The sequence below is a fragment of the Pimephales promelas genome, chromosome 10 (genome assembly GCF_988280905.1).
Source record: "Pimephales promelas chromosome 10, fPimPro1.hap1.1, whole genome shotgun sequence".
NCBI classification, from domain to species: domain Eukaryota; kingdom Metazoa; phylum Chordata; class Actinopteri; order Cypriniformes; family Leuciscidae; genus Pimephales; species Pimephales promelas.
This window is the reverse complement of record NC_142778.1, coordinates 18,948,051-19,092,229: the sequence shown is the minus strand read 5'-3', so window position 1 is coordinate 19,092,229 and position 144,179 is coordinate 18,948,051. Positions and strand designations below refer to the sequence as shown.

At 37.9% G+C, this 144,179-nt stretch overlaps 1 protein-coding gene and 1 pseudogene across 3 annotated transcripts; one reads left to right on the top strand and one right to left on the bottom strand.

Moving 5' to 3' along the window:
- Positions 1-56,021: 56,021 nt before the first annotated feature.
- Positions 56,022-58,578, bottom strand: LOC148977396 (uncharacterized; annotated as a pseudogene).
- A 25,945-nt stretch (positions 58,579-84,523) lies between these two features.
- Positions 84,524-143,483, top strand: fam168a (family with sequence similarity 168 member A). 3 transcript variants are annotated; one of them, XM_039663698.2, is made up of 9 exons: positions 84,529-84,674; positions 109,747-109,869; positions 121,947-122,038; positions 127,938-128,018; positions 134,013-134,138; positions 136,698-136,840; positions 142,320-142,494; positions 143,109-143,239; positions 143,342-143,483. In XM_039663698.2, the coding sequence occupies exons 2-8, from the start codon at positions 109,799-109,801 to the stop codon at positions 143,219-143,221; spliced, it is 801 nt and encodes a 266-aa protein (XP_039519632.1). In that variant the 5' UTR covers positions 84,529-84,674; positions 109,747-109,798; the 3' UTR covers positions 143,222-143,239; positions 143,342-143,483. The 3 variants fall into 3 exon arrangements, with proteins under 3 accessions (XP_039519633.1, XP_039519632.1, XP_039519634.1); XM_039663699.2 differs by lacking the exon at positions 109,747-109,869 and having other exon boundaries at positions 84,524-84,674; XM_039663700.2 differs by lacking the exon at positions 134,013-134,138 and having other exon boundaries at positions 84,544-84,674.
- Positions 143,484-144,179: the final 696 nt, after the last annotated feature.

Sequence of the window (144,179 nt, the reverse complement as noted above, 5' to 3'; positions counted from 1 at the left end):
AAAACGCTCGTCTAAATGCAGAATAAAAAGTGATGACGCAACACCACTTTTGCGTTTTGTCTTCAGAATCGTTTCCGTGTAAACATAGCCTTAATGACAGCCCATTCTCACTCCCAAGGCGTCACCTAACTGACGCCTTGGGAAGCATTTGGACATGCTTCAATATCTGAAGCTTTAGGCGCCCTTTAGCGTCAGTTAGATGACGCCCTAGGATCGCGTGTACCCTACCCCCACCCCACACCTAAACCTAACCGCGTCCTCTAACAGACGCTTTCCTTTAGCGTCAGTTAGAGGACGCATTAGGATCGCTTCATGTAAGTGACGCTAAAGGGCGCCTAAAACGTCAAATATTGAAGCATGGTCAAAGGTGACGCCTTGGGGTGAGAATGCGTTGTTAATGAATAACCATGGAAACTAATGATGGCGGGAAACTAAGGACAAAGGAAACCGGATGTAAACTAAAAGTCCTTGAGAATGAAAACCAAACCCAAGTAAAGTGTGGCAAGGGGATGACAGGCACAACTATGTAAAACAGCAATGACACAGAACAATGAAATTACATTAATTCCTGCCCAAAATGATTTTCAGTGATCGTTTTACTATCCACATGGTAGACCCTGGTTTTGAATAGCCGTGCTGTAAAAATTATTTATATAATTCATGTCGAGCTTGTAATTAAGACTTCATAAGTGGGAAGTAGGAAATTTCCCATAGCACTTGAAGATGGCATAATGATTTCCAGGAACACAGGCAAAACACGGAAAAGCCAATTTTTTTTTTCTTTCATAACAATGTTCATTTTCATTAGATATTTTTTGTAGCAAAGATAGTAGAATTAGAGAAATACTAACTGGAGTAGACTGTGACAATTAGACATTTCCCCCACCTCCTCACAACAGCTTAAGCTGGATAATGCCTTGGTTGCACAAAATAAGCAATGCACCATGGGAGCAGAAACTGATTATAGCAAAGCATTCTTCATACTCCTGTGGCAGTGTGATCCTATTCATAGCTGTAGCCCCTCCACAGTGGCAGTCGCCCTCGTCTAACAGCCTTACTTTATCTCCTCATGAATGAGTGTAGCTCGGTGACCCCTTAGCAAAGCTCCCCGTTCCTCATCCCAGAGAGTGTTCGGCCACAACGAGCCACAGAAATCATTCCTGGAACAAGATCCTGACTATGAGCGATAGATGATCAGCACATTATTGGCTGAAAAGCTTGGGTTAACACCTCCAAACGTCATGCCTCACAGTTCATGGCTTTGACTGTTCTCATAATCTTCTGTGTCAAGGTCTCTGAGAGGTTTAGAGTTGCCGATTCATTTCGCAAATCAATACACTGCAGTCGAGCAGAATGCAAAATAATTAATACCATGCAAGCTATCTGGCTGCTATCTTCTAGTCACACCTCTCCATTCATTTCTTAGCCTGGGTGCATTTTGACATTTTCTCACTGTTCCGTTCATGTCTCCACCAAAGCGTAACCCATGACTGAGGACTGAGATTTGTTTTTTCAGATTAAGCACTTGGGTGTCTCGGAAAAGAGAATCAAACCGGGTCACGCTGAAAATAGAGTGAGAGTAGATGGTTTCAAACTGCTGTCTATGAGACACAAATGGCTGCATTTTTGACAGTTTCAGTCACAGTGTATTTCGAGTACCATATGACATCTAATTTATTGTATTTTGTGAGCAAAGTCAGCCAGAATTGTTTTTTCATGATCCATAGAGATTTGCGAATGTACGCCTGAGTCTGGATCCTGTTGGCTGGTTTACAGGCCTCCAGACACACAATAAACCCTGTCCCGCATTAAATTATATTATAATTGATGATTCTGCCCTGAAAATCATTTTTAGGCTTAGGCCTGGGCTTAAACTGGTGTTAGCTATTATCCAAGCATATTTGCAATGTGTGAATAATAATACATTTGCTCACTGAGGATTTTCTACTGAACAACTGTCTTGAAAAAGCACAAGCAAGAACATAATAGCAAGACAAAAACATGAAGCAAAGGATGCTGCTTTTTAACTTTTATTATATAACAACATATTTACAGTATGTAATAAAATATAAACCAAAAGATAATTTGGTAATGTTTTTATACATACAGTATTCCAGGGTTAATCACATGAAAATATGTCCAGGTCATAATTTCACCCCAACAACTAGAGAAATTTTCTCAGTGAACATTACAAATATTTTGCATTCAAATTATTCTCTACAATGAATTATACCAATAGTTTTATACTTACTTTATAAATAACGAGTACAAATGAGGAATTACAGTAACAATAATCTTGATTTAAAAAACATTATTATTGTTAAACATTATTATTAAACATTTTTATTGTTATCTACATTATTATTAGCAGTAGTAGTAGGAGATTGCAGCAATAATGGTCTTATAAATATCCCCCATTTTTTTATGTAAACTATTATTTTATTATATTTTGCCTTTTGATATTGGTGTAAAATATGATGTAGATATGTTCACCAAGAGAATCACCCTCATATAATCCTGTTTTCTTTTGTATAAGAATAATTGTCATGTTTTGGCATTATTTAAGAAATCATTGTAATGACTCACCACATTATTTTTAAATAAAAAAATGGGGAAAATATGTCTTACAACAATATATACAGTATGTTCAAATAGTAAGAAAATCAATTAATCCAAAACAATCAATTAATAAGAAAATATATGCTATTCTAAAAATGCCTATTGTATTTTTTTGTTGCCTATTCTATTTGTCTTTCTGACTTTGTTTTTCTGTTTTTTTTAAACAACATTATGTCCATCCGTAACCCTACCTCTAAACCGTCAGTAGAGTGTAAACAAAGCATACAAAAAAGTATTCAATTCAGATTGTACAAATTCAAATGAATTAGCCACCAACTTTAACATAAAATTGTTATGAATTGCCATGAGAATGTGTTGATATGCTACAGGAGTTCCATTTCAGTCGAGAATGTCAAAAGTAGTCGACGTCAACTGAAGGCTGGTCCATCTGTAATGGTTGAGCCAGCCATTTCACCTGGGGCCGATTGCAGCATTAGAGGGTGAGCTGGCCTCTGGAGATGACTCGACTGCGTTGTCTCCCTCTGGGAGCAAAACGTTGCCCGAACCGAATTCAAAATTGTCAGCTAAGTTGAAACGGGCTGCCGAGGCTGTCGGGCTTGAGTGGAACCCATGGTGGAGGGTTCTGCTTGGTCTCGGTTTGATGATTAGCATCTGAAGTGCAAAAAGTGCATGGAGAGCAAAAAACCAAAGTGCATGTAGAGCTTACTAGGTCGTGGACGGCACATTTTACTGCCAAAAACTACCTAAGTGGTTGTTTTGCGACCTTTGCCTACATCCATCAAGGTGGTCTACGTTCCCATAGCATGTCACAACTCGCCTGCCATCTCATCCTATGGAGTCATCTGAGGTTGCTTCGTGCCACTTATATCCCTGGCCTGCTCAATCGTGCCACCAAAGAGCTCTCATGACAGATTGAGGCCTCGGGAGAAAGGCGACTCCATCCCCAGGCGGTCCAGCTGAAATGGGACCACATTGGGGCAACAAAGATACAGTAGATCTGTTTGCCTATCCGGGTTCGTCCCATTGCCAGTTGTTTTATTCTCAGACCAAGTGGACCCTTGGCACGGATTCGTTGACCCACAGCTGGCCCCGGGGCCTCCGCAAGTATATTTTCCCTTAGTGAGCCTTATTGCACAGCTACTGAGCAAAGTCGGGGAGGAACAGGAGCAGGTATTGCTAGATGCCCCTTATTGGCCCAACCGGACCTAGTTCCCCAAACTAATGGTCCTCGCGACAGCCCCTCCCTGGCCCATTCCTCTGAGGGAGGAACTCCTTTCTCAGGGACAAAGCACCATATGGCACAGGGGGTTCTAGGTGATCTACCACACTCAGTCGTAGACACCATCACTTCAGAGAGAGCACCCTCTAAGAGACATGCTTACGCCCTGAAGTGGAACCTGTTCGTTGAGTGGTGTTCTTCTCACCAAGAAGACCCCCAAAGCTGTTTGATCAGTTCCGTGCTTTCTTTCTTGCAAGATGGGTTGGAGCAAGGGCTGTCTCCCTCCACCCTCAAAGCGTATGTTGCCTCTATTTCTGCACATCACGATGCAGTGGATGGAATGTCCCTGGGAAGCCACTGTCTCATCGTCAGGTTCCTAAGGCGAGTAAGGACATTAAATCTTCCTTGCCCTCACCCCAGAATTCCTGGATATGTGCCCAAGGTTCCTACCACTCCCTTTCGGGACCAGGTGGTGAACCTGCAAGCGCTGCCCTTGGAGGAGGCAGACCCAGCCCTGGCTTTTCTCTGTCCCGTTCACGCTCTACGCCTGTATGTGGACAGAACGCAAAGCCTCAGGACCTCAAATCAGCTCTTCATCTGTTACGGAGGCCAGCAGAAGGGAAAGGCTCCAAGCTAAGTTTGGCACACTGGATAGTGGCCCATCATCTTGGCTTATGAATCCCAAGGTGAACCCTGTCCCCCCGGATTGCGAGCTCACTCCACAAGGACTATAGCTGCTTCCTGGATGTTGGCGCAGGGTGCCTCGCTGACAGATGTCTGTAGAGCTGCGGACTGGGCAACACCTAATACATTCACTAGATTCTATAGCCTACATGTCAAGCTGGTTGCTTCCCGTGTGCTCTCTTCACATAGAAGCCAGTTGAACACTGTGAGCTCGGTTCGAAGTGTCGGATTCCCTATGGCGAGCCTGTGTCTTTCCCTTGGCAGAGTTCTTCTGGAGTCACTGTTTGGTGTTGTCTTCCCCTTGTCTAGGCTAGAGCCAACCCAGTGACATCCATATGTTTTGCTATCCGTCAATTCGCCCAGCCCAAATGTGTATTTTCCACATCTTGCCTCTCTACGGGTAGGATGTGGCTTTCGTAACGTAACTTTCCTTCCTTGACAAGGTACGCTTTCCCAGTGTTATCCAAGTCTTCATCCAAGTTATTAATTTCAGTCTGACGACTACGTCTCCACGTCTCTAAAGCAGTGGTTCTCAAACCTGTCCTGGAGGACGCCCAACACTGCACGTTTTCTTTGTCTCCCTAATCAAATGCGACAATTGACAAATGGCAGAGGTGGGGACAAGTCACACATGGTCAAGTCCAAGCAAGTCTCAAGTCTTAACCATCAAGTCTCGAGTCAAGTCTCAAGTCGCAGTTCAGATAAATCAAGCAAGTCAAGTCAAGTCAAGGGTTCACCCTAAGCAAGTCAAGTCAAGTCCTGATAAGTTTCAAGTAAAGTCAAGTCACACTACTAAAATAAATAGAGGTAATTTTTTTCGATACATATTTATTTTTGCACAGAAAAGATGAACTTTTATACATATATTATGTATCTTATTTAATATATTTGCTATATTATTCATATGCATATCTGTGCTACATCAATATCTGAAAATAAAATAAAATTGTGTTGTTTACACAAAACGTTCAGAGTCTAAGATGTATCGATTCTAAGATGTACAATCCAATCTGTCTAATTCAATTTAATTGAAACGGTCTAAAATGTATGAAATCTAAAATGTTATATCTTATATAAATGTAAAATATAAAATATAAAATGTATGAAATGTATGAGAATATAAAATGCAATTTTTTTTTAATTTAGTAGTTTTTCTTATCATAGCCAACAAATGTCTTCGGAAACTCCTTTTCCTCGATTTACTGAAACCTATATGTAAAACGCATTTGCAGCTGCACAGCCGTGTAGCCTATATATCTATGCTGCATATACAGACATCCCAACCTACAAGAATTCATTTCAGGGAGGTATATCTCAATGAATGTAATGTTAGGGAGGGGGGGGGGGGATATAAAATATGTTAATAAATATAAAATATGTATTATTATGTATATTATATATTAAATTTACATAAATATTAACAAATGGTTGTTTTAATTATGGAATTCTCCATAATTAACTCCTAAACTTCAGTAGAGAACAATTCTTTGTAAGGAAGGAGGGGTTTCTTTAATGTACATTTATTTGCATGTAGTATGTAGCATATGGTTTGCGTTGCTTTAAATTGGTCAGTGCAGCGCTGACTATTGAGTGTCGCTAGGAAACACGTCCGCGCTGCGCTGACGAATCGGCTGCGCGGCTCGGATCATTGAACCGTGCAGATGACATGTCTGCGCGGCACGAGCTCTGTAAAGCCCCGCTGTCTCGTCCCACTTTTGGTTTGTTTGGCTTCCCGTATCTCTGCCGTGCACACGCCGCACGCTATGTATGTTATACGCGCAGTATCTCGCTCTAGATTCCGGGAGATTTTTACTCATTTGCGGGCATCAGGGAGACGCTATCAACATGCGTGAGACTCCCGGAACTTCCGTTTGGCGCGGTTTGAATTGAGCAGCGTTAAATGCCGATATAGTGATGCTGACGTCACAATATATATATAGATTTTAATTAACTGTATTGCTGTTTGTTTATTATATGTTCAAGTCATTGTCGAGTCTTCCACTTCAAGTCAAGTCAAGTCTCAAGTAACTTGTTCTCAAGTCAAAGTCAAGTCAAGTCATTTTTGTACTTTAATCAAGCAAGTCACAAGTCCTGAAAATTGTGACTCGAGTCAGACTCGAGTCAAGTCATGTGACTCGAGTCCCCCACCTCTGACAAATGGGTTAATGAGCTGATGTGTTGAATCAGGTGCAGTGGTGAGAATCTTCCATGAAAGGTTTGAGAACCACTGCCTTAATGGAGGGAATGGAGGATGTAGTCCCCTTGCCACGACCGCTGGACCACCGGTGACTCGGAGTTACGCGGCTCCTCAGCTAAAAACAAATGGAGTGTATATCTACTTCCGTGCCACTGGGCAGAGAGTGAGATGCAGATCTTGCACGCCAATGTGCATTGGCTCGTTCTAAAATACTCAAAGACAATTGGCTCCATAGCATGATACCATTTCAGATGACTACGTCCTCTGTTCCCTCCTTCAGGGAACGGTGGGTTGCATAACCAGGACGTTCAGTAAGGACAAAGTGTAGATGAAGATGAAATCTGAGAAAACATGCAAACTAAGATGATTCAATAAACCCTCAACATTTTTATCACCACTTTTTGCTCTCTTTCATATGATCTCAGGCTGAAGTATGTTTTTTAGTTAATAGTACACAGTTTTGGGTTTGAAAACCAGACAAAACAGATATCTGTTGATGGGATCTGGTAAAGAAACTATCCAACATTTCAGTATGTAGTTTACAGAGCTTTACTTTATTCACAAAGCAAACAATAGCTACAGTATCACTTAATCATTTCCATCCTTCTTTCTGCAGACATTTGACTGGTGCATGTCACACAAAAGAAGCATTATGGATTACTGCAGGACTGGATGTAAACACAACCCAAACCATTTGTCACCTTGCACCTGTCAGTTTCCATTTGCTGTGTAGAAGTGTGTAGTTCTTCGAGCATTTGCACAGACATTCCCATGCGTGTTGTCACATCCCAATACTCATAGCGCTCTATAATAGTCTATTAATAATATTTCACTGTGCCATTGTTTGCCATGTCGCATTAACCAACAGCAATTACTGGATTCAGTAATCTGTGCATCCTCATCTGACATGCCCTCCTTAATGCTTTTAAACTGACATCAGCTGTGTTCAGTGACATCAGTATGGTAATGTGCACACATGCTGCTTTTAATGGCATATGAGTGTTATCTGCCCTTTCTAACATGTGCCTCTAAGCACGGCTTCACACCGTGCACAGTCATTTATGACCATGTCGCACACAGCATGAGCGAATTTAAGATGTTAAAGCGAAAACCTAGTTTCAAAAGCCACACATAGACGATAAGTATATATTGGGCTTTGAAATACACCTCTGTTTTACTATCTCTTTATAAACTTTTTGAAGAATCAAAGTGGTAGTCACGTAGCTGTCAGTAGAGGAACAGAAATCTCTCAGATTTCATCAAAAAAGATCTCATTTGTGTTCTGAAGATTAAAAAAAACAGCGAAAATGGAAAGAAAAATCACAGCTTATATCTATAAAGCATCTACTCTATTAAATCCACATAAATAAATAACAAAAAATGTAATACACACTCTTCCAGCCAAGGATGATGTCAGTACATTAATTTGGGACAAATCTAATGTAATTTAATGGAAAACTATGTGAGTGGCACAGCATGATTTTGAACATCTCTTCACTTCTAGAATTGTGTCTTTATTACATGCGAGAAAATAAATGATCTGAGAGAAAGAAAAAATGAATAGTTGTTGATCTGAATAAAAATAAAAAATAAAAATATTTGAGAGAAAAAGTGTTCAAACCAATAGCAAAAAATAATATTTGAGACTAAAAAGGTTTTGAGCGAAAGTTTTTTTTTCTCATAGAACATATTTGACATTTTTTAAATTATTTCTGAGAACTTTGAAAAAAAAACTCAAAATATATATTTTTGCTAAAAAAAAGTGTTTCTCGCAAAATGCTTTTTTTTTTTTGCTCTTGATGCAATTTCTTGATCTCGAGTCAGGATTTTGCTTTCACTGTGAAAATTGTGTTTTGCAAGTCGAACTGAATCAGTACACCATTGTTCTGTTCACATAGATAGATGCCGCCTCTGCTTTAGTTGAGCATGGACACTCCAATGTTTGGGTAAGATGATGACACACACAACTCGATGGCATCACTGAAGATTAAACATTAAAACTCAAGTTTACCTAGCATGATTGCTAATTAACAATTGGCTTTACTAGTGATTAGCAAGCTAATAACATAATACAAATTCATTCATGAATATGAGTAATATACTCAAACATTGGAGTGTCCATGCTCAACTTAGAGCTTAGATCGGGCCCAAAAATCAAGCCCGACCCTACCCGAGCCTGTTGTGTCCGAGCCGGGCCATTAACTGTAATTATGAGCTCTGGCTTGTAAATCATTTCTATTTTGTTTAGTTGTTCTTGTTGCTTTTCTGCAACAGATGAATAAAAATGTATTAGTTTTTATATGTTTTATTCATACTGTAGATATTTCTAGTTTGTGGAGTACCGTGAATCGTTTTATTCTCCTGCAACCCGCACACACAGAGTGAGCGTATTACCGCCCGCGCTCGCACTCGGCCATCAAATCTAGTCCCGCGCCACACTCTTATTGTGTTGGGAGTGCACATCTCTAGATCAAAGGCCTGTGCAACCCAAGGTTCGCGACGGGAAATATCGGCAGGACAGGTCGGGTCAAGTTCAGGCTCGGGCGGAAAATCTAAGCTCTAGCTCAACTAAAGCAGAGGTGGCATCTATCTAGGTGAACCGAACAATGGTGTAATGATTCAGTTCGAAGACGATGCTCACCCGACTGGCCAATAGGAACGTGGCCTATGATACAGTTTTCACAGTGAAAGCAAAATCCTGACTCGAGAGCAAGAAATTACATCGAGGCCAAAGAAAAGCGTTTTGAGAGAAAATGTTTTCACACTGATTGCAAAAAATACATATTTTAGATTTTTTTTCAAAGTATTTTGAGAGAGATTTTTTTTTCTCAGAAATAATTTTAAAAATGTAAAATTTATATATTTTTTATATTCTATGAGAAAATACTTTCAACTTTGTTTAGTCTTAAATATTATTATTTTTTGCTATTTTTATGAAAACTTTTTCTAAAACATTTTTTTTCTATCATGAAATGATTTTTTTGCTATCAGTGTGATAAGTTTTTCTCTCAAACATATTTTTCTCTTAGATCATTTATTTTCTCGCATGTAATAAAGACACAATTCTAGCTCCATATGTGATTTATTCTTAATCTTCTGCAACTAACTTTAATGTTATCTAAATAAATATCCAGTGTTAAATGTACATTAAAGATGTGCCGTGCTGCCACACGTCAACATAAATGGTTCTTTCAACACATTGCAACGATGGCACATTGTAACAAGTAACATCCCTCTGGCTCCATCACTGTGAACAAGACAGCTAAAAACAAATCTTAATACGGTAAGAACAGACAAGAGTCACTAGTGAAATAGCTTAGCCTAATTTAAGTTTAAGGCAGCTTCAAAACGTCAGGTAATTAACTAATTTAACCTTGAACGAGGTAACCTCAGCAGAACAGCTCACCGTTTATTTAAGTAAATCAGAGCGATTTAGCAACATAACTTGAAGAGAAACCCATTAAAAGTCTCAACGTGAAAAGTTGGAAATGGTTTCCGGTGGCGGCTTACCAAACATCTGCTACAAATATCACACATGGGATGGTAGGAAAATAATACAAACTGCGCCAACCATAATCATTTCATTTGCATAATTTAAAAGCATTCACAATGGAAGACTAATCGCTTGTTTGTGTGTTTTGTCTAATCACTCTCACAGTCTGTCTCACTGACACACGGCAAAAGCAAGGCTGAGTTTGATGTGACAACTTTGATGGATGCCACCTTATTCTCAGCCAATATGGACGTTAAATTGTTCTCAGAAAGTACGTAATGAGTTACTACTTTTCTGGCTTTAGTTCTGTGAATATCTATGTTAAGAGGCAGTATGCATATGCATTATGCATGAGCAAAAGGACTGTAAATACATTAAATAAAATGCATTTGTACAGTATGCGAATACAAGTGCAGGCACAGCAGTGAATGTGGATCTCTCCATTGAGCCGGCATGAAATGGAGATGGATTTTGCTCGGAAGTGCCATCGAACAGTAGCATCGACCCCAAGGGCTCTCCGTCAGCATCAGGCCTCAAATGAGTCACTTCCAATTATTCAGGTGACATGTCCATTGTGGAGGAGAGAGCCAGCTGGTTTTCAGAGTGTAAGCTTATGTGGGCATTGTTTTCACTTCAAGCAGATAGAGCAAAAATTGATTTTCACAGGGGGCATTGGAGGAACTGAATTCTCATTGCGTAAGAATGTGAGCAAACACCATGAGCCAAGATATCACAGTTAAAGGCATTCAAGGGGTCTGTAAGATTTATTAAAGGGGGGGTTGACTGCGATTCCACTTTTTTCATTTTAAATAGTGTGTAATGTTGCTGTTAGTGCATGAACAGTATCTGCAAAGTTGCAGCGCTAAAAGTTCAGTGTAAGCAGAGATATCGTCTTTTAAAAATCAGGAAGTATAATTGCCTACAAAAACGACTCGATTGGGACTACAGCTGGGTTATGGTACGTCACTAACCCACACATTTGCATCAACCCTCCCTCCGGAATATGCAGAAAAGGACATGCGCATACTGTATTTCAGCAGCTCCAGCTCGTCGAGTGAGTTGTTCGTCCAGCTGTCAGGTCTTCTGTATTGGAACTTCCCTAAAGACGCTGTACTTCGTCAACAATTGATACAAATTATGTTTGATTATGTTCCTGAAAATGACTATCGTAATCTAACTCTCTCTGCTGCGCATTTTACGGAAGACAGCTTCCAGAATCTCCACGAGTTCAACACCGGATTTAAAAAGAAAAACGCGAAGCAGTTTCAACTTTAAAACCAGAGGCAGCAGTTGTTGGGCCACAACCTGTAAGTAGGCTAAGACTTAATCATTTTAAATGTATTTTCATAAATATTTCCAGACGTAGCCTTGTGTTTTATTTTTTTTCAAATGCCAGCGCTGGCTTTATAGCCACTAGGCTACTATTAATGCTTGTGTCTACGACAAATGCGTGCAAACATTATGGACCTGAATTTTGTATAAGTACTAATGTTTTAAACGTATTTTTCATGTATATATGCTTTATGACGTTATTTTCGATTTGATCAAGAACGTAAACTAATGCCAACACTGTTTGTGTTTAACATTAGTAGCCAGTCAGTTGCTATTGTTGCCAGTGAGATGCTATTGTGTAAAACAAACGTGCATAAAGTTAGAAAATGTAGCAAATTATCATTCAGAAACGTTTAGTAAGAGCCGTGTGTGGAGACAGGTTAGTAGGGTTAGGTATCGAGAATCGAGTATCGATTGGAACCGAGACTAACTTTTCGTTTTTCCCGGAATCGTTCAATAGTTAAAATTTCGATTCCTAGTTTCGATATTCACAGTCCGCCGAGCGGAAGAAGAAACCGCTGAACAACACCAACGAGCGTCTACCGGAAGTGTTGGCATAACCACGCGAGTCGAACATGAGTACCTTACGTCGGCGATCCAAAGTGTGGCTTCACTTTTCTAAAAATAACGAAATCTCAGCAAAATGCTAAATTTGTGACAAAAGGAGTATTTTTTACAGAAGGAGTATTTCCTTCAGAAAGGTCGTTGGTTAGCAAGGTTAGCTAAACTTTTTTGACCCTGCCTCTTAAAAGAATCGGAATCGAGAATCGTTAGGAACCGGAATCGAAACAAGGAATCGGAATCAGAATCGTTCAAATTCAAACGATACCCAACCCTACAGGTTAGTTAATCTTTCTCTCAAAATCGTTCGATACTGTTCATGCATCAGTCAAGCCAGACTATTATCAACTTCACAGCGTTTCATTGAGCAGGATGAAATTAATGCGTTTATAGCAGGATTGATATTCTAAACGGTAACGTTAAGCACGCGCTGCTTTGTTTACGTTATGTGTATCTGCAGCCGGCAGCGTCGGTTTTCCTTTTTGAATGACGAATATAGACAGTCGGCTCTCCGTCGGCTGCTGTTCTCTCGGTGAGTTCAAGTGCAGCTTTTTACCTCGACGAGAGCGGACGAGTTCCGGGCTTTAGAGAGAACAGAAACTGCGTTACACTGCACAACGAAGCTCTTACTGTATGTACATCATCGTGTCTGCATTGGTGAAAGCAGAGAGTACAAAAACTGCGTTATACAATAAGATCTTCATTCTCGCGATCGACAGACTGTCATCTGCTGCTCATCACAGCAATATTTTATGTGATGAGAATCTAAATACTTCAAAAACTTCTCACGAATCAGTAATCTCGATATCTGTAATAGTAAAAACGTATAATAGCTGTAGTAAAACGTATTCAAGAGAGTGTCACATGTAATATGTAGCTATTTCAAATGCAAGCATGTCAGCCAATCACAGCAGTGGGCGGTTACATTGAATCCCACAGCAGACACGCCCCTTCAAACAGACTGTTCTAAGCAGAGGCTAAAATCAGGCTAGGAAAAATGCCTTTTATTTCTAAATTATGACTATTTTTGATCTAAAAAACATACTAACATTATAAGGGCAACCCAGGAAACATTATAAAATAATACAAAAAACCCATGTCAGGGGACCTTTAATAATAATAATAATTTTACAAGCAGCTGCCACACACAAATCTAATTCAATTGCAATTACAATATTTTATGATTTTATTTATTTATTGCAAAACTGTGCAGCCCTTCTCTATGTCTCTATCCATGATATTGATCCATAATAGAAGATTGGATGAGGGATGTATGTATACAGATGCACAAACAATATAAAACTATACAAATAAAATACTGAATTATGTGTGTTACACACAAGTGTTACAACTAACCCCTCTGTTTGTTACAATTAACCCTGCATATGGGGTAAGTTTTAACATTTGCACTTCTGTCACTTTCAGTGCAACAGTATAAAAATGGCAGGTCATAGAATAAAACTTGAAGTGCACATTTGTAGCAGAGATGTGTATGTTGCTTGTCTAAAAAAAAGTTGACTCTAACTTAATCATTTTTTTAAATAATTGAGCCCAAACCAAAATGTTTTAGGTTGTGCCCCACTCTCCCCTATTAACTATTTATTTAACTTTTCCTGTGCAAATCTGAGAATTCAGCATCATTATTCCAGTATTGATTCATCCACCCATCAAAAATCATTCTGATTTGTGCCTCAAAAAAAAAAAATCTATTATCATCAATGCTGAAAACAGTTCATATTTTTGTGGAAAAAGTTATACATTTTATTTTAAGGATTCTTGGATTAATAGAAAGTTCAAAAGAACAGCATTTATTTTAAACAATATAAATGTTTGGTTTTTTTTGTAAAAATATTAATTACACGAATCTTACATTTTTGAATGGTATTGAAAATAATTTTATTGTTTAAAATTAAACACCTTCCCAAATATCTTTTATTTATTAACCAAAAGACAATGAGGTATACAATTTGAAAGCTGAACAAATTTGGAAAGGAGACAATACCACTTCAAAGGTCATAAGAACAAACCTCGGAGCTCATTCCAGTCCATCAAACAGAAGCGGAAAAAATATGGAACTACAGCCACACTGCCGATGGCAGGCCGTCCCCCTAAATTTAGTTGTCCAACAACAACAACGTCTCTGGTCAGACAGACGACTGTGATGCTAACAGTCACTGAGCAACCCAAGTCAGCGGCTGCCACTGAAAAGGACGCCCACGGGTCAAAAGCCTTCAAGGCACAGTACAAAACATGGCCTTTATGGAGTTTGGCCAACAAGAACTGATTGAAGACTTTTATGAACTGCTGACATTTCAGGGTTTTCTTTTTTACAATTTTTTTTATTCTTTTAGGGTTTATAGTTTTAATTATTTTTGAACTGCGCACACAAATAAAACTGCACTGTCCATTTGCATGCTGGATACTTGCTGGTTATGCAGCCCGATCTCATGAAAGTTCGTGTCTATGGCACGAATGTCATTTCTCGTGGCATTTATACGCCAAAAACAGTTTTTGCGTGTATTTGGCACGCGATTTTCGCGTACATATGATACGCACTTTTTTGCGTATAATACGCACGAACTCCCCACCCCCTCCCCCCTAAACCTAACCCAGGGTTTTTTAGTGCGTACCATATACACGAAAAAAACACTTTTGGCGTATAAATGCCACGAGAAATGACACTCGTGGTATAGATACGCATCTTCATGAGACTGTGTTGGGTTATGACTAGGACAATAATCAATTTGACAAATATTCTTTTACCAATATTTGCATTTTTCTTATTAATCAGATCACTGCTAACAAATGGCACCATCTAGTATGTGTCTAAGGAACATCTCTATTACAACTCTGTGCATTACATAGTCTGTTTGTAAATATGAGCAGCTCATTGTGATGGCCTTAGTTAACCTGCTGCAGCAGCTCTATTCTGAAGTGCACACTCTTCATCATGAATCATCTTCTTCATTTCAGGGGGCCTTTTTATTTTTGCGGTGTCATTCCTGCGCCACTTAATGGAATAGCAAAAACAATACCTGTTTTCCACTCTGCTTGGTTACTTATCGGTCAAACAAGCTTGCCACAAAATCAAAGGGAAAAAAATGACCTACAATCACACAACACCAAAAAATTTAATAAAAATAAATGAAGAAATAAAACCAACAAAACATGAACTACTCACATTAAACTGATTTGTAAGAAATACAATCTTACAAATGAATTTTATCAGAACAAACAACTAAACAAAATGTAATTTACAAACATGTACCGTAATTTACTGAAAGTTCAGATTAATTCAATGTTTTAAATAGACTGCAGTAATTAACATTTTGTTAGAACTTTTAGTAAATAAGTTATTTTGTTTAGTTGTTTGTTTCCGAACCATAGGAAAACCATGATTGTTAGGGGTTGTGTAGGCAAAGGAAGAGGAGAAGTCCAAAATTCCAAAACGACAACTTTTACTTACAATAAACAAAGTAGATGTGTCAAACAGGCAGAAGGTACACTCATGTGATACACCTAAAGACAGCAGAATATACTAAATATCCTATTAAAAAAACAGGTGGCACAGATGATGACAAAGACTAAACACCATAGACAGTAAAAGAAATGAACAGAGCGACCCCATTGATTTCAACTGAGAACATTGAAGCCTGTTAAAAGCTGATAGCTTTGATCAACTTTCAACTTTCTGATCAACTTTCTGACTCTCTATGCGCTTCTCCCTCGACTTTATTGGACTTTATGCCTCCACGTCCTTCCGATTGCCTGCAAGCTTCTCCTCCTGTCTATACGGTAATTTCTGTACTGTGCGACGGAGAATCGATGCGTTATGACTCAATCGTTAGCCTTTTTTTTTTTTTTTTTTACAAAATCTGCTTCTACGGGGCCATAACGTAAGATACAAGGTAATTGAGCCTTTTCTACAATATCGTGTTTCTTTAGAAATCAATAAAGGACAAATTAAGTCATTGGATGCCTCAGATGTAAAGTAATCCGCAGTCAAAGTGATGCAAAAATGAATGGGAGACAATGGAATGCTAACAGCAGGTGAAGTTACAGGGCCAGAGCCTAGCGTCCCTCCTAAGCTGATCTTGTATTTTATTTGACACTTCTTATAAATCGTCAGAAGCACAGGTAGAGACACAACTGTCTCAATGACAGTTTATCATAATACAGTGACAGTCAGTGTCACTGTAGTATGATAGTTACAAGTATAAAAAAGTATACGCATATTATTTAATTTTTCTTGGATCAAACTTAATCTTGTTGGTGATTTTGTTTTGTGTTTTCCCTGTTAACTCAGTTTAATTATTACAGGTAGGCCTACTATAATTTGGTGATAAAATACATTGATCAAGTTTGCGGTGATGATTGAAAAATCCTTCCCTGCTGGAGTTGAAATCAAAGAGTCGCTGACCCATTCGGACTCTTGATACCGACAGCCTGCTAAGCTTTTGTATGCTTTTAATGAAGCTCTGGTGTAGCGTGATGGGAAATGAAAAAGGTAGCTGTAAATGTCACCCAACTCAATGTCAGGAAGTTGTAAATAGAACTTGTGGTGCTTCATATGGATCTATGATTCATAATTCATTTTATCTTCCTTTTGTATGGGCTATTTCTTTTTGTGATGCTAATGATAAGTGCAATGACGTGAAGAGTTAGCTGACGGCCGCTGTGCTAATAATAGATAGTGGTGGAGGAAAAAAATCGATTCTGTTCAGTGTCGAGATATTTTGTGCACGCAATTATATCAATAATGTAGCACAAAGTATTGCAATATTTAGGCTAATTATAAAAATAATCATAAGTATAAATATTATTTATAATATATATGTGAAGAGTTCAGATGCAAAAGCCTCTAAATGCCATTTGAAATTTTCTTCTTTAATGATGATTTTTATCAAACTTGTATATTTAAGTTCAGTAATTTCACTTAAATAACAATTAATAGGTAATCATCATTGCCATTTAAGTGAAATCACTGAACTTAAATATACAAGCTTGATAAAAATTATCATTATAGAAGAAAATTTCAAATGGCACTTAGAGGCTTTTGCATCTGAACTCTTCATATATACTAATAATATACATTACCCAAGGCAATGGATCCATTGCCACTGAGTAGCTGACGGATGTACTGTATGGCTGACACGCGGCTAGGGGTCACGTGACTGGGAGATTGTTATAAAGGTGTTTAAACAACATAACACTATCACTTGCATATTTGATAATCGGAATATCAAATATTTCATGCCATAGCTAACAAATTTGTGAATATTTTGAATAAAAAATAAAAAAAAAGATTAAAAAAACTCTTCGCATCACAAAGTACAATTCTACACCAGCTGAGCTATCGAGCAAAAGTCAGTAAATTTTAACATATGGTTGGTTATCACCTAACCAACTCCACTGAGCTGGTTAGGTGATGAAAACTCCAAAATATATACAAATCATGCACTGTGGTAAAAAAGTGTTTTGAGGTCATAACATAATTGTGCAAGGAGCCGTGTGAAAACAAGTCTTTATTAATCCATATCTGCGCCCTGTAATCATAATTGTGTCTGAAAACTATTAGAGTGCTTGCTGTACTGTCTCTAGTGTTCATTTATTTTAGAAACAGTGATATGTTTTTCCTCCAGTCAGACTTCAAGTCCCAAAGAGCTCTGCAATTTACTTGGAAATAAAGAATAAAAAGCAAAGATCATATTTGTGTAAACATAAAGAAGAGATGCGCACTTCATCACCCTTGCATGCACTGTATTCTGATCAGGTGAGCAGGCCCCACTGGACCAACTGGAGGTTAAGGGCTTCGCTCATGATGGAGACATCTCAGTGATGTTTCAGTTTAATGCAGGTCGCACATCACGGGATCGAACTTGTGACCTCAGCTTCACCAGGTCTATTCCACTACACTACCTTCAACCTCATTCATGCTTCTGAAGACGAACACGTTCCCCTGTCACCATTAAAATATGATGCACAGACGCCACTGCACAGTTTTTTAATGTGATGAACTGGTCATTTGTATATTAATAAAGAATAATGCATTAGCTACTCAACAGAGCGAGTTTTCAAGTTTTAGTCCTAAGGTTTTAATTGTTCTGTGATGCACAACATCATCCATTTTAAGTGCTGAACCAAAAGAAACTGATACTCCTAAATGGTTAATATGCTTGATTATTAGAAGGCACAAATTGATTCCTAAAAGTACTGTAAAAGCTGTCGGGTGTTTTAAGATGTTTAACAGCAGCAGCAAATGAGATCTTGAAGAATTTATCCTGTGAAAATGAGTGTGGTGCATGCCTCTGAAAAAGTGGTTGTCAGGGTTTTGCTACTGTATGTGGTTGCTAAGATAAGTCAGTTATTTGCAGCCTTTTTGACTTCAAGGCTACCAATTTAAACGGAATCCAGCAAAATTTAAACAAAAACAAAAATTAAAAAGAATTTCCATAAACTAAAAAAAGAACAGAAGTCATATAGGGCCACATCCATGTTTTTTTTTTTTTTTTGTTTTTTTGTAGTACAGTTTTTTCAAACCCTATTTTAATGAACAGCCAATCTGCAAATCTTAAATCTGATCACTGAATCTTAGAAAGTAGCACATCTCTTATTAATAAGCCACGCAATGTCAAATCATCTGTAGCCCAAACAGTGCAGAATGAGTAATGCACATGAATTTTAGAGCCTTGTTCAAATCCCTAATCTCTAACCCTAAATATGAGCAATAGTAATAGAGACGCTTACATTAGTTAACAGTGCTAATAATAGTGCAATGACATCAACTTCAATTTCCCCTCTCAACCGGAATACATATTGCCACTTAGCTCATGGTTGTTGCTGTCAAAACAGCTGCCACACCGAAGTATACAGTACATTTCATAATGTTAATGCATAAGAACAGAAGCCTTGGTGCAGTTTGGCATAAAGCACATTGTGCTTTCACAGGCAATGACTTATTTCAAGGCACAAAATAAATGCATGTGTGTGAAAAAACTCTTGTGGAAAAAAAAAAGTGTTACAAGTGTTAACTAAAACCAATAAAAATCTGTTTTTTGTTAATTGAAATAAAGCTAATATATATATATATATATATATATATATATAATATTAAAAAATCTTAAATGAAAATTATGGCCATGTGGCCCCTGCTTCAGTGTAAATCTCCGGGATTTAATGCCCATTGTTTTGTCCTCCACTTAGAGAAGCAACAGTACATCTCTCCTCAACAAGCCACATGATTTGAGATATCATTCATGTCTGTGTAGCTCCAACAATGCAGGAATTACTCGCCATAAAATTTAAACTTTACTGTAAATGGTTTGTTAAGATCAATACTAGTAGCCTATTGGTGTCTGTTTTAGCAGACAGTTTAAAATAGATTTCACAGCAGCCTATTTCAAGTCTCTTTTCAAGCAAATTATCTACAGGATCATCCAACTATTAAGCTCCCAGCATGCATTGCAACCAGTGAGTTGAACATCACAAATCACAAACTTATGACAAGAGCCTTAGGACATTTAAAAATCTTTCACACACACCCTCACACTTTCTTTGACACACACACACACACACACACACACACACACACACACATACACAAACACATGCTTTTTCCAGTGGTTGTATGTTGTTGACAGCTCCCTTTAGAAAGCTATTAATTATTCACATGACTGAATGTTTACCTTGGCTGTATAGAGGCATGCTGAGAATGGATTTTACACCCATGACCAGCTAGTAATATGCTTCAGTCACGGGCTGACACATTTGGGAATGTCCTGTGTATATATATGTGGTTTTGTGTTTCTATTTATACACGGTGTTATATGTACAGTTCAAGCCTCAATTTTTTTTTCCAAAGTTGTTTGTTTCTCTCTTGATGCCACATGAAGGACATGTGCCACCCTACTTTTATCTAATTTCTCTAATATCTTAAATTCGGTCGCACCCCCACAACCATTGCAAACTTCATTGATATGTTTTTAGTAATTTTATTACTAAATTATTTATACTGCATATAGTGTGAAAAATCATCTACACACTGGACGCGAACATTATTGCATTGCACCGTGCCTCAACAACTTGAGGCTGTCTGCACTAAACGTGACAAAGTTAAGGTATAGCTTCAGACAGGAGATCTCCATCATGAATAAAAACTTGTGCGATTATCTCTAGATTCAGACAAATGTTAGACATTGACTTACATTTAAAAATAAAAATGTGTAAATTTCTCATTGATCTATATTAAAAATGTTTTACTCTGTTGCTTTGTTGAGTTATGGATGGCCCGGATTGGTGATCTTATTTCGTAGTATCTTAATAACTGCTTTAGCATTTTCCTTTTTAAACTATTAAAGAGTTTTCAGTAACTGAAATAAAGCTTAAATACAATAAATTAAAATATTAGATTAAAATATTAAACTTAATTATTTCTCTGCATTTAGTATTTTTAAGTTTAAGTTCCCTTTAAAATGTACTCAAGTCAAAAGGCGAAATCAAAGTCGAAGTAAAAAGAATGCACAATCAATTACAATAACTACTTTACATTTACTAGTACTAACCTGGGATGGTTGAAAAGAGTCAACCTCAAGTCTCTGTGATATTCTCAGGCCCTTCCTATGTAAGTCTGTGGAATTGCGCACCTATTTTATTATCTACCAGGTGAAAATTTCAAGTTAAATCACAAATAACAGCACACCGTACCTCAACAAGACACATGATTAGAGGAATAATTCATGTCTGTAGTGCTACATGTAAAATGTACACGTCAAAAGCTAAGTCAAGGTAAACAGGTTCAATGCATAAACAAACACAATTACAACACAGAAACACCTTACCCAGACGGCAAACTGACATTGAATCAACGTGGAAACATGACATCGAAACAACGTTGATCTGACATTGTTTTGCTCATCGAATTAACGTTGAACCAACGTCAGACGCGTCATTCTTTCAAAACTAACGGAAAATCAACTTGAAATCAACGTTGTTTCAACGTTATGAAAGCAAACCAATTTTCGATTTTCATTTAGCTTTGAAGAATGCCGCGTCTGACGTTGGTTCAACGTTAATTCGATGAGCAAAATCAACTTTGTTTCAATGTCATGAGAGACGCCGTTTCCACGTTGATTCGATGTCAGTTTGCTGTCTGGGTAACCACCACACAAAGGACAGGCAGCTACTTTAGGCTTACATTAACCCAAAAGGTGAGCTGTGTCCTTGTAATTTTCAATATCTGAATTTCAAGTATTTATTAAAAATGAATACCAATTTATAACTTGCAACCATGTCTTATGTGGACTGAATAAGTGAGCAAGATCCTCAATTTTATTTTTTTTCAAAAGTGTAGTATATCAATACAAGCCATATTCTGCAAACACACTGGTTTCCTTCTATTTATAAGTGAATAGCTCTCTATACTACTGACTCATTGCTGATGAATACCAAACTACCCCAGGGGTTTCAACTTCTGGTTAATATCACATGGGCTCATGTTGGTATTTCTAGATACATGCTTCTTTCATGATTCTTATGAATTTTGATATTTGTATTATTGACAAATGAGGGGGTTGAGAACATTCGAAATGAGGGAAAGATACCTTGCAGTGCAGCACTGTAATATTCAAAGTTGCTCCTACAGAGTCAAAGCGAGAGCAGAAATCAAAAGGTCTTGAATCCTCGTAGAGCAACATCACCCCCCTCAGGCGTCCAGTGCTATTGCGCCCCTCTTTCAGATGATGTAACCCACTGTGATGAATTATGAAATGTGACACTCAATCAAAACTTTCTTCTCTCTCCTTCAAATCATATCTGTATTTCAGGCCAGTGGGTGGGTCATTTCTCTTATGCAGTACATGTTAAACTGAAAATTAACAAAGTTGTGCTGTAATTTCATTCTGAATTATAACTTCATCATTTACACCATGTCAAGATCATTAACAAAATACCAAACAGAGTATAAAATAAAGAGCTAAAGTTAGTGAGAGACTTGACAGTTCAATAATATGAGAAGCATTGATTGGAGGAGGGGGGATTAAGAGACACCGAAAATGTATTAATAAATTGCCCGTTTTTCACATTAGAGACAGCAACTAGAGACAAAAATCACAACATCTGCTCATATAAAGTAATTCACTAATATGATTTATATTTTATATCTAAATGGATTTAGATGCATGTGACAGGGATGCGAAAATGTACTAATAAAAGCATAATGGGAATGACATTTCTTGAGAGATAAATATCAAGGAAAATGTCCATGGAGGACCAAATGCTTAGAACTAAACATTCATATTTAAAACCTGAAATATTTATAATTTATAAAGATAAATTAGACTAAAATGTGCTAACTAAAACATCATGTTTATGATGGAAAAACAGAGAAACGCTTCAGCTATAATATAGTATATTTGTACAATTATTGCTTAGTACAAATGCTTTTAAGATCGCTGTTAAATGTTAAACTAAAATGTTATGAGGTATATGTTTGAGGATATATTCAGCATGCTAAGCAAATTACAGTTTTGACTTTGATTTTTGTTAGATGTTTGCTCATGATTACTTGCTAAATAAATTCCTGTTTCTTTTTGTCTTCTGTTTTAGATTGCTTTTTTAGGACATTACTGTGAAAGTAGCCAAAAATGTTCCCTTTGAGAAGTGGGCTTTACATCTTTAATGGTTATTTGAGCTTAACGCAAAAGCAACGGATAATCAACAGCAGCATGCACTATTATGCTAAAGGGGTCGATTTAGAAAGGAACAGACGAAATTGCCCTTGGGAAGTTATTGTGAAGATTTAGTCTATAGTTTCTGCTCTGCATTGTGTTTATGACCTCAGCAGATGCTTTGGTCTTTAGTCAGCCAAATAGTTTATAAACAATACTTTCCTGGTGCTTTCCCTTGAATTTGAAAACCTTTTTTGGGTTGAGGGGTTTTAAAATAGTTATGCTCAAAGTCAAGATTCAAAACACATCACATTGTAATTTTGAAAACAGTTTATAAGAAAGTATAAATTGAATGAGGAAAGGAGAAATTGACAATGTAGGAAAAGACCACCAAGGACAAGCTGCCAGTGCTCAACTTAAAGCAAAGATTACAGAATGTAATTTCATTAACTTCTGTTTGTTCCAGTCGAGCAGTAAAATAACCTTGAAAAGTCTTGGAGTGGATTTACTCGAGAGGAGCGAGCGTGTTTTAAAGATGCAGTAAGTGGTGAGATTCATTCCACATTATAAATGTTAATTAGCACATCGTTAAAGCAACACCAAGTAACTTTTCCTCTGCTGTCACCCTACAAGTTGGAAGCGGAACTGTCCATTACTAAATAATTTAGCCTCCCGCAACCTACTGTCGCACGCTCATTGTTTATCCAGCACCGGCTTTGGAATAAACGATGTCCACAGACAAGGTAGAGTATGTTGCATGATTTCATGAATGTATGATGAATTGCGACATCAGAAACGAAGAAAAACAAAATGATGACTATTGTAACGTTTGACATAAAGCAAGTCAAATTCGTAGTCTTCTTATGTCTCTTTAGAACTACAGAAACACGACCCGATCTGGGAATCTTACATAGCATGGTTATAGCAAATTATAGGACCGCAAAGCCAGCCTGGTCTCATTGTTAATACGTAGCTATTTTACGTTTTTGCAAAGATAGAAAACTTACTTTTTAGTACGTTTGGATAGATGCTGAAACGTATAATATAGACGTATCTGCAACATTTCAACGTAACATTATTACGTTTTTACAGCTACAAAACGTAAACTATTTACGTATATTCTATATCATAAAGATATCTGGATAATTTCCCTTTTTACTATTTTATAGATAAATGTAAGATCCCGTAACCCTAATCCCAAACCTAAACATACCCATTTTATACTTAATATAAAAAAGGATAAAACGTAACAGACAGGTGTTGGGAAAGGGTAGTTTTATTAACAATATAGCATTAAAATATATTTTGAGCCACCTACTCCTACCCCTAAACCTACCATAACAATTCCTTAAAACTACGTAAAAAACTACAATTATGAAGAAAAACATAACTAACAGACAAGTATAATCACAATAATTTATTTATTGCGAAAATGTCAAAACCGATACCAAAAGCCGTTCACATGATGAAGCGTTGCAGTCGCAGTCTTCTCTCTGGCAGTATTGTAATAGTTTTGTATGAAGTACAGAGCAGAAATTAAATTACTAATGAAAATGTTAATCCGGCTTCGGTTGGTTCGCGCTTCTCCATTTCAAAATTCAAATGAACTAAACTAACCAACCGTCTACAGTCCTTCATGTCGCAAACTGTGACGAAGCAGGGAAGAGCCAATGAACGTTTGATATCGCTGCCGTAAAAGATGACGTATGGGCGCAATATTTGAATTTGAATTCATCACCAGCGCGGGGTTTGACTTGTAACGTTACGGTCGCTGCTGAGAATGGAGATCACGACTGGATAAGAGGCTGAAATCGCTGAATTAGGAGTTGTTTCTTGCAAACAACTATGGATTCTAAAGATTTGGATTACATCAAACTATTAAAATTGATGTCTTTTGTGAATTTTTGTTGTGTTTTATAGGAGAAAACGCTTTATGTGTCTCAAGGTAAATAAACTATTACAAAATGGTTGAACGAGTAACGTTAAAGAATGTATTTTTTAAGGTTTTATAGTGTATTGTTTAACACCATGCAGGCGAAACGAGCAAAATGTTAATATTTATGAGTATTATATCAATAATGCGACTGAAAACTTCATTAATAAGACAGTGGGATGCAATAGAGTAAAAACATAATACTACGATATTAATATGCATAAATTGTGATACGTACAATGTGTACGTCGGTGGATTTGTTCATACGTAAATAAATTACGTTTTTGTGCTGTCAATACGTAAATATTTTACGTTTTAGTACTGTAAATACGTCAGTATTATACGTTTCTGCGCATATAAAACGTAATTATATATACGTATGATAGAACGACACTTTACGTACACATACATACGTATTCTCATGAGATCACGTTGGCAAAGCGCATCCAGAAGTGCCTTTCACCCTGTTACGACTTAATGAACCCCTAAAGCGATTTTGGAAACATTATTTTAAGGTAAAAAAACAAATCTTACTTAGTGTTGCTTTAAATAGAACCACAATGAAAGCACTGTATGTGTAAAACATGAATTGAAGTATATATTGTTGCATTAAGTTGGTCTTAAGCTGCTTGGCTTCCAATAAAAGCTCACCATTACTTTAAATATGAGCTACATTACAATATAATATTTATTTTATAAAGCACTGTAAAAACAAACAAGTCTGACCAAAGTACTGCACAAAAACTAATAAAAATAAGAAAATAGAGGTCCCTCGTTTTGCTACCGAGCTAATATCGATACAGTAGCTCGATATTGAAATGGAGATGACTGTTCCAAAGTTTTGGACCTGCCATCGCAAGACCGTGATTGCCACGTTTTTTTAAGTCTGGATCTAGGCACGATGAGTAAACAGAGGTCACTGGATCACAGAAGGAGTGTACGTAGAGAGCTGATTAGTCAGGTACTGAGGGGCCAAATTATTAAGGGCTTTATAAACATATAGTAGAATTTGCATATAGTAAACTGCTTCTATTTGACAGGTAGCCAGTGCAGTGCAGATTAAAAAAAAAGGAGTTACCGACTCACACTGGCGGTAGACGGAAGCGGGAAGACTGAGACTAAGAGACACCATAATAAAGTGAATAACAATTATTCTAGACAAGATGTTACAATAGCATGAATCACAGTTTGGAAGTATCTCAGTATAAAAAGGGTTTCACTATAGATGGTTAGCAAAGATGAAAAAAGCATCAGTACTGAAACAGTACTGATCTGTTTATCACATTTTTGGTTGTGATCAAGCAGAACGCCCAGATTTCTTGTGCAACGCGATTCAAATTGGGCAATAGAACCACAGTCAACATTCACTACACAGAAGCAAGTAATAATTAGTGCAAAATAATGAAATCATATGAGTTATGAGTATATAATTAAAAGAAAGAAAAAAATACAACCCAAAAAATATTTTCTTCAAAAATGATTCCACCATCTAAATCAGGGATGAGCTGATTCCAATTACACTCTTCTGGATGAATAATGTATAGAGATCTTACCATCTCAGCAAACTCTACAGATGAGAAGAAGGGGCAGCCCTACATTATCCTCCTCATAAATCCATCACTTCATGCCTTTCTGTCTCAGTCTATATCATTGTCAGTCTCTCTTCATTTCCCTTTTTAGCTTTTAAAAGAATAATGATTATTATTGTCTGCTTTGAAACTTTTCACGTCTGTCTTCCTGCCTCCCCCCAGCTCTTTATATCATATGTGCTCTGCCTGAAAATATATTTTCAATTGCTTTGGTCTCCCTCTCCATTCTCACGACAAAGGGATATTCTTTCATGTATTTTGCGAGCTTGTTTGCCTTTTGTGTTACTGTGAAACTCTTGCATACATCAGACAGGTCATTGGCAGGGCTTCTAAAGATAAATCTCATGAAAAGTGTAATATTTACTGAATGGTTTTGAGATTATTTGAGATAAAAAAAAAATCACGCCCTTTCATACATAACATGCATAATGGAAATTCACAGAAGTTGAGTTCCCATGAATGTTTCAGGAGAACCATCGGAGAGCTCTCTGGTGGAAACTTCACACTGTCACAAAGGAGAAGAATCGTGATCAATCATTCATTCATCTCTCAGACATGCCAACCAAAGAAAAGCACTGCAATTCCACAGTCACCAAGGACTACAACTCACATCTCTCTCTCTGAAAACTATTTGTTGTCTTAGAGATAATAATACAACTCGTTTTAATTCTATATTTACCAAGCCAAAATATAAGTGAACATGCTTCAGCCAAACATGGATATATCTTCTCATCCATTTCTGACTGCTAGACTAAAAAATGGAAACTCAAAAAGTTAAATCATAATGTATGCATCAGACCAAAAAGTTGTGTTTAAGTTGTTAATGAATGTTTATTTCTAATTTAGTTTAGGATAACACCGCTTAGAGGGATACATGTGTGTGTGTGTGTGTAAGGAGTATCAACCCACACTCACTATTGTATACCAGTAAGTGTTTTGAAAACCTTTTTCATGTAAAATAATTTACAGACAAAGCATTATGAAATCGTTAACTTACGGTTTGTGATGTAGCTGCTGTCAGATCCAATAAGCTACAGCTACAGATTTAAGTGCATGGTCAAAAACTGAACATGCATCAGTATAATGTATCCGGTGTAGACAGCGTCGGTGATTATATAGGTTCTATTAACTTTTGACGGGTGACACAAAGCTTGCATCCAGTATAGACAAGCGCCGGTCGATAAGGGTCTGAATGTCAGCGGGCGTGTCGGGGCCTATGTTGTTATGATGTGAAACTGTTCGTTGATATCTTGCTATAATAGGCAGTCCTATCCAAATGTCTGCCTCTGTGACATCACAAATACCTCAGTACCTAAGCAAGCCATTTTTGGAGCTTAACAAAATAAAAGCTTTGTTTATGAGGAGGATATTTTACTTTTAAGCAATGAAACTTGTAGGATGTTTTAATGGTTAAAAAGACCTCTTAAATGTCTTAAGATTAAAGGGGACATATCATGCAAAATCCACTTTTTTAGCCCTTAAATGCAGCCCATTCTCACCCCCATTTGGGAAGCATTTGACCATGCTTCAATATCTGACGCTTTAGGCGCCCTTTGGCGTCAGTTAGATGACGCCCTAGGATCGCGTGTACCCTACCCCCACCCCAGACCTAAACCTAACCGCGTCCTCAAACTGACGCTTTCCTTTAGCGTCAGTTAGATGACGCCGTAGGATCGCGTCATGTAAGTGACGCTAAAGGGCGCCTAAAACGTCAAATATTGAAGCATGGTCAAAGGTGACGCCTTGGGGTGAGAATGCGTTGTTAAATGCATTTTGTTGTATATTTGGAGTGTTTATAAGTACAGAAAAGATGAAATTATTCTCTTCAGGTGCTTCGTTTATATCTTTATATTCTGTTTTGGTCATATTTTTCAACCTGTTCAGATTTTTCTGTTTTCTATGACGGACATAAGGACATTGACTACCGGTCCAAAACTTCGAGCAATCCGCCATTATTATTTCTCGCTCCGATTTTGTAGTCCGAGCTCAATGATGCAGAAGTTACGAGAGGGCAAGTCAAAATGTTCGGTTTTTGGATGTAGTGACCTGAAGCACTTCAAGGATTCCCACTTCAACAACCTCCGCCGGTATAAAGAAGGGTTTGACGATCGACTTCGTCTGAATGAGAGGTAAATTCCTTCTATCTTTGGAGACGACGAACAGAGCATTTCGATAAGCTGTAAATATCGTTAATAAAAATAAAGTACTTTACTTTCTTAAAACACATGGTGGTCATGGTTTAGCAGTACCTTTTGTCTTTCTTTGTTTTTGTTTTGAAATAATGTTACAAGTCTGCAGTATTATTGTTCTTGAGTTTCATCAATGGTCATTTAGCTGCTTTGCTGATGCTTTTCTAAACGTATCATATTATCAATACAGATTGTTTGTGGTAAGATTAGACCGTAGTCATTTATCTTGTCAGTGTGCTTGTTTTAACAAGAGAAATAGTCGACTTTCACTAATAACACAAAACAGTTAACTCACATACATATGAAGAGGTTGTTCTGCAGGTTCGTCTTCGTCCTTATCAACTCGCTCGCTCTGGCTATAATATGTAAGGCTTGATGGACAAGTCTTCTGTTGTTGACATTTTATTAACGTGTGAATAAAAATGTTCTTTAAAGGTATCGTATATCTCTAATCAAACTACAATAATGGCCGAACATGGGGAGTTGAACTGACCGTGAACTCATCGACCTGGAGAGCGGGCGGGGTATGACGCATCTCCTTTTTATTTAAAGGGGCCGCTTCGAAATGGGTCGCTAAAAGACGCACATCAGAAAAGGGGTAGAAAAGGGGCTTGTGGAGCTATAATAATGAGGAATTCAGACCCAAGCATTGCAGTTATGTTTTATATAGACCACAAAGGTATGATTTATATGTAAAAATGAATGAATTAAAAGAATGATTATGTACCCCTTAAGGTAAATTTGATTTCTCACTTCACGTCTGACCCCGAGAAGATAAAACCAGAGAAAATTCACGAAAACAAAGCAGACAAACATACTTAAATCCCTCAGCCAATTAGTTCCTTAAAAGAAGAAGAAGAAAAGAATTCAGTCTAATTAAAAATATTCTATTTTACCCAGCATTTGCACATTCTATGCTTTATTGCCTATTAGACGATCACACAGTTATTTTAGCAACATAACAAAATCAAACTCTATTGAAATCAATTGCAAGTCGAGTCTCCAGTTTGCCACAACAGAAGGTTGCTTTTTACCCACCTGAGATATTGATATTGCCATGATCACTCTACTTTTACTCAAACACATATACCTATTCACAGATCCTTTAACATGAATAATTCTCTGGGTTTATCGGGCAGGTTGATCTGTGCCTGTCAAAAAGCGGTGCCCGGCGCTTGCTCAAAGTGGATTACCCAGGTGAAGAACTGATTGGCTGAGGGATTTAAGGATGTTTGTGTGCTTCGTTTCTGTTTATTTTCTCTGGTTTTATCTACTCAGGGTCAGAGTAATACCTTTAGCAAGGTCTCCAAACTCCATAATCTCCTCGAAGATATACTGCCAACACAAGGTCAAAACTCACATACAAAACCCTGGGGATGGGATGCATATAAATGAGAAAATCCACAGACTGACAGAATGGATCATGCTTTCATTGGTAAAAAGTTATTCGATGACAAATAAGACAACTGAAGTCCATTTACAACGTCAGTCAACGTTTCATAGTCATAATGGTGTCATAATATTTGTTCCCTTTAAAGTTAAACAGCCTGAATTTTCTACTCTGAAAGTTCTAAAGCATTTTCTACAAGACAAGTAGTGCACAGTGCATTTCATTCATGAACAGGATGGAGCTGATGTAAATGTAGTCAGTTTTTATATGCTAATATGCTTCTGGATGAAATGTCATCTTGACGATTTCTCAATAAGCTATTTTTTTCTGCAGGTTATAGCTAAACTGTTTTGGATTGTGAATGAGTACCTATTAAATCAAACTATTAGATAAGAGCAAGAAAAAGAGCTGTGTTTTAAGACAAGACGCCAAAAACTGATTTTTCATGCACCTGTTAATTTTTAGATTTTGCAGTGTTTTTTTTGTTTTTTTTTTGGATTGTTCAAAAGAAATCAGTGTATCTATTTCAATTACAGTAACATTACATACAGTTACATACATACAGTATATATATATATATATATATATATATATATTAGGGGTGTAACGATACATGTATTCGTTTTGAACCGTTTGGTACGATGATTTCGGTTCGGTTTTCGGCTAAGCATTTTTGAAGCGAACAGTTCATTGGACCATCAAAATTTCGTTATTTCAAATTTCAATATATATTCATTTAGAGTTGTAGTATAGAGTCAGCAATTACTAGATAGTAAAAGCATAGTTTATCATGGGTGTTTGCAGTATTGTAAAGAGTTGCGACTAAACAGGGGAGACCATGATGTTTCATAGAATTCCAACCAAAAATGCATCCTGACTAATAAATATCACAGAACATGAATAAAGAATTATTATTACAGTAATTGATATATTTTAAATACATTTTTTTTTTACAGCTGAACCAAATGTATTCAACAGCATGTAATGTTGGATAATTGCATTACAATAGGCTAGAATAAGGGAAAGTACAAGGCAAATGGTTTTTGCACAATGAACCCACAGTAGCCTACCCATACTGGACTGGCTACTGCCCTGAGTTTATCTCTTGCTCCGCTCATTTGTTACTGGGGCGACAGAGCGGGATTGTGACGAAACAATACTAACATTAGGGCCTTCTCACATTTGCACGCTCAAGTTGGTTATCGAGCATCGAGATAAAAACAACTCAACTTTTCAGGGATACATAGAGACTGGGAACAACTGCAATAGTAGTGACCACTCTATTCATATAATAGTATCACTAACGTTACATTAGATCCGGCTAAAATGGCACTGTTAGGCTAGTTATCTAAAAACATAACGGAACACTTACCGCAGCCGCAGGTGATGCACTTTGCCCTGTCAATGCTATCGATGGGATTGTTGTATACTTCAGCACACGTTTCATGGTCCGTGTGGCAAATTCCTTCTTTTTTTTTTTTTCAAAATAGTCATCATCAGTGAAATGTACTTAGCAAACATGATGATTCTTGATGATCTCTTCAGGTGTGTTTGGATCTAACGTTATATCCAGAGCAAGTAACTTAATGATTGATTCATCAGGTCAGTGTTTTTGGTTAGAATGCTATGAAACATTATGATATGACCTGGTCTCCCCTGTTTATTGTTGCAGCTCTTTACAATGCAGCGAACATGATAAACTATGTTTTTACTATTTAGTAATTGCTGACTTTGTTACTCCAACTCTGAACGAACTCTCTGCTCCTCACCACGGTGTGTCTCAGGTGCTGCGGTAATTACTCCACCCAAGCAATGCTTCGCCTTCTAAGAATATAGTTCCCGATATTTATAGAGTTAAAATATGGCTATGTCTCATATGACCTTGTTATTTGTACACTTTGTGACTATACAAATCACAACATGCAAATAGGAAAATGTTTGCGTAATTTTGTCTCTTATTGGGATTATTATGCTAGCTGTATCCATTTACATCCAGTCTTTGTGCTAAGCTAGGCTAGTGGTGGGTGCGTCAGACAGAGTTACAGCACGCACAGAGATGAAAAAGGTATGGACTTAACTAACTCTGGGGGATATAGTGAATAAGCCAAAGTCCCAAAAAGTCAGAGTGTTCCATTAACAGTTTAGCTGATTGAATTCCAACCAAATAAGTAAATAAAAACCCTCCTTTCAATTAAATGAAATTTAAACTATAAAACTGACCAGAGCTCTGTCAACCTATGAATCACGAGGAGTCACTGAGAACCAATAAAAGAGGCTATGTGGGATCTCTATGTAAGATATCTGATAATTTTTATAGTTTGAATTAGACATTAGTATAATTAAAATGAATAATGGTTTAGTGTCTTCCCAGCTAACAAAAGAAAGTCCCATAAACATCCCAAATGGCTGCTGGTCGTTCTAGGAATAACATCCTCTTGAACGTTCGGAGGATGTTCACCCTACATAGGGATGTTCACACAGGGCATTTAGGGGACATTCTTTTTTCTTTTTCTTTTTTGTTAGCTGGTGAACCACTGAACACTCAAAAAAAATGATGTGTTGGCTTTACTTAACTTTTTTCTGTAAACAGGTTCCACAGAACTGGGTTTCGTTAAACAAACATAATTTGTTCATGTAACTTCAACATCATGGAAGTAATTTTAAGCCATCCAATTAAACTCTGAGCTGAATGTTAAATGAACACCGAAGCAGTGTTAAAGTTAACAAGAAAATTAAGTGAATAATTGAGTCATGATTGAGCTATATTGAAGACACCTGATGTTAAAAGGTTATGAAAATGAAGTCATTAATTACTCACCCCCATGCTGTACCAACCCCGTAAGACCTTCGTTCGTCTTTGGAACACAAATGAAGATATTTTAGATTCAAAATGTGAGAGGTGGATCACTGCTACATAGGCTCCTAAAGGATTGAAACTTGACGGCCCAGAAAGTCATTGAAGAAAATGTTTAAATACTCCATGTGACTACAGTGGCTCAACTATAAGTTTATGAAAGCGATGAGAATACTTTTTGTGCGGAAATATAACAAAAATAACGACTTTATTCGACTATTCCTTTTCTTCCTTCTGGGCCTGAGACGAGAGTTCAAGAGATTTCCAAGACACATGCGCAAGCCATCAAGTTTCAATTTCTGGGCCGTCAAGTTTCAATCCTTTAGGAGCCTATATAGCAGTGATCCACCTCTCAAATTTAATCAAAAATATCTTTTTTTGTGTTCTGAAGATGAACAAAGGTCTTACGGGGTTGGTACAGCATGGGGGTGAGTAATTAATGACTTAATTTTCATTTTCGGGTGAACTAACCCTTTCACAAGCAGAATCACTGAAGGAAAAAACTGGAATTTAAAGTCACCATTATGGAGATGAGTGTTTGTTTTATAATGTTGGTTGTGTTTTAACATAATCATTATATCACAATCATTTGACCTGAATCACTGAACTCATACATAAGACTCTTAACAATTTCTGAGTTTATAGATTTCAGAGTTTATAAGTTTTTTCAAAGAAATCCAAATGATTGATTAATGAATAACTACAAGAAAAATTTTTTTAACACACTATTAAGTGAGTGAGGACCTCGGTTTAACATCTCATCCGAGTTAGTTTAACACAGTACACTTAGCAAGCTTTTTTTGAACAAATATATAAAAATAGAATAGAAATAGAATGAAAAAAGTAGTATAAAAGATTAATGTTGACAAAAAAAGCAGTCTCTTAAAAATGGCCAAAGACTGCTGCTCGGGTTGAGTTAAGCAGGTCATTCCACCAGCAGGGAACAGTCCAGGTAAAGTCCTTGAAAGGGATTTTGTTTTGGGATGCCACCTCAAGGCATCACAGAATATTGCAAGCACATAGTGATGACAATTTCAAAACACTGCTTCATGAAGCTTTACGAATCTTTTGTTCTGAATCAGTGTTTTGGAGCGTGTATCAAACTGCTAGAGTCACGTGATTTCAGTAATTTTTACTAGTTTATGTAGGCACACACAGACATCAAGAATCAGCCTGTAAATCTCAACAATGGTGACAAACAGATCACCTCTAAACATAAGCTCATTATTTATTCATGCAGCAATGCATGATGGGAGCCATGAATGAGTTTTGATTGGTGGCACCCAGAATGCACTGCAACATGCTTTATAATTGTCACCATTGTTGAGATTCACAGGCTGATTCTTGATGTATGTGTGTGCCTACATAAACTAATTTGTCTTTTAGAAGTTTGTTTTTGTTTCCTTTTTATTGATTTGATCATTTGAATTCCATTGAAAAGGCTACAAATTGTATGATCTACAACAGCAGTGCTGCTATAATCCACAAGGTAAACTTAACAGTGGCAGTGGCTCATGTAGGTTGTCTACAGGTTGGTGGTTCAATCCCCAGTTCCATCTGACCAAGTATTGAGGTGTCGTGTTCTAACATATAATGATTATGTTAAAACACAACCAAAATCAGACCACTTTTTCTATGTGATCACCTGACTGTTATAACTCATGTATAGCCAAACATAATCTAAAGTTAATAATGTGGGGTTCAAGAGCCCAACTAAAACAAACACTCATCTCCACAATGGTGACATGAAATTCCGGTTTTCTCCTTCAGTGATTCTGCTTGTTAACATCAGGTGTCTTCAACAATGCTCAATCATCACTCAATTATTCACTTAATTGTCTCATTAACTTTACCACTGCTTCAGTGTTCATTTAACACTCAGCTCAGAGTTTAATTGGATGGCTTAAAATTACTTCCATGATGTTGAAGTTACATGAACAAATGATGTTTGTTTAACGAAACCCAGTTATGTGGAACCGGTGGAACCTGTTTACACAAAAAAGTTTAGTAAAGCCAACACATCATTTTTTTTGAGTGAAATTTCAAAGTGTTTCGAAACAGTTATTATGAAGTAATGAAGCCTCATTTACTGAAATTACGTGACTCTAGCAGTTTGATAACGCTTCGAAACACTGATTCAGAACAAAAGATTCGTAAAGCTTTCGAAGCTTCATGAAGCAGTGTTTTGAAATTGCCATCACTATGTGCTTGCAATCTTCTGTGATGCCTTGTAGTGGCATCCCAAAACAAAATCCCTTTCATGGACTTGTTTCATGGACCTGGACTGTTCCCTGCTGGTGGAATGACCTGCTTAACTCAACCCGAGCAGCAGTCTGCCCATTTGTTTTTGTCAACATTAATCATCTATACTACTTTTTATATTTGTTCAAAAAAGAGCTTGCTAAGTGTACTGTGTTAAACTAACTCAGATGAGATGTTAAACCGAGGTCCTCACTCACTTAATAGTGTGTTAAAAAAAATGTCTTGTTGTAGTTATTCATTAATGACAGAACAGTATTCTAAAGAGTTACCAAAAGAAGTTTAGTGGGACACTAAACCTTTAGGGCAACAGCTTTCTCCATTCTTCATGATTATCAAAGTGCCGCATTAAAGATGAGACATGATGACCTGCCATCTCTGTTACCATCACAGTAATGTATAGTGAGTATATAAGACATTGTTCACAGCACACATCTATTGATCCAACACCACAGCCTTTGAGGAACTGGGGATTACAAGTCGTGTTTGGTCTGCAACCAGTGATTGATTTTCATTCCCCTTCCCATAACACCTCAAGAGAGAAAATATCATATGTCCTTTTGCAGCCAATTTTGCTTTCCACAGTCCAAATATCCATTGGAGTGTGAGTTTCCCCTCAATTCTCTTCAAAGGTGCTGTTCTTAGAAAGCATACTGTACCTGTGACCGCATGTTAAGTCTATATTAATACAGTGAGTAAACAGCAGCTCGTTAAACAAAATTATACAATATTATTTATCAGAATTAATGCAATCAGAGTTTAAATTATTTTGATTGTAAAAGAGGTGGCAAATAGTAGTCAACGCCACCCAACAACCACCCGTTGTTATTATTAAAGACTGCATACTGCAAACTATAATAAAAACAATTTGAAATGTCGCACACTACAGTGATTTTACTATGGTTAATTAATGGGATACGTTTGTGTTGTGCCTACAACTGACCAAACTGGATCATTCTTAAATCATTTTAATCACAAAAGAAACAAGCATGGCACGGTGTACGGTACACTCCTGGGCCAAAAAATGGGCCAATCCAAAAAGGGCTAAATATTTAGCAGTCTTTTAATGGTCTTAACCATTTGAATCAAAAATCCCTGGTCAGGAAATTAGTAAGAATCACAAAAATACTGAAGATGGCATGGAATAGCCTTTCCCTTTGTTTTCTTTAAATGTTTAACCTGTGTGAGTAAACTTGCAGACCACTTTTAAAGGAAGAAAAGTTAGTGTAGTTGACAGTTGAAAAGTCTCCCTGTTAGTTTAGGTTTAATGTGAGACCAAATATTCACTAAAGGGACTTCAAATCTGGACTCTGACCAGCCCAAAACATGAGCCCGATGGACTTTATTTGGGCAGGAGCATTGTCTTGTTAAAAAATAACATCTGATCATTGCTCTTTAGATAACTTTTTAAAAGCTTATTAAAAGCTTTCTTTAGTCAATTTTGGCTTGGTACTTTTTTTTTTTTTTTTTTTTTTTTGACCAGGAGTGTACCTTCATTCATACACCTATTTAAACAAACTCTCAAATGTGAATGAATTTGATTTAAATAAAGAAACATTCTACCTTTTGAATCTTGATAAAACCATCATAAAGCCATCCTCAACATTACTTTCTCGTGTCAAAACAGATAGTGTGCTTATATTCAAATACTTCCCTGTATGCATGTCTGCCAACAAAAAAAAATATATATATATATTTTAAATAATGTATTTTTTTATGGCTTTACATGTACTGTCATAAGAATTAACAGTTTGTGTGAAGCGGAGGTGTCTTTTTATTTATTTATTTTTTTTGTAGTTCACTGTGAGAGGCACAGTTTAGGAACATATGACCGTAAAGAGTTTCAATCTTGGTTTGATACACTGCCCAGATCGATGTATAACAATGAAAATGTATGTTTAACTTATAGATCATAACAAATGGGGTAGGTGAGGTAATATTTTATTACTACACTCTACTAGGGATGTCAATTTCTAGTAATTTGGTACTAAAATGAAAGCATCTCCATAATGATGAAAAAAAATCAAATTGCCATTTAAGATGCATTCAATATCCAAAAGGTGATTTGAGATATGAATGAATGCAACTCCAAATAATGCAAAGCCAAATAATGCTTGTAATTTGTTTCTTTGTTCTTTATAACAGACTGGAAAAATTACTTGAGAACTTGAAGCAATTAAAGGTCCATTTACTGAAGATTATTGAAGGCTACATAATTTTTTTTTCTGTTAATAAGAGATTTTAAAGGGCACCTATTATGCCCCTTTTTACAAGATGTAATATTGGTTGCGGGTGTCCCCAGAATTTTATTTGTGAAGTTTCAGCTCAAAATACCCCACAGTTAATTTATTATAACCATTTGAAAATGTCATTTTTGGGGCCTGTTTAAAAATGAGCTGTTTTGGTGTATACCACCTTAAATGCAAATGAGCTGCATATCCTTGCCTGCCTTTGGATGAGGGCGTAACTTGATACCTATGGCAGCAGAAGGGCTGTGAGAGTGAGAGAAACCGCTGTTTTGAATGTCATTCAGCCATACGTGTTTGAATCGGAATATATAAATTGTACAAAGAGACTAAAAGGAGGCAGAATAAACACAAATGAGAATGGACCAGTATGTCTTGGAATGGTTATTTGATACATTATGTACTTATAGAGTTGTAATCGCGTACCCTTTGCAATTATGGATGTGGAACACACACAGACAAACACAAACACTAACGCTGGTGCAATTTTTTGAAACTACATACACATACAGTGATAAAGTTTGCTACTGTATGTACAAGCGAAATTACATTTATACGAGGGACCTGTTGAATCATGTTTACTTGTCATACAGATGCTTCTGTGGCAAATGTAAGAAGATGGCTAACCTACAGAACAAGATATATGCTGTTTTTAATACAATAAATATATGGATTGGTGGTCGTGAAAGTTGGCTATACTGGCCACTGAATACTTTGAAAGGACAAATATATGATTTTGTTTTTGTATTTGTTTAAACTTTCTTGTTTACTAATTGTTTCACACTGAGATAAATGAGGAAATACGTAATAACCTAATTGCATATTAATTGTGCGCACAAATATTTGAGAAAGTTGTTTGAAATTCCCTTGAAAGAGATAAATCTAACTTTTTGTTTTAAACATTAAATTTAAAAAAAACAAAATAAAGTTTGGGACTTCCTTGTAGTGTCTATTCAACAGTAGAATGAATCTTTAAATAACATTAATTGCATTGATAGTTGCATGAATGATTATGCACACAGTATAAATGTGATATCAGAAATGGCAATGAGAATTGAGACAACTACTGTACCTATGACATGATGACGTTTTGAAACGGATGAATCACTCACTGATGCACATTTTTTGGTCTTTGCGGTGGCATGACCAAGCAGCAGCATAGTTTATTTCATTATTTATTAATTAGAAGTATACTTTACTGTGAAGTTGGAAAACGAGTTAGTATAGAGTATTATTTCATAATCATTTGATCTGTGTGTTGGGGCCAACTTACAAACAACCACATTTTCATCATGCAAGGTTTAATTAATGGCGCTTTTCCACTGCATAGTACGGTACTGTAATGAATCTTGGCCAGGCGAATTATACCACACACACACACACACACACACATACACATTCATCCACGTACCTCAGTGGCATCGAGTTACAAGACTTTTATGGGACCAATGGAATGTGGACAAACTAATGTCTCTGAACAAAGAGAAATACATCTCTTTTGGTTTTAAAGACATTTAACAAAGGTATTCAATGGTTTTTGTGTATATGTGTCTTCCCCATGTCACAGTGAAATAACTTTGTTTGGTCACAGTTTAAATAGGAATTAAAAATACCTTCGTCATGCATTTGAAACATAAGTGTATATTCCTTTGATATAACATAATGTTCCTTGATATCTCTAGAATGCTTATTAAATGAAACACTCGAATATGCATAGAGATGTAAAGTAAAGTGTATTTTTAATTCGTTTTACTGCCAATGAAGATCAAATTGTTATTATAGAACACACCCCCTTCCACGAGAAGCGCGCGCTGAGGAACAAAGGACCATAAAAAGGACCATAAAAGAAGGCTTCTCGCGTGTAATATCCACTCTCCGATTGGCTCAAGCCAACAGGAAGGGGATGGATTTCTCCAAGGTGATAAATGTGAGAACGCAGGTCCGCCCTCGCTCTCTTCTGAACTTTCCAGCGCTCAACATGTAAACCTAATGGGACTCTGATCCAACCATGGATCTTTCCTTTTGTTCGTCTAAAAGTTTCATCTTTTCCTCAAGTGGACTACCAAGTTCGTCTTCCAGGAAAGGAAGTGGACTTTGCCGAACTATCTCCTCGGGTAACGTCACCTCAAAGACTCTCAGCCTTTCAAACACTGGCGCTAAATGCCGACGAACGCCACGTGACTCCCCACGGAACAAAGCAGCCATGAACGAGCCGGGACGGGCCGCACCAACATGCCGCGGCCGCGCTTCACGTGACGCACGCGCGCCGGACCGGCGCACCTCTAGCCGACACGTGGCCCGAACGGGTCGAGCAACGAGCCCACGACTCACACAGACCACATGTGCCTTGCAAGTATACCTTCTTTTAGAGCTTCTAAGAAGCATTAAGAAGATGTTTTGGGGTGTCAAGAAAGGTTAACTGACTGTTTTGATGAACGTAACTCTCTCTCTCTCTTACAACTCACTCTCTCTCTCACTCTCTCTCTCAAACTCACTTAACTTGCGCGTATCCATTGTCTAAACGCTCTGCGTCGTCTTAGTTTGTGTTTTAATGTTTGTAAATACATGTATCATTGTAACGTAGTGAATGCTTAAGTAGGAACTTTATTAAATACAAAATATGCTTACCTTGACTGATTGTCTTGCTCATGATACGGGTCAATGAAATGTCGATTTAAAGCTACACGCTTTACAGAACTATAAATACCTAAGAGGGTATTTGGTTATATAGCCGGGAAGGCAGATTCTAGTGGCCACAGAATTTGTTTTCACAAGCTATATAACTTAATTGAGCTAATTGATTTTACCTGTCTTGTAAAACGTGGTCCTTGCAATCAATAACAATTAATTTGTGGTGGATTGCGGAGATGCACATGTATGCATATGGGTAAAATTAATAAATTAACATGTAAGACCGGTCTGATCCAAATCTGTATGAATAATTATTAATTATCAATTATTAATTATGATATGCAAATTCCCCCCTGATCAGAACCGACCCAGAATCTTTACATTGGTGGAGAATGCTGAGCATTTCAAACTTGTTTATGAGCAATCAATTTCAAGCTAATGTGTATATTGTTATTTAATATTGTTTATGTAATATTTAATATTACACGCGCATCGGAGTGAACGCTTTGCGAACTCATGATATGACTGATCTGGGCACGAAAGCCGCCTCAGTCAAGCACATTTAACAAGCTGCTAAATGTTCAAACATTTTAGTCACTGTTAATTGTTAAAAATAAACTGCAGTTTCCATAGTATTAAATTTGTTCTGGCACAGATGGAAGAGAAACCTCTGTGCATAAACGACACTTTTAATAATTTTAACTCCACTGTCCGGACGAAATTCTCCGAATAGTGTCGAAGACAAGATACGGTAAAACGATGCTCTTTTACTGTTCTTAAAAGGCCTTATTATAATCGTTAGAGTAACGATAAGCTCCTGGTTGAAAAAACATTGACTTAGCTACTCAATGTATAAAACCGCCAAGCATATTATCATAAGTGCTATTTGATATATGCCTGTTGGAGCAGGAAACAGACGAGTAATTCCTGTTTTCCTTTGCACAATGCAGCGAAGAAAACCTGCGAACGTGTTTTAAACAAATATAGCACCAAAAAATCCCAAACTGAAAACATTCTTATCATTAATACTAGTTGTGATAAATGTTATTTGGAGTTTAGAAAACAGACGAGTAATTCCTGTTTTCCTTTGCACAATGCAGCTAAGAAAACCTGCGAACGTGTTTTAAACAAATATAGCACCAAAAATCCAAAACTGAAAACATTCCAATCATTAATACTAGTTGTGATAAATGTTATTTGGAGTTTTGAAACAGACGAGTAATTCCTGTTTTCTTTGGCACAACGCAGCGAAAAGAAAAAATCCTGCCAAACGTGCTTGTAAAATATAGTACCGGAAAGAAATCCGTCGAGATTTAAAATTCCGTAACATTTGTGATTATTCTCTCGCTGAGAATATCACAGGGGCAGCAGGTGGTTGTAATACTACTGCCAGACACTAGGGTGCGCCCCTGAGTGCTTTGCAGTATCAAATTTCCACCGGTGTCCTGACTTTACCCCGTGTGAGCGCAGTGGCGCCATCGTGTGGACACTAACAGCTAGGTCATCTTTTCCTCAAAATTCTCTGTTAGAAAATTCCTATTTTCTTACTGAAATTTTGAACTAGTTTCTCTAACTTTCAATGCATGTGCAATTTACAGCCTCGTTGTAATAACATGATTTTCTTTACCTTGACTGTGTGCACTTGTTTTGAATTTGGTTCAAACCACGTTTGAATTTAAAATTCAGAATTAAGTCTTAGCAGCTTCTGATGACCACTTAGAGGAAAGCGCCCCCTTGTGGCAGCCCTTTTGCTAAGTCATCAGCTAACATCACTCTGTTTGTGCATGGCTCTCTCTGTTGGTTGTATTCTGGTTATCACTGATCCCTCACCGTAATCGTGATTATCATCAAATATGACACCAACCTTTAATTTCCTACACTTATTCAAATTTTGTTTGAAACAGACAAATTTCGAAGTTAATTTGAATTAATTCTCTCATTTCCCATTGGGAATTGTTTATGGCTTTATTTCTATATTTCCTCCTCAAATTATTTTTAATAATTTTGATCTGGTCCCGGTACAACTGTATCCTTACTAATCTAATGGTTACTCAACCCCTATGCATTTGCTCAAATTTGAATTGTGTTTAAATCAGTTTGAATTCAATTTAAATCAAGCTCTCTGTCAGCCTGGTGAAACACTAGCAGGAAGTGGCCCAAAACCCTTAGTGGCCAAAACCCGCCACTACAGCTCGCTTCCTCCTGTGTTCTCCATTGCTGCACTCTATCCCTTTCCTGAATGGAGGCTAGGTTATTCTGATAAGTAACATTGTCATAATTTCCTTTTTGTTTATACCATAATTTTAGTAAAGCTGTTGCCTTTGATTTTTCTACAAAAAACACTCAATTTGATTTAGATAAAGGAGCTTTAATTCACATTGAAGTACACTCGTTCTTCATTCTGTTTTGTGTTTGCAAGTAGAAATCTCTCTCGTGCTGTGATGATTTGACAGTCATCTCTGCCTGGGGTCCAGCGAGCTGGTTCGTCTGATCTGCGTCACCATCACTGACTGAGCGCGAGTCTCTGACTTTTCTGTATCTTCTGTTGGTGCGGCCCGCAACACGATATCACCAATCTGGCACCGCCGGTTGTGTTCAAGGTCAAGTTGCTTGAGAGGGCGCACCTCGGTACAGATGCACCGAAAGGCCCGGGACACTGCTGTCATGTGTGGGGCGACAGAAGGACCAACCACGATGCTGACTCCGGCCAGAATGACCTCATGTCACCCCAGGCAAACTAGAAAAGGTATTAAAACCCATCCACTTACTATTTGCCACAGAATCTAGAGATTCCCCTGGTAATTTGAAGTGATTGGCTTCCTCCTCTCCGAGCCACAAACCGGCTCCAAACAGGCTTAGGCCTTCTCTTCTTCCCCTTTCTAACACTGCTGGTGTACTATTACTAATGCCATTTCAGTACAGACCTCCCCATCTCTGATGGTTGCATGTTACTTCAAACTTTGCTAGATTGCCATTGCTCTGTTCTGTTGTGCTCTGTTCCTTTCAGTTCACCTAGAGACAGAACCTCTCTGACACACCAAGGAAAGCTGAAGAATAGTTTGACAACCAAGTCGTTAGCACCAACAGGTGACCCCTAAGCTAGCGCCCTGTCAAAAACCTTCATTCAGACCCATGATGACCTACCCAAATTGTCCCACCAAACGGTTTTAACTGTCTGCATCAGTTAACCAAAATTCTCATACACGGCTTAGCCTGTATTATAGCTCGTTAAAAGTAGTCGAACTGGCATTGGTCTGTCTGTGTGTGTTGTGTTCCTCTCGTCCACAGTGAAGCCAGTATGTTCCAGTCCTACAGTCCCACAACCCGCTGGGACGACCTGGGACAACCCGGAGACATGGCTGAGATTCATGACATCTCCATCCCTGCCCAAAGCCACCAGCGACTCAGAGCCCCGAGCCAAGAGCAGCTGACAAAGACTGGGCCAGACACGTCACAACCTCGCTCACCAGCTCAACGCACGCCTCCGCGAAAGGAGCCGCATCGCCCTGGAGCACAAGGTTGTAACGCCGAGGATGACAACTACCCCGAGCTACCGAAGGAAGTGGAAAGACTTCAAACTGCCCTGTCTAATTTTCTACATAGACTGAAGAAGAATAGTCAGAGAAAAGAACTAAAAAGAATTCAACGAGAAACTCCGACAAAGTGAAGTCTCTTGCAAAGAGCAGAGACCGAACTGAAAGAGACTCAAAAGCCACGGCCTGCGCAAGAGGCCCGTGCGACCACCCACAAGCTCGTTCAGCAGAGACAAGATCTCGAACACGAACTTGACCCACAGAGTTGCAACACTCTGATAGACTGCAGCATAACTGGAAAGGGGAGGACACACACCACAAGCTTCCCCTGACCAGTCTGCACATTTCAGCCAATGCACAAGAGCTGAAAAAGGGGGGTGGAAAAGCCCGCCTTCCACAACATCTCTGACAATCTACAAGACATTGACTTTTCACCTGCTGTCTCCAACCGGTGCACACCCGACACCGACACCCAGCAGGACAGACCCAGGAGGGCCTGTGCTACCACCACCGGCTCCGAACGAGTTTTCTGTGGAACTTACAACGAACCTGTAACTGAGGAGGACGCCAGTTTCAAGAAACTTTCCCTCCAAAAACCCGTCAGTCACCATAGTTCTCTCGGCCCCATACCATGCCCACTCAACGAGGCGTGAAGGCCCCCAGTAAAAATTCCTCAAACCCCAAATTATTCTGAACTGCAGAACCAGAAGACACACAGCACGAACACCGTGCAAGACTCTGCGTTTGTAGAATTAGAATTTTACTAAGTTAAAGGAATCTGAGATAGGCATGTAAGCCTCAACGGCCGACGGACTATGCACGACTCTTTCGAAACAGACAGTTTCTAGATGTTGTTTAAATCAGCACCGTTAAACATTAGGTTTTGTGACAGTGAAGAGTTACAGAAAACACCAACTCCGAACAGGGCATACAGTACGTTACCCTGACGACAGAGTGTAGTAAAATCACCCGAGTTTTAACTATTGTTAACCTACAGGCGTGCACTCGATCATCGCGACCCAACCAAAACGCAACGTGCAACACGCATTTTGATCGCTGGCTTATCTAAATGCAGATAAAACAAATAGCTGAAATTGACATCTCTACTTTGAAAAAAAAAAACAGCCTTAGAGTCCCAACTGATATCAAGAACTTCAGCATTAAAGCGTAAGTCTGTGTAACAAAGGTATCACCTCAGCAGCTTGTAATCTGTACCGATATCTATTCTGCTTTGGTTAAAAGAAATCCAAATCGCGGTATGACTAAACCTGTTCCTGACGAAGGAAGCCCAGGACAGAGTTATATGTAGGTAGACCTGGGAGACGCTCCCCCTTTCTACAAAGTAAAGGCCTTAATTTTATTGTTAGATTGATGTAATTTACCTAAATTTTAGCTGCATCGACAAGCAGAAAGCCACTAAACGATCAAAACAAGTTACTCGCGGAAGAGCTAACACTCATGCATGAGAGAGACGTACCTATATATGCTTAGACGAGCTTTGACTCAGCAGCAAACCTATTTCCTTACTCTGTAAACAAATAGAACAAGACAAGCTTTGACTTGCAGCAAATCTATTTCCTTACTTTGTAAACAAATAGAAGACGTGTAAAGTAAAGAACAGAGTTCCATGAGAAAATCAGCAAATGCCAAAACACATTTGCGTTTTACTGAATGCAACCAAAGTTCTTGAAAATCATAAAGTATAGGCGCCTCCTTTTAACCCATTAAAACGTGCATGATTCATGTAAAATATACAGACATTCTTCAGATACTGTTGAATTGCTCTGACACGCTCTGGTTCCCATGACAACAACTTGTCACAGGAAGTGTTACCTTGTAATGTCACTTTTGTAAACAAACCAGCCTGGGTGGCTAAGCTAAACTAACCCAGCACTAAGCTAACTCCGGCTAAGCTAACCTAGCTTAGCATCAAGCTAACTTAGGCTAAGCTAACCTTACCTAGCTCCCATCCAACATAAGCTAAGCTGAATAACCTCCACAGTTAAGAGTTAGCATCATTTACGTGAACCCTTACTCACCGCTTGTGTTCCACAGCGCAAAGTATTCTAGAATACTTTCTCAACACCAGTTAGGGTTTTAAATTACTCACTTTCCATGTTTACCATTCTTATTAGCTAAAGTTTACCTTCACAGGGTTAGGAATACTCCTTGCTAACCGTTAAGGGCGAACTTCGCAGATGCCTTGTTAATTAAACTTAAGTTTAACTACATGAAAACTGCGTGACTAACTACAGAATAACGCGTGTAACCGTAGGAATTTTCATCGGCATGTTGATTAAAGCTTTGGAGGGACACACAATGTGGTTTTGAACACCCAACCGCTACAACCCACTATAGTGTTGATCAAAGCAAATCCAAAGTTTAGTCACTAATGCCACTGAACACTCTTGACCTCAGATCATTCCCGTGTTTTGATCACTTTATTTCCTTTTGCTTTAATTTTAATTTATTTTGCCTCATTGATTATTTCATTCCTTCGACCTTGATGATAATAGCAAGCAGCTATTCCCTTAGGTCATCTATATGATTTAATTTCATTTCCTCTCTTGTCCAAGTGTGGTTCTATTCCCAATAGGGCCCAGAAAGGAAACAGAGACCCCCTTATTTGTTATTTTGGCTTAGTTTCAACCAATGCACTCGTTCGTGACCCTGCAACGCAAGTAATTTCAACAATTTACTAGGGCACTACTAGAGTCCTGAGGGTCGATAATAAGCAGAATTTAAATAAGAAAGCGGTCCTTTTCCTATTATTGTTCACTTCGTCGAGCCATAGTGGACCACCAGCTAAGTCCAGAGAAATAATTTAGTCATAAGGACTACCTTATGTTATTTATTTCATCTCGGATATGTCCTTTCCAGGAAATACGCTCGGAACCACACAAGACTTAGCCCTAACATGCACAGCTAAGATAAGGACACAAGAGACACTTAGCTTTATGCTAAACACTTAACTAACTTATTAAGCAGTAGTTCTGAACCTTTAGGGCCATGCTTTAGTCACTCACAACAAGTGTGCCAGAATGCCACAGAGCCCCTGCTTAAACCGACCTCAACCTGCCAAGGAACCACTGCCCCAAACCACGGCATGGCTCCAAAAAGGATGCAACAAAGCTAACCAGAAAGGTCCCAAGATTCACTCAGGACCCTGCATCTACCCACGACATGCAGACAAGACTTTCACTTGCAAACTGTCTAACCAACATGACTGCATGAAACAGATTCTGCTTGATATGGATTACGTCCAGTCGCGAGGTGCACAGCTTCCTAGATCGTCAAACAGAGACTGTCAAAATGGACTACCAGCTGTTGCAATAAGCTTTGATCGCTTAACTCCCTGATCCAGAATCAGACCAAGGGTTATCACCACCGTGGACATCAAGTAAGACCGACTTGAAACTCCACCGACTTCGGCAAGCCTACTTCGAGAAGCAAACCATCAGGTATGAAAAGGATACCAGTTTCAGAACTTTGTTCCCTTAAAACCTGCATCCCACAGTGAGTTAGTCGATAAGCACCCTGGCCTGTGCTTGTAGCCTGTCTACCTCAGCTACGAGACTGGGCCCGCAAAGCTCACATTAAGCAAAGGCTTTGTCCGAAAAGACTGTGTAAAAACCCTCAGACTAACCTGTCTCTGAGCACGACTCAGAGCTGCCCCTAGAAGGCACCCCATACATCACAAACACCTTCACTGAGAGTTAAACCGTTCCAGGCCAGCAGAGGGCAACACAACAGTCATGGTGCTCATCTAACGCCCCAGAGCAAGAGCTCTGAAACATTTCTGGAAGCCAGCCGGCGACCCAGAATGGACCGCCCAGCACCAAGAGACTCAAGCCCAACCAGCCCAGAGCGGTACCCTCTCAACACGCCACTGGTAAGCACAAGTCTGAGCACACATCAGATAACAACAGTGCAGCCACGTCACAGACGGCAGAAATCCTGAAGGTGCTGAAAGCGTTTCTGCACGAGACATCACAAGGAGACAAGTCAGACATCCTATGTCTCAGCGCAAGACCCAAGCCAGACACCCAGAACACTGCTCGTCAGCATCAGACCACAGAGCTCATTGTCGCATCACAAAGCGACAACACCAAGCAGCCGCTACAACTGACAGCTGCACAACCTGAGCATGACAGTCCGGTGTCCCACAAAACACCGGCCCTAACCGCTCATCGATCACAACACCAGCCCAGATGCCTAAACTTCTGGGAACCCTAAACAAAAGGGGGTGGCCCAAAAGACTCTACATAACCACCACCAGAGACAATCATTTGAGCCTTGAAGGCCTGTCAGACACTAGCTCAAACATCACGCTAATGTCAGCCCAACTCTTCGAAAGACCCACTGCTAAAGCTAAGAGTCAAGAACGCGCTCTCAAAGCCCAAACATGTGAGCTGAATGAAAACCCTACAGCCAAAACAACTTCTGGCTCAAAACAGGTAGCTCCCATTCATCCATTTGGTCCTATGAGCCTGATTCACCCAGGGTACCGATCAAGAACGATCACGTACCCACTTCTGATTGCCCAAGATCTGTTAGATCGCTTTGAGCCTTTAATAGACTTTAAACAACTGAATGCCTGAGCTCAAGTTCAAGAACCCCTCCCCCTCCAGTCATACAGGTCAAGAGAACCTAACTGGCAGGTCACAGAGGTCACAAGAACTCCCGCAGCCAGCCATGAAGGCACAGCCTCAGCACCAAATGGAGAAATGAACTTGCTACTCTGCACCTTTCAGCTCACTAAAGACTTTGACTAACCAAATGAACTCTGAAACTACCACCTCTTTACCCCTCCAACCTCCCAAGCCTGCCGTCGGACACATCAGGCAGCACACCAAGAACATGCTGCTCAACGGCCCTACAACTCAGTTTCATGCACCTAGTGACATCACTTCGCCACGGCTTGTGCTGCCACGGTGCAGAAAGGGGGATATGCCAGTGTATGCCCAGTCACGCACCATGTGGGCTGCACACCGCAGCACCAGGACATCTCGGCATCCTCAAAGGCACCAGACTGTCCCAGCCGACAGCCGCTGAATTCTTTCCTCCCTTTCTCTCTCTCTCCCCTGTCTCTGTTACAGGATGCTGCTGTGGTCGTCTTCCTGTGCCTCCAGCCAACCAGAGGACAGCTACTGTCGACCGCCTCACCGCCGGGTCCGACATCAGACAGCATATGGTCGACTGCCACGCAAGCAGAGCTAAATGGACTCCCACGCCGCTGCTGTCAGTACGCAGTCAAACACCGGCCTGTCCAGCAACCAAACGAACTGAAATCCCACAGCCAAAAGGTAACTCACAACACAGAGTGCCTCCTCACAGACCATCAAGAAATTGAAAGGAACTGTGATAAATCCGCAACGCACACAGCATTCTACTGAACCAGACAAGTGAGCTCCAGCGAGACAACTGTTCACTGTCTGCCAGAATGACTTTGCTAAAATTCACCAAGCAGCCTTTGCTCCAAGACCCGAGCTACCCTGCTGCAACCGAGCCTGAGTCAAGTCCCAGCCAGGACGAAACCCACGATTTCACCCTGATTCCAGAACTGGAATTATGAACGATGATAGGAGGGGTCCAGCCAAACTGGACTTGTTCCCAGTGACCGCTGTGTCTCAACTGCACACCTGTTGCACTGCACAACTGCCTCACCGGTAGTCCAATCCTGGACTGCAGCTGATTCTGCACTGGGTACCTCTACGGTAATCAACCACACCCTGACACTTGACATCCACGCTGCACAAGAGGCAAGGAAATGCAAACCTCCACAGCCACCACGGGACCCTCAGGAAGAGGGTACCACGCTGGAGACTGCGTCAAACCTCAGCAAGCTGAGCCCCTACCTCAGCCTAGCCGCCGCCTGCCACCTGACCCTCATGATTCACCTGCCATCCGTCCATTGCGATGGTGTCGTTCGATGAAGTCACACAAGGACTTCACCTAACGAAAAGGGGGAGATGTAATGAATCTTGGCCAGGCGAATTATACCACACACACACACACACACACACATACACATTCATCCACGTACCTCAGTGGCATCGAGTTACAAGACTTTTATGGGACCAATGGAATGTGGACAAACTAATGTCTCTGAACAAAGAGAAATACATCTCTTTTGGTTTTAAAGACATTTAACAAAGGTATTCAATGGTTTTTGTGTATATGTGTCTTCCCCATGTCACAGTGAAATAACTTTGTTTGGTCACAGTTTAAATAGGAATTAAAAATACCTTCGTCATGCATTTGAAACATAAGTGTATATTCCTTTGATATAACATAATGTTCCTTGATATCTCTAGAATGCTTATTAAATGAAACACTCGAATATGCATAGAGATGTAAAGTAAAGTGTATTTTTAATTCGTTTTACTGCCAATGAAGATCAAATTGTTATTATAGAACACACCCCCTTCCACGAGAAGCGCGCGCTGAGGAACAAAGGACCATAAAAAGGACCATAAAAGAAGGCTTCTCGCGTGTAATATCCACTCTCCGATTGGCTCAAGCCAACAGGAAGGGGATGGATTTCTCCAAGGTGATAAATGTGAGAACGCAGGTCCGCCCTCGCTCTCTTCTGAACTTTCCAGCGCTCAACATGTAAACCTAATGGGACTCTGATCCAACCATGGATCTTTCCTTTTGTTCGTCTAAAAGTTTCATCTTTTCCTCAAGTGGACTACCAAGTTCGTCTTCCAGGAAAGGAAGTGGACTTTGCCGAACTATCTCCTCGGGTAACGTCACCTCAAAGACTCTCAGCCTTTCAAACACTGGCGCTAAATGCCGACGAACGCCACGTGACTCCCCACGGAACAAAGCAGCCATGAACGAGCCGGGACGGGCCGCACCAACATGCCGCGGCCGCGCTTCACGTGACGCACGCGCGCCGGACCGGCGCACCTCTAGCCGACACGTGGCCCGAACGGGTCGAGCAACGAGCCCACGACTCACACAGACCACATGTGCCTTGCAAGTATACCTTCTTTTAGAGCTTCTAAGAAGCATTAAGAAGATGTTTTGGGGTGTCAAGAAAGGTTAACTGACTGTTTTGATGAACGTAACTCTCTCTCTCTCTTACAACTCACTCTCTCTCTCACTCTCTCTCTCAAACTCACTTAACTTGCGCGTATCCATTGTCTAAACGCTCTGCGTCGTCTTAGTTTGTGTTTTAATGTTTGTAAATACATGTATCATTGTAACGTAGTGAATGCTTAAGTAGGAACTTTATTAAATACAAAATATGCTTACCTTGACTGATTGTCTTGCTCATGATACGGGTCAATGAAATGTCGATTTAAAGCTACACGCTTTACAGAACTATAAATACCTAAGAGGGTATTTGGTTATATAGCCGGGAAGGCAGATTCTAGTGGCCACAGAATTTGTTTTCACAAGCTATATAACTTAATTGAGCTAATTGATTTTACCTGTCTTGTAAAACGTGGTCCTTGCAATCAATAACAATTAATTTGTGGTGGATTGCGGAGATGCACATGTATGCATATGGGTAAAATTAATAAATTAACATGTAAGACCGGTCTGATCCAAATCTGTATGAATAATTATTAATTATCAATTATTAATTATGATATGCAAATTCCCCCCTGATCAGAACCGACCCAGAATCTTTACAGTACGGTTCGGCTCAGTACGCTTCGACTCGGCGCGCAACAGTTCGGATCGCTTTTCGTTTCCACCGCAGTAGTACCCCTTCAAGTGTGTGGGACTGATCGTTATTTGCGCGCGCCTCTACTGCCATGACATCATCTTAAAAGCGCCACATTTTCCGCACTGTACCGTACCATGCAGTGGAAAAGCACCACAAGTGAGACGTACCGAACCGAACCGTACCGTACTATGCAGTGGTAAAGCGCCTTAAGTTACTTTCAAGTACAGAAAAACAGTAGCTGTGTGCAAATGATGTTCCCACAAAACTACAGAAGAGCCAGTTAATGGAGTCAGATATTATATAATTCTTGCACACAGGTATATATATATATATAGACAGCTTAACATAGTGCATAGAGATGGATCAATTTCAATTTTCTAGGCTGATTCTGAATTTTCATTGAGTTTGACCAGCCGATACCGATTTTAGCCGATTATGATTTCATTTGTTCTAACCACCAGCACACACAAATATTTATTTTTTATCTTCTCGTTTATAGAACATTTCGCATGGAATACATCTTTTTTTCTTTTAAAGAAAATCGCTATAAAATCACCCATTGCACCTTATATCAACATTTATGTTATTGTATGTGGTCCAAACATCACGTGGTTGAATCTCTGCTTATGCTCTTTTAGTGTCCTATGGAAGCATGCTGTTTCGAGTGATCATTACCTCTGATGACATCAAAAGAGTGTCTGTTGAAAGCCTCCCAGAGATAGTAGATGAGATGATCAATATACTAGCAAAGAGCTAAGCTTGGATTGTATTTTTGTTCTACAGTTTGAAGACCCAGCTTTTCAAAATGAGCTTTCCAATTTGTCCAACATGTCAGACTGGCCTGAAGGGAGAGCAACACTGAAAGTGATACAGAAGGAAACCCAAGTTCTTTCTGAGTCTTCAGTTGGCACTGATGTGAACAACAATTCTGGAGGCTTACTACACAGCCATACTCAAAATGGCCAGATCCATTTGTCCTACCCACTTTCTTTTCCAATGTTGAACTGAAGCTCAAGTTAGTGAATGAGGCATACTTAAAAGATGGGTCTCTTCTAAACATGAATAAAGACATGAAAAGTGACATTCTTGATGAGCTGGCAGAAGCTATTTATGCCGTCAAGGCATATCCCAACAGTGATGAATATAATGCTGTTGCAAAAGCTGAAATAGACAGACACCCATGTTTGAACGAGCCTGGTCTTTCATGTGGGTGGTACGGATGGAAATTCAGCTTGAAGTTCAAAATGGGGAATTTTAGGCAGAAGTTGCACATTGGGGAATGCTCAGAGCTCGCTGTAAACAGCCGGAAGAGATCAGTATCAGGTGAAAAAGCCAGAGTAATTAACAAGCCAAAGAAGTCTGAAGTGAATTTTCTACCTGACTTTCCTGAGGGCAAAAGCTCCAACAGTCTTGAAGTGGACAGACTTGCTCTAGAGAATGCAATGAAGAAAAAGGTAGTGGACTGGAAGCAAGTTGACATGCTGATGAAAAGCACATTCTCATTAAGGCGAAAGGAAGTGGTCGTACATGAACCTTTGGTTAATGTCACTAATGGTTAACCTATATTGTGTGCGCGCCGCAACCTCGAGATACAGAGTTAATTTTTAACACCTTTAATAACTGGTTGGACCCCATTTGAAACGAAATTAATTTATAGAAATAAAACGCAGTGGTAAGTTCAGAGCAGTTAAAGTAGGCGCGTTTCCATCACCCTTCAAACTGAAATTGCCAATTGAAAATACGCACATTGGCAACACGTCCATTTCGCAAAAACTCCGTGTCCGCAAATAATAATAATAATTATCATTATTGTAACATTTTATAGGCTGCATATGTAGAAGACGCTTTTATCCAAAAAAGGAGCAAAGCACAAATAAACACAATATTTTGACGCCTATCCAGTGTGTGTGCTTAGTGTGGAGGCTGCGAGACGCCCATGTGAACACTTGCAGTTTCATTGCAGTTCTTTCAGTGGAAACAACTTAAAATACTCTTTCATTTCTGGTCATACAGAAAATAATAATACATTATTCGCAAATACATTTATTTGCGTAAACTCACAATAACAAGAAAACGTTGTGCTTTAACAAACAGGCGCGCTTCATGATTTCCGTGAACGGAAGCGAGAGAACTGAAACAGTCGCATTCGAATTTGTTCGTTTTAAATTGGACATTTAAAGCTTTAGGCTTTAAATGTCCAATTTAAAACGAACAAATTCGAATCAAAAGCCAATATCTCCTGACTATGTAATTATGTAGCTTAGCTAATTATGTATTTCTCTCTAAAGGTGCATCCGGGGATGGAGATTTGTTTTGTTTTTTTTGGAGAAACTGATTTAGAAAACAATAGTTTATTAATAAACAATTAATGCCTCGTTATTTTATATTATTTTATTATCAGACACATTTATTATATCTTATAAATCATCTATAAATCCCCTTTCTGTAGGCTGTGGTTACGGCTCTTCTCATTCAGCACTGTCAGGAGCTCCTCACTATCCGTACTAAAGCTGAGATCGTTCACCAGTGCGTGTACGGTATGCGCGTTTACATGTTTTCGACGCGTCCGTTATACATCTCATCCTGACGTCATGTGTCTTCCCGGGATTTTTACGGGTTGTGTGTGAACACACACACAGATCCCGGCAAATCACTGGCAGTGTGAATGAACCGAAATCAGACAATTCCGGGACAAATGCTGGGTCACATTATCCGTGTATTTTCTGGAATCTCTGTGTGAAAGGGGCTTTGGTGGTCACAGTGGAGAACACTGCAAACCTCTGAAAATAATCGACGTGGTGTTAGAGGAAACGATTGTGCTTGATGGCTTAAAGGATGTGTCAAATGCTTTTGCTGTACTAATGGAGCTTCTTCATTCTCTGAACATCACTTACCCCAAGGTCAAATATACATTTGAACCTTTCCAAAAAGTGCTCATGAAAATTGGTGGCGAGGCATGTTCGGCCAGAGTTCACAGAGTAAGGAACAAACTGTTTAGTGGATGATTTTACTCTCCCCTACTCACAACCACTGACATGTTTTTATTCGTCAGTTTTGAAAACAAAATCTCACAAATATAACTCTTTGCTACCTCTGAAGTTGGATCGCTATGATTTTTTAGAAACAAAATTTTGAGAAAAACAGGTTTAATTAACTTTCATTTCCTGCTAGTGCGACGACTGGCGCTCTTTTCTATTCCCCTTTTTTTCATATCACATTTTCAAAATCATCATAGATTAGGTATCATTCGAACGCATACAAACTCAAAATTTATCCTGTGAAAACCATTTTGAAATTGGACGATTGAGAGGCGAGCAAGGTCTCCTAAGCGAGCAGCTTCAGACTTTGTTGTTCTCTTGTGCTCCGCATCACACCACACGATAACACTGGATAAAAACAAATAAATAAAAAATTGCATGCCGTTGTAGTTTACACAGCACTGGCGGGACCTTTATTCTGTTATGTGGTTTATTTTGATGGACGAAACTGTCTTTGTAGTGTTAAAGGAGTGATGAACTGAGAAATCAAATTTTCCTTGAGCTTTTGAAATCTAAGATTTATAAGAATATCCTGTAAGTATCAGAACTGAAAACATCCTTGTTAGTCCAATAAAAGCTTTTATTGACACCAGCATCTGCAAACAACTCATTTTTCAAAGTGGGGAACTATGACATCAAATAGGATAAAACACCAATTCTGCAGTTTAGCCCCGCCCACCGATTCGTGCATTACATGCATAGCTAAATAACATAGATGCCTACCTTGTGATGACAAACCGGATGGAGCTACAGAGCAATAAATATTATGCAGTGCCTGTTTGTGGAAGAAGAAACAGCTTGTCAGTTATTGCCGTGGTTTGGATTCTATCAAGTCAGAAGATGACATTTTTTTGGACTTTTGTTTTTTTCACACTGAACACTGAAGCTGATTACAAAAACAATTGTAAGCAATCTTAGGTTGCTATTCTAAATGGAGCATTGTAATTAACAAATGCGTTTATTTCAGCTTTCCAGAAAAAGATCCTGATCCTACTGGTCGACATCCACCATCGCCTTATGGAAATGCACCCTGCCTCTTCTGCTGTCCATATAGAGAGGATTGACACCATGGAGGACTTTGAGATACAGGAGCAATGCCTCTCTGTTTCACAGGCCTTTGATATCCTGGTAGGTTTTACAAGTCTGGAAGTAATGGATAGCCAAGAATAAATTAATACAGTGCACCTGCACACTGGTAGATTCCTCTGGGGAGTATCAGGCAAGTTTATTATGAACTTATTCCAACAAGTGCTGCAAAATTTAAAAAACTACTTAAAAACTGCATACAGTATGTTCTTGTTCTGTAAGTTAGCCATCTCCTCACATTTGCCACAGAAGCACCTGTATGACAAGTAAACATGACGCAACAGGTCCCTCGCATAAATGTAATTTCGCTTGTGCGTAGCAAACTTTATCACAGAAAGTGTATGTAGTTTCAAAAAATTGTGCCAGCGTTAGTGTTTGTTTGTGTGTCTGTGTGTGTGTGTTTCACATCCATAATTGCAAATGGGACGCAATTAAAACTTTATAAGTACATAAATGTATCAAATAACCATACCGAGACGTACTGGTCCATTCTCATTTGTGTTTATTCTGCAAAAGTCTCTTCGTACTATTTATATATTCCGATTCAAACTTACGCTGAATGACATTCAAAACAGCGGTTTCTCTCACTCTCTCAGTACCGACTGCCATACAGGGTATATGCAGGAATCTTGAAGTTAATTTGAATACCTTTTCAAGACCTTCTCAATATTTTTTAATACCTCACCGCCACTTTAAGCTGTAACCATTTACATCAATGATACTTTTAACTGAACAGTTTTAGTTTGTGATAAAGACTATAGACCACTCTGATTCAAAAAAATCAAATAGGCAGAGATAGTAAATCAAAGCAAAGTTTATTAAAAAACAAAACAAAACTTTGCTCCACCCTCAACAACAATCATGCTGACATGTGCCTCAGTTCTTCTGATTTTGTTCCCAGCAGCTTCTCAGTTTGGACCAATTCTTTCCGTTTTTCTTTACTACGCTTTCTGAGGATGTTGGACTTCGTGATCAGTTGTGGCGTTAATGTCCCAGATTTCCCCTCTGCCTGCTCGGCTAACTTATCAGCATCTGTTTGGAGGGAGTCGCACACCTCTGTCAGAACCGTTCGTTTCCTTTTCAGGTCTTCTATCTCCTCTCGCACTGCTTTTCTTTTGAGGTCCTGTGTGGAACTCTGTTTCTTCTTCCGTTCATCTTCCAGGTAACTACTGTACCTTGACCTTGCACAGGCTACTGAAGCCATGAGCTCCTTTGTGAGAGGTACCTTCAAAACACCCCCACAGACACTGATCTTGTCACGTATCAGCCTCAAATCTTCCATCGACTTCAAGGATTTTGCATGTTTCAACCTCCTTGTTGATGGAAAACCCTCTTTCCACCATGGCTTGTCCGAGGGACAGAAGTCGAAGGCTCTGAGAAAACATATAGCTCTGGATAAGACTTGCTGAGGGCTGAATGCAGGAAGACATCAAGTCGCTCCTTCAGTGGCTGGAAGGAGGAGAATCTCTCATCTCTCGCCTCAAGAGAGTGAAAGCTCTGGAACTGTTGTATGATTACATCACCTGGAGAAAAAAAAAATTACAAATAGGTAAAAATAAGCAATAATAATAATATTAATAATAATACAAACAGCAGAATAAAAAAAATAAATAAATAAATAAAAAAATTCTAGTTGCAGTGGTGTACAGAGAACAAAAATCCATCCCTGAAAGGAAAATAGTCAATATCAAAATTACCTTGATGGCAGATTCATCACCCAGTCCTACAGGGGTTGGACAATGAAACTGAAACACTGGCCAATGTTGGAGGTTTCACATCTATATGCCTGGCGGCCAATCTTCAGAGTGAAGCACGGGTGGATCAGTGATGGTTTGAGCTCCAATATCATGACAATCCTGATTGTATTTGATGGACACGACACTGCCGAGGACTACCAAACCCTTCTGGAGGATCATGAGCACCTGATGCTCAAACCGTGTATCAGCATGATCATGCACCAACACACACAGCAAGACTTGTGACAGAAGGGTTTGATGAAGATGAAAGTGACGTTGAACATCTCCCATGGTCTGACAGTCACCAGATCTGAATATTATTGAGGTGTTTTGGAGGAGCGAGTCCACCAGCATCATATAGTGACCTGGACACTGTTCTGGAAGAGGAACGGCTCATAATCCCTCAGGTCACTGTGAAGGACTTCTATCTGTCAATTGGTGCTGTATTTGGATGCAAAATGAGGCCCTCACCATTCTAACAAATTATTGTGTTGTAAGACCAGGTGTTTCAGTTTTTTTGTCCAACCCCTGTATGTCAACATTTTTGTAGGATACCCTTTTCACTTCATCAGCAACATCAATTTTGGTCACCCTCAGGGAAGTAGCATCTTGCAGGAGCTCTTGCTTTACAAACCACCGCAGGAGACTATTAAAAGTATATAAGTAATCAGTGACAGAACCATCCTACTAGCCTACCATTAAAAAGATCATTCTTCTTACTCCTTCTTTCTAATAATGAAAAATGTTGGTTTAATACAGTATGTGTGTTATGAATTTGTATTCATTTTATATTGTATTATTGTGAACAAGAGGAACAAATAAAATGAAAGGACATAATTGGTGTGTGTTTGTTGGCATCCAGGGTTTTATCTCAAGTGAGTTCTATGTAACAATCTATGTAAAACTGCACACATTGTATTGATTTTACAGAGTTGTGCACCACCACACATCCACGGGTAGTTAGTTGAATTAGGCACTATTGTAATGATTACCTTCAGCAACTCACTCAAATCTTTGGCAAAAAAGGGCAGAACTGGCTCATCAGTTTGATAGTTGGTCAGGAAGGGGTTAAAGGTCCTGGATATTGCCAGGAAGAACTGGAGCTTGGCAGTTGGCAATTATGAGGGGATCCGCTTGTGCTCCCTCAATGGTGTCGTAAGAGGCAGTACTGGACTTTGGAAGCTTCTTCTGCTTAACAGCATCTACGTACATCATGACCATTGGCCACACTTGAACTGCCCTCTCTGCCACGGGGACATTTTCAATCCACCTATGCAAAAATGGACAATGTCAGCTCACTCCAATTTCATTTCACTTTATTGTTGCAAAATAAAAACAGACATTTTGGCCCAATTCCTTTTGCAATGTGTATGGCAAACAACTCTCAACCTACCTGTAGCCACAGAATGGTAGCGGAAAGGAGGTGGACCCAATCAAGACAGTAAAATCTTCCCTCCTAGCTGGAACATTATGAAAGAGGTAGTGGAGTGCTCAAAGGAGCTTGTCCATCTGCCACATTGTAAACCCTGCCTTCAGTGCATTGTGGAGGGTGTGAAGCCCACAGCTTCCAACATTAACCAGATGAGCACCATACAGCTCAGCATGCTCAGTCTGGAGGAGGTCTGCAAGCTTTAATTTGCCATATGGGCCATTCATACTTATGGAGAGAAGCTGCCTCATATTCAGTTTAGAGCCCGACCGATAAAGGATTTTGAAGGCCGATACCGATACAAATATTTTTGAGTTTTAAAGTCGATATTCCGATATATCTGCCGTTATATTTTTTTTTTATTAAATATTGTTGGATTTCACACACGTGTAAAAGAAAAGCTAACTTTTCTGCACAAGATACATTAGATACTTTTTCTCTGTCTTTTTCTATGTCTAAATGCTCACTTCCTCGTAATTGGCTCATGCTGTATTTTAAACTTATACAGTGGTAAGTCAGTGATTTTATTGCTGTCCGAATCCATAACGTCAGTGTTTTTTCTCACTGTCGAAATTTTTTCTCACTTACAAATTGATTAAAATGTTTAATTAAGATTTCCCATGCTATAGTATATAGAAGTTTATTGGCAGGATTTTTTTAACTAAGGTAAATGTCTCAAACCTGTCCTGATCTTTCTATAGCAAGTTTAATAGATACAATCACCTTGTGTTTGCAAGTTCCCGTCTCAGTACGAGAAGGCCATGTCTTTCCTGTTCTCGTGTCTCAGCGGGTGAAGACTCATGCTGAGCAGGGTTGAATACCTGCTTCTTTATTACTGACACCATTTATCTTGGAGTTTCTGTCTCAGAATGAAAAGTCCTGTCCCTTCCTGTTGTCGTGTCTCATGCTGAGCAGATTCCAAAACCTTTATACCTCATTTATATGCTTCGTTTCAGAGTGTCTCCACCTGTATGTAACCCCTCCCCCTTGTAAGGTATATGAACAGTCTGTATTTTAGTTTAATCAGACTTGGCTAAGACTTGACTTGATGAGGACTGCAGCTACCAACAGCTTGTGTTTCTCAATAAAGAATCTTGCTGAAGATACAACCAAGTCTCCTGGTCTTCGCATCTGAATTCCTACACTTTAGAAGAAAAAGTTCACAACATCACCCAACCCACATAAAAATCCCTGGCCAAATTACCTACTGTTTTTGGACAAACAGGTCATGTGGTAATGTAATTACCCTCTGAATTCCACATCTCTGAGTTTACAAGAAAAGATTCAAAATTCACTGTTTAAATCCTTTTCGAGCACCGTAAGTAAGATGTACACTTTTATTACTGAAATGCTGGAAAGTATTTACAAGAACAATATTTAATCGCAGCTCCACCTCAGCGAACAAAAATGGGATAGAGAAAAAGCACATAAAAATTAGGGATGCACCGAATGTTCGGCCGCCGAAAATTTTCGGCCGAAAATGGCCCAAAAGTGCATTTTCGGCCGAAAGACTTTTATCACCGAAACAATACGGCCGAAATGTTGTGATGACGCAAACAGAAACCGCGACCTGCACGTGCTTGTCTGAAGCAACATGTCTGCGGTGCGGACGTATTTCAGTGTATCTGAACCCGCGAGGAGACGGAAGCCTTGTTTATCCACCTATATCTGCTCTAAACAACGCGCGCCGCCATGACGACGATTCCGGTTGCGAGCGGGTCAAGAGCGGTGCGCGCCCTGTCTGTGGAGACTCGCGCTGCGGAGGCAGGCGAAAGTAAACAAGGCAGCGCGAGTCTCCACAGACAGCACGCGCACCGCTCCAAACGGTCGAGGCGTTTATTGACGCGCTCTCCGTTTTACTATTCCCTGAAACGACGGGACGACTCAAGTAACTGTCCTCTAACCATCAGGAATCACATGAGTGGGGTCAAGTTAAACATTTTAGTTTGAATTTTATTTTATACTGTGCATTGTGCTAAATAAATATTTGCATAATTTGATTTATTCTTTGAAAATGTGATATTAATATGCAATTGCAATGCCTTGATTTTAGTAAAGTTTGTACACAGTCATAGCCATAAATGCAATGATACTAATAATTATTTCGGTGTTTCGGTTTTCAGCCTTGGTTTCCTCTTTTTCGGTTTTCGGTTTCGGCCAAGAATTTTCATTTCGGTGCATCCCTAATAAAAATTTGAAATGGTTATTGTGGCACCAATATATGATACAATTTTAAAAGATGTAAGCTAGGCTATTATAGTTTGGATGTTTGGTTTTTTTTAAATATCAGATGAGAATGCATATAATATGCATTCTAATAAATTCAATTATCACTATTTCTGAAGTGCTTCTTTTATAAAGAACTTTCTCACATAATGCAATGAAGCAGCCTCTGCACAAGTGAACAATTGATTCTCGACCCATCAATATCAACCAATTCAGCCTCATCACCACGGACAGCACCTGGTAACTTCGCACGTCAGAAGGTTTATCTTAAGCAGCTTCCTAAGGTATGGTTCGGGGAAACACGCCTAGAAATGGTATACCTTTAGTTAAGTTATACCTTAAGAGTCATCGTAGCGCGATAAGAGACAGCGTTATCTGGAAGCGCAGCCCAGGAAATTATTAGGGGGAAAAGGATCAAAACACAACAGAGTTCGGATTTACACCGCATTAGAGCCACACTTATTAAGGAACCAGGTTTGGTTTGTATAAAATGTATAACTCGTGTTATTCGTAATTTCTTTTCAAAGTTCCTTTAAAATCCATGCACTAATATTATTGACCTGAGCTTACTGTTTGAAGTAACCAAACAAAGATTTTCCATCCATCTGTAATAATTCAGAAATCACATCTCTAATGATCACATCTCTAATCTCTAATGATGTCACAGTAGATACACAGGATCAGTGGGCAATTAAAATCTCACTCATTACAGCGGAGCAAACTCACCTCTGAAGCAGAAGTAATGAGAAATGAAAAGATGCTATATTATGTTCTTTTTGACCCCCTCATCACTTTGATGTTTTAGAATCAGCATGACAGGAGAGTTCATACTGTACTGCTTCACTTTTCTCTATAATAAATGTTCTGTTTGTTCTATTTTCTGACTATCCTTTATTTGCAATCATTTTTTTCTTGGACACCCAAACCGCATGCTAAAATCCTATCCAGACACTTTGAACCACATTGATCGTGTGGGATATTCGAATGCATGCCTTCATAACTTAATCTTTCATTATAGTGTAACAAACAGAAGCACTGTAATATCAGCAGTGACTGACACACGTTTCAAACACGTTTATATTCAAAATTGGTGTAAGTTATTTAATATTTTTTGGTTTAATTCACAACACATTGAGAGTAAATATTGCAAACACTAGGTCAATTCTAAATCATAACCTTGAGTCTGATTGGCTGAATTTGTCATTTCTGGAAATTTAGAATATGCATGAATGCACTTTTTCGATTTGTTTCGAGTGTTTTTTAATTTATTTTTATTGTTTTTACCTGCACTTTGAGATATGTCCTTCATGTGTAAAGTGCATTACAAATAAAATGTATTATTATTATTATTATTATTAATTAAAAAAGGATTAGTTGGCTGAACTGCCATTATAAAAGTAATTAGATTAAACAAAAAAATTAAGTAATCAGAACTTTTCAACCTTTAATTAAAGAGGTCATGACCTGGCTTTTTAAATTTTATTATATTGTTGTCTGAGGTCAACTTATGATGTTCGCTTGGTTTTTGCATTCAAAAACATCCAAATGAATAAGTAATAGGCTGTTTTGTACCCTAGTTTTGAGCCTAGCGGAAAAAAACGCTTATGGGCGTCTCATGAAGACTTGGAAGTAAACGCCCACTGCTGTGAGTGGATAACAGTTGAATCAGCTTACCTTGGGTGCTTCTCATTTCTTATTTGTGCATCCTCGTTTACTTTCCTTGCTTCCTTTCCTTGCGTCTCAGCTCCACCCCCTGTAGGACGCGAGGGAAGGAAGCGAGGAAAGGAAAGGAGGACCGAGGAATCGAATAAAAGCTTTTTTATATACATTGGAATACTTGATCAATCGAGCGTCACTCCACAGTGTCATCAGCAGCGCTAAAAGGATCTGCCCTTATGTTGTTGACGTTTGGTTATTTAATAAATTCATAATAAATAATAATAAAGATAGGCTATACTGTTGAAATATCTGAGATGTGTGGTTTATATAAACTGCAAAGGTAAAGTATAAATTAAAATGATTGTGACCGATGTGAAGGGGGAGGAGAATTGACACGTGCGTCACGTTTAGTCAATAACAGTTCCGCGTAGGATGCACCTGTGTATCCTCGCTTATGACTCCTCAGGAAGCCTCCTATCTCCTCGATCCTCGACTCCTCACGGTGCAATTAGAGAATTGAGATGTCCTTCAAGATGGCTGAGCTCGATCGCTTTCCGGGTCATAGGAGGGAGGACGGAGGAGCGAGGAGACGAGGAGGGATATTGAGAAGCACCCCTTGTCGTAGATGCACTTGTATTTTGAAACATCCAATGTTCTAAAATGGCAACCGGAATGATTCGACCCAGAGTCTGTGTGTTGCACAATTCACGTCAGATCCAATATAGACAACGCATTCTCACCCCAAGGCGTCACCTTTGACCATGCTTCAATATGTGACGTTTTAGGCGCCCTTTAGCGTCACTTACATGACGCAATCCTACGGCGTCATCTAACTGACGCTAAAGGAAAGCGTCAGTTAGAGGACGCGGTTAGGTTTAGGTGTGGGGTGGGGGTAGGGTAAACGCGAACCTAGGGCGTCATCTTACTGACGCTAATGGGCGCCTAAAGCGTCAGATATTGAAGCATGGTCAAATGCTTCCCAAGGCGTCAGTTAAGTGACGCCTTGGGGGTGAGAATGGGCTGATATAGACGGCACAGCATCGTTCTTTACTCTTAATCGGTCTGCAAATCCAGTCTTGTTTACAGGACAATCCTCAGTGAAATGAAGCGAACAGACGACGATGTTTTACCCTCATCAGCTGGAACGTCATTAAAAATAAGTTTATCCATGCAATCCTATTGGAATCCAGAGGAAACTTATTCAACGACTGTCGTCTTTCACAACCAGGCACTGCACAATATTCTGTGTTGCTCGGTAGATCGATCCGGTTTGTCATCATGAGGTAGGCCTATGTTATTTTCGGTGGGCGGGGCTAAACCGGTTTGCAGAGGCTGGTGTCAATAAAAGCTTTTATTGGACTCAGACGTTTTCAGTTCTGAAACTTACAGGATAGTTTTATTGATGACCTCTTAGATGTCAAAATCTCAAGGAAAATTTGTTTTCTCAGTTTATCACCCCTTTAACATATATAGTGTATGTAATTCAAAAATATAAGTTACTAGGTGAACTTAAATGTATGCATAATAAATAAAATAAAAAAACATACGTCATATCAAGTACTAAAATAATGCTTCAAAATTAAGTAGGCTAAATTGAGCATAACATTTTAAGTAACTATACAAGCTAGGTGATACGCAATTTCCTGTGATGCCTTTCCAGTTAAAAATTTTAGTCATTTTTTTTTTTTTACTTAAGGTACACTCGATAGTTTGTTGCATTTTTTGGTCAAGAAATTAACTTTTTAACTGAATTTCAGAATTGCGACTAATTTTGCATCAACAACTAGAAACGTGTTACTTACAAACAGGCCTTGAATTCGGCGCGGGTTAGCCTACTAACATTAACATACAATTATTAAATTCGAAAACACATTGGCTACAGCTCCGTGTGCACGATTTATCATTAAAATAATTGCGATCTTGATTCAAACACAATATTTTTCCTAAATGACAGCGACAACCCAGTCTATTAAACCTTCAAAATTATTATCAAGTAAGTAAATACCCTTTAAACTAAAGTTTAGCTTCAAATAAAGATTTTAGATCTTTATTTACTTTTTGGATATTCTGGCTGTTAAAATGTTTTTGAAGAGATTCGTTCAAAACCTCTAAGTCTTCATAACTTCTGTTTTGTTTACATTAATAGATATTATAATAGACTCGTTTTTATATTTCTAGGCATTTAATAATAGAATTTGTAACATATAATTATTGTTTTTTTCTTTTTAGGTTTTTGATCACCAGAATATATATATATGTATATATATATATATATATATATATATATATATATATATACATGTACACACACACACACACACACACACTACTAGTAAGATTGTTGATTGTTTAATGTTTTTAAAAGAAGTCTCTTCTGTTTTTGCCGCATTTTGATCCAAAATACAGCAAAAACTGTTATATTGTTTTAATATTTGAGTTTACGCAACATTCTTTACTTAAAAATAAATGTAATGTGATGCATATATTTTTAAGTAAAAAATGTTGCATGAACTCAAATATTTAAGTACATATAACAAAGGTTTTCTTGTTCATTTTAAAATGATTCTAAGTTGGGATTACTTAAAAATTATGATGCAAAAATGGTGCATAAATTTTAAGTAAAGCCACCACATCATTTTTTATGTTTCCTGTCCTTTTTCCCTTGAAATCTACAAGTTTACAAACATATGAATGATTCTAAACTAACCCAAATGAGAAAACGTCAAGACATCTTTCACTTTGGCAACATTTTAGCATTTATTTTTCATTACATTTCAGATTTTCAAATGATTTAAAATTGCATCTTCATTTGGCAACATTTTAGCATTTATTCTTCATTACATTTCAGAGTTTAAAAACATTAAAAATGCATCTTTATTTTGAATAACCAATAAATTATACATGTGATGTGACTAGTAAACCTCTAACAGTAACAGCAAAGACAACAACATGACCAAATGACTAAAAGGTCATTTCACTTAGGTAATTTGTTAGAGCATTCATATTCCAAATATGTTTACACAATTTCATGAAAAATGTAAATAATCAACTACAACATTGATGAATTTGGGGCAGTAACTTTTCATATGACCGAGAAATACAGACTGCTATGTCTTGCAATATTTTTGCTGAAATCCACTAAAGCATAAATGCAACTTCAATGCAATAAAGTATCTACAACAATCCTCAAATGTAGAACAAGCAATAAGAGCGGACATAACGTGATATTGAAACTTTAATAAGGAGATAATGCATTGAGAAGCATATGCTAGTTTACCAGAAGCTTTCTAAAATCTGCAATTATTGTGCATTTACGTTTTTAAAAGACCTGCGAGGATCAACAGCATTGCTCGTATACAGAAAATGGTAAAATGTAATTGGAACGTCCCCATAATAAGCTACTCCAGCTGTCTCGCATCAGATGATGTTTGAGAAAATTGCGAGGCAGATGGCAAAGCTGAATTTGAAGAATGCAGAATTTAATTTGCATAATGCTCTTTTTAGAGAAAATTACAAAGACAATTCTCTGTAGTTGACCTTGATAGGTTTTTTCCCCCCTCCCCATTTTCATCTTATATCGCTCTAAACATCAGGGAATAAAAATCAGGACAGATTCAGTAACCTGTACCATCACTTAAAAGTAAAAGTGACTAAAACTGAAAAGACTTTATATTGAAACTCTGAAGTCATTATAACTGTAAGTGCCATTGGCATCAGTGAAGCGAATTTCTGTCAACTTGAATTTCAAGCCGTACTAAAGATGTGAAAGTGAAAGCTAATTACATTATTAATAAATATGCTTAAGTGGAGTGAACCTAACTTGAACTGAATGTTAGAATAAGAGGCTGATACAAAACCCAGCATCACTGGGAAAATTTAACTTCCCAGACCTTGATATGTACTATGGTTTCAGCAGCCTCCCTTTGTGTGCTTTGTACAATGCCTTTGGGCAACCAGCACACAGAACAGTCAGCTATCTGAGGGAAAACCTGAAGACGGTTCCAAAGCTGATGTTCTGACAGTGGAAAGACATTACAGCTCTCAACTACGCAGTTGTGCATGAGTGTGTGTGTGAGTGTGTGGCCAAGTGGTGTATTTGCTTGCAGCAGTTTGTTATCCTATGAATTAAGCATGAGAGACAAATCCCATGTTTTGTTGTTGTTGTTGTGATAACTATTAGATATGATTATAGTTTTAAGTTAACCTAGCATGGAAAGTAGATGGTTTCAATTTCATCAGTTTAAAACAATTAAAATAAACCTCACTCAATTTCCCCAAATTTCTCAAGCTCAAACCATTCAACATTTTGATTCAAGTTAATTTAAGAAATTAACTCAAATTACATTGCGAAAAGGTTTTCTTCATTAGTATTTTTGTATTGTTTTCCATTACAGATATAACATTGATAAATCAAGTTACATGCTTACAAGCTAGAAAACCATATCTACGAAGGGGTAAAAAATAAAATAAGTTAATAAAAAAAATAAGTTAATTTTTCTGTCCCCACTGGCAGATAAGATTTTTGTTTTAAGCATAGACTGCTTCATTTTGATTTAAAAATGTTTTTTTTTTTTTTTTTAACTTAATAAAAATGTATTTGTGTACTGGAAAACATACTGAGTAAAAAATATTTTAGAATCAGAATAAAAATTATTTAAAATTATTTTTGAGGCCATGTTCATGGTAAGTGCCTTGCAGCTAATGTGGTGGATGGTGTCAATACATTTTTAACATGTTTTTTTTTTTTTTTATCATTTTGCTACCATGAATTAGCTCATTGCTATCATCATTCAACACATAAACATGGTGTTAACATGATTAGCATGTTTCTCACATTATTTAGCGTTTTTGTCACCGGCCGGGGTGGGTACAAAGCCCAGTAGCCCACCACCCGTACCAACTACCACTCTGAGGAGCTACACCAAGGGAACACCATAAAACCGGACACAAGATAAGGTAAATTAATTGTCTTTATTAGATATTTCCTCAGGACAGCGGTGGAGCTCAGGATGCTTGGACTAAGAGGATTTTCAGGGGAGTAACTCAGAAATACGTGAGTGACTGGCATTCTCTACTCCCTCCGGACAGCAGTGGGGCTCAAGAGCTCGGACTAAGAAGATCTTCAGGAGAGTCTGGCTTCCTCTATTTCCTCAGGACAGCGGTGGAGCTCGGGATGCTCGAACTAAGAGGATCTTCAGGAGAGTAACTCAGCAGCGTGAGTGTCTGGCTTTCTCAATTTCCTCGGGACAGCGGTGGGGCTCGGGAGCTCGGGCTTAGAGGACCTCCAGGTGAGTAACCCAGAGCAGCGTGAATGACTGGTTTTCTCTAGTTCTTCAGAACAGCGGTGGAACTCAGGAGCTCAGACTAAGCGGATCTTCTGGTCAGTAACCCAGAACAGCAGGAGGAGCAGGCTTGCTCTCTTTCTTCGGGACAGCGGTGGAGTTCAGAATGAACAAACTACAAGGGTCTTCAGTAACCCGGAACAGGAGGAGCAGGCTTTGGGCTTATGCAAGGGTCTTCAGGTAAGTAACTCAGAGCAACGGGAGTAATAGGCTTTCTCTATTTCTTCAGAACAGCAATAGAGCCTGAAATACCTGATGCAGGGTCTTTGGAACTACCAGGAAGCTCAGGAGGTGGCGATCTTCGAAGTCGGTAAACTCAAGGCAGCATGAGTGACTGGTTTTCTACGTTTCTTTAATATGGTAATAGCGCTCGCAATACTTGAGGTGGAGGGTCTTTGGAACCACCAGGGAGCTCAGGAGGTGGCGATCTTCGAAGTCGGTAAACTCAAGGCAGCGTGAGTGACTGGTTTTCTCTGTCTCTTCAATATGGAAGTCGGTCGGCACCTGCATACATCTATACACACAGTCAATTGGTAGAACTTCCCCACCCCACACGGGGGCCGGATGATCTCAGGGAAGATTTGGAGTGAACGGAATATCTCAATCTTCCTCACACTTGTGTTACTGTAACACATATTGTGTAGGATTAAGCTAGTGATAAACACCTTAAATACTCTATAGCTGTGTTAGAAACCGCTCCGTATCGACTATAGTGAACGGGTATCGGCCATTTTGTAGTGGTGTCCGAATTCTGAATGAAAAATATAATTCCCTACATTCGTTCACTACTTTTACCCACAATACTCTCTGAATTCAAGTGTAGCCTACATTCAATGTACACTTGCTGAAGCACTATTTCCCACCATCCAATGCGTAGGGGATTGAGCATGCATGAAAGTGCGGAGCGAGTGAGTTTAAACCAGAAATTACTTTACAGCTTTCTAATTTCTGCTTTAACATTTATTTTATGCTAGTTTTTTTCTACCTATTTTTTATGAATCACTTGAATAAAACATATTCAAATATTGATACAATATTATATCAATTCATTTTTAAATTAAATTAGATCAGTAAGGCCTCCCCATATAGGAAAAATTGTGGCATTCTGGCTAACTGGTTAAACTTTAAGGAAGAGTTGATAAATTCATGGATGATTTAAAAATATTTCTTCTTCATCTGTGGGTAGACAGCATATTCATTCGAATGTAATCATAACGGTCGTTTGAGGGTGCTCAACAACCAAGTCATTTGTGATTGTTTCTAACAATTTCAATCAATGAAACTATGTACAAAGCTGGCACGGTGGTATAATTACAAGAAAAGTCATTGATTGTTATTTTTGTTATTTATAAAGTAAGTAACATGTAAGATAAAAGAAGTTTTCAGCGTCTGAATTCACTCAGTTCCTTTGGTTCACTCCTTACAGATATAGTGCACTCAAATGCCATAGGGATTAGTGAATGAGTGAATGAGTGAGCGGTTTCAGACACAGCTTATACTGCAAGTCTTCTTGTATAATAGTTTTGACCCCTTCATTGAAAGTCTGAGACTTTGTGTAGTTTTGATTGTGTGTTTAACTAAAATCATAAATAGGATCGGTTAGAAAAGCTATAGCACACCACAGAGTCAGAACAGGTCAGAGGTCTGACTTGAGTTTGGTGTAGATAGAAAGCCCTAGGAGGAGACACTGTTTACATTTACATTTTTTATCTAAGAATAATTATCAAGCCAACATAATTAAATGGAAGAGTGAGGTGAACATCAGCATTTCAGTTTGAGTTGACACTGTTGTGATATTTCAGCTGTGTTTAAAAATCATCCGCTTTATGAATGTATTAAATCAGTTCCATGTTTGGCAGTACGAGATGCTAAAACTGACATTAAAACTCGACCCCTTAAAGTTGACCTTGAAGGAATATTCTGGTTTTGATATTCTGACTTAATATCTACTCATCTGTTGCATGTTGTTGATTTTTCCACAGATTATTTCAACACGTCCTTCGACTTGAAGTTTGTGGAACTGAACTTAATGTAAAAAGTGCTTTAAGGATAGTTACATCATGCCTCTTACACAATGTTATCCACACTTGATCCACAAGTGATCCACACTTTCTCTCTCTGAAGGTGATGTTATTCACAAGCTGGCGAATAGAATACCTCCCCTGAGTATTGGGCAAGTTAATGCTAGACTTTAAACGGCCAAAATGCTTAAAAAGTTTTCCGTTTTTAGTTGAAAACGGTGATGTGTATACAGCACCTCAGAAGCGTTGTTGTGATGTATTCCCTGGTTTTGTGTTTCTTGTGTTTTTTTTCAATGTGGTCTCTTAGTTTGCATTTTGCCTTGGTTCTTTTCCTGTTTCTTTTCCTGTGTGGCAATTTTGTAGTACTTCGTAGTTTTATTATTTGGTTAGTTCCCTGGAATTGTCAGTCTATGACCCTGTGTGAACAGTAAGCCCTTGTGTCCCTGTGTTCATTTTTTGGTATTTTCCTTTGGAGGACGTTATTATCATTATTATTATTATTTGACCTTTATTTAACCAGATAAAACTTTCTGAGGTTACAAAAATCTCTAACAGAAGTGACATGGCCCAGACGGATTTGTGTTGGGTATGAAAGCACAGATATGGAGGCAATAGATCCAAAAATGATTTATAAATAAACAGGAACCAATGTTTACATTCAAGATTTGACAATGATGACCGAAGTTATGTCGTTGGTCTCTGTCCTGCTCTCTGGTTTTTCCTGATTTTCCTGATGTGTTTGGTTTATTTTGTTTGTTTGTTAATATCCTATTAAATTCCTCTGCACGTGCCTTCACTCTTCTCTGTGAGCTCATTGTAACAATTGTGCTTGAATTACTTCTGCTAACAGCACCAGCCCCACCAGCTTTGATTTTATTGACCATTTCATTCAGTACGTACTCGCATACTCATCGACTGCTTTGCAGTGAAGAGGACTACGTGCCTGTATACTTACACCCGACTGCTTTGCAGTGGAGACCTCTAGCCGTAAGTTCTCTGTCTGTCTAGGAAGAAGAAGAGGATTATGTGCTAAGACGAGGATTGTGTGTTTGTATGAGGAGTACGTACTTGCATACTCACCTGTCTGCTTTGCAGTAAAACGCCAGCCGCTCTGTGTCTGCTGACCCTGCAGTGAAGAGAATTGCCTGCCTGTGTACTTACCTGTCTGCTTGCAGCGAGACCTCCAGCCTGAAGCTTCCTGCAGCAAGTTCGTGACTACCAGCCTGCAACGAAAGGGATAAGTGCTGTAAATTCCCCCTGGTTGACCCCCGGAGAAAGTGACACAAAGCAGCCCTGACCTGCCCTCTTTTAAAGATTCTTTTTATAATTAATAGAAACTTGGTTTTAATTGATTCCCTCCTTGTCTGTCCTCCTTGCTCCGTCCTCCGTCAGGCTCCCCAAGGGTTTGGCCTGCCCCGACCTGTGACAACTACATTCATGGAACTAGTGCAATGAAGAAAGTTGCTTGTATAGCATCATTTTCCCAGGTGGTGAGTGCATGAAACTGCTGTTTTCTGAATTCTGTTGGTCTCTCGCTCTCTCCCCCACTGGCTCCATTCATCCTAACTCCAGTAGAGAAGTGCAGACTTAGCAGGACTCCATCTGAAAGTTCTCTCCTTAATAAACAGAAAGTTGAGACTCGGTTTACCCAATTCCCAATTTGTAAAAGAAATGGTAGTGCACACTGAGAGGAACAATATTCTTTGATATCATGACTAGAACATCAACTCAACCTTCTTATCAATCTCCAAAAAAAGAGCAACTAGAGTTGCAAACACTAGTGTTGTGTTTTATTCCAGGTATTATGAGACCATCACCTCCATGTTTTCTCTCTGTGTAATGACTTCTCTCAGGACAATGGAGATAAATCTGGCTTCTCTTCTGAGAGCTTAATCTCATTTTACACACACAGCGTTCAGTCATTTACGGGAGTGACGTTTATGCAACACAGTTCATTTCTCAAAAATTTTGGCTAGTGTTTATTCACTGAAAATCCCTATGCTGTAGCTCTCAAATCAAACATGGAAATTTAATTTGAAGTGTAAACATTGTTAATGAAAGAATATAAATGCATACTGAAAGCAGAGGGTGAAGTCTGCGTATTATGCTATAAATGCTATATTTTAAGATACATTGAAAGAGAAGAAAGTTGAGGAAAGTAAAATGAATCTACAGTACAGGAAGTTCTCTGTATTATAGCTGTGACTGTGGTCGCTGTCTGCTATGAATACAAATGGAAACAGCTGGAAAGCTCAGGGGAAGACATCTCCACTGAGCTTTGCTTCAAAGTCACATCAAACTAAGTGCGTGCGTGTGTGTGTGTGTGTGTGTGTGTGTGTGTGTGTGCGTGCGCATGTGCGTTCATGTGTGCTGGTACATAAAGAATGTCCAACATAATCTAAATTGATTCCTTGCACCTGCTTAGTATCTATCTATCTATCTATCTATCTATCTATCTATCTATCTATCTATCTATCTAGATGAAACTTGAAAAATCTGAATATCATGCAAAAGTTCATTTATTTCAGTAATTCAACTTAAAACGTGAAACTAATATTATATAGAGTTTTTCAAACTTTTATTTGTTCTCATTTTTATTATTATTGCTCACGGCTTATGAAAACTCAATTCACAATTAGAATATTGTGAAAGGTTTTCATAGCTGTAAGCCGTAATCATGATTTTATTTAAAGGCTTGAAATGTCTCACTTCGCATGCAATGAGTATATATATATATATATATATATATATAATAACATAATATTAACCTTCAAACTTCAAAGGCTTTTTTAACCTTTTTTCAAATCTGTCCAACATGTTTCTCAAGCCATCGTTCTAATGTGCCTTTGATTTTGAAGTTAAAAATTAGTTATTAGTTTTCAACTATTTCAAATTCAATTAGCAATTCTACATTCTGTTTGTTGACTAAAATGAAACTCAGCTAAGGTATTTTCAATTCAACTCTGAATTGTGCATAAACCCATGGGCATTTTAGACACCCTAACCATAAATCTCCCTGTGAGGTAAACAGCAGGTTTCAGTCTTATTTTTTTTGACTTCGTCAAGACCTTTTGCTCTGAAATGATTTTTTTCCCTCTTTGATTTATTTCATTCTTCTCTTCTCTGTGGCCCTTTGATGAGAGTTCAGTGACGAGGTGTTCGTGGAGATGTGCTTAAGAGCTCTGGTGCTGAACATAATGGGCTGTTAATGGATAGACATGCACACCTTCAGAAGTCCAAGGCACGGAGGCTTCATGCAAAACCCCTTGTATCAATCAGCGAGTGTTTGTGTTTTCTGTTTCATCTTTAATGAAGCCAAACTGGAAGCCCTCATTGCTGCCGCCTCTTTAGCGCCTGAGCTTTTGTGAGACCCCAGAGGTCACCGTGGTGGAATAATGAGACAGCTTCTGCATTTAGAAGTCAAAGTACCTTATTCACTTTACATTAACTGATCTGTCTTCATCAAACAATACACTTTGACTGACGTCTGGAGGTTAAGCAGTGGTACTGCAGGGGATCTGCTGATTTAGTTTGCTCTTTTTTTTTAAATTAGTTTAGGTAAGTTAAGATAAGAAGCTAAAGTTCAGCTACGTTTTATTGTCACTCTCACATTAAAGTGCATTAAGTAAAATTAAAAAGTAATGCCCAGGTATATGACACTCTATAAACATTATTAATTTATGGAAGGGTATAACATCAGAAAACATCACTACAGTGAACCTTGTCTGGCAAAAACACCCCAGCAAACTAGCAGGACATGCATTGACTGTACTTTTTAAGGTAAAAAAACACAATTACTGAAGTACTTTTTACAAGAAAATACTATTTCAGTTTTTCTACTTCAAAATGCCATATGTGTTTTAATTGTGAAAATTACTAGCAATTTCTGAGTGAAAATTGTTTAGGAAATTTTGAAATCATGAAAATTAATAAAATATTAAAACAATAGATTTTTTGTGTTATTTTAACTTATTTTTTCAATTTTTATTTTATTCAACTTATTTATTTCAGATTCAATTTGTTTTTGTCCGATATTTACTTCATCTTTATTAAAAACTATTATTAGATTTTGAATGTATTTTTAGTGTACTAACAATGCTGATTCTGTTAATAGACATTGCTCTTTTTTTAGAGTAAAACTTTTCTTTTTTTTTTTTGTTGGTTCCTTTTAAATCGGTCAACTGATTCAAAAGTTGGCCTGAAAGTTTCATTAGCAAATCAGTCGCAATTTGAACAATTTTGGAACAGTAAAATGACAGAAAAGGTGGTGAAAAAGTCATAGAAATCCGAACTAGTTCAAGGGTACTCGTCATCCATTTAACAATTAATTTGCATGTTTTTATTGCCAGGTTTGCTTGACCTTTTTTTAATATAGTTGACATGGCTGCTATTGCTAATGTTGATGTCAGCATTGCAGAATGAGTCTCCTGGTTTTTGTTGGCTTGCATAGCCAATAGAGAGCCAGATTTACTGAACAGATTTACCTAAACATGCATATGCAATACGGTCAGCACTGCCTTTAGTAAATTTAATGCCAAAAGAGGGTTTGTGCCGTTGGTATGGTTGACCAGAGACGTCTTGCTGGTTTATGTCTTGCTCAACATTCACTGGTTGCCTTCTTTTTGGAGGGTACCAGCAGATCTCATCGAGTTAAAACACACACCACTTTTAGTTAAGATGCAGTAATAATGCAGTAATATGACATTCACTATTTCAGCTGTTTGCAATTTTTGCCTCAAGGCATTCAGGTACTTCATTTGATGTAAAACACTCAGATGGTAAATGTTTGCTTGTCCTTGGCAAAACAGTCGTTGACCGGAGTTACCTCTCCATGGTGCAATTTGGAACCGGCTCTGACAACAAAGAGACAACTCAACTATTTTCTGACAAGAGTCTCTCTGAAATGTGTTCTTGTCCTCTTGATGGCTGTCATGTGTTGTCCTTGTACCTGCCAAACGTACTTCTCAAGACTGTTGCTCTCTCTCTCTGTCTGTCTCTCTCTGTCCCGTTTTAACTCAGCGGTGTTCGACTGCTACAGAATCAAGGCTCTCTGGGCTTGTTGTAGGACTTTTTAGAAGTCATACGAGATTGTAGAGTCTCTTGAGGCCTACCAATATCAACGCTATGCCCTCAGGTTCTTCATTCAAAGTCACATCAGTATCTCTGTGGGACCCGGAAGGGGGGGAAAAAAAGAAGAAATACAAAGGAAAAAGTCAGTCCCTGATTTTTTTTTTCTCACTCTATGCAGAATTACAAACAAAATAAGATCAAACACTCTGCAATATCTGAGGGTTTGAAACCAGACGTGTAGAGACGCAACAATGAGCTGGACTACACATATCAGGATGCCTTCATGATGTTTATGAGAACAGAAGTTGACCTATTCATGAAGTTTTACTCACTTTGTTGACTTCAGGTTACCTCAAAAGACTAGTGTGTGAATGAGTATGTGATGTCAAAGATATAAAGATATAACTGCTTTAGAATAGAGTCCTAAAACTTGGAAATTGCACTTCCGGGTCCCTTGTCCTGAAGTCAATTGGCGTTAACACTTTATTTGAAGGGGTGTGCATAAGACTGACATGACATTGTCATAAACATGACATAACACCTGTCATGAACATGAAGGAGTCTTTATGAATGTTTATGACTGTTGTCATTAAGTGTCATTCGGTAAATTATGACCCTTTTAATGCAAAGTTGACATTGTTTAAAATGTCTTTGTTATGACAACTTGACATTAACCAAGACGAAAATGTCTTGATTATAACAACTTGACATTAACCAAGAAATCATATAGTCCAACGTGTTCCACTTTACTTGAGGTAAGGGGAAATATTAATGGCACTGTTGTTAAATCAATTTGACAGTGTAATAACCCTTAATGACATCTTTATAACTAGTACAATGTGTTCCACTTTACTTTAGGACAAGTAAAATATTCATGTCACAGTTATAATGGTGTCATGACAACCAAAGTTAAAACCAACCATAAAATATGACAGGGTAATGTAATGTTAACACAAAGCTAAATAACTTCTTTAAGTTTGATAATTAGACCTGCATGTCATGACATATTTGTGACAGGTTGACAGGTTATGATTTCTTGGTTAATGTCAAGTTGTCATAACAAATACATTTTTGTCTTGGTTAATGTCAAGTTGTCATAACGAAGACATTTTAAACAATGTCAACTTTGCATTAAAAGTGTCATAATTTACCGAATGACAACAGTCATAAATATTCATAAAGACTTCTTCATGTTCATGACAGGTGTTATGTCATGTTTATGGCAGTGTCATGTCAGTCTTATGCACACCCCTTCAAATAAAGTGTTACCCAATTGGCTTTTGGTTATACAAGGATCATAATGTCTTTTTGTCCAGGCTGATGCTAGCTTACAAAAATCCATCATCCCTGCAGCTCTCTATTACAGTATATCTCTTGTATAGTTTCCACAAGGTGGAAGGTCCAAGATCTCAAAGTCCACAAGGTCGCCTTCGGAATGACTAGATTGAATATGCACTTATTCTCTGGTGGAAAATTAGAGGAATGGTGATACAAGTTGAAATAAATATACAGCAAAAAAAGTAACTTCTCCCTTAGAGTTTTTGTCTTGTTTTCCAATTATCAAAATATCCATAATAGCAGATTATTATTTTTTTTTAGAAAAGAAGAGTTAAATACAAAGTTCTGTCTTAAAACTCTATGATTCAGGCTTCTAAGTTCTTAACTCAATATGCTTACCAATTACACTATTCTCTATAGAACAGAGCTGATTAGTTCCTGCTGTATCAGTAACCAATGAGCTCACAGCTCAACTTTCAAATACCTGGTCAGCATTTGCTGCAAAAGTTCCAGTGTGCTTTCAGAAATCCTCCAGATTAGATCCTGTATATATCTGCTACAGGTAATTCATGTACGATATATTTGACCGCAGCAGCAGGTAACTTGCTTACTTGCTCACAGCAGTGTGTTTTGTATGTATTGGCAGTAGCAAGTCCCATATTTGCTCTGCTGGAGCAGCAGCAATAAAGCAGTAGCAGCGAAGCAGGTCTATTCTGCCAACACCAAACATATCCTTGTCATATCCATTACCATGCCAAAAACCGATTTGTCGTGACGTATTTGCAATCGAAAAAAGAGCAAAAATACTAAGTAAGCAAATCTTTCCATTTGTTTTAAAAGCCAAATTAGACTTGAAACAAACCGATCTGATTTTGTCACTTGCAAAATGAAAGTGCAGACAGTCAGTTGTAAAGATTGTGTCGAACTAATTTCTGGACACTTTTGTGAGGAGCATGTCATCTTAGTAGGAATGAAAATGATTTTGTTCACTGGGTGCTTCAACTAGTTCTTTTGATCTTGCTGTTTCATTAATTGCTTTTGTCACACGCAGCAGTGGTGCGGAGGTTGCGCTTTGCGTCCTCAGATGAGGGTTGACGCATTAACACTTTTTATTAGCATACTGCAGTGTCCTCTGCTCTCCACACCTGTGTTGCATACATTCACCCGTTAAAAATGGTTCTGCTCAGTGCTGTTTGTGTTAGGGTGATGTGTGAGGAGGGTTTTGGCACCTTGTCATGTCTGACTTCACCAGACCTTGTTATGTATACATCAGAAAACATCAGGGGTGCACACTTCTATGAGAGAATTAAGTTCTGTCTGTTTTCAGGGAGAGAAGAGGTGGAATTAACCACTCAAACATAAGCATGTATATCTTTATTAGTGCTTATCTAAGGGATGGTTCACCCAAAAATGGAAATTCTGTCATAATTTATTCACCCTCTAGTTGTTCCAAACCTGTAGGAATTACTTTCTTCTGCTGAACACGAAAGAAGATATTTTAAAGATAATTGGCAACCAAACAGCTGATTGGCCACATTGACTTCTATAGTATGGAAAAAAAAATCTTTAGAAGTCAATGGGAAACATTTTTGGCTGAACAATCCCTTTAATTAGGTTGAACAGGTCATACCAGCTTACCAATATCAGTACCATGGTGTTGGATATTTGGTAAAATACCGCAGTGTTTTTGGAAATGCTTGGAGCTCCATGGTAGGCAGGCACATTGGAAATCCGTTTACTGTGGTATTTGCATTAATTTATTCAAATATTTAATCACTGATACTGTTTTTGGGGAAGCAAAGAAAACATTTGACAAAAAGAAATCCACTGACTGCATAAACCAATGAGTAAAAAGAACCTGCACTCCTCTGAATCACTTTACACTTTATTTTAATGTGTCTTTGTTACACTATAATTTTACATTTACATACTAACTAATATCAATTAACAAAATGTACTTACTACATGGTGGGGTTTGGAAAAGGGTAGTTTAGAGTTGCAACACATTATTTATTGTTATTACTACACCAAGTAGATGTAACATACTGTATGTAACAAGGACACTGTAAAATAAAGTGTTACCAATATTGCAGATAACACATTGAATGAAACAACATGGAATTGTGAAGTAGTTTGAAATAGTATTGTCTTGTGATTCAATAATCTTTTGTTGTATTTGACACATTAGGGTTAGACACACATGGGCCAGAACAATGTCAAATGATTCTGTTTGGGAACCCCTTTTTCTGAATTACGATCATATTTAATCAGATTAAAGTTTCATTGACCTCATTAAATGGCAGATGTTCTAGCCCAGTGAAAATAGAGCCTCATTTCCCTCTTGTGGTGATTCAATGTCATAGTATTGAGTATTTTCTGTCACAGATTGATGTTTGGAGAAGAGTCCAAGTGTATGTAATGTTATAATTTAGAGTAACAGGCAGAAAATTGAATAAGCAAACAAAATTGCCAACAACAGTTAAGAAACTTTTTAAGATTTGAGGTTCCACTTTGTTACAGTTGGGCATTAAGACAGGCAGAGAAAAGGATCCACATGCAATCAGAGTTTAAAGTCAAAAGAGAAACTAGGAAACATGGAATGAAAGCATAAACAGTAATCATCTACATCTAACAACTGACAGAGAAAAAGTGAAACAAGGGTTACAGAGGAGCAAATAAGCTAAAAAAAAAAAGATAACAAGTAACAAGACACACCTGGGGATGACTAATCAACAGGGAAAACTTCAAAACTACAAATATGGCCACAGGAACAAGACACAAGAATGAAACAATAGGAACATAAAAAAAACATAAAAGTCCATACAAAACAGTCACAACCAGTGGCGGTTCTACTTTGAATTACACCCAGGGCGAGACCCCCTTCGAGCCCCCCCAACCCCCCCCCCCCCACCACCACCACCACCACCAAAAAAAAAAAAACAACCAACCAACCAACCAACCAAAAAAAAAAAAAAAAACACCCCAAAAATAAAATCACATTCCGTTCATTTGAAAAACACAGTTAATAGAATCCAGTTATTTTGCTAGATTAATCTAACTTTAAAGTGAGGAAGTAACCATTAGCGCATTGGTTATTGCCTTGAATTATGTGCATGGCACACTTTTAGTTATGACTTGTCAAAGTATACTTTGTCACGAAATGGAGTTTTTAAAAGTAAAAGCGTCAGAGAGACACTTAGGCCTATTGAGTAACACAATACTTATCTCTTAAATAATTTTGAACAGCTATCATATTAACAACCATCCAAACTGTTATAGACCTAAAATAGCTTTTGTAGCCCTATGTCACTCTTAAAATGTCAGAGAAAAGGACAGAATCAGAGATTATTTAGAAAATAGAACATTCTACTTTGCATATTGGCTACTGTAAAAACACAAAGTTGATCATTATGTAAATTATTTTCATTTCATGAATATAGTGACCAACATGATCACATACAATACACAGAATCTTGTTCAAAAAGCCTAATACACAATGAAATCAATTCACCAAGTTAATAACATTAAAGATTTGTTTTTAAGGAGTGTCTTTTATCTTACCTACTAAACTTAAAAAAAGGTTAACACAAAAGATTTAAAAAATATATAAACCTCATATTTCAGCATTCAATCATCTCTATAAAAAGAATGAGTCAATAAAGATACATTCCTGACATTTATAATACACAGTAGCTGATCTTTTATTATTAATTGTAAAATTCGGTCCGATTTTCCCATGGCTGTCGTTGTTATACAACCATGCACTGCGCTCTCCACAATGGCAAAGAAGTTTTAGTAGCTAATGTATTTCCACCACAGAAAAACGCTTGCTGAAGCTCTGCTAAAAGATTTCTTTACGGAGAAGAGAAAAAAACACCCAAGTGTTTGGGTGCACGTGCACTCCCATACTGAAAAGATTATGAGCACACCTTCCGCGAGCGCGTAATGAGCGCGCTTCCTGTGCGCCTAAAATCGCCTATTTGAAATAACGACCTCAAGCGCGCAAAAGATGCGAAACGTGAACTAATCAAGAGACCCCCTTGATATTGCTTCTGTGCACGGCCCCTTTCTTCGCAAGCAGGGGCGCCATTGCCAATAATTGAATTGAAATGATAAAAAATAGAAAACCTTCCCGGCACAGAGGATTTTTTTAACTGCTCGTGCCGCCCCCCATGTGACATGAAGAGATGCCGCCCCGGGCGACTGCCCGGTTCGCCCGTGCCTAGAACCGCTACTGGTCACAACACCGGGATCGTGACAGAGCCGTCTTCAACGAAGCGGCCAGACGGTCCAAAACAGTCCAGGAGGGAGGTGTAGTGAAGGTGGAATAGGTGGAATAGGTGGAGGGAAGCAGGGCCAAGCCAGTGGCAGAGCCGATGACCACTATGATAGGGCAGACGGAGCTGAAGACCATTTCAGCAGAGCTGGTGGAACTGGAGACCCCCACGCCAGAGCAGACGGGACTGAAGACCACTTCAACTGAGCTGATGAAACTTCGAATCAGGTAGAGCTGAAGACAACCAAGGCGTAGCAGTAGACCACCATGGCAGGGCAGGCAGGACTGAAACCCCCGTCAACCCAGACGGCAAACTGACATTGAATCAACGTGGAAACATGACATCGAAACAACGTTGATCTGACATTGTTTTGCTCATCGAATTAACGTTGAACCAACGTCACACGCGTCATTCTTTCAAAACTAACGGAAAATCAACTTGAAATCAACGTTGTTTCAACGTTATGAAAGCAAACCAATTTTCGATTTTCATTTAGCTTTGAAGAATGCCGCGTCTGACGTTGGTTCAACGTTAATTCGATGAGCAAAATCAACGTTGTTTCAATGTCATGAGAGACGTCGTTTCCATGTTGATTCAATGTCAGTTTGCTGTCTGGGAAGCATGGTAATTCAAAAATACTACAAGTTTTCTACTAATACAAAGCTTAATGCTAAATCCTGAAGTATCCCTTTAATAATTATAGTACCTATATTATAGTCTTGTTATCCACAAGTTTCCTACGCCCCATGAGGCCTTGCGTCAAAAGTGGGCGCGACTTCCGGTTGGAAGTAAACAAAGCGCGACTTGACATACTTCACACTCGTTCATTCAACAGTTGACAGTCATTCAAGTTATAGCGATCCAAACTAGCTAACGATGTGGGAACACAACCTCAACGAAATTAAAAAGGGTGAAATAACAGTACCTTTACCCTCCGCAGTCGTTGATTGGGAGTATTATAATAACATTATTAATTATCAATACTCATCAAGGCATGGTGACAGACAGTTGTGCGAGCTGACAAACAATTCAAATAAAAAAATACACACTTAGTCATTGTGCTTTGGAGTTTATTCAAAATTATAAATGAATGTGCTTGTGCTACTTGAATACATTAACTGGCACATTTGGTATTCTGTCAACACAGGCTTTGATCCTGAGTTTAGGTGTAACATCAGTAGCGAACAGCCAATCACATGCTGATAGAGTTTATAAAATATAAAGAATTAAAAAAAATGTACACAGGAAGATTCGTCGTCTTTTGGGAGGTGATGGAAACTAACGTTACAGTCGTTGGCAGGATCAGAGACGGGCTCTGGCAGGATCACTCGTTTTCAGCTTATGTTCAAAACAATCACGTTTAAGCCACTGAACTAGTTTAGTCCGGTTATACATACAACCGCGAACAGCACATATTGTCCCTGAGCTCCGTAACGACATCTCTCATAAAGATTTGCGTCTTAAAATAGTAAAATAATTCTCCGAAAAACAGCTAGCATCTTCGCTAACTAACACACAAAATACCATTGGAATGCTACTTCCGTCGCGTCACCGAAAGTTTCACCCACTTTATTTTTTACAGGAGCGCCCCTCGGAAACTTGTGGATATTTATTACATAACATTATTTGGATTACTTTGGATTTTTGGATCTGGACTGGACTGCTTTTTGTTTTTGATTGTCTTTTGGATATGTTTGCTTTTTGCAACTCTTCATTTTTCCTGGTAATATGGAGCCAACTGTAGTGTTGGAGTTTGCTTCTCTAATATCCCCAGTCCCATAAGCACAACACTGCACTAAAACTAGAAACAGGTCGCTGCACAAAACCCCCAGAAACAATTCTTAACTTTTACCACCCCAGACTATTCTGTGCAGTTTACCTCCCTCCACCATGATATACACAAACATCATATGTGGTCAGGTTCAGAATTAATTTTTCTGCTATTTCTTTGTACAGTAGCTAGGTGTCACTAGTAAGCTTCGAGTAATGAACCTTTAGGTGAAGCAATGGACTGCAGGAAGCCTCATTTTGCCATCACTACCTACTGGACACAAACTCTGTGCACACGCTGCATGGTATCGGTTGTTGGTATCAGAGCATTTTAACGAGCAGGGCATGACAACTGACAGAGAACAAGTGAAACACAGAGGCTATTTATACACAGGGGCAAACAAGCTTAACAAGATAACAAGTAACAAGACAAACCTGGGGAAGACAAATCAACATGGAAAACTACAAACATGGCCACAGGAATGAACATAGAAACAATAGGAACATAAAAACCATTCAACATAAAAGTCTATACCAAACAGGCACAACACCGGGATAGTGACACTTAAAGATGATAAATAATGAATGAATTTGGTACATTTAAGAAGCAAACAGCTATCTAAAAGATAAGAGACACTTTATATAATAGAAAATACTTTTTGTATAATAGAACATACAAAAATAATTCTTACTTACATAACATATAAGTATCATTTGCAGAATTGCAGTAGGCCTACCCTTAACCTTAAAAGGTGATATTGTAGTTTGTCTTTAGTTTGAACCTTGTAGGTTTGATAGGCCTACAATGTGTTTAATTTCCTCTCCTGAGAGCTTTAACTACTTTGCCTTATTATGATATAACATAGTATGGTATTATGGACATAGTAGGCTACCACAGATAATATTCTAGGAAATGGTGAAACAGTTATTTGTAGCCTCGATCTGCTTTGAAAGCATTGTTGTAAAAAAGAGACTCTAATCCAAATGTCCTATATTTGTAAGATATTCATTTACTGTAAGACAGTAAATTCATAAGACTGTCTGTCACTCTGTTCACTGTCAGTGGAGGGTGCTGTTGAGCGTATTATCTCATAACTCTACTTTTTTTTTTAATTAAGAACAATCTCTGCTGACACTTTTCTCTGACTTTCGTCTCTATACTGTTTAAAGATGTAGAAAGTAAAACATGTAAAAATCATGAAATAGCATGTATTACGGTATTGTATTAAGTTTAAACCATCATGAAAATAACATTGTGCTCTTTGCAGCAGCCTACTGTACTGTGTAATATGTTATATAGCTCTATACTACATAATTAGGCATGCCATAGGGCCAACCTAGACAATGTCACATAATAGGCTTCCTTTTTGTTAGGGAATTTATGTAATATACATTGGATACGTTTCAAATAATCTTTCAAGAACAAAAAAGAAAAGGCAATACAGATGAAACGTGATCTTAGCTATATCATGTTCGAAACACAAGGTGGCATTGTTGTTCTTTCCCAGCTAACCGAGCTGAATTCTCTTTATCCGGTTCACTAGGAAATTGGCCATTCAGAATGATCCTAAGTTTTATTAAATGCCCCACTTGTAGAATTATGACTAGTTTACATATTTCGTTTAATTTCCATTACTTTCTTCCCTCTCTCTAGTACCCCATTTAGAGGTTTATTAGAGGGCGCGAGATTATATTATATTATATTATATTGTATTATTATATAGTTGTTTTTATTATTATTATTTTATAATTATCTTTAGGCTATATATCATTTATATTATGCATAATTTAAGTCAAAAAAAAAACAACAACTGTAAGATCAATTGTAAAAGTATAGAATTGGTATGCATTATTCGTTTAATAGGCTGCCTGCGAAAAATACATTACAAATACATTTTCGTCACTATCAACTCGTGTTTTTTTTTTTTTTTTTAAAAGATTTATTATATATTCCTATATATGATCAATACAATATATGGAAATACGGGCAATACTAAAATATTCTTATATTTGATTGATACAAATATTTATTGTTATTATCATTGTTGATGTTGTTGTTAATGATAACAGTAATATATATATATATATATATATATATATATATATATATATATATATATATATATATAATATTGATGTTTTTGCAATAAAAGGCCTACATTTCCTGCACCAACACTTAACAAAAAAAAAGTGCGTACATGTGGGGGAGTGCGTACTGGCGCATTTTTCTGACTTTTACTTAGGCTGTTTTTTACACACATATACACATGTATGAATGTTCATGCATATGGATTGTTAGAGCATAATTTAGTATGGTTTATTTCCATTCACACGCATGCATTCGTATTTGGCCATATTGGATGATTTTTGCTTGTTCATATGGCGAATGGATGATGCACTGAGTGACTGGTGCGTTCAGTCGTGCGTCAGGCACAGAGGTCCTCCCCTTGTGTTTCCATGTAGCTGCCCCCCTCTCTCACTCTCTCTCTGTCGCTCTCTTTCTATCCCCCTCCCTTCCTCTCTTCTCTTCTGGCATCCCCCATCCCCCATCGCTTTATGTGCTTCCATACAGCCTGAAAAATCAACCGGAGGAGGAAACCTTCACACTCGCGGAGAATAGACTGACCCTCAGCAACCCAGAAGATCGCTCTAAACCGGGATCACAGACTGGATCAAGGAGACCTATTTCAACTCTCGCATACCGGTAAGTAACATTTTATGTAGTTTGATGTAGTAGTGATTTTCAAAGTCCAGAAACACCATCCAACCACCATTAGAGCTTCACCACCATCAAACAGCAGCAATGCTTTCCCCCTGCCAGTGTGAGTTAGTGATGGTGAGGCTCGTTCTAATCCTGTCTGATGGCGATTGAAGAGAAAAACAAATGCACTCGCTTCTCCTATTCGAGTTTAGAATATCGGTTAACGCCGTTTTCCGGACGGATCCATGAATGAGATGGATTTTTTTTTTCATGCTGACTTTGTTCATTCCCTTGTCATGCATTTGGACATTCCATAGAGCTGAGACACAGAGACACTCAAAATGGTGTCTGGAGGAGTTTGGGGCCTTTAAACACACAAGAGATCAAATCATAAACGCTGTTATGAGGAAACACGAAGCGCAATCAAAAAATCAGACGCATCCATGTGCAACAATGTAACAGCGATTATGACGCAATAAAGATCTTTTGTTGTTCTGCGTTACATTGTAACGCGCATTCGAGCGCCTATGCTACTTTCTCTCATTATTGTTGCATTGATCCACGATGCTAATTCTGTTATATGCCATTTTATAATTTTTTTCATTTTGGCGCATATTTATCATTGCATTCCTGGTTGATTGATACAAAGGAAAACAGCACATTGGTCCGTGTCGAATACAAGTCAGTGTGTTTTTGAACATAGTTCATCACCATTTCTTTGCATGTTTATGAAATTAACTTCATATTTACATCTAATTATAGCCAGCATGTGGGTACTTTGTGTTTTAGTAAGGGAATGCTAAACAATATTAACTCCATCAGTTGATATAACAAAGGGTGACATTTTACATTGCAGTCCATGTTACATATTGATAATATTTAATGAACAGTTATTACTGTGCCAAAATCAAGAAATAAAACATAATTGGAGCCTTACATCTAAAAATAATCACTGTTGGCAGCTATAATAATGGTGCTCGTAACCAAAATGAACACGGACTGTGTAATGTGAGGTTACCCAACAAAAATGTGAAATGTTCCGAATCCAAAGGCCAGAAAGCTGTTTATTAAAATCTGTGACGATGCTGTGAATCGGTGATGCCTGGATCATTGCAGACGGCTTCCTCGTCATGTGCTCTCCAATCCACCATTCCTGCAATAAAAGTGTCAATTGCATTTCTGATAGATGGTCTTAACGTTACAGTGGCTGAACAGACACAACGCTTCGTTTGTTTTCATTGATAGTTTTATTATCAGCTCGAAATTCAATTTGTATAGAAAAGCTTGCCATCGACTGAGAGTTATAAAAGGTTCATGTATTGTGCTGCAAGTATGCTGAAGCATGTGGGGTTTTGTCATTATTAAAGGATTTCTTGTAGTCGTTTGTTGGAGTGACAGGTGGAATGCACAAAGGGGGTAAACAAAGGCAATTAATTAAAAAATGACTTGCATTAATAAGTTTTGTTACTAATATATATATCTATATATATAATAGTACATGTTTATGTCTAGGAAATGCACAGTGACAAAAGCACTGAGCTTGAGTTCAGATGCAGATAAAATTAACTTTAATTTAAAGGTCCCCTGACATAAAATTTTCACGTTCTGAGGTTTTTAACATTAATATGTGTTCCCCTAGCCTGTACATGGTCCCACTGTGGCTAGAAAATTCAATCTGTATAAACTTTCTCTACCTTTAAGAAAATAAAAGCTCAGACGGTCTGATCTTGAATGTCCCCCCTATAACATCATACATAGGAAAGGTAGCCTCCCCTTTCTCTGCTTTGCCCGCCCAGAGAATTTGACTCGCACATGAGAAGATGAGATAGTAAAGTACGAAGGCGCGAGCACAATTTGAGTTTTTCCTCGAGAGATATCATGGCTTCCAAATGAGCGAAGTATGGCAATTGATCAGTCTTCGGATGTACAAATGAACACAAATGTAATTTTTAGTTCCTTCATCCGAGCCTATGAAACTATGGGTTAATTTTATTTTCTCTAGAAATGCGCCGACAAAACTTCCCAAAGTTTTGTATTTCACCAACGACTGTTTCCTCAACTTGGGCCAATACAGAGCTGCCCTCGATGAACGTCTGAAAATAAATCGATCGAGCTGCCAAGCAACAATTTCTGATGTGTAGACTAATTGTTCAAGTTCAGACAGGTAATCTTTCTCTCGAAATCGTTCAATACTGTTTATACATCAGTGAAGCCAGTGACTAAAATATCAACTTCACATTATTTATTTTAGTAGGATGAAATTAATCATTTTTTAAATTGTGAACAGATTATATACAGAAACCATCAAAGAACAATAGTAACATGCAAAACCCCTAATTTTTATTCAAAAAAAAAAATACATATTCTACTCTTATTAAATGTAGGCTACCATTGTTCTTCTATAGACTCTTATTGAACTGATGAACAGTATATAAAAATACATTTTTGGTATATAAACATATGTGCTCCTCTGCTGCCATCTACTGGTTATAGTAGTAATTTCATATCTTTTTTATTTTTAAATAAAAGTGTTTGTTTGCCACCAAGGGTCAGTTTTCATGCAAATGTTGACAAAGTTTGAAGGTTGAACAAATAATGTTTTTAGTCATCACAATAAAAAATAGCATTTAAATTGGATAATATGTAGAGCCAGAGCCCGTCTAACGGAGAGCCTTGTGTATCATCTTGGTTGCACTTCCATTAGGATTCCACTGGAGGTGATCACGGGCGAGTGGATGAATGAATGGGAGTCTATGGGGCTAAACGGCTAAATGTGTCTCTTTCACCTGCTTGTCGTTAAATCAACATAGATTTTATTGTTGATTCCGCAAGTTCAATATAGGTTATGGGCCAAAAGTCGAATGAACGAGTACTTATGTCCTTTCGATGTCTTACAGGTTAGGCCATTGTTGGCCGGAACATGCTAGCATTTTGCTATTGTGTAGACATGTGCCGGTATTCGGTAATGCGATAAATCGCGGTAATGAATATGCACGATATTGTTATGGGCTCTTCAAAATACCGTGGAAAATAATAGATTAGAGTTTAGACTTTTAGAGCGTGCATTAGCTTATTTTCCTTCAACCGCTCAAACACTGCGTGCTGCGCAGAACACGCGCGCACTCTGATGTAAACAATCCCCACATGTATAAGCACTGTGTGCATGCGACAGTGCGCACTAGTCTAATGTAAACAATCCTCACATGATGAAGAAGCATGGCGGAACGCTCCCGACGATTTATCCCCGCAGGGCTGCCAACTCTCAGACATTCCGCTTGAGACTCAAGCTTGACTTTCAGACAGGACGCGGAATACGCGCGCGACGCGCAGGGATGTTTTGTTGCTGCGTCGACCTGCATCGACCACGCCGGTGTTAAAGTTCAAAATAGTTAAACTTTTTATTTGTAAAATAGCAAATCGCGTTGTATCTGAAGGGCAACGTTGAACCAGCGTCGCGCATTCCGCTTCCTGTCTGAAAGGCGCTTAACGCATTTGACACTTTTCACACGCTCTCCCACAGAGAAAAATCACAGAGCAAAGAGGACACGGACACCGACAGACTAGACAGAGCAGGTTACTTTTGATATGAAAGTTGTTATTGATAAATTGAAGTTGATAAATCAGCTCTTAGGTTCTGATCACAGATCGTTGCTCCTCAGTTCAAGTAAACCGATCATGTTACTTTCGTTTTTATTTAAAGATACAGTATAACTTACCGAAAGGTATATTTACTTGTACTATCAATCAGTGTTTTCAAACACGGAAAGAGGTCAGTAACACTGCAGGAGAACAGTTGTGTCAAAACGTTACATTTACCTCAGGAAAGCCATTCAATGACCAGCACATTAGAAAATAGCAAGGAGTAATTTGCTAAATATTATATTTAATTTCTCTCTGTATGTTTACAGCATTATGTGAGGTTTTTTTTTTCTTGAGAAACATTAACAGACTGAGGCCTGCCTAATATTTATCCAAATGAGTCAATATTGAATTAAGACTGAAATCAAATCCAAGAATTTAATTGAATAATACAAACAGTAACCTACCAGTCATTGTAACATGTTGTCACTAAACTTTAAACAATTTGGTTTAGTTTACCATATGTTTTGAAAATCACAATTACACATTGATACAAGTTGAGGTTTTTTTTAGAGACCCACAATGCATCTGTTTTTCTTGAAATATAATTTCATTAAAATATCGTGATAATACCGTATACCGCAATAAAAGCTCAATCAATTAACCGCAGCATGAAAATTTGATACCGGCACATGCCTACTATTGTGTGACGTCATCACATTTTTGAATGGATTTTTAGAACAGATAAATGAACTTAAAAATGCAATTTTCAGCTGAGTGTATTATCTTAACCCCCTTTTTTAACGCAACTTTCAAAGTACTTGACAAAAACTACATCCTGGGAAAAGTGGAATTCTGGGGGTGAAACCCCATTGACTCCCATTCATTCTGCACTCGACCGCGAGCGCCCCCGCATGTACAGAGACGTATTACTGCAGCCAGTCCAGAAACCAGAAGTAACCAGCCAGTGCCAATACTCTTCAATTAGACATTCTCTGGTAGAGCTTAATATGAAAAGTGCTTGAATTTGACTCTCAAAAGGTTGTATGATCCCTGAAATGAATAATGTAAAAAGCATTATTTCTGCCACAATATCTTGGTTACAGTAATATCGTCACTTCATTAAATCCATGGTAAATGCTGTTTATTGTGATTTGTGGACTGAAAAGCTTTCTATAACTTGTTTGTTTAAGCACAACGCCTCCTGGTTTCCATGTCGCTGTTTGATCTAATATATAGGCCATAGGATATATATATATATATATATATATAGGTGTGCATGGCCAAAATGATGTCACCGCGGTGTGGGCAGTCATGTGTGTTGATTGTGGGAGACCTCATTTTACATGGTGGTGTGCAGTGTGCACAGCATTTTTTGTAACTTGTACGCGCAGCTCCACTTCTGATGATGGTAAGACTTCAAGGTGATTATAGCCAAGCAGGAAATATGCCTTTTTAAATAAAAATAAAGGGCAATATTTAACAAAAAAATTGTATTAAATGAAAATATTTAAGAGATTGTTTAATTTAGTTGTATACATGTTCTCATATTTGGTTATATATTTGGTTAAGTAATCATCTCAAAGTTTACTGAGTTTTACATGATTCTTTGGTTCTTTTGTAGCATGGGTTTGGTGAAGTGTAATAAAAATAAACATCATCACGTGTGTACCTTACTTCTCACCGCTGCTTCCTGATGGTTTACTCGGAGTCGCCCCCTGTTGTTTCCAAGAATAGAGCAATGGTGAGCACGTCAAGTATAAACGCCCCGTACATTTGCGGTCCACTTTCGTTTTGTTTGCCGTTTGATGTTTCTCATATGCAACAGAAATGGCAGCTCTTATCAGCTCTTATACCGGCAGGAAATCTTATGAGCTCTTACCGGAAGGAAAAAATGTTGCAAAATGTGACCATTAGGTTGCAGTTTGGGGCCCTCTAATTTTGATTAGTATTCACCTATACCAGTTTCGGTATATTATTGCCTGATGCTGTGCTCATGCACTTGTACTCATTAAAATGATCTGAAACCAAAACACAACACAGTGCTGCTTGTGTACAGTGTTTGTGTGCAGACAAAGAATAACTGTGACCACAGAGCAAACGGAGAGCTTAATGGATATATTAGAGAAGGATATCTATGAAGTAATTGTATCTAATTATTATAAAATCATGCCTATAAGCTGCTGTGTGCAAACTGATAAGCGAAACACATGGATTGGTTTGAGCGCACAATGGCACAGATGTTTTGTGAGCACATCCCTTTTTCAGACATCGCTGGAAAGTTTGTAACTCCATCGGATATGTTAATAGTAAAGAAATTAAAATGGAACATACAGTATCACTAACCTAAACTGACAGTAAAGAGAGAGACTTTTGTTGCATGCTCATGATTGCTGATCGCTCACTCCACACGTGCGACCATTTTATGGAATAAATCTAAATCGTATATGTAAGTGAAAACATGAAATGTTACGTGATTTATGTATAAGTTCCCTACCTTATTGCAGGAAACCGTCATGTGATTACTGTGCCGGTGCAGTGAAGCACATTTTGAATATGTGCTTTGCTATTAAATGAAAAATAAATACAATAGCAATAGAATGAAGAGTAAAAGTAACAGCGTGTACGATAAATTTTAAGAGGCATAATTAAGCATGAAAATAACTGAAGGAAATATATATTTGCTAAACCAATTAAGCCAACTAATATGATTCATATTCTTTTGGTTTCTCTACCCAATATTTTTGAAAAATTACAAATGTAATGAAAATACAGGTATCGAAAATCGTATCAAAAATGAAAGTATTGGGCTTGTCTTGAAAAAAGTGGTATCAGTGGATCCCTACTTTTTAACTTTTTTTTTTTTTTTACAATTTATTATGAAAAATTACCACTTGGCAAACCAGCAAGATTATTTACTTTTAAAAAAAGTTAATTTTAATTTTCAAAAAAGTAAATAACTACCTAGCAATGTGCTAAAACACACTCAGAACACCTTAGCAACTGGCAACTACCGATAATGCGTTGCACACTACACATTTTCTTAAGAGTAGCTAACGTAAAATGACCAGTTGAGGTTTATTGGTTTGGATTTAGCAATCCTGACTATTTTAAAAAAAGAATCATGTCTGTAAAAGGAAAGTATGTGCATTGAAAAGTAGAGATGCTTCTGTGCATAGAGTGCAGCACATTTTGGTGTTCATTAGTGTCATAGTGTGTGTCTTCTTTAATTATGGCCTGGAGAACTAGTGTAGATGACACTCGAGATGTATAGTTTAGGGCTGCATGATATGTTATATTTGTATCGAAATTGCATTGTGCACCTCCATGATAGTCACATCGCAGAATGTGCGATGTCAAGGATAGGGATCGGAGTTGATCCGTGATTTACTGTGCAGTGCTGTTTACAGTTTACTGTTTTAGTTTATCCAAAAATATCAAATCGTAGATCTGACTCCTCCGTAGACAGCAAAATAATAACCACTTTCAAGGCCCAGAATGCGAGTAAAGAGAATAGTCCATGGGACTACAGTTGTTCAACCTTAAAGGGACACTCCACTTTTTTTTGGAAATAGGCACATTTTACCACTCCCCCAGAGTTAAACAGTTGAGTTTTACTGTTTTCAAATCCATTCAGCGTTTTCTGATATTTAGAAGAATATCAGTAACCAGACAGTTTCTGGTCTCATTGACTTCCATAGTAGGAAAAAAACATACTGATAGTCAATGAGACCACAAACTGTCTGGTTACTGATATTCTTCTAAATATCAAAAAAATCGGCTGAAAACATTCAAAAACTGTAAAACCCAACTATTTAACTCCAAAAAAAAAAGTGGAGTATCCCTTTAACTTTATGAAGCAACAAGAATATTTTTTTAATTTAATTTATACAGTGAAGACCATGCTTTTTGACATTTGATTCTTCAATTACTTTTCCTAAAACTGTTAAGACTTAAACATAAATCAGTTCATTTCATGTGTATCTTTTTTTTACATTGTATTTATCTATGCTTATAATTTGTTTATCATTTTCTATGCATATTCACTCCACACCAATTATTATAGAATGATTAATCCTTTCCAAATAGAGCTATTCAAGTTCAAGACAAAAAATGGCGCAATGGCGATTTTCATTTTTTTTTAATTTTTTCAATATCATGCAGCCCTAGTACGATCTCGGCAAAGGTCAGTGCTCTGTAATTGGGCTGCTGATATTTCCCACAAGTGTTGAAAACACAAACATGTTACAGTGCAAGTCTGTGTTGTCACAGTATTGTCTGTGCACTCCTGCATTAATGCGTCTTTTGTGAGACTCCTTTTTCATCAGAGTTGGTTTTATTTTTGGGTGGAAAAATGGATGGATGTTTTTTGATGAACTGTCTGTGTGTCAGCTAAATCCACAGTGAAATGAGGGGATTATGATCAACGGCACCTCTCAGCGCTTATACATTCAATGCAATAGTGCTTATAGGCCTCAGATTAACCACACACACACACGCACACCCTGAGGGGATGTTGGTTTCCCCTGATAAACGAGCAGAAAATGTTCAGAGATTCTGCCTTGTGGCTACAGGGAAATCACATTAGATATGCAATTCCGTTTCAAGGTGTCAGTGTCTCCTCCTGAGATCATTTAACAGTAACATGCAAAATATAACATCAAATATAATATTATGATGTGTAATATAATAATGTATAATTGAACAGGAGTATCTTGTGAGTTTGTGAATATGGAATTGATTGCAAATGGGCTCTATGCACGGCGGTATTTCCGGTGAAGGTCTAAGGATGCTCGATAACTTCGGCCGATCGTAGCGTCCAAGCGAGAATTTATATTGAATTTTATACTCCATGGTTATGCCAAAGAAACGTTAGTCACAAAAACAGACAAAACAGACACACCTCGTTGTGTTTATGCTTCTTTTTAAAATTATATTAAATAAACATAACTATATATAAAATTACATCTAAACGTATGAAAGTTTCGTTTCAAAGACGGGAGGACAGTAAATATTGAAGACTCGTTTTCCACAGTTTTCCAAACCGGAAGCTTACGAGCATCCTTGCGTCAAATGCGGAACTTATGCGTGCATATAGCCCATTACATTGCGGACATTGTAGTTAGTAATCCAATCTATTTATTACATTACACACTTCAGGTAATATAATTTGACTACTTTTAGATTACATTTTACCTTATCCTGTAAAATCTTGTACAATATTGAAGCCATTGTACTATAACCTCAAAACTTCCTCATTAGTTCTCATTACCGTATGTTTTTCAGGTTTTCGCAAATGCCATCAACCTCAACCTCGTGAACAACACGACTTATAGACGAAAGGTGTTTAAGAGGATAATAACCAGCTAGTGAAAGCAGTTAGTGAGATTATCCTGACAAAGTCCATATAATTCTACTTTCTTTGTTGCTAATTTTCATGCTCTTTGTTTAAAGACTTAGACGAGGTGGCTGAATGTATCTTTGACTTTCAAAGCCGAATTAATGTTCCTTTTTAGGAATTAGTAAGAAATTAGACCAAAAGTTGATCACAAAATGGCATTAACAGGTATTATATTGATGTTAGCGAGTTTGTGCTTGGCATGATGCTGATGCTAATTGTTAGCATTGTTACACTTTCCATGTGAGAACTTACACGTCATGTGAGAAGTGGTGAACAAACGTCTACTGATCATCCGACTGGCGTGTAGGCTGACGGTTCTGGATGGGCGTATTTTTGGACTTTCTGTGGGCAGACAGTGAAATCACTGCCTTGCTGAATTTCTCTGTGGGAAAAATGAAACTCCTACTGGTTTTGTCACACCGAACATATTAAAGTGAAAAAAGATTAGTCTCCTTTCGAAAGGGAGTAAACAAAACAGTCTCTCGCTGTGCGAGCGTCTCTGGCTCTTTTGAAAAGCTGTTGTAATTGAGCTACTATAAACTACAGATCATAAAAGCATACGTACATATGCTCACAGCCACCCAAATACTCACTCAAGTCTATTTCAAGATATCTCACAGCTGTGACGTGTAACACGTGGTTTAGGAGTGTTTAAAGTAAGTATAATGAAGTAGTTATTTACAGCACCGCAGGTTGCGTAAGGAACTAGGGATAGTTCACCCAAATATGTACATTTTGTCATCTTTTACAGACCCTCATGTTCCAAACCTGTATGAGTTTCTCTCTACTGTTGAACACACAAGAAGACATTTTAAAGAATGTTGGTAACCGGACAGTTGACGGCACCCATTGATTTCCGTAGTAGAAAAAAAAATAGTATGGAAGTCAATGGGTGTCGTCAACTGCCTGGCTGTGTAAAGAGTTTTTCAAAGGCAGGGGCATATAAAAGAGACGTGTATCACTAAAGGTGCATCTCAATCAGCTCCCTATTGCTTCCTAGCTTGTGAATCAGCATATTAATTCGGCTCTGCTAACCTTTGGGAGCCTAAACTACTCACTAGGAGCTGATTGAAATGCACTATATAGTGTATTGGTTTGTTAGAAATTATATAATAGGTAAGATTCTCTCTGATTCTATTGTGACTGTAATCACAATAATGAATATGGAACTAGTGATATAAACTCCTGTACTTTGTATGTACTATAAGCAGAATAATTGCTATAAAAAAGTGTATTTAAGGTCAGAAAACATGAAGATTGCAGTGTAAGAATGCCAGTCTGTCAGTCGAGTCCGAAACAAGATGTGTTATGTCAACGACTTCTAAGATAGTCTCATGGCTGATAAAAACAATCAAACCAACATGCAGACTGCCGCTGTTTATAGATTAGATTATATTCAGGGGAGTGATAATATGTCTCCCCTCCCCTCTCCGTCATTCATATCTGCTCACTATCGCCCTCTCTGCAGTACTGTAGGCCCTTCGGGCAGTGCGCGCACATTCACGCCTTCAGGTCTGACCTGATGGCAGACAGTTTTCATGTCCAACAGCTGCCCGTCAGATCATCTGAATTGTTTCTGATATCATTGATAAGATGAAGGAAATTACAGTTGCGTTTATCCTCTGTGTGTGTGTATGTGTGGTCCTGGTAAACCCTATGTTGTGGAGACACAAATCTTCCACAAAGATAGCAAGTTTTTGACCTTGTGGTGACATTTTTTGTTTTACTCCCCATGAGGAAAACCACTTGTAATTAATGTAAAAATGCAGAAAGTTGTCTGTGATGTTTAGGGGTAGGGGATAGAGTATTGTCTGTACAGTGTACAAATCATTATGTCTGGGCAGTGGGTAAATGTGGACTTTGAGGAGAGAGTGACTTGGTTTGTGTGTGTTTGGATGCTGTATAGGCAGCCAAACATATTTTAATGTCACAATTATTGAGCATCTTCAGCACAAACTCCCTCACACACCATCTGAAGAATGCAGCGGTATGACGAAAGACTTTATGACAGACAAAGGACAGAGAACGTGAATGAATGCATATGTTTGCATTGGAATAATTGGCGACCATGCAGTACTGAGTTCTGCTTGCTTTATTTATAAAAAAAAATGTAATTTAAATATGTTGCATTTTAAATCCATTATTTTGTGAACTTAACTTATTGCGATTGTCTATAATGTAATACTGCTACTAAATTTTGCCTATTATTTTGTTGAAAAATAGTATGAACAGATATTTAAGTTCAGTAATTTAACTTAAATGGCAATTAATAGGTAATCTTCATTGCCATTTAAGTGAAATTACTGAACTTAAATATACAAGCTTGATAAAAATGATCATTTTAGAAGAAAATTTCAAATGCCACTTAGAGGCTTTTGCATCTGAACTCTTCATATATATATATATATATATATATATATACACAAACACACACACACACACACACACACTACCAGTAACATTGTTTAATGTTTTTAAAAGAAGTCTCTTCTGCCCAACAAGCCTTCATTTATTTGATCCAAAATACAGCAAAAACTGTAATATTGTGATTATTATTATTTATTTTATTTTTTAATGCAATTTAAAACAACTGTTTTCTATTTTAATATATTTAATAGAATTTAAAATTAAATTAAATTAAGCAATTTAAAAGTTTTGGGTAAAAAAATAAATAAGTTAAATGCTTTATTGTGTGTGATTTGCATGTCTTGTTTATTTTAAGTTATTGATTGTACTGGAGCAGTGCAGTATGCAGACCAATAGCTGAAGATCTAAAATAAGTTAAAATGGTTGGTTCAACTCATTTAATTGTCTTATATTTGTGTGTGTATATATATATATATATATAAATGAGCTTAAATGTTAACAGAAGTTAACAGAACTAAGATTTGTTTTGATATCACATGGCCTGCACTGTGTTGGATTTACTTCAAATATATAGGCACCTTTTTTGCATCATACTTAAAAGTAACTTTGTAAGTAATTTTACATTAAATAAACAAGAAAAACTTTGTTATATGTACTCAAATATTTTAGTTTACGTAACATTCTTTACTTAAAAATATATGTAACGTGATGCATATATTTTTAAGTGAAGAATGTTGCATGAACTCAAATATGTAAGTACATATAACAAAGGTTGTCTTGTTCATTTTAAGTAAAATTATTCCAAGTCAGGATTACTTAAAATATATATGCACTATTTTTGCATCATACTTTAAGTAAATCCAACACATAATTTTTTTAGAGTCGAACACTGACTGTTCAAAATGACTGTTTTACTGTATTTTTGATCTTATAAAAATGCTTGGTGCATATTAGAGAATTCTTTCAAAAACATAAAATATTCTTCTTCCCTACATCTGCATCATTTTCATTCAAAAAAAAGAAAATTTACATTACATGTGGAATTGGCACGCATTCTTCAAAAATAGAATGCTGTGAGTAGAAGTTCCAGCCCTTTGATAAGAGAACCGTTCCCTCTCTTTTTTTCCATGGAGGAAGAAAAATGTCAAGGTGAAGAAAGGAAAGAGGCTGGAAAATGCACCTCTTGTGGTGCCGTCGTTTGTGGCGCTGTGTGTGTATGTCGGGGGGTAAATGGATGGAGAAGGCGGCAACAGAAGAACCCGGGGTTTGAATACTGACAGGGGCATCTCGGCACACCATGTTGGTTTTGAGGCAATTGTTTGCTGGATAATGTCCTATACAAAATGGAGGTTGTGCCTCGGTGAAAGGCAGGATTTGAGGCAGAATAGACCTTTTTAGAATCAGAGAGGACAAGCTCTTGCAGGGCAGTTAAAACAATGGTGTTTTTTTGGGAGAGAGGCACTCCCCTCCATGCCCTGTTCTCATTCAGGTCCCGTTAGAGAGACGCTGGGAGGGGAAGGGCCTATTGTGTGACAGTTGTTTTTGAATTGCTAATTAAGCTTCTAATAAGTGTTTTTTTTTTTATGAAGTCAGTGTGAGATTTAGGCTTGAAGGGCTTCCCTTGGGTTTCCGGATGGCTCAGGTGAAATCTTTTCTCTGCTCCTGCACCTGTACGCCTGTAACAAATTACTGGCATTAACTGCAGCTGTGTCAGAAGTTTTCTCTTTTGCAAATCAAAAGTTAGTGCTTGACCCATAGAGAAACATTCAGAATCACTTAAAGGGATAGTTCACAAAAAATACCCCCAAACTTGTATGGTTTATTTTCTATTGTGTAAAACAAAATTACACTAAACCTTGGGGTCAGTTTTTTTTATTATAAATTAATAATTTTACTCCGCAAGGATGCATTAAATTGCAACTTGAATTTCTATTTTCAAATTTAAAGATCATAGAACAGTTTTTTTTTTCCTGAAGAAAATAATTGTATCGGTTTCCACAAAAAAATATCAATAAGCAGCACAACATTTTCATCATTGATAGTAATAGGAAATGTTTCTTGAGCAGCAAATCAGAATTTGATTTGCATCACAGGAATAAAATATATTTTTAAATATATTCAAATATAAAACTGTTGTAATAATATTTCACAATATTACTGATTTTGCTGTATTTTTGATCAAATCAATGCAGCTACAAATCATAGAGACTTCTTTCAAAAACATTTGAGGTATTACTAATACCAAAATTGACCAGTTTTCTGTAAAAATTTTGCTACCATAGCAAAAACTATAACTATTTATTTAAAAATGGTAATTTAGCTGTTTGAAAATCAATTAATGAAATTATTAGTGCTATTAATAATTATATGTAAATAATACATTAAAACTTAGTATAGCTTTAACATTTTGTAAACATTACATTAAAATAGATAAACGGAAAAGTTAGTTATAAAATTAACCAGGTAAAATTTGATCCACTCGCTATTACTCCAGAATGGTATCTAGTTGGTACCAAAATACCGATAATTTTGACAACATTAAAAGGATGATATAAAAACTGCCTTGTGTGCAATTTAAATGTGTGTACAACTCAGTTTTAGCTAATTGGGTCTTGATTTAATAAATGTATTATTTCTTTTTGTTTTCATTTTTTAGCCAAGTGCATCCTGAAGTTTTGGTTTCGGCCCAGTGTTCGTTGCGTCAGCGTCCTGCTATAAATATGTGAAACCGATATAAAAAATAATCCCATTATAGTCTGTAATAGAGCTGACATGTACAGATGAATGGTAGTAAATCTTCTGAAACCAGAAAGCATGTGTAGGAATGCAGTATTTATAGACTGTGTGTGTGCATACGCATGTGTCCTTTGCTTTGTATAAACGTTTTTATGCGTGTGAAGCCCAATTACGTTCTCAGCTGTTGACGTGCTTCTACCAAATTATATGACAGAAACTCGCGTGTGATTGGGCACCGGCGAGTGAGTAGCTTTCTCTTTGTCTTACCGTTTCTCTCACTATTGGGAATAGAGAACCTATCCTTGTTCATAACTTGGAATCAGAATTATTAACGATTCCTGTCCCTCTTTGTCCATCTTTGAATCTGTAATGTTAGAGTAAATCACAGTAATTCCTCTCACATTGATATTATAGACCTTGGCAAGTGCAAAAAAAAAAAAAAAGGAAGAGAGGGTGACCGAGATGATGTGAGGGGGATGGGAAGGAGAGACGCTCTGGGTTACTGCTATGAATATACGGTGGTTCAGCAGGCAGCTGAAATGAGATGGGCTTTGTTAAACACAAGACTGTCTGGGAGGATTTTCATTCATTCATGTCGTGGTTGAACGTCAGGTAGTTCATTCCTTCATTCAATGCTGCAGTTGACGAGATGTACCACAAATGAATGGGTTTCATTGAATAACGTTTAGGTGGTCCGACTGTAAAATCAGTATCTAGAGGGAATTAGTTTATGCACTCAAAAGCATTTGAAAACATAGCCTAATTTGTGAGCTCTGTTCTTTGGCCAAGCAGTCAGTTAGTGATAGACTAATACATTGCCCAGATTAACCGGGGCTGTTTTGAGATCATCTGACATATCCTACTATGTTATAATGTGCATCCTGCCGGTTGTATTTGCAGAATAAACCCTGACATTCGTGTTGGGGGCTTGCATCACTCTAAAGGGGTTTATTCTGCGATAACAACCGGCTGGATGTGCATTGTCCCGGTTATTACGCGGCTATTTGCCAAATACGTAAATAATTAGAAATGCAATATTGAGTCGAAATATGTTATTAGCTCTTTAAAGCGGTCATGAACTAGCTTTTTAAATTTTATTATATTGTTGTCTGACGTCAACTTATGATGTTCGCTTGGTTTTTGCATTCAAAAACATCAAAATGAATATTTTGTACCCAAGTTTTTAGCCTACCTGAAAAACGCTCGGTTTTTATGGGCGTCTCGCACAGAAGACTTTGAAGTAAACGCCCACTGCTGTGAGTGGATAACAGTTTTGCATATTATAATGAGTTTCATAAATAGTCTCTGCATGGTTTCAATATAGACGGCACAGCACCGTTCTTTAATCTTGATCGGTCTGCAAATCCAGTCTTGTTTACAAAACAATCCTCAGTGAAATGAAGCGAACAGACGGACGATGTTTTACCTCATCAGCTGAAACGTCATTAAAAATAAAGTTTATCCATGCAATCCTATTGGAATCCGGAGGAAGCTTATGCAGCGACTGTCTACTTCCACAACCAGGCACTGCACAATATTTTGAATTGCTCGGTAGCTCAATCCGGTTTGTCATCATGAGGTAGGCCTATGTTATTTAGCTATGCGTGTAATGCGCGAATTGGTGGGCGGGGCTAAACCGGCCATGTTGAAGTAGGCGTTGATCTTCTTCTGCAGGGGTGTTTTATCCTTTTTGACGTCATAGTTCCGCACTTGAAAACAAGTCGTTTGCTGAGACTGGTGTCAATAAATGCTTTTTGGACTAACAAAGACGTTTTCAGTTCTGAAACTTACAGGATATTCTTATAATATGATGACCTCTTAGATGTCAAAAGCTCAAGGAAAATTTGATTTCTCAGTTCATCACCCCTTTAAATGCAAAGCTTCCGATGAGAAAGCAGTTGCCAGCAAGCGGAAAGTTCAAACTAGACTGATATTTAAGGGAAACGGTGCAGTCATACCACTTATTGCACAACATTTCACCACATAAATAATTATAGGGCTATTGAGATAAATATATTTGAGACGAAACTCTTTTAATATCAGTGTACAAAACAATTGTCGCAAGATGGCTGCAGCTGCGTTTAAATCAAAACAAGCGTCCGTGTTACTGGATGACATAATTAAATGACTGTACACAAACTATGTATTTGAGTTTTTGTTTTTTATTAGCTCTCAAAACTCAAAGCTTCCATTGTAAAAAACTGTTCCTAGCATGCATAAAGCGCTGACTTCAGTTACCCGGATGATCCCGTTACCAGTTTTTACCAGTTGTTATCGGAGAAAAAAACGGATTGACCAATCAGAATCAGGTATTCCACAGAGCAGTATAAAAGGCATGGTTATCGTCAACGATGAATTCAGTACATCATAGTATATAATTGGTGAGCCCAGTGTGAATATATTGTTTCAATCTCTCTTATTACTTATTGTTTTGTTTTGTTTTTTACAAATAATATACATTTATAAAGAATATATAAATTAAAAAGCATATACACACATTTAATTAGATTTACATTAAAAAAAAATACATTATATTGTATAGCATAATAAATTATTATTAATTGTAATTCATACAAGAATCTGAAGTAACGTATTACAGTATATATATAGATATAATGGTATTGGCACGTCCAGTCAATGTCAGTTCGCAAATCTATTGAGTGGATTGTTAGCGGATTTGGAACAGAAATGAGCAGGCTAAACCGGGCTCCGTTATTGACTAATAAAAAAGGTCAAATATATCAGCCGATATCTTGTAAGGTGCATGAGGGTCTTGTTTGTGTGAATGTGTCTGTCTTTGACAGTAGCCCATAACACCAGGGTATGTGTGCGTGTGTGTGTGTACACTGCGGTACAGGTTAGCTTGTCTTTCTCCAACTGTTTGCACAGCTCACACAGCTGGACCTCACAGCAGAGACTGTTTTGTCCCCACAGCATGCCCACTGGCATACACACTCGCACAGAAACACAGCAGCTCTTTGAGCTTGTATTATCTAAATAATTCAGACGCCCCTGTGCTTTACGGGTTCCTCTCACACCCTGTGTGTGTCTTTGTGCGAGGAAAACACTCTATTATGTCACCCTTCTCTCATCCCACTATGGAAGCGTGTTTGCGCTACAAAATAAAACAATTTAAAAGATAATTGCAACTTTTTTATATCTCACAATTCTGACTCGCAATTGCTAGTGTAAGTGTATATCACGCAATTCTGAGAAAAAATGGCAGAATTGTGAGATAAATTAATAGTTTTTCTATTTAGTGGCGTAAACTGGCTTCCATACAATGAGGAATGAGGAAAAGACACTGTGATGCACTCTTTATTTCACTTTGTGTTTTGTTGGTCTACGTGCACTCATGCCAGCCGTCGGATCAGTCACATTATGTCTGAACAAATCAAATAGATTTTCACATTTCATTTTTCTAAAGAAAATCTAAGGGGTGTTTGCTCAAACATGCTTTGTGTGTTGTTAGGTGGTCACTAGGATGTTTTAGGTGGTTGCTAAGGTAAACAGACATTAGATACATTCATTTTGCGGGCTCTACTGACTGTTTTTCTGAGGATGTGTGGGTCTGTTAGTCCTGTGTGGTGCTCCTCACACACCACACCACTTGATAACAGTAAAACCGGTCAAATCATTGTGTTATGTTCTGGAATCAATCAGGGATATTCCATCCCTCTGGTCTGGCCCTTGGGCTGTTCTGTGTTGCTTGCAGCAGCCATCATTAATTCAGTGTGTTTTTGCTGTTGAGCAGAAGAGAAGAAAGATAAGTTCGCCTCAGGCCGGGGCCAATCCACATAACCAGGAGTCTGTTAGATTGACAAGTTTTGCATGCAGAGATCGGTTCATGTGTGTCTGCCATATGAATGCAGCAATGTTGTCATTTTGGCAAGTGCAGAAAAAAATTGGCTTTATGTTTTTGTGATGGCCAGTATGTTAAATTGTATTTTTGAGGATTTGTCATGGAAATAAGAATGCTCACAACAGGTATCGGATGTGTTGAGCAGTTTTTATCACCAAAATACCTATGTTCCTAAAATTCGTTGATATTATTCATACATGAACTGTAAAAATATGTCCGGTTCTGCTTACTGTGACGTACACTGTACTGGTGTCATTGTGAATTATAGTCATGAAATGGTGTTCAGTAATATCAATCAACCTTCTGCATTTACAGGAGGCTGCATTTACACGTTGTCAGGGAGTTTGTGTTTAATAGAGTTAAAGAGATCTTCTCGTCTGTAAATTCTGTCGTCTTTTACTCACCCTCAGGTTGTTTCAAACCTGTATGAATTTCTTTCTTCTCCTGAACACAATACAAGATATTTTGATGAATTTCTGTAACCAGACAGTTGATTAACCCCATTGACTATTCCTTTGAGTTCTGCAGAAGAAATTCATTCAGGTTTGAAACAACTTAAGGGTGAGTAAAATATGACAGAATCTTCATTTTTAAGTGAAGTATTTCCTTAAACTTTAATTAGATTTAATTTGACCTGAATGAAAATTAGCCATTGAGAGGCATACGTTCATTATGTTGTGCCGTCGTGAAAGAATATTTTTGAAAGAAAATCCTATTTTTATTCAGCATTTAAATTGATCTGTCTTCAACGTTGATATTAATAATAAATGTTTCTTGAGCAGCAAATAAGTATTTTTTACAATGATTTCTGAAGGATAATCCGACACTGAAGACGCGAGTATTGATACTGAAAATTCAGCTTTGACATCACAAATTACATTTTAGAAAATAGTTCTATTACATTGTAATATCACATAATTACTGTTTTTGCTTTTACTGTTTTTGATCAATTAAATGCAGCTTTGGTGAACGTAAGAATCATCTTTCAAAAACATTGTAAAAAATCTTTACTGAATGCTGACTTCAAACTTAACAATATCTATGTGAATTTTATTTTTTGGACATAAAAAAACATATGACAATGTTTTTAATGAACAATTGAAAGATGGCATATCTTCAATTCTTTCAAAGATACCCAGACTAAACATTTTTGAATTAATGAAAGTAATGACTAAGCAAGAGAAGACGGACAAATTGCTTTTGTTTGAGCTTTGATCGGCAAAATCTTTGCTGCTTTGTTGTTGCAGTCGTTCCTTTCAGTACAAAGAATGGCAGTCCAGAATTACTGAGACAGTCACAGGAAAACACTTACTTGCTACAGGAAGCTGGTTAGTGGTGTGTCCCAATGTCACTATGACATCATCGTCATCGTAGGGTCACTGCGGGGTCAAAGTGCTGAGTGTGTGTAGTATGCGTGTGTCCTTAGATTTACTCTAACTGCCCAGTCAGCAGGGAAAACCTCCACCGGACTGACTGAACTGCTGTCTAATGTGTTTTGAAAGACACAAGCTCCAGAGTGAATCTCACAAATGTTCAGGTCACATTTTACCCCAGAATCAAAAGAAAAAATAATAAATTATATATTTTGCATTAAGAAAATGAAGCCTATTTTTAAGAGCATTAAGATTTATGAATTGTGGCATTTTTTTTTCATGAAAATTAAGCACATTATGGTCCCAATAATTTTGTGATTTTATCGAAAAGCATAAATGATTTATTTTATTTTATTATTAATTTATTTATTGTTCGTTTAAAGAGATTTCGATGATGTTCATGGCCCTAAAAATAGATCTCATTTAAAAAAATATATACGTATTATTATTATTATTATTATTACCACCATTTGTGGTTAAATGACTTTGTGGCATTCTTGACAGGAAGATTCAAGATTCATCAGGTATAACTATTTATTACTGACTATTAAATTGTATTGTTATTAAAAACTATATTTTTGTCATAATGAAATTATTTTATAATGAATTATTTAGGTAAAATTTAGCTCTTTTTGGACCCTGCAATATACAGCAGAATGTATTTTAAAGATATGATTGACTGTCTTTCGATTCAGGCTGTGTTCGCACGGTTTGTTAATGGGGAATCATAAAATCAAATCCAGATTCACAGTATCCTGAATTTTGTATCAATAGCTAAATGAGGTAATGGCGCTCCGCTTAATTTTGCGTCTGGATTTCCCCTCATTTTGTTTCCTGTCTCCTGGTGCTGCAGGGCAAATATAATGAGCACTAAGCAATGCACCTTTCAACAACGTGTTATAAAGAGCAGCGTGTTACATAACTGCAACATAACTGCCAAACTCTGTGTTCTGCATGAGAGAGAAGGAGAGGAGTGAGAGCTCAAGGGCACTGCAGTGTGTTCAGATTCACCCTGATAAAAAAAGGAGGGAGAAAAAAAAGAGAGTTATTCATAGAGATTGAGGAAAAGAAGGGGGGGGGAGGAGGAGGTATTGGAATGGAGGAGGTATTGATTTGGTTAGAGAGAGGATGGGGAAGATTAATGAAAATCAGTCGAAAGGAGAAGGCAAGCGAGGAGAGATGGCAATCATAAGGATTTGGATTTAGAGTCCATGTAACAATTCTGCTTTCTTAAAAATCACATCACGTTCACATTAACGTTCGCATCTCCTACTTTTCTTAGTGATATTTAGCACCAGGAAGAGACGATTTTGTTCCCTTTGACTCACTGGACAGTGCTTTATTCACAAATGTTAATCGTGCGATAATCCAATTTTGTTAAATTCACAACTTTGGATGGAAACATAGCTTGTGTTGTCGCCTCGCATCAACTGCGTCTGGGCCAAAAGGCTACACTCGAACACACTGCAAAGACTACAACTGGCTGCCAACTAGCATGTGTGTTCTGTGCCTGCGTGTAAGGAAATGACTACACCAGCAGGTATCAATAGTCTTATTTTCATAATTCAAAAAAGAAAAGCAAATCTAGGACTACACACAACCCATAAACAAAGAAGCTCTTGCTTGCCATTTTGAATCATGCTGATCACTTTCTTCATTCCAGCCGGCTCATGTTGTTATGAAAATATGTTATGAAAGAATGCTCAGGTAAGATGACGTCAAATTAGAACCAGCCTTCTGACTGCGCCATCATGACTACTTTGCTCGCTTTCATAAGTTTCGCTGTTATTCCCTTGCACTGGCTGACGCCGATTCAACACGCTGAACTCATCCCAAACCTGCATGAGTTTCTTTTTTTGTGTGGAACATAAAATTGTATATTTTGAAGAATTTTGGTAACCAAACAGTTGCTGGTCCCCATTGACTTCTTACCATGGAAGTCAAAATATATTATTTTATGTTCCATACAAAAAACTCATTCAGGTTTGGAACCACATGAAGGTGAGTAAATGATGGCAAAATGTCGATTTTTTTTTTTTTGGGTGAACTATCCCTTTAAACCCAGCCCTGTATGTGAAGAAGTCAGCTATTTTCCTGCACATATCTTCCCTCGTGAACGACTCTTCGGGGAAAGGCAGTCTGGTGCGTTTAATGCTGGTTAGTTACCCGAGTGTGCACTAAGAACCCCATTCTCCACCCTTGATGAGCCACTGTGCGTGTTTGGCTTGTAGAAGAGCACATAAAGCAGTGAATAATACCTGTTCGGGATAATGACGGCTTTTCAATGTGTTCTGCCTTGTATTTTGCTCTACATTTTGGTCATTGAGATATATAAAAATGTTATTTGTGTCTGTGTGTGCATTAATTATTACAAAAAGAGTTGCTGCTATTGAGGGTTGTGTGTTGTATTTATTCTGTTTTTTACATTCCAGAAGAGATGGGTGAAATATATCATACAACTAAAAAAACATCCTTGAATATTTATATGATCATTTTTATGTGGTTAAAGTATTTCTTTGTTATATGATCACATGTAAATGTTTTGTCAGCATTACAATCATTGAAGATCTGTATCAAGGAATCTGAAATTTTTTGTATTTTAGTATCATTATAGTATTTATTAATATTTTTAATTGTTTTTTAACTCTGTTTGCATTGTGATATTAGTTTTAGTTTTTTATTTAGTTTTTATTAGTCTTTATTTTTCTCAGTTTGTATTAAAAAAACAGTTTTATTATTCTTTTTTTTTTATTATTTAAATTGTATTAATGTTATTTTTTAAATTTTGGGGTTTTAGTTAACAATAATATGTATTTTCCTAGGTATGACCTACTATGTTATGAAAATGTTGAACTGACTAGATATTATTCTTTATGAGTAGCTTGAGTAGCCATCTTGATCACAACACCATGCCCATTTAAATACATTTAATAGTGTGTGTGTGTGTGTGTGTGTGTGTGTGTGTGTGTGTTTGTGTTTGTATATATATTGATTCATACTTGAAATATAAATGGAAGTCTGCCGCAGAAATCTCAATTAACTGACTAAAAAAAAAATCCTTATTGCAAAAAGGTCATGGTAATTAATTGGTAAAAAAAATTGCCTGATTCGTGCTTCTATGGCACAAGAATCATAGAAGATGTGTTGTCTAGTTCTTAATTTTCCATTGGATGATATTAGATAAGAAAAAGAATCAGTGAATCCAGAGGCAGTCAGTTATATCACATCTGAAAATGGTCTGCAATTTTACTAGATTTCCCTGTTACATCTGTGTGGCAGTTTGATATCCTTCATTATGCCATCAATCAGACGGTCGTACTGAGGAAGATATTAGTGCAGAGAGAGAGAGGGCGTTGTGTACTGGTGTGAGGGGCACCTTCAACCACGAACAGCTCAAGGTGATCCTGTCACAGCCTGATTAATGACTCACGGTCTGCAGAACACAAGCGTCTCAGAGCCGCCACTGCACATGTGCATGTTCTTTTTTATGTGCAAAGTACAGCCAAACCTGCTTTACATCACTTTCAATTGTCAATTTAATTGACCTGAGGTGAGGGCAAGCATGTATGCATAATAGCTTCACTAGAGGGCACTATTGGATTATTTAATGAAGTCACGTGTGGTTAAAAAAAAACCTGCATTCATGATTGTGACCTGAATGCACTTCGTAATTGCATTACATTTCAATAAAGAAATTACAAGCATCTAAAATCCACCATATGTAAATGTGCAGCAAATGTGCCATTGATATTTTGTCGCTGTTTACTTTATCTCTTAGATAAGAAACACTCTAGGATAAAAATTAGCGAGATATGCCAGTGTGATGTTAAAAAATGTAAAAAAAAAAAAATGTCAATATGGCAGTTAATTAGGAAGCAAAAACATTGCATTTACCACACTGATTCGAGTGCTTTCAGGCGCATCCAAGTATTTCGATTCTTTTTGATGTATTTGTTTTTTGTCATCATGCAACCGACCAGATACAATTTTTTTAGGTAAGAAGATGCAAAGTGCTGAAATTATAAAATGTTAGGCATTAAAGGGTTAGTTTACCCAAAAATGAAAATTCTGTCAGTATTTAACTTACTCACCCTCATGTTGTTCCAACCCCGTAAGACCTTCGTTCATCTTCGGAACACAAATTAAGATATTAAGATCACTCCTGCATACTAGTCCATAGGCTTCTTGAGGGAATGACAATTGATGGCCTCGAAAAGTCATTAAAGACATCGTTAAAATAGTCCAAGTGACTACAGGGGCTCAATCTAAGGTTTATCAAACGACGAGAACACTTTTTGTGCGCAAAAAACAACAAAAATAACGACTTTATTTAATAGCGTAAGCTTCTGTTATTGTACGTCACACGCATCACACACATGACCAGCGTCGGCCAATAGTGAGCCTTCGTGTGACGTAGCTCTACGCTATCACAGTTATTTTTGTTTGTTTTGGCGCACAAAAAGTATTCTCGTCATTTGTGTTCCGAAGATGATCTTCAGAGGTTGGAACAACATAAGGGTGAGTAAATACTGACAGAATTTTCATTTTTGGGTGAACTAACCCTTTAATGGCTGTGGTTTGCTTTTCAAAATGGTTTGGAAGCACATTTTTATGGATATTTCTTCTTTATTTCTTCAAAGAAATCTCAGGTCACTTTTCAGTTGTCACTCTATTAGCGATGTAGAATTAAAATACTCATTGTTAACCTATTTTATCATTTTGTCTAAACAATATCACCGTTTTTGTTCTTGTTGAAGTAAATTATTTGCACAAGATTGTTATACTGTCATCACATGAGAAAAGTAAATGTAATTTTATCGGTGAAAAATTTTAGCATCTTCTGGCCTCCATTGCACTTGCACATGAATCATGTTTAATACATACATTCCATAAACGTTCATCACTTATTACTTTTTTTTAAAGATTTATTTTGGTCGATTTTTGCCTTGATAGGATAGTATAGAGTGGACAGGAAGCGAGGTGGGAGAGAGAGGGGGACTGGATCAGAAAAGGTCTGCGAGCAGTGATTCGAACTCGGGTCGTCTGAAGCGCAACGGCACTATATGTCGCGCTGCCTATTAGGCTATCGGTACCAACTTAATTACATTTCAAGGGATAGTGTACCCACAAATTAAAAAGTGGAACATAAAAGATATTTGAGCAATTTAATTAAAAAAAGTCAATGGACTCAAAATATCTTTTTTCGTTTTCTGCAAAAGAAAAACATCCATACTAGTTTGGAGGGTGAGTAAGATGGTGAACTATACCTTTAAGCACATTTACACAAAGTAAACATTTCTCATTTCTACTTAAGTAGTGAAAATGACCAATGTTCTTAATGTAGAATAATGTGAAATTGAGATGATGTTCCTCGTTTTTCCTGCACACTAACCCTTTTAAAGTGCGTGGGAATGAAAGAAGCATCTAATTAAAGGAAGTGATAATAAATGGGCTTGACTGCATTTTAACTCACATCTACATGCACACAAGAACACTGCTCCAAGCCAGCTCTGTTTGTCCCTGACACACCGTTATTCACCCCCCATACTGATCTGTCCATCAGTGTGTGAAGGTGTGTGATTTGATTTCTGCTGCTTGTCAGTGTCTCTCTCTCTCTCTCTCAGGCCGCTGCTTTGCTTGCTTTGTGTTGCTTTGCTGTGTTTTGCTTTGCTCTGCTGTGCTTGTGCTTGATGGTTTGCCTTTTAATCATATCCTGCTCTCGTTTTTGTTTGTTTCCTTCTTTTTTGTCATTTCCAGATTTGCATATCCATTCTTCCTACCTCCTTCATTTGCCTTTCCTTCACTGAGAATGGCAAGCGGGCATTCCACTGACAAATTCAGTTTTCTGTACCCAACAGACACCAGTCAGAACGTTAAGAGGTCAGTCTAGTGCTCAGCACCTTCCACTCTGTGTGTGTGTGTGTGTGTGTGTGTGTGTGTATGTATGTGTGTTTGGGTCGAAGTTGATGTACTGTTCACCTTGATGTATGTACGTTTCCAGCTGTTCTGACCTACATACCGGCCAGGCTAAGTCATGTTTCTCTCCTCTAGGGTTTGTTTGACCTTGATTTGTTTAGTGTCAGAGCAGCACAGTTTTCACCTGCTCATTTCTATTTTTGTTCCTTTGATCAAGCTTATTAAAGGGGTCATCGAATGCAAAATTCACTTTTATTTGGAGTTTGTATATAATCCATTCACTTTATTTTTTTTATTCTTAAAAAGCCTAAACACTCAATCAAGCCGTTTGGAGTTTCTGAGCAATATGACATCATATTGCTCATGCTCCGCCCACGACCACCGATTGACTGTCCCGTATTAACATATTTCTTCCTTCAGCCTAGGGCTGGGCGATATGGCCAAAAAATCATATCTCGATATTTTTTGGTCAAATGGCGATATACGATATATATCTCGGTACTTTCTACGTTTTCTATTTAGATAAAGAAAATCTTTATATTAAAATATATATATATATATATATATATATACAGTATATTCACATTCGGCCCAATGATATCCTACAAACAATGTTGATATTGAAGGATATGGAAACAAATATAATATAGGCTATGCAATATATTATGTGCAAAAAGCTTTTGTTTTTATATTGACTAAAAGCTAAACTAAAAATGAAAATAAAAACAAAAACAAAAGCATAAACTAATTATATTAGCCTGCATTTGATTACCCCATTATAATCACTTTCACTTTCATTAAAAATATATACTTGTAGGTTTAAAATTCCACATATGGCACATTTATTTTCTCCAACAACAAATATTTTAGCAATATGTTTATTTTAGTCAGAATTATTGCGTACTACGTAGTACTATTCACGCGCATGCGCGCGCCGGCGCTCGTTCAAGGAAGCATGAATTTTAGCGGAGATTCACTTGCAGAAGCTCGTCCTCTTCTGACATGGACATATTTGTTGTGAAATGGACATATTTGCTTTACTTTCTAACATTTACAGATGGAGAATATGTGAAATGTAAGTTGAGCACTGAGGAAAGCACCACATCTCAAACGCATTAAACAGCGCAAGTATATCTGTCAGTCAGCAACAGTGTCTGTCAGAGCATTTGACAGGGCGGCAAGCTGCCTTAAACTTGTTAACTATATCAAAGTGATTTTGACGCAATTAATATAAGCTTGTGTCATGTTTAGGACAAATTGTACTACGTTGCCTAGCTACTTTCACTGCAGCAGCTCACACTGCAAACTCCGCTATTTTTCAGATGTGCTCATATCAAACTACTGTATCGATATAAACGGTATTGCCTCATTCCATATCGTTTCAAAAAATATAACGATACATCGTACATATTCGATATATCGCCCAGCCCTACTTCAGCCATTTGTATACTGTCAGCCAAGGCGGCACTTTAAGTGTCTAACACGCCCCATGGGAGAGAGGCTCATTATCATTTAAAGAGACATGCACAGAAACGGGTTGCTGTTTTTGGAGAGCTGTTTTTGAGGAGGTAAAAGGGTGTTGTTTAAAACAACCATTCTTAACCAAAGTATGTACAAACTTTACATAAAGTCAAGACCCTAAAGAATCAGACCAACTTGTGGAAATGGGCATCCGATGACCCCTTTAAAGACATGCAATTTCATTCACAACCCTTTTTACTTTTATATTGATGATGATGTGATAGATATTAGGCACATCTTTGTGTTTTTTGCTTGATTTAATTGATTTGGAAAATGGCCATTCCTTTTTTTATGTATATTGCTGTCCTGTGATGCAAATCTGAATTTTCAGCATCATTACTCCTGTCTTCAGTGTCACATGATCCTTCAGAAATCATTCCAATATGCTGATTTGCTGCTCAAGAAACATTTCTTATTATTATCAATGTTGAAAACGGTTGTGCTGTTTAATATTTCTGTGGAAACCATGATAAACAATATCAGAAATGTTTGATGAATAGAATCGAATAGAAGTGTTTTTTTTTTGTTTTTTTTTTTTACATACAAATATTTTGTAACATTAAAAATGTATTTCCTGTCACTTTTGGTCAACTTAAACCATCTTTGCTGAATATAAGTATTGACTTACTTCTGAATGTCCCAAAGATATGAAAACCAGCCAGTATAATCACAATGAAAGAATCCAAACTACAATATTTAACAACTGCACAGCGTCCAATGTGTAAACAAAATGATTTTTGCATCAAATCCAGCATAAACTCTGGCACAACCTGCATATTTATTATTAAACGCTCTAGACAGACGTCACTAGCACCTGAACCTTAAAGCGAAGTCTCCTTGCTGTTTTTTTCCGGCAAAGTCATATAACCTTTCCTGGTGTGTGGCAAGTGTCATTCGTGTGCTTGACTACCGCTATTTATATTTTAAAGGCTTCATATTATGGTTTAATAGGCCATTTTGTCTATGTAGAACGATGTTAGCAATGTTACATCTAATATTCTTCTCAGCCTTGTGTGATTAGTTGAATAATGGCTTTAATGAACAACTAGAAAAATCTTTAGCTGGGGCAGCCCCACACAATGAGTAAATATTTTTTCACATAATATACACTCACCTAAAATATTATTAGGAACACCTGTTCAATTTCTCATTAATGCAATTATCTGATCAACCAATCAAATGGCAGTTCCTTCGGTGCATTTAGGGGAGTGGTCCTGGTCTATAATGCACCATGTCACAAAGCTTGAATCATTTCAAATTGGTTTCTTGAACATGACAATGAGTTCACTGTGCTAAAATGGCCCCCACAGTGACCAGATCTCAACCCAATAGAGCATCTTTGGGATGTGGTGGAACGGGAGCTTCGTGCCCTGGAGGTGCATCCCACAAATCTCCATCAACTGCAAGATGCTATCCTATCAATATGGGCCAACATTTCTAAATAATGCTTTCAGCATCTTGTTGAATCAATGCCACGTAGAATTAAAGCAGTTCTGAAGGCGAAGGGGGGTAAAACAAAGTATTAGTATGGCGTTCCTAATAATACTTTAGGTTCGTGTATATTTAACTACTCTAATTATAAAGCTGTTATAGTTGACATATGACATATAGAATTCAACAGATGTGCCCTCACAAGTATGTGTATATTGACTTTTACGGCTCTTTCAATGTTTTATAATGCAATTTTAGCTTATACTTGTTTAAATAAAAATAAAAAGTCATGAGAGGCAATGTGTTGCAATGACTTTATAATAGTAAAGGAATCTTGTTAAGAAAAACAAGTGCACCTGCATGTGCGGTGAACATGGTAAAATCACTGAAATGTGTGACCTCTCATGACTAGTTGCTTTTTTAAAAGACTATTTGATTTTTTTTTTTTTTTTTGCAGCTTTCCAAATTATTTTTATGTCTCTACTGTATTTTACATGCTGATAAAATCTTTAGGATAATTTAAATGCTGCATCAAGCTCCTTTGATCTTTTATACCTGTGTTTGTGAGGGTGTCATCCTCTCACTCTGACATATCCACTCTCCCCCACACACACAACCCCACGATACATATGAACACCTGCTCGCACGGCCTTCTCCCCTTTCCGTCGTGTGTGGCCGAGGTGTGAGGGGAAGTTTTGGCGCATAATCCTCCCCATTCATGTCTCCAACTGACTGATAATGGCATTGAGTGTTCATGTGAGATTAGACACACACACATCCACAATGAGGGAGGCTGACACAGTAATACACTCACATACTCACTCCCCATTTGCCGTAAGGATTAGATAAACCTCAATCTCTTCCCAGGCAATCGCTAGTTCAGTTTTACAATGGAAACATCCCCATTAATTTTTCTCATTTTTAAACTTGTTTCTTGTTCTAGTTGAAGCCTTGGTGAGTGTCCTGTCCATCACTTTAGACTTTAAAGCAACACCAAGCAACTTTTCCTTTGCGGTCGCTCTACAGATTGGAAGTGGAATTTTCCTCATTAGAACTACAGAAAAGTGACCCGATCTGGCAATCTTACATAGTGTGGATATATCAGATAAAGGACCGCAAAGCGGTGGCATAAGTGCATTTCACCATGTCACAATTTGATGAACCACTGAAACGATTTTGGAAACATTTTTACCCCTCGAAGGCTGCAGAGTAACAACCCAAAGTTTAACGTGCAGCAGAAACAGGAGTTACACATTCTGACAAACACATGACTTTGTTTTTTTGTTGTTTTTTTTGATACAGGTGCCAAATCTATGCTTTTTAAATGGTTTCGGCGCCTTTTTTAAATAAAAAGGGAGCCTCAAAACTATGGTGAATGACATTAAATAACTCTTAATATTTAAACTTAATGAACTTTTTTTTATTCTTAAAAATTAAACATTGTATAAACAAAATATTAACATTGTAGAGTATGTAGTATATAATCTGTACTCTATAACAAATGCACACAACAAATTCATGATAAAACCTAAGCCACCTGACCCAAATAGAAAAATGTAACATTAAATAACACTACAGTACTAATATTTTAATATAAACTAATATAAAAAAAATTCCCATTTTTCTGGCCAAATACGACACCTTCTCTGGCCAAATATGACACCTCTCCTGACTTGTTGCATGTCCTGCACAAGGTGAACGTTATTTTAGAATGCATCTAAAGTACAGTATGTAAGGTTTCGCGGCTCTTTTCTTGCAGTAAAACGTTCTTGAATTAATAATTTATTAGATCTACGCCGGTCTGTTATTGTATAGTGTGACGTCGTGCGGAGAAACAGAGCTGAGGCTGGGTCCAAACGCAGTGTAGCTTTATTAAACAAGCTTAAAACAAGACACTAGAAACAAGACTCGAGAGACGTGAAAGCACCAACGTAGCACACATAAATACAACAACCAACAAAGACAGGGCAGAAACACAGGGCTTAAATAATCAAGGACAAACGAGCTAGACAAGATAACAAGGGGGCGTGAGAAATGAGAAACACCTGGGATAAATAATAGACGGGCAATAACTAATAACGAAAACACACAAAATCACTTCGTGACATAGCCTCCCCCCTATGGGCGGCTCCCGACGCCCATACAAAAAACAAACAGTTCAGGAGGGCGGTGAAGCGGAGACAGTCTTGGGGGAGGGACGGAGGGCCAGGCCCGTGCAGGGGAACAGGACCAGGAGGTAGCCAAGGCGGGCCTGGGCCGCAGAGCATGGGCCTACCAGACTGGGCCGGAGACCAAGGCGGAGCAGGACGAGGCGGAGGCCAGGGCGGAGCAGGACGAGGCGGAGGCCAGGGCGGAGCAGGACGAGGCAGAGGCCAGGGCGGAGCAGGACGTGAAGGCGGCCAGGGCGGAGCAGGCTCAGGCAGAGACGAGGGCGAAGCAGACTCAGGTGCGGTCCATGTCAGTGCCGCCTCCATGGCCCCCACAGAGTACCTACTGCCCCCCCCCAAAAAATACTTGGGGAAATTCACGGGAGGAACCTCTGGGTGGTGAACGGGTACAGGAAAGGCCTCCCGGAGCTTGAAGGGTGCAGGCAGAGCGAGGCGCAGAGGCGGGGCCGGCAGAGCGAGGCGCAGAGGCGGGGCCGGCAGAGCGAGGCGCAGAGGCGGGGCCGGCAGAGCGAGGCGCAGAGGCGGGGCCGGCAGGGCGAGGCGCAGAGGCGGGGCCGGCAGGGCGAGGAGTCTGGGCACGCTCACCGGGGCCTGGCGAACCAAACGAGTCCTCCTTCTCCTCCTCCTGCGGCGGCGCGTCACAGGGCTAGACACACTCGCTGGACCGGACAACTCACTCACTTGAACTGGAGATGCAGCGCTCACTTGAAGAGGAGATGCAGCGCTCACCCGAAGAGGAGATGCAGCGCTCACTTGAAGAGGAGACGCAGCGCTCACTTGAAGAGGAGATGCAGCGCTCACCTGAAGAGGAGACTCAGCGCTCACCCGAAGAGGAGATGCAGCGCTCACCTGAAGAGGAGATGCAGCGCTCACCCGAAGAGGAGATTCAGCGCTCACTTGAAGAGGAGATTCAGCGCTCACTTGAAGAGGAGATTCAGCGCTCACTTGAAGAGGAGATTCAGCGCTCACTTGAAGAGGAGATTCAGCGCTCACTTGAAGAGGAGATTCAGCGCTCACTTGAAGAGGAGATGCAGCGCTCACTTGAAGAGGAGATGCAGCGCTCACTTGAAGAGGAGATTCAGCGCTCACTTGAAGAGGAGGTGCAGCGCTCCCTTGAAGAGGAGATTCAGCGCTCACTTGAAGAGGAGGTGCAGCGCTCCCTTGAAGAGGAGATTCACTCACTTGAAGAGGAGATTCACTCACTTGAAGAGGAGACTCGCTCACTTGAACTGAAGAATCGGCACTCACTTGAACTGAAGACTCAGCCCTCACTTGAACTGGAGATTCATCCACTTGAACAGGAGATTCATCCACTTGAACAGGATCACTCACTTGAACTGAAGATTCACTCACTTGAACCGGAGACTCATCCACTTGAACCGGAGACTCATCCACTTGAACTGGAGACTCATCCACTTGAACTGGAGACTCATCCACTTGAACTGGAGATTCATCCACTTGAACAGGAGATTCATCCACTTGAACAGGAGATTCATCCACTTGAACTGAAGATTCACACACTTGAACAGGAGATTCCCTCGCGGGGCTCACGTGAATCGCGAGTTCGGCTGGGCTGACGTGAAGCGCGGGCTCGGCTGGGCTGACGTGAGTCGCGGGCTCGTCAATGCGCACGTGAAGCGCGGGCTCGTCGTGACTGACGTGAACCAGCGGTGAAGACGACGAGGGCTTCGCGGGTAAAGTACACTCGGCAGGTGTCGAGTAGAATAAGCGCGCAGTAGTGAAGAGGTCCTGCAAGGAACAAGCCCGAGCGACATACCCGTCAAGAGTCCAGTTGGCAAGGTCCCGCGGCATCCATCGAGCGATCTCAAAATCCAGCCCATTCAGAAACAGGCCCATGAGCTGGATATCATCTAGCGCTCCCACACTGCTAATGGACAGGAACTCCTTCGCGTACCTTTGGACAGACCGGCCCTCTTGCAAGACTGACGACAGGTATTCTGTCATAGCCCGGTTGCTGACGACTGCTGGACCCATTTTGAGGTTGGTTGTTCTGTGACGTCGTGCGGAGAAACAGAGCTGAGGCTGGGTCCAAACGCAGTGTAGCTTTATTAAACAAGCTTAAAACAACACAATAGAAACAAGACTCGAGAGACGTGAAAGCACCAACGTAGCACACATAAATACAACAACCAACAAAGACAGGGCAGAAACACAGGGCTTAAATAATCAAGGACAAACGAGCTAGACAAGATAACAAGGGGGCGTGAGAAATGAGAAACACCTGGGATAAATAATAGACGGGCAATAACTAATAACGAAAACACACAAAATCACTTCGTGACATATAGACATCAACTTTACATTTTCACGCTAAACATGACGCATGAACAATGATTGGTTCCTTAACATGGTAGTCAGTCTTTGGCTGATATGTTTTCATTCTTAAATACATGTAAGTGAATGTGTTTTGTCATTTAAGAAACCTTTTTAATGATCATGATTCATGTAACGCACATTGTGTGCCATGTTAGTAGTCACTGCAGTTCAGAGAATTGTATCAGTCAGGTTTAGGCCTACAACACGTCATTTCTAGCCTGACTTCGACATACTAATATTCTAGTCAGAATGTGTATACTGCTCCATAGGGCTCTGATAATGAGGCATGTCTTAACCGAACCAGGAAAAAAATTCGGCACTCTATTGGATAGACCTACAACCAATCAGAGAAATGCAGTAAGTGACGTATGTTGAGCTACGCATAGTTGTCAACAGAACTCAACAGCACGCAGGCTGGAGTAAAATAATTAATGTTGCTTCTTTTACTTGGTCCTCCATGAGTCCGACCAAAGGAGAAACCACAACGACCACATGGTTTTCATTACGTCCCTTCTTCTTAGCGACCATCCTGAGCCAGCTGATAAATTTAACTTTTACATCTCAATTCTCTAGCTTCATCTTTGAGGGAAACCAGTTCAATCCAAGTGCTCTTTGATAAAGTGATTTCGTAACTCCAGATCATCTGTCCATCATTGTATAAATCCCGCCCTGCAATTTGATTGGCCCGACGATTTCTGAACTGATCATAAGGAGGGCTTGGAGCCAGAGGGCGAATATGGGCAAATATGAGTTCTTTATATCAAAATAAAGGTCTCAATGAGCTCTATCCAATGGTTCCAAAAATACCTATCTGAGATCAAACTGTATTGAATAAAGCAACAAAAAAGCATATTTGACTTATTTGCCTTTTTGTTTTTTTGAAAATGTTTTAGAACATGTTCATTGTGTTAATATGCCATACATTTTTTACTTAAATACTCATTTTATGTAAGTATGCCTATGCCTGTGGTTGCAAAGATTGTAGCGTGGTCAAAATTTTGTTTTGTCTCTCCTGTAAAGTTTGTTAAAAGCCACTTACGTCCTTCTGGCTCCAAGCCCTTACTCCTCCATCGAGTCTGGACCAAACTTCCCTTCCAAAAAATGTTGTGGGCGGGATTCGGGCTGGCATCCAGGCTACGTCAATTCATACACTTCTCCCGAAATATATTAAAGGGTTAGTTCACCCAAAAGTGAAAATTAAGTAATTAATTACTCACCAACCCCCATGCCGTACCAGCGCCGTAAAACCTTCGTTCATCTTCGGAACACAAATGAAGATAGTTTTGATTAAATTTGAGAGGTGGATCACTGCTACATAGGCTGCCTAAGAGATTGAAACTTGACGGCCCAGAAAGTCATTGAAGAAAATGTTTAAGTATTCCATTTGACAACAATGGTGCAATGAGAATACTTTTTGTGTGGAAAAAAACAACAAAAATAACGACTTTTTGTGACTATTCCTTTCCTTCCTTCTGGGCCTGAGACGAGAGTTCAAGAGATTTCCATGTTGCATGTGCGAGAACTACGTTATTTTTCTACTACTTCTTTTGCGTTTGCATCAATCCGTGTAGAAATATGTTGTAATATTATGATTATTTTGAATACATTGTGGGAAAAAATTATTTGATACCCTGCTGATTTTGTAAGTTTACACACTTACGAAGAAATTGAGGGTCTATCATTTTTATGGTAGGTTTATTTTAAAGGATAGAGACAGAATATCAATGAAAAAATCCAGAAAAAAACACATTATCTATAGGTTATGAATTGATTTGCATTGCAGTGAATGAAATAACTATTTGATCCCCAAGCAAAACATTTTAGTACTTATAATTTAGTACTTATACTACAGGGCTGTTGAATGCTTGATTCTGATGGTTGAGAACGTTCTAAAGGTGTGCAATTATTTTCAAGGAAATGCTAAAGTAGTGTCAAGTAGTGGAAATGCTAATGGCTAAAGTAGTTTCAGGCAGGTTTGACCGCATTACAGTTCCGTATCACTGCACGTAGTTAACTGTAATAATGGAAAATAGGATACAATTCATAACAATAGGAGGGAGAGCGAGAAACCCTTGTTGGCAATACCACTCCAAAACCTTAATGTGCTGCTTCTTGAGCCAATCCTTTGTTGCCTAGACAGGCGGTATGTTTTGGGTCATTGTCATGCTGGAAGGCCCATCCACAACCCATCTTTAGTGTTCTGGTTGAAGGAAGGAGGTTCTCGTCCAAGATTTTACTGTATATGGCCCGTCCATCAGCCCCTCGATACTGTGAAGTCGTCCTGTACCCTTAGAAGAGTAACAGCTCTAGAGCATAATGTTTCCACCTCCGTGCTTGACTGTATAGGGATGGTGTTCTTGGGGTCATAGTCAGCATTTCTCTCTCTCCTCGCACAGCGAGTTGAGTTGATGCCAAAGAGCTCCATTTTAGTCTCATCTGACATCAGCACTTCCTCAGAAGCCTTCTCTGAATCATTAGATGTTCATTGGCAAACTTCAGACGGGCCTGTACATGAGCCTTTTTGAGCAGGGGGACCTTGCGTAGTGTGTTACTGGTTGCTTGCTTGGACAAGCTCCAAGCTCCTCCCGTGTAGTTCTGGGCTGATCCCTCATCTTTCTCGTGGTCATCCCTACCCCACGAGACGGGGGTAAGGCTATTCAGTTTAGCCTTACTTAGTAAAGCGAGTCAGTTTACCAATGATCATTCATTGTTGTTGTTGTGGATCAATTAATGTTGCGGATCAGTGAAGCACATCATTAATAACTACAACTGGGATTGTCATAAACATATAATAAAGAGAATACTATTGTAATAAATCATCGTGTATTATTTGGGTTTAGTTGCCGTGTTTCAGCATGTGAAGAGCGCATGTGCATTCACAACAGTAGTTACACATTCTGACTAGCATGTAACTTTGTTCAAGTTGCAGATACAAGTTGTAATATGATTCTGTTGTATAAATATCTGTTTAATCTCATATAGGATGTGTTTGGTCTTTAAACTGCTAACAAAACAATACATTTTCATACACACAACTCGAAAAGCAATGTTGTTATTTTTAAAAAAAGTGATATTAATTTAAGATGTTTCTTTAAAAAAAAAACCAAAAAAAAAAAACGATGCATTATTAATAATTACTTGCACTTTTTGGTTTAATTAAAATCATTTAATTATTGCAGAGGCCATTCCATTTTATTTATCCATGGCCCATGCATTTTGATAAGTAAAGTCGTCCAATGACTTGCCTTGTTTTATTTATTTGTAAGGCAATAAATTAAAAAAAAACTTTAATAAAGAAAGTTCACCATAGGAGTGTAAAATTAATTTTAAAACTTACACTTGTTTATATTAGACTACTACTGTGGGACATAACATTTAATGGTAAGACTTTTTTTTTACAAGCTCTCAAAAATTAAAAAAAAAAAAAAGATTTATTGGCCAATATATTCTTAACCCCGCTTGACAGATGCCGTAAAGCGGTCGAATTTTGTAGTTCTTTTTGTGCTCGGGTTCCTACCCGAAACCCGAAGTTACAAAGTGTTAGTAAAAGCGATACAGACACCTTCAGGATACGGTAGAAGCGTCATTCAACCTATTGTAAGTCGATCTACCATCTCAATGGGTTTTGGTAATATATTATAAAGGTTGAAGAGTTCCACAGTGTGGCTTTAAAGGAACGTTTCACACTTGTAATGTAGAAGCAGGGTTAGCACTGCTTTTTGCCCAGGGTTAAGAAACCCTCCTCCTTATATCCACATGCTTTGGGCAGTTCCGGATACACACACAGCCCGATGTATATAAACAGTCGTTTCAGTGTTTGTTTGAATGAATGAATGAATGAATGAATGAATTTATATAGTGATATACAGTACTGTGCACCCAAAGCACTTTAGAATCGGGGTCTCCTCAACCACCACTGCACCATTTGTATACACCATCATGTATATTATTAACAGTGTGAAACATGAAGCAAGATAACCCAGTATTCCATTTCCCTAGGGTTTAGAATGACCCAGGGTTAACTATTTCAAGTGTGAAAAGCCCTTTTTTATGTAATTCTTCAAAATAAGATAAACAAGACCACTACAAAATTATGTATTTTCAACGCATTCTCATTCCAAAGCGCCATATAGGACGCTTTTGCAAAAGCGTAAATATCCAACGCACATGGCACCCTTTAACGTCTAATGAGACGCTTCGGTTATGGTTAAGTTTAGGTATGGTGTAGGGTAAGGGTTAGACCACTAGGGGGCGCCTTCTGCCCAAATATATCTGCGTCTCATTTCACGTTAAAGGGTGCCATGTGCGTTGGATATTTACGCTTTTGCAAAAGCGTCCTATATGGCGCTTTGGGATGAGAACGGGCTCGTATTTTATATACAAACTATGTATTTTTTTACATTTAAAAATTATGAGACTGTAGAGCCTAGAGATTTTGAGACGTGTGTGTGTGTGTTGTTATTAAAATGTTGTTTTATCATTGTTTTGGTTTGTTTAGGCAGATAATAGTGTTGCAGAAGTTCACACAAGTCAAAAAACACTGGCGTAACTCATGATGTCTCTCTGTCTATCTGATTCTTTCAGTAAGAACAGGCTGTCTTCCACCATGAACCCGGTGTACAGCCCAGTGCAACCGGGAACCCCGTACGGAAACCCGAAGAATATGGCATACACAGGTATGTAATTAGACAATCTCACGTATTTAAAAATATAACATGCTTTATTAATTCATGTCTGTGATCTTACTTTATCATTGCATGCTGGATTGTTTACATAATCTTGACTATGAAAAGACTTTTCTGCTGATGTAACCCAGACCTTAAATAATAATAATAGCCAATAATATCTACTAATGAGGTTTCATCCTGAAATAAATCAATAGTTAACAGTGCAGTGAGTGATTTATGAGAAATGCTGTTGAAAGTGGATTGGACAGAGCACAATGAAACACTTCAACAGTAGGGGGTGTGTCCACTCATGATGGGGTAGGAGAGAGAGTGAGCAGGGAGATTTGAAGAAAGACTGTAGAAAGAGAGGTGAGTGAGAGACATTACAAAAGAGAAGAGGTTTGAAGAATTTCATTAGAAAAAGAAGGGTTATGATCAGCCAAGGACCTTTGTCCTTTCCAGTGCTAGAAAGCTAGAGATCCTAAGCAAGAAGGTCTGAAAACGAACAGAAAGATTGCATTGTTTTCTGCTCCATATTGGTTTTGCTATGTTTCACAGAACCAAGTTATCTTGTTTTTGTAATGTTAGCTATAGTTACAGGGCAGTTTTGAGTGTCATTGTTTCTCCCGAGCTGGTGTGCTTCTCTTCAGCTATGATAGAGAGATATCCACACATGTTCATGTAGTTTCAATTATTAAGAAACAGTGTTTCTTCAAAATCACGTACTGCACCTTTAAGCTGCAAATTCAGTTTCTTGTAGTCTGTAAAGGGATTAATCACCCATAAATGAATTTTTAACAGCATCTATCTGTGATGTGCAGGAATGGGTGTGCTTTAATGCATACTTCACCTCTCACTTCTGTTCTGTGTTGGCGTGTGTTTATGCATAGAGCAATGAGTGTCGTGTCACTTATGGCAGGTGTTTGTCTGCTGCTATGGCAACCGTAGGCTCATATTTGATGTGCTCTTATTGAAGGGGTTCTCTGGGTCAATAGAGACTGTTTACACACCAACATCTACTCCTCCCCTCCCCCCTTGCTTTCAGTCTGTTTCATTATGTCTTTCTCACTGCAGTTACCCAGAGGAAAATATTATTGCTTAGAGGTTTTCTCACTTACAATTCTAATATGAGTTTTATTTTAGAACATTCCTTAGGAGAAATTAAAAGAGATAGTTGTTTACGGACAGTGAGAGTGTTGAGCTGTAATATGAATGTGAAAAGCAGCTAATAGCATATAGCATATAATTTAGAAATTAGTTCATATTTAGATGTCTGGTTTTGTTGTCTAGGCAAATTTGAGCCTTGTCTGAGACATTGTTGCAAAAACCCAATAAACAAATACGAGATATATCATATGAGATCAGCGGGGAGAATTTAAGCGATCTTAAGCGAGTAGTTTTGCCTGGTCTGAGCTGCCCAGGAGCTGGCCAGCGTTGTCTTCCATTCAGGATTGAATTTCTTCATTTGAATCAAACCAGATGTATAATTTTAATAAAAAATATAGAAAAATAATAATAATAATTAATGAAGTAGAATCAAAATATAATGAAATTAAGTACAATTTAAATACATTTACTGCTGTAAGAGTAGTTTTTACTGCAAAACATGTCATTTCTTACTATAACTAAACCTGTTTTCTCTCAATATATGGGATATATGGGAAGTTGTATATCAGGTTTATTTATTTTTTTGATTTATTAAAATAATAATAATAATTATAATTAATTGCATATTATCTTTGCAATTATTTATATATATATATATATATATATATATAATTTCTTTATTTATATGTTGATATTATTATTATCATTTATATTCAATTTATAAATAATTATTTATTATTAGTAGAAATAGTATTTGTAGTATCTCATTGTTGTCTTGGAGAAATCATCAATATATGAAAGAGGTCTCATTTGTGATCACTGGGAATGAGCATACTTCACAGATTTAATATTTACCTGATATATGTGACCCTGGACCACAAAACCAGTCACAGTTTTTTAAATTGAGATTTATACATCAATGGAAAGCTTATTTATTCAGCTTAATATACAACTATTTGAAAATCTGAAATCTGAGGGTGCAAAAAAATCGAAACCTTGAGAAAATCGCTTTTCAAGTTGTCCATTTATGTTAGCGATTGTGCTGCATCCAAAAAAAAAATGTTAAGGTATGAATTTTACAAAATATCTTCATGGAACATGATCTTTACATAATATTCTAATGATTTTTGGCATAAAAGAAAAAACGATAATTTTGACCAGGGCTGGGATAAACGATTATTTTTTTAAACGATTAATCTAGCTATTTATTTTTTCTGATGCATCGATTAATCTATTATCTATTATTAATCGATTATAGATTGATAATAGATCCCCATTAACTGCACCCCATTAATTGACTAATAGCAATTTATACATGTTGATTTACATATCTGAATGGGAAAAAAACATGAATAAAAATGTTATAAGGTAGGAAATTTACCAAATATCTTCATGGAACATGATCTTTATGTAATATTCTAATGATTTTTGGCATAAAATAAAAAACGATAATTTTGACCCATACAATGTATTGTTGGCTATTACTACAAATATACCCATGCGACTTGTGACTGGTTTTGTGGTCCAGGGTCACAAATATATATATAAATATATATATATATATGGGATAAACGATTATTTTTTTAAACGATTAATCTAGTGAGTATTTTTCTCGATGCATCGATTAATCTAACGATTAATTTTCCCAGTCTGATTCGATTTAGATTCAATTATCGATTATCTCCCCTTAATTCTTGCCCCCCCCCCCCCCCCCCCCCCAAAAAAAAAAAAACATGAATAAAAATGTTATAAGGTAGCTGACTTTGGCTACATAAAATTCCAGATCAGTTCAGTATTTTGAGGAAAATGGTTTGAGGGACCTACTCGATAAGGGAACTTGGTTGGACCACACTGGGGTGCGTTTCCAGAAAGCATCGTTAGCCAACTATGGTCGCAAGTTCCGTCGTTATCAGCATAGTTTAACGAGTCGGTGTTTTCCGAAACCATCGTTCCAACGAACATTCGCAAACAGCATCGCAAAGTTGTGTGGTTTGAACGACAGCTCTCGACCTGTGGTTAGAGGCATCGTTTCTATATTGCATGATATTTGGAGGTAATAAATCCTTATCTTGAGCAAAATAAGCAAGCTGACATTCAGTACAACCGGTGTCTTTTATTTAGAATACATACAAATGGAATTTACGACTTTTAGTTTGTCAAAAGATTTAAAGTACCGTGTTTGAAGAGTGCGCATGTGCGAACGTGCTCTATTATGTAAGAACGAGCCAAATATTGAGTCTAGTAATAAAGCAAAACAACTGAGAACAATTACAAATAGAACTCAGATGACATGTTTTCAATTTATATAAAAAATTCCTGCGTTAATTGGATCTTAAACGGTTTCATTAAAAGTAGTTAATACTCAACCACATGCGAAACCAATGTGGTTGAACGATACTTTGCGACAATGGGTTTCGGGAAACAGCCGTGACTAGCTAGTTGATTTCTCCAACGATGCATCGTACTATGGTAGTGAAACAGCGAACTACGTCGTTGCACGGGAAACGCACCCCTGGGTGATGATTAACTGATTAACCGATTAAATTTATAAAATGGATACTTACTGAATAAAATAAAATAAAAATGTAACTCCAAGTAATCTAGTGCTGAAAACTTTATTTCTAAAAGAAAAAATCAGTGCTGAACCTTAAAAAATATACTGTACATATTTCATAAAATAAATATTCATATATTAATTATAACTTGATCATTCAAGTTAGTTCATTGTGCATTAAATAATGATAGACCTATAAAACGTATGATCTAACAATGATTAACAATCTAATAATGATGAACAATATTATGGCATTTATTAACCTTAATGTTACAGTTGGACTCTTATTGTAAAGTGTTACCATTTCATATAAATCCATCCCTTTTTATTATTGGGATAGAAATGCTCTGGCAAGTCAATTAGAACTTCTACTATGTGTGTACAATTCTGTCATCATTTACGGGTGAACGGTTCCTTTACCAAACACATGATCAAGCAGGTCCTCACTAGGGTTGGGTATCGTTTGAATTTGAACGATTCTGATTCCGATTCCTTGTTTCGATTCCGGTTCCTAACGATTCTCGATTCTGATTCTTTTAAGAGGCAGGGTCAAAAAAGTTTAGCTAACCTTGCTAACCAACGGCCTTTCTGAAGGAAATAAACCTTTCTGAAGGAAATACTCCTTCTGTAAAAATACTCCTTTTGTCAGAAATTTTGCATTTTGCCGAGATTTCGTTATTTTTAGAAAAGGGAAGCCACACTTTGGACCGCCAACATAAGCTACTCATGTTTGACTCGCGCGGTTATGCCAACACTTCCGGTAGACGCTTCTTCGCTGGTGTTGTTCAGCTGTTTCTTCTTCCGCTCGGCGGACTGTGAATATTGAAACTAGGAATTGAAATTTTAACTTTTGAACGATTCCGGGAAAAACGAAAAGTTAGTCTCGGTTCCAATCGATACTCGATTCTCGATACCCAACCCTAGTCCTCACATAGCAGCATTTCTCCTGCATCCTCCAGTGTTGCTATAATCCATCCGTTGCACTCAGCTGTCCAGACCTGGATACTCCCTTCCCACGATACCCTGTACGTCTGACAGCTCTTGCTGTTCCTTATGGAGCGATGCACTGGGTTTCACACTCATCCGACTGTGTCTTATTGAGACAGACATGTCGTAATGGATGCCATCTGTGCTCCTCCTGTTCAATAAAGAGCTCACCTCGCTCTCTCTCCATCTCTTTGTCTTTCCTTATGATATCACAGGTTACAGAGACTTGATATTACAGGAAATAGTAACAGCCTTTTCTTTTATAAAAATTAATCTGCATTTGCTTTCGTTAATTCATGTTCTGGTGATACTCTAAAAAAAAAACATGTTACTTGCAACTTACTAATCTATTGTATTGCTGAGTGAAACGGGATATTCAACTTGAAAAGGTTGGACAGGACTTTATTGTATCCAATTGGAAATGGATTGATTTGTAAAAAAAAAAAAAAAAAACAACAAGAAGAGACGCTCTCACATACACATAGAAACATATTTCTTATTAAAAAAATACTTTATTTAGAGGCCAAATGCAGACATTTTTTTCAAATTCACATCATCAGTGTCATGACAATGTGAATCGAAAACATTTTGTCTTTGCATTTGGCCTCAATAAAGTCATTTTTGTGAGAAATCTTGTACTATTATGAGTGCACAAGCTGCTTTTCTTGGCATGGCTTTTTAGCTGTTTTTGCTGTTTATAGCCTTATGCAAAGAATAAAATAAAATACTTTTATTCAGCAAGGACGCATTAAACTGCAAGTGACAGTAAAGTTGTTTATAATGCTACGATTCGAAATAAATGCAAAGAATCCTGAAATAGAACAGTTTCCACAGAAATATTAAGCAGCATAACTTTTTTTAACATTGATAATAAAAAGAAATGTTCCTTGAGCATCAAATCATCATATTAGAATGATTTCTAAAGGATCATGTGACACTGTAGACTAGAGTAATGATGCTGAAAGCAATATTCCACAATATTACTGTTTTTAATGTATTATTTGATCAACAAAAAAAATGCAGCTTTTCTGCATAAAAGACATGTCTTTTCTTGTCTTTTTTTCTTAAACGTTTGCAAACTCCATACTTTGTATACAAAATATAATTTAATAATAAAAATAGTTTGAGGAATTGTTTATATGTTGGCAAGTCTGACACATCGGCTCTGTAATGCCTGTGCAGATTAATTCAATTAATTGCTAATGTTTATTTGATGTTTTAGTGTCATTTCTAAATTGTTGTCTCTCTGCATGTGTACAGGCTATCCCGGAGGTTATCCTACGACTGCCCCAACCTACACAGCCAACCTTTATCAGACAGGTAGCCCAGGATACCCACCAGGTATGTACACCCTCCAAACTTTCCAGTGAATATGGCATAATACACACTTCCATTAGCATCACATATGAGACCAAACATCTACACGTGTTAGTGTTCCACCAATGAAACGCATGCAGTATTCACAAACGCATCCTTATGCGTAAAACTGTCTAGCCTCATGTTGATTAAGCTGGCCTTGAACGCAAGTTACAGCTATATAGTGCTGGTTCCAACTATAGTGACATATGCTTTGACTCAATATATACAATAAATCTTCATAATTAGAAAAGTGGCTTTATTTGTGTTCATATAACAGCGCACCTCGAAAGCTTCTGATGAACGAGGCCACTAATTGTGTTTTGTTCAGTAATGAGCTGTTCCCTGAAATGATTTTGGTGTAAAAATCTGTGTCCGTCTCGATATGGCAAGTTGTTTACGAATAATGCTATTTAGACATTTCTTTGAAACTGTTTTTAGTTGTACGTCTGCATGATTCGAGTGTGAAATTCAGTCTCGAGAGAAACCAGACGCAGTGAGGATGAGTCATCTGAAGGTTGGCATAGTGCAGATAATTTCCCACTAGTGTTTTGTTAACAGGCTTGTTTGAGTCGGCTATGTGTGACTCAACTTGCAGCATGATGTTTTAGTAAAAAAAAAAAAAAACTGGTTTTGTGCTGTAAGCAGACATTTTTGGATCACATTTTGCATCAGGAGGTGCACTAGTGGACTTGGTTTGTGAGGTCTGTGATAGGATCAATATGATCAGTGCCGCCCTGAACTGATATCATTTTTGTATAATTTCCTCTGTAATGGTAGGATATTACATGCCACTTGCCACTCTAATACATTCTTACATGTTTATACAGGCTGTTTCTTACATCAGAGATCAAGTTGACATTTTGCTGTTATTCATATTTTAATGTTTGATCTAGTTACTGGCTTGTTTGGATATGATATCAGATTTTGTTTGGATATGATATCAGAAAATGGTAGTTTTGGTTGACCAGCACAATATGTCACATCACTTTCTCCTCAAGTTTCTGTGGTTTTCACCCAATATCTTCATGAAAGCATGTGGACCTCAAAGATTTCTGCAATATCCTTTTGTCTTTAAAAATATATGCTACAAAAAATTGTCTGTGTGGTAAGATGTGCGTTTAGACCAGTGGTTATCAAATGCTAAATGCAAAGAATAAAAATCTGTATCTGAGCAAGTAAGAAAATAATCTGCTTTTAAAATTCCTGTAAATTTTGGGTTCGTGGTAGAGTAAATATACATTTAAGTACTGAGTAGTAATAATTAACTACCTGTTCTTACTACAGGGTTAGGGTTATGTAATGCATCATTTACAGTTTTTGTACAGTAATTACATGTAACATGTAACAAGGATACTGTCAAATAATGTAAAATGTCCAATAAAATACTATGTCTTATAAAATACTATACTGTATTTAAATTAGACAGATGCTAAATGGACAGATCAAAAATGAGGACATGGCTTGTGCGGACTACAGTGTTTTATAGAGCTGCACGATTAATCGTTAAAAGATCGCGATTCAAACACCCACACGATCTCATTCCGAAATGACAATAACAACGATTCATCTATGTCTAATAAACCTTTGACGATCAGAACATTCAAATCTTACAAATATTCAGAAGTTCTGGGATAAAAGTAGGGATGGGTACCGAAACCCGGTATTAAACGGGCCCCGGTGCTGAATTTTGAAAGACCGCTGTATCGATAAGCTCGGACGTTATCGGTTCTGCTGTCGGTACTGGAGAAATTATTTATCATTCCTATAATTACGTTATCTTGAACATGTTTATATCGCCAGCCTTTTCTATATATAAACTATATTTTAATTAAACCATTTGTCTGTGATGCAAATTTGAAATTCGCAGTTCAGAAGGGAGAGAGGAGAGAGAGCGATCTCTCACGCAAAGCCACAGCACGCGCAACACGACAGCCCTGCTTAATGAGTGACAATGAGGACAGAACTAAACATTCAACGTGGTTACACTTTAGATGTGGGATATTATTCTAATATATTTTGTATTTCGGCTTCCAAAGATTATATAAAGAAGATATTTGAGATAAAACCGTTAAAAAACAAGACGCATGATCTAGCTTAACTTCCTTTACTTCACAGCACTGCGGAGCGCTGTCAGTTCTTCCTAAAACCCAAACGTACCGTCAGCACAATCGGCGATTGTTGCAAAATGCTGTCTTCTGCTGTTGCAAGATCAAAAATGGCTATTAAAAACACAAAAGCCTGCGAAAGAGCCTGTTCACAAGGCGGTGCGCGCTCCGAAACGGACTGCAACGAGACAAGAAAAGTAGCCTATACTTTGGGCTTCGTGTGTCCTCCTTAACTATCAAATATACATACAAATGTCAAAATGACCAGCTCTGAGATTCGCTTAAACACAGTTTATTCACTTAAACACAATTATGTCTTAAATGGACGTAAATAATAGGGAGAAAATGATGGTGCTTCAGTTACCGGTTACCGATTAGATTTGGTCTCGGTCTTAAAGGGGCAGCAGTCTAATAGCCTAAACTTGCTGACGATTCAGCCATTAATGCAAATCAAACAACAAAAGGCAGAGAAAATCACTCACAGCTTTTGAATAAGTAACTTTAGATTTAATAAGCATTAATCTATCTATGATAAACTAGTGCTATTTTATATTTGATTACTAAATTAGGTTTCTTTTCAGACAGAAACAATTACCTGAAAAGATATGTTAGTACACCTTCCTGAAATTAAAGCACTTTTGTATATAATTTGTATCTTTGATTGATTTTATTCTTGTGTTTGTACTTGTTTTTTTTTCTTATGTGTCCTTTTTTTATTAACAAAAAAGCCTGCACATTGCTGCATAACAAAAATATATTTTTCTTCGTTTTGCTTTTTCTATTTTACATTTCAAAATATAGAGTTTAATTATGTTCTTAATTCTTAAAAAAAAAAAACACCAAAAAGAACCGATAAGAATACCGTTAAAGTACCGGATCGATAAGCGGTATCGGTAAGAGTAGTAATACCGATAAAACCTTAACGATACCCATCCCTAGATAAAAGTTTATAGTTTGTATATAAACACTGATGTCTACGGATAGACCAATAGAGCAAATCCTTTTGAAAGCAACTTGTCCATTCAAATATCATTCCAAAAGCATTGCACCAGTAGTGGCCATTAAAAATTTGACAAGTGACTTAAAAATGTATGTCATTGAATCATTCAAAAACGCTGATTCATCCAGTAATGAAACAAGTGAAGTATTTATGAGTGAGTCATTGAATCATTCATTCAAGTTAATAGACTGTAGCAATTAACATTTCGTTAACATTTCTGAATTAGACTACAGGTTATTTTGTTTATATGTCTCATGTCTGCTCAGAATTGGGAAGAATTGTTGTTTCTACTGTATATGAAACAAAAAAAGCAGCTCTAGTATTTTATGCAATGAATTTTTTTCATTGATGTCTAATGTAAAATCTGGGACCTGAAGCACTACCAGTTGAGAACCACCGATTTAAACAACTACAGCTGATGTCTTTCAGTTCAAAAAGCGAAAAAATACCTCTAGATTGAAAGAAAAAATGTTGGCTGTAGTACTTTGCATTTAGTTCATATCTTTTTCTTTACAATACAGTGCGATTTTTATTTCTGTTTTTTTCTCTCTCTCCATTTATTGAAGTTTAGTTTTATATATTCCATATGACATAAAAGTAAAACTAATAAAAGTGTCAGTGTTTCAGTAGTCATGAATTGCTTAGCAATATTTTCTGTATTTTAATTTATTCTAATTGCAAAATTACAAAATGTTGTCATTTTCAAGTTGTTTTTCAAGTCGTTAAATTTCGAATAAAGTTTAGCGCTATGTTACATTGATTGGACATTTCGTATTAATGATTTTAGCTTTTTCTTATTATTCATTCATCAATTCATATTGATTTTAGCTATCATCATTTAATCGGTCTGATCCAATTTTAGTTTATAGTATCGACAAAATCTGTCAACCCTTTGCCTTCCATAGGATTTCTTTCCCCCCACTATGGAAGTCAATGGGTCCAGTTAGCTGTTTGGTAACTGACATTCTTCAAAATATCTTCCTTTGTGTTCAGCAGAATAAAGAAATTCATGATGACTGAATTTTCGTTTTGAACTGAACTATCTTAAATGTGTGGATATTTCACTCTATTCTTCCTACAGTATTATACTTTCACCATTATCATGAGCATCACAGTCATAACATGAATTATCTTAATCACATAAAGCCCTCATGCATGCATAAAACGCAGCACTGAACCCCTGCAGTGATGTCATGTGTGAGGCGTCTATGCGGCACTGATGCCATTGTGTGATTCCAGCAGCCTCTCTTTCTCTTTGTCCTTCTGTGCTCTTGTGTTTGGTCACATTTCATCACTTTGCACTATCGCCCCCTTGTGACTCTTAAAGGATTGCGCCATTTGAAAGGAAGACATGCAATTAAATACTTTTTAATCATTTTGTTGATGCGTTTATCTGACGTAACTTGCAGTAATAATATTACTGGGACAATCCTTCTGGAGTAATCCAAAAATGTGTGGCTTTCTTGAAGGCAGACATGCTTAGATATTTAACCTCTATGCCAACACATACATTCATTATGGATTAGCATCCTGCTATATTACTAATGCTATTGTTTGCTTTATAAATGGGATGAACGGCATGCAGCTTTTTGTATGCACAGAATCTACATTTGACTTTCTACATTTGCCAAATGATTTGTCACATAATTCTGTCATCATTTACTCACCCAAGTTGTTTCAAGCCTGTATGAATTTCTTTCTTCTGCTGAACACACAAAGGAAGATATTTTGAAGAATGACGGTAACCAGACAGTTGATGGACCCCATTGACTTTCATAGAACGACAAAAAAAATAAAAAATACTATTTCTATCTCAATTCTAAATCAACTATTGGTTACCGACATTCTTCAAAATCTTCTTTTGTGTTCAGCAGAAGAAACAAATTCATACAGGTTTGAAAAAACTTAAGGGTTTGTATGATGACAGATTTTTCATTTTTTAAGTGAACTATTCCTTTAATATTTTACTGCCAAATACATAAAATGGAAGATAATCATTAATATCTAAACTGAAAATATGATACCACTCACATGTAACGACACATTTATCATTGAATAATGCCTATTGTTTTATATGTCTGCTATTTTTTAACAAATATTAGGCAGTATATATGCATATACACCATATATTCTGTAAGCAGTAACCTAGAATTTTAATTTTGAATATATATCCATTGAGTGGGATGCATTGATTTTTTCCTGCTGTTCAGTTTAATGGGAATTGAACCATCCAGCTTTCAATTGCAAGCCCAGAGTGTTTATTTGCAATACATTTGCATTTTACATTTATTTTAGCCAACGCTTTTATCCTAAAAGACTTACAAATTAGGAACTGTGCCAGCAATTTCACAGGAAACTTGCTCCGTAAAGACATTTTAGTAGCTAATGGTTTTCAATTTTGTAGTCTCATTCTCGAATAGAAAATCTTTTTTTTGTAGTTTCTGTTTTGAATTTTGACATTTTTTAATTCCTTTAGAAGTTTCTTTATTGCTTTTAGAGAAGCGTTTAAATCCCTAGAGCGCATTAATGTCCAGATCCCTTAGTAGGTAACTAGATACCTAGGTTGATAACTAGATACCTAGATTGATAACTAGATACCACTGTAAAGATTTCCATGATAAATTCACCTTCTTCTTGCTTCAGAATTCTGGAAAGTGAAAGGAATTAAAATTATGGTAGATTTGTATATCTTTTTTTATCTTTTTTTTTTTGAGTAGTATTTTTCTTTCTGGAAGCCTACCTTTGCGGTCTGTTAACACAAGAATCCAAAGGGACGGTGAGAGGAAGAGAGGACAGTCAGGGTACCGATGTGGCGACAGTCGTGACTTGTGTCATGTGTAACCCTTCTTGTGTTGTGTTTGTTTGGGACAGTGCTGCTGGTGAAGCAGGCCTGGCCCCAGACGGCATCTGCTCCGGGGCCCGGAGAAGGCTCCTATGACCTGGCCGTGGACGCTGGCTCAGAGAGCAGGCAGTACCAGGCCTCATCTACAGCATTCAGTAAATATGATTACTATACTCTACTGTAACTGCTGTGTGTTCCCCTGTTACGCTATAACACAAACACACACCCTTTCCCAAGAGCCTCGTTCAGACAGTCAGTCTAAATCAGATTTTTGTGCACATCCGAGTGGAATCTGATATTTAGCAAGTGCGAAAAAATCTTCAGTTTGAGCTACATTCATATGTGGGTTGAAAAAGTCTCACCGCCTCAATCGGATTTTGCGTGGTTTGTCACTTTCTCACGCCACGGAAAACAAAGTTATTACAGGAAACATGCTGAAAGTTGCTGCTGAAACAAGGTTGTGTTGTTGTAAAGTGTTGGTCAAGCAGAAAATTACAATACAATGGTGACATGTTTTGAGATCGATGGAGACTACAGGCGACAGCACAGAATGAAGCCGCTCACACCAGCCTCTTACGTTTCTGCCTCTGCCATACTGGATACATTGAGTTTCCTACGTTTCTGCTATTGTTGCTGTGTATTTGTTGTTTTGCGCATGCCTATTAATGCAACGTCATTGCCAAAGAAACCAATGCAGATAATCTGGAAAACATAAGAGTGCCACTGGACACACAAATTGGATCTGAACAATTGTGATACACAGTGTGAACAGTCAATAATTTAGATCAGATTCCAATCAGATACACAAATAATTGGATTTGGACTGACAGTGTGAACATAGCTATAGTGTTCCATACTGCTTCTAAAGAACACTTGCTCTCATTGTTCGTTTTCCCCAGAGTACGCACACACCCACATTGATCGCATGATGCGTAAACAAACTTTATGATGAGCTCTGTTCTAAAACCTAGTGAGCTGCATTGCTGCATACTGCCCACATAGGCAATTACCTACTAAAGCCGGGGACACACTTAAAGACTATAAGTAAGGCTGGTTATGAATGTAATTTGATACTTACGACTGATCGTGCCCAAACACTGAGTCAGAGGCGGTTGTGTTCAGTCAATGTTCACAGTTTAAAATCTGCTGCTGTCATTGGAAACAGTCTGTAAGTGTGTCTCCGGCTTAAGGCAGCATCCTAATTGAAATGGAACGTTTTTTTTTCTATTTATTTTAAAATATTTTTATTTGGTCAGGAAGAAGTTTTTTTTTTTTCTCCTTTTTTTTGTCACGATTAAGATTTTACGTTTTTTTTTATCTTACGTATCAAATTAAATTCACGTATGATTCACGTGAATTCCGTAAATCCATTTTTTGATTATTTTGATGATTATTATTGTTATTTTTCAAAATAATTATTGTAATTCTTTATTTATTTATTTTTACAGTACAATATAATTATTATAGTAGTAATATACTTCTGTGTTGACTGAATTCATTGTTATAATTTAAATAATAATGAAATATTCCAAGGTTTTCTTTTATGTCCTTTGTTGATCACATGACAATTTTATATCTATTTTTATTTGGATTTATAACGCTCTACATATAGGCAGAAACTGACAAAGTGCTCTGGAGACTCAATTTTAGTCAAATTTGACATTAGCATATAAAATTAATTTTAAAAGATTTCTCTCGCCTTCTCTTCGTTTGGATTATTTTTAACAATGCATTCTGGGATTGTCCTCCATGCAGAGGATATAATAATTTGGTCAAAAATGTGTTCTTTTAGTGGTGTTGTGAATGTGATACTATTATAGTTTTTATTAATATTTTGAATTAATTTATATATATATATATATATATATATATATATATATATATATACAGTATATATATATTCATTTTAAAGTTATTTATTTTTTTTCATAATTTATTAGTTTTGTTTTTTTTGTATGGTTTCTATAAATATATATATACTGTATGTGTATATATGTATACAAATGTATATGTATGACATAATTATAACATAGTATAACATATTTTCTTTAAGCCTTTGTGTCAGAATGCGCCTATGATTTCTTAAAATGCTGTCTTGGTTAGCAGCTCACTAGGGTTTGTGACATTGCATACTGTAGATCTTACCGTAGACAGCTGAGCTTTTTGGAGTTGAGATTGCATAAAATTGTGTTGTGGGATTGAATTAGAGAGGAGTGGCTAAGCTTGACTAAAGACACTTGAATCTGGTGTGTTGCATCAGTGTCTGTATTTCAAATGTGAAGTAATGACTGGTAGCATTTCTTTGGTATGTAGGGAATCTTTTGGTGTGCTGTGTAACTAATAACGCCTCAAGCAATGTATGATTTCTTTGAAAGAGCTGAATTCACATTCTTGTGCTTTTTGTTACTACTTTGTTGTCTACAGTCCTCCAATACATCGCTAGCAATTGAAAAGCCAAACAGATGGTGCGTGTGGAAAAAGAGAAAGTGTCGGTGTGTGTGCTTGGTTGTTAATGTGTGACATCTCTTACTTGAAAGGGTGTGTGAGTGTTTGCACTTCATATGTGCTTTAGTTTAGTTTGGCGCAGGAGATTTTGGAAATCCAACTAGAGCACATGGATGTGTGTGAAGGAATATTTTTTATTTTTATTATATTCGATTGTTGTGTGCCTAATGCCTACCAGACCTAACAATCTCTTTCTGTCTCTGTTTCAGGATACACTGCAGGAACGCCTTATAAAGTCCCCCCTAATCAGACCAATGGAGCCCCTCCTCCCTATTCCCCGTCCCCTAACCCCTACCAGACGGCCATGTACCCTATTAGAAGTGCCTATCCCCAGCAGAACCTCTATGCTCAGGTAAGATCTTATTCTATACTGTACTATACTGTACTATACTTATTCTACACTAAACCAACTTTTTTTAGTTAATGATCTGTAAGAATGGATCTTGCAGTCATTGATGCGAGTAGCTTTTTTGACATTTGTGTATAAAGTGTTTTATTCCTACAATATATGGTGTAAAAACGTCTTAGTGCTGCCCTCTTCAGGTTAAACGGTGGCTACTGCAGTTGAATTTTCCTATTGGATGTTCCGCACTTTGTGACGTATGCAGGTTTTTTAGCTCACCACGCGAGCTACGCCCTTGGCAGTATAAAAACCAGCTTGTTCCGTCAAAACCACTGTAGGGAGTCAGGAGTTGGAATTGCGAGTATTGAAAACAATCTGGATAGAGTGTTTTAGCATCCATTTCGTCCCCTCTATCTCCGCTGGGGTCTGCCCACTTTTTCAACATTTTTCAATATTGCCAGTGGGTGGAGTCAGGCTCTGACCAGGGGTTTAGTTACCCTTTAAAATGCTCAGATACCAAAAACACACAGTGTACAGCAGTGGCGGCTGCTGGTCTTTCAAAGAGGGGAAGCTCTTTTTTCTTCTTCTTTTTTTTCAACTCGACTGTCAGGTGTGGGGATGGTGAAAAGAGCGAGGACTTGATGCAGAGTTGATGGGCTTTATTTTATTGACAAAAACAAACAAAAAACAAACAAGGGGAATAAATTGGGAGCAAAAAAGGCAGGTAACGAGGGAGGACAGGTGGGGCAAAATAACTAATAATCAGGAAACAAGATGGGAGTCACAATGACAGGAAAGCACATATGGCACAACAAACACATGACAAGCACAAGCCATGTGCTCATACCAAACATGACAAAAACACATGACCAATAAAACAAATTAAAAAGCAATTGTGCTCACACAAAATGAGACCTGAAGAACGATGAGAACACTCATAAGACACGTGTTCACACAGAACATGACAACATGAAAGCACACAGCTAGTGTAAAACACAAGCTGTGTGCTACACAGCACAAGACAAAACATGACATGAAAGCACGCGGCCGATGTAAACACAAACCATGTGCCACACAACACACTGAACAGAGCGAACACGACAAGACAGAACGCTAACGTTACGCATGAGTACGACCATAATATCCTGTGCACTCACAACCGAAAACAAACACGCGGAGAATGCATGTCCGAATCCCAACACAAAAGTGAAACCAAACTAGACAGATGTGCCGTGATTCAAACACCACGCCCGCACATGTAACAAGACACCTGACATCGACGGAAGAAATGTGGGAATTAGGTTGAACTGTGAAATATCTGATGAAAATTGCAAATACTAAGAAATATGTTACAGTAGTTCGTCTTTCGAGTAAAATACACACAAAATTCGCGACGAGACTGAGCACGAAGTCTTTAAACTAGCTTCCGCGTCAGCGATTTTTTTATTGGGTGAAATCGCTGTCAATCAAAAGGAGATGCAATCCTCCAATCATCACGCGGACGCCCGGACGCCAGGCCAGCCCACTTCCCTATTAACCCCAGAGACGCCCGGCGTCCGTGGGCGGGACATAATCGCAGCATTTATCCAATGACCGTCTAGTTTAACAGCACTGAAAAAAACTTTTCAAGCAGCCCCATTGAAGTCAATGGACGCCGAGCTTCAACGGGGAAATGCCATAGGAAAATGCATGCACTGTGACGCGCTACAGGTATGCATGAGAAGGAGATCAAGTCAGCCGACCTGCTATTTTTTGCTTATTCTGAACGAACTCGTCTTCGAGATTACCGTGTTCTAACGCATTTTTACTCATTAAAATGTTAACACAATAGTACACATTTGATCATTATTTGTTTGACATTATAGGGGAAGCTGAGCTTCCCTTGCAGTCTTAAAGAAATCTCCACTGGTGTACAGTGTTTGTGTCAAGACTAAGAAACAATGACAACAGATCAAAAAGAGAGCAGAATGGAAATATCAGTGAAGGATGTCTATGAAGTAAATTTATCGAATTAATTTGAGAAAGAAAACGCAAGTGTAACAGAATGTTGGATACGTGCAGATCTTAAAGTGACAACAGCCTAATAAACATACTGCTGCCTTTGTTCATCTAACAACAAAAAACAAAGAGAAAACTAGTCACTGCTCTTGACTCAATAACTTGTGTAACTTTGATAAGGATTATTCTATTTTTAAATTATACAGTGAAAACTAATGATGCACAGATACCACTTTTTCTAGAATAAGTCTGATATGATACATTTATTTTTAGAACTTGCTGATATCGAGTACCGATGATACCAAGTTACAGAGTTTTTGAATTTATGTTATATTATTGGGCAGAAAAACTAGCCTAATTGTTCAAGTTCAGACAGGTAATCTTTTCTCTCAAAATCATTCAATACTGTTTATACATCAGTGAAGCCAGTGACTAAAATATCAACTTCACATCATTTCTTTTAGTAGGATGAAAATAATCTTATTTAAATTGTGATCAAAATTATACAAAAAGCCATCAAAGAACAATCTTTCCACACAGCACGAGTTTGTCTCGACAACTTGTTATGAAATCAATTAAACATGTTACACTGCACAACGAAGCTCTTACTGTATGTACATCATGGTGTTTGCATTGGTGAAAGCATTAGAGAGAATGCAGAAACTGTGTTGCAATAAGATCTTCATCTGCTTGCTCAATTCTCGTCACAGCAACATTTTATGTGATGGGAATAGACCTAAATACTTCAAAAACTTCTCACGATTTGTTAATCTCGATAGCTGTAGTAGTAAAAACGTATAATAGCAGTGGTAAAAGTATTCGGGAGAGTTTCGCATGTAATATGTAGCTATTTCATGTGCAAGCATGTCAGCCAATCACAGCAGTGGACGGTTACATTGAATCCCACAGTAGACCTTCAAACAGAGTGTTCAAAACAGAGGCCAGGAAAAATGCCTTTTATTTCTAAATTATGACTATTTTGATCTAAAAAAGGGCAACCCAGGAAACATTATGAAATAATAAAATAACCCCATGTCAGGCGACCTTTAATATTGAGGACAAAGACAGCAATAAGGTTCATTATGCTGCATGTCACTTTAAGAGTGTCATTTATCCAACATACTGTTTTCTTTTCAACTGTTTACGTTCACTTAAGACATAACCGACTATGTTTCTCAAGGACACTTGACTATACAGGCACTTTGACATCATTTTGTGTGAATTTCCCCATTAAAGCACAAGACGACATGAAAGAGAACTCGATTTAATAGACTATTCTCACGCTGTCAGAGAGGCATCATTCTGGCTGTGAGCTTTGATTTTATCTTATATTTTTTCATTCAAATCATGTGTGCAAAGTACTCGTGCATATCTAGTGAAGACCTGTAGTGTTATTTTATTACTAGTTTTACCATTATTATTTCTGTACCTGAAAATTGTGATGTTTCACTGGTATTTGATACATTGCAGATTCTGCAGGTATTCCCACTTACAAAGCATGTAGAAATCTGTATTTTTTAGCATAGATTCTCTTCAACTGTGAGTGACGGAATCTAAAAAAATCCAGAAAATTACATTTTAGGATTTTTAAGTCATTCATTTGCATTTTATTTGATCACCTACCAACCAGTAAGAATTCCAGCTCTCACAGACGCCCTCCTGTTCTCCACTCATTACCTGTATTAACTGCACCTGTTTGAACCTGTTACCTGTATAAAAGACACCTGTCCACAAACTCAATCAAACAGACTCCAGCCTCTCCACAATGGCCAAGACCTGAGAGCTGTGTAAGGACATCAGATAAAATTGTAGAGCTGCACAAGGCTGGGATGGGATACAGGACAACCAATGACAGTTGGTGCAATCATTAGAAAATGGCAGAAGTTCAAGATGACGTTCAGTCTCCCTTGGTCTGGGGCTCCATGCAAGATCTCAGCTCGTGGGGCATCAATGATCATGAGGAAGGTGAGGAATCAGCCCAGAACTACACGACAGGACCTGGTCAATGACCTGAAGAGAGCTGGGACCACAGTCTCAAAGAAAACAATTAGTAACACATTTCTGTGTTAGTAACAAATTCTGCAGCGCACACAAGGTCCCCCTGCTCAAGCCAGCGCATGGCCAGGCCCGTCTGCAGTTTGCCAATGACCATCTGGATGATCCAGTGGAGGAATGGGAGAAGGTCATGTGGTCTGATGAGACAAAAATGTAGCTTTTTGGTCTAAACTCCACTCGCCGTGTTTGGAGGAAGAAGAAGGATGAGTACAAACCAAAGAACACCATTCCAACCGTGAAGCATGGAGGTGGAAACATCATTCTTTGGGGATGCTTTTCTGAGAAGGGGACAGGACGACTGCACCGTATTGAGGGGAGGATGGCTGGGGTATCGTGAGACCTTGGCCAACAACTTCCTTTCCTCAAGTAAGTGCATTGAAGACAGGTCGTGGCTGGGTCTTCCAGCATGACAAGGACCCGAAGCACACAGCCAGGGCAACTAAGTGGTGGCTCCATAAGTAGCATCTCAAGGTCCTGGAGTGGCCTAGCCAGTCATCAGACCTGAACCCAATAGAAAATCTTTGGAGGAACTGAAAGTCCGTATTGCCCAGCGACAGCCCCGGAACCTGAAGGATCTGTTTTTTTTGTTTTAGATTACACCACTCACAGTTGGAGAGTAGCTATGATAAATCTTCTAAATGCTTTGTAAGTGGGAAAACCTGCAAAATCAGCAGTGTATCAAATACTTCTCCCCAATGTAAGAATTTGAACCACTGGCCTGACCGACCAGTGGAAAAAAATCCTTATTATTGAGCCCTGCTGGCACAGCTCTAAATATTCACTTTGCTATCAAATGAAAGATACGTAAGGATTAGGGGTGCACGATTAATCAAAATGAAAGCATACGTCATTCTGGCAAAGGCTGCGATTTATTTTATGCACAGGTTGTCAGTGCAGCATGGCTCTGTGATCAGTAGAAAATGCTGAAAGCCAGAGGGCGCTCTCACGCACACTCCAAATATGCCTCGCCATAGAAGTAGACAACACATGTCATTCCAGGAAATCCTGTATGGGCATCATACAGATATCCCAAGTCTCCCAGAAGATAGAACATACTGCATGCATAACATACATAGTGCACGGGAGAGAGCGAGATAACTTGCGAGTGTACCTCGTGAAAGCTATACAAAAAAAAAATTACTTTTAAAAAATTACCAATGCACTGCATATACAGGTAGCCTGTAAGTACACGGTCTTCGTAAGTACCAAAAATTAAGGTATCAGAATCGTTCTGGAAAAAGTGGTATCGGTGCAACGCTATAATAAAGTCACGTGGTATTGGGATCTGATACTATCACTTTACCACTGCATCATCACAGTACTAGAATTTTATCCCGTAACACCCACTTTGCAATACAATGGATAATCCCTTACACTTTTTGAACATACAACCTTTCAGCTACTTGTAACTAATGCATTATAATCATCTTCTCAGGGTGCTTATTACACGCAGCCAGTGTACGCCGCCCAGCCTCATGTAATTCACCACACCACCGTGGTCCAGCCCAACAGCATCCCCTCCGCCATCTACCCCGCTCCTGTACCTGCGCCCCGCTCCAACGGCATGGCCATGGGCATGGTGGCCGGAACAACGATGGCCATGTCTGCCGGTAAAAAGCTCAAAATTGATAATATTATTACAACATTATGTAAAAATAATATAACATTATTTTTCCATATTTAATTATTTAAATAAAGGTGTTAAATCAACAGCACTAATATATATATATATATATATATATAAAAGAGAGAGAGAGAGTATTATTATTTAAATATTATGTATATTATTTTTTTAATAAAATGTACACTGAACAAAATTATAAATCCAACACTTGTTTTTGCCCACATCTCTCATGAGGTGAACTCAAAGATCGAATACTTTTTCCATGTACACAAAAGGCCTATTTCTGTCAAATATTGTTCACAAATCTGTCTAATCTGTGTTAGTGAGCACTTCTCCTTTGCTGAGATAATCCATCCACCTCACAGGTGCGGCATATCAAGATGCTGATTAGCCAGTATGATTATTGTATCATAGCACAGGTGTACCTTAGGCTTAGGCTGGCCACTATAAAAGGCCACTCTAAAATGTGCAGTTTTACTGTATTGGGGTGGGGGTCTGTGGCCAGCCTAAGGCACATATATAAAACCATTTTTAAGGGGGTAAAAACATTAACATGCCTAAGACTTTTCTACAGTTTATATAACAACTGTTATATTACAGGAACCTTGCTGACCACCCCTCAGCACACTCAGATCGGAGGACACCCCGTCACCGTGCCAACGTACCGACCCCAAGGAACACCTGGATACAGCTATGTGCCACCTCACTGGTAGAGCCCACCTGCCAATCATGTGAGTTCCCGCCCACACTACATATTCAGCATGGCTCCACCCAACCAGTGAAATGCAGGCGCTGACGACTTCTCGTTTTCTCTCTCTCTCTCTTCATTGCAGATCTGGAGTCAAACATTGTATGCAACTACTCAAGTCTTACATCGGCACTCTGTGCTCAACAAGGAGGTGCCACGTCTGTTTGCAAGAACAAAAGAGAAAAAAGTGCAAGGGTCACTTTATGCATTCTTACGTGTTTTTGTAAAAGCTGCTTTTTTATCTTTTTATTTAATTTTAATTTTTTTTCTTTTTTTTCTCATTTTTTGGGATGACGTTCTTGCATTAGGTTATTTTAATTCTTAATTGTTCCATAGTTACTTCTGTCAGAACTCCAGAATGATTTCAACCAATCATGCCTCTTCAAACAATTTGTCTTTGTGTTCAGTATAAACGCTGGTGTGTAGGAATGTACCAACGCAATATCAGCAACTCTTCGGATCATAATCATTCAATTATGCTGCCAAATTTTATAACCTTTAGATATTAGCACAGGGTTCATTTTTTTTGTTTTGTTTTTTTATTATTATTTATTTACAGCTGCGTTTCATTTCAGCTTTCTCCATTCTCTCACAGAACGCTCTGGAATCATTGATTTTTTTTATTTTTTTTTAAAGGAAAATTTAATTTCATCTGATTCAATTCTCCCTCATTTCATTTTATCATCGATAACAAGGGTGTCTTCCAGCTTGTAGCTGTTCATGTAGATTTGTAAGGAATATATCATTAGTAGGGCAGTGCAAACGTGGTTTAACCTTCATTAGGATAACGAGTACATACAGTAATCTTAGTTATTCACTAAATAGAGAACGTTTGAGTGAGCTGGTTACTTTATTAGCTTATGTGTCAGGATAGCGTAAGCTTCTAAACTATAACGTGTATATTCGATTTATATAAGCGTGCG

Coding starts and splice junctions, on each gene's coding strand:
- fam168a (XM_039663698.2), top strand. CDS start 109,799: ATGGCAAGCGGGCATTCCACTGACAAATTCAGTTTTCTGTACCCAACA. Junction 109,870..121,946: donor ACCAGTCAGAACGTTAAGAG/GTCAGTCTAGTG, acceptor TGATTCTTTCAG/TAAGAACAGGCTGTCTTCCA. Junction 128,019..134,012: donor TAGCCCAGGATACCCACCAG/GTATGTACACCC, acceptor TGTTTGGGACAG/TGCTGCTGGTGAAGCAGGCC.